At 40.7% G+C, this 119,839-nt stretch overlaps 9 protein-coding genes across 15 annotated transcripts; 3 read left to right on the top strand and 6 right to left on the bottom strand.

Annotated features, from left to right (window-relative positions):
* Window positions 1-31,213: 31,213 nt before the first annotated feature.
* Window positions 31,214-31,977, bottom strand: LOC111228713 (achaete-scute homolog 1b-like). Its single transcript, XM_022754727.1, has one exon. It carries the CDS (start codon window positions 31,894-31,896, stop codon window positions 31,282-31,284), a length of 615 nt encoding a protein of 204 aa, XP_022610448.1. The 5' UTR covers window positions 31,897-31,977; the 3' UTR covers window positions 31,214-31,281.
* Window positions 31,978-37,206: 5,229 nt separating this feature from the next.
* On the top strand, window positions 37,207-40,448 carry LOC111228591 (transmembrane protein 263-like). Of its 2 annotated transcripts, none has more exons than XM_022754571.1 (3): window positions 37,207-37,368; window positions 38,620-38,690; window positions 39,679-40,448. In XM_022754571.1, the coding sequence occupies exons 2-3, from the start codon at window positions 38,624-38,626 to the stop codon at window positions 39,975-39,977; spliced, it is 366 nt and encodes a 121-aa protein (XP_022610292.1). In that variant the 5' UTR covers window positions 37,207-37,368; window positions 38,620-38,623; the 3' UTR covers window positions 39,978-40,448. The 2 variants fall into 2 exon arrangements, with proteins under 2 accessions (XP_022610292.1, XP_022610293.1); XM_022754572.1 differs by lacking the exon at window positions 37,207-37,368 and adding an exon at window positions 37,624-37,670.
* Window positions 40,449-42,712: 2,264 nt separating this feature from the next.
* Window positions 42,713-45,203, bottom strand: LOC111228645 (zona pellucida sperm-binding protein 4-like). Its single transcript, XM_022754640.1, has 8 exons — window positions 44,552-45,203; window positions 44,140-44,324; window positions 43,924-44,021; window positions 43,662-43,822; window positions 43,378-43,570; window positions 43,052-43,199; window positions 42,894-42,969; window positions 42,713-42,813 (listed from the first exon to the last, which is right to left on the bottom strand). Exons 1-8 carry the CDS (start codon window positions 45,201-45,203, stop codon window positions 42,713-42,715), a joined length of 1,614 nt encoding a protein of 537 aa, XP_022610361.1.
* A 3,442-nt stretch (window positions 45,204-48,645) lies between these two features.
* LOC111228644 (zona pellucida sperm-binding protein 4-like) lies at window positions 48,646-52,649 on the bottom strand. Its single transcript, XM_022754639.1, has 10 exons — window positions 52,511-52,649; window positions 51,795-52,198; window positions 51,119-51,356; window positions 50,294-50,478; window positions 50,078-50,175; window positions 49,592-49,752; window positions 49,308-49,500; window positions 48,985-49,129; window positions 48,827-48,902; window positions 48,646-48,746 (listed from the first exon to the last, which is right to left on the bottom strand). The coding sequence occupies exons 1-10, from the start codon at window positions 52,647-52,649 to the stop codon at window positions 48,646-48,648; spliced, it is 1,740 nt and encodes a 579-aa protein (XP_022610360.1).
* A 2,077-nt stretch (window positions 52,650-54,726) lies between these two features.
* On the top strand, window positions 54,727-65,525 carry LOC111228484 (putative cation exchanger C521.04c). Of its 2 annotated transcripts, none has more exons than XM_022754381.1 (20): window positions 54,727-54,810; window positions 57,155-57,310; window positions 57,405-57,511; window positions 57,613-57,727; window positions 58,516-58,632; window positions 58,723-58,784; window positions 60,242-60,394; window positions 60,526-60,717; window positions 60,829-60,928; window positions 61,084-61,225; window positions 61,364-61,547; window positions 61,858-61,957; window positions 62,618-62,751; window positions 62,847-62,878; window positions 63,364-63,476; window positions 63,621-63,766; window positions 63,858-63,952; window positions 64,034-64,112; window positions 64,207-64,315; window positions 64,925-65,525. In XM_022754381.1, exons 1-20 carry the CDS (start codon window positions 54,741-54,743, stop codon window positions 64,996-64,998), a joined length of 2,280 nt encoding a protein of 759 aa, XP_022610102.1. In that variant the 5' UTR covers window positions 54,727-54,740; the 3' UTR covers window positions 64,999-65,525. The 2 variants fall into 2 exon arrangements, with proteins under 2 accessions (XP_022610102.1, XP_022610100.1); XM_022754379.1 differs by having other exon boundaries at window positions 63,364-63,500.
* Window positions 65,526-66,633: 1,108 nt separating this feature from the next.
* LOC111228489 (kelch domain-containing protein 10-like) lies at window positions 66,634-71,660 on the bottom strand. Its single transcript, XM_022754390.1, has 10 exons — window positions 71,477-71,660; window positions 70,614-70,706; window positions 70,080-70,301; window positions 69,414-69,568; window positions 69,114-69,262; window positions 68,925-69,009; window positions 68,779-68,845; window positions 68,621-68,668; window positions 68,385-68,524; window positions 66,634-67,908 (listed from the first exon to the last, which is right to left on the bottom strand). The coding sequence occupies exons 1-10, from the start codon at window positions 71,559-71,561 to the stop codon at window positions 67,699-67,701; spliced, it is 1,254 nt and encodes a 417-aa protein (XP_022610111.1). The 5' UTR covers window positions 71,562-71,660; the 3' UTR covers window positions 66,634-67,698.
* A 4,252-nt stretch (window positions 71,661-75,912) lies between these two features.
* Window positions 75,913-85,087, top strand: LOC111228495 (ubiquitin-conjugating enzyme E2 H-like). Its single transcript, XM_022754398.1, has 7 exons — window positions 75,913-76,157; window positions 79,983-80,059; window positions 80,269-80,343; window positions 80,515-80,554; window positions 80,798-80,850; window positions 81,531-81,659; window positions 82,405-85,087. Exons 1-7 carry the CDS (start codon window positions 76,105-76,107, stop codon window positions 82,527-82,529), a joined length of 552 nt encoding a protein of 183 aa, XP_022610119.1. The 5' UTR covers window positions 75,913-76,104; the 3' UTR covers window positions 82,530-85,087.
* An 8,560-nt stretch (window positions 85,088-93,647) lies between these two features.
* LOC111228485 (S-adenosylhomocysteine hydrolase-like protein 1) lies at window positions 93,648-103,657 on the bottom strand. 5 transcript variants are annotated; one of them, XM_022754382.1, is made up of 17 exons: window positions 103,348-103,657; window positions 99,022-99,133; window positions 98,437-98,574; window positions 98,122-98,222; window positions 97,754-97,856; window positions 97,557-97,651; window positions 96,987-97,093; window positions 96,781-96,897; window positions 96,630-96,693; window positions 96,448-96,536; window positions 96,267-96,337; window positions 96,070-96,164; window positions 95,854-95,952; window positions 94,772-94,840; window positions 94,601-94,679; window positions 94,367-94,487; window positions 93,648-94,281 (listed from the first exon to the last, which is right to left on the bottom strand). In XM_022754382.1, exons 1-17 carry the CDS (start codon window positions 103,633-103,635, stop codon window positions 94,275-94,277), a joined length of 1,755 nt encoding a protein of 584 aa, XP_022610103.1. In that variant the 5' UTR covers window positions 103,636-103,657; the 3' UTR covers window positions 93,648-94,274. The 5 variants fall into 5 exon arrangements, with proteins under 5 accessions (XP_022610103.1, XP_022610105.1, XP_022610107.1 ...); XM_022754384.1 differs by lacking the exon at window positions 103,348-103,657 and adding an exon at window positions 101,925-102,044; XM_022754386.1 differs by lacking the exon at window positions 103,348-103,657 and adding an exon at window positions 99,388-99,443.
* A 2,528-nt stretch (window positions 103,658-106,185) lies between these two features.
* Window positions 106,186-108,396, bottom strand: LOC111228487 (muscarinic acetylcholine receptor M2-like). The gene is made up of 3 exons (XM_022754389.1): window positions 108,226-108,396; window positions 107,142-108,008; window positions 106,186-106,497 (listed from the first exon to the last, which is right to left on the bottom strand). The coding sequence occupies exons 1-3, from the start codon at window positions 108,394-108,396 to the stop codon at window positions 106,186-106,188; spliced, it is 1,350 nt and encodes a 449-aa protein (XP_022610110.1).
* Window positions 108,397-119,839: the final 11,443 nt, after the last annotated feature.

The raw sequence follows: 119,839 nt of genomic DNA, 5'->3' as shown, positions 1-119,839 counted from the left end.
CCATCTGTCTATTTTCACATCACCTCCATCAACCACCCAGACCACGAGAGCAAGAGAGATGGAGAGAGAGGAGATGAATATGCTAATGTGCCACATGTTGACACCATGGCCTGATATGTCGTGATAATGGCATACCACTGCATCAGCGGAGCACATAAGTGATCCGTTTGTAGAGGCCGGAGCCTCTGAATAAGACAAATCACTGTTATATAACTACGGGTAATTATATTCTTCTCGGGGCATGTCTGGGCACGAGTGCATTAAACGCATATCTTAGTGTGTAGAATCATCTGTCACAGTCTGCCCCTCACACATCCTCTGCAATGACCGGATCAAAGTGGTTCATTCTTTTCGCCAATCAAACAGTTGAAGGAGAATCTACAACAGTTGCGTGCTGTCAGGACGAGCAAAGAAACGAGAATGACACCGAAGTAGTCGTGATATCTCTCCTTACGTCTCAGAACAGCGTGCTGTCCCATAAAGGATCTGATATTGCCTGTTTGCATTCATCTTGTAATTTACTGCCCTCTTTCTTAGAAGCTAGACTACGAGCCGCTGCATCTGTCATTCCTGTCATTTTCATCGGCACGGTCGTGTGCCGTTGACAAAGGCTGGGACTTGTGAAGCAGAGGCGGGTGGGGGGGGGGATGGGGCAGCATTTTTCTGGACGTTTGCTCATTGTGGATAGTCATGGGATCTTTGACAGGTGACTGGCTATAGCTAGCTACAGACAAGTGTGCTTGTCGAGCTGCCCTTGACTCAGCTTCCACCACTCTGAGATCGGTTGTGATATTGTAGGCTACGGATTATTATACACATTGCACAGGTGTGTGTGGAGACTGTACTTTACTGTACTTTTTCTACACATCAGAAAAATGACTTCAACAATCTTTTCTTCTTAATCATGAAGGGGGGGGCAAATAAACAAGCAAATTGCCGTGATTTATCATCTCAAATCAGTATAGGAGGGGTGATTGAAAAGTTTGTGGCCTAATGTAGAAGGAAATGAGATACAGGCCTAGCTCTTGTGACATGCATGCCCAGTTCAACTCTTTGAGTGATTATGCGAAAAGGTTGAAGTTAATAACTTTTTTAATAACTTTTGTGAATTCAAAAGATATTTCCACTGTCATGAAAAAGTATGTTTTAGTCTGGTCCAATGTCACAGCTGAACAGCTGAATCACACATTTAGATGATGGTTTGTGGGCGGCAGAAGGGGGGGGGTAGTTGCTTCTTCAGCACTGGTTGTGTAAAAGTCACTGCATGCCATTGATCTACAGTTATAAAAGGTGTGTGTTCTTTCCACTGTCTCATTTGCCTAACTCTTAGTAATGGAGCCTGTGTTTCTAAGGAGTGGCTGCTTTTTATCTGCTTTGAACCAACTGAAGTTGGCCCGGTGTCAAAGTCTACACTTGGGGAAAACCGAGTTGAATCATAATGGTGCAAAAATGTGATTAATAAACAACTGTTTGGCCAGAGGTTAGCCATTGTGGTGTGTGGGATGTGGGATTAATAATGCTGCAGTAAAAAGGGTTTTTCCTGAGATCAGACAACAAGCAAGCAGCGAGAGAAGTTAATACAGCACACAGCACGGAGAAGACACCCCCAAAAATATATGTTACAGAAAAACATGACAGCTTATTTTAAATCAGATTAGCTTTGTTGCTACATTTTTAGATTCATAATCTGTTTGCTTTAAAATTCAAAGTACAGTTTTTCATGACTGGGTAATGTCCAGCTTGCCTAGTGTCAACACTTTGCCATGCGTCACTTTTCAACTAAAAACCACCTAAAAACTGTAAAACTCAGTGAAGTGCTGAAGTTCATAATGTGTTGTTTTATATGCTGAAAAGATAGCTGAGGCAGTATAATGATTTATAACTATGTGGAAAGACAAAACAATCTGTCTTGTGAATTCTAAGTAGATAGCGTGCATTTATATGCACTCTCAGTCTTTTATATTAATACCCAAATCCATTTGACACACTTAACACATCTGGGGATTGTATTTTCACAGAGATTACAAGCATTTTCAAGCCTCAAGCTGAAACCCCTCTGCGAGGAAAGAGCAGGGTAGATACAATATTAAAGTAGGGCACACCTGAGGGCTGAGGAAGTCATTCCAAAGAACATTTCATTGAGGGAATTTGTGTAACTCACCTGCACAACTATGATGTTTATCATATCACATAGTCCCAAATAGCATTTGAATGTACATGAACACACTAAAGACAGAACAACAAAGAATATGTTGCTTTCAGTTGAACCCACAGGCCTCTCAATTTTGACATTTTACATTGTTTGTTGTTTTTATATGGCTCAAATTATGGTGTAATTATTTTGTGTTGACTTCTTGGCTGGATCAGAAAAGTCACATTTAGGAATATATTGGCTGGGTAATTATACCTGGATATGGATCTGTGACTCTCAGAACAGAAAATTTATCAAAAAGCCACATTAAAAGTCAAGAGGAATTTCCTACCCAATAACTGCCGTGAGAGAAGGGAACAGACACTGTTTCATTTTATGCTGAATACCCATACAACAGGGTTACAGACCCAGTACTCTTGAATACATCAAATTGCATTAAACACATATACAGTAATTATACTGTGACCTATCTTCTGTTCTGTTAATCAGCCTAAGTATTTCTTTTTCCCCCTGTAATTTCATTGCTGTAACCCTTTATGAATTTATCTATTAGCAGTTAAATTGAATTCAGCCATGGTTAATTATGTTATTATATTATTGTTTCCATGTTACTAAATTGCTGTATCCATACTTATTTTATAATTAATTGTAACTGAAAACATAGCCACACCATAAGGGATTTGTAAGTCTAAATACCCCGTCATTGGGACACTTCAGTGTGAGACTTCTTTGCAGTGTCAGGGCAGTGTGCCATCTCTTTTCTCCAGTGGCTTGAGTTCATAATCTGTTATTATGGCTTGGGATATAAAGCAAGCAAGCACTCTGCTATTTCCTGTTAGAAAACATTGAGAATCATTTCAAAGAGTACATGTTTTGGAAACTCGCACTTCTTTAGTTACCAGAGAATGCAACCTTGCAGAGTGCAAGGCAGGCAAAAAACTAATGGAAGTTCTCTTTCTCTGGGATTCAAAAACACTCGAAAATAGAGAGCGGTGCAGCAGAGTCAGTCCTCAGGGAGGAGCGCAGAAAGGTCGTTCTTCCTAAACAAACTTTACTTAGCCATGCAGCTCTCACAGCGCTGTGATCTCTTTGCAAGATTATACATTACTGCTGTTTATAATTCACTTTGCAATGTCACATTAATAACATAACACAACATAATTACACCTGAGATTTTTAACCCAGTTTGCAGATGATTGGCTAAATGAATGCATGAGATAAAAACAACCACACATCCCCCTCTCTGTACCTCCCTGTCTGTCTTATTGGATTCCTATTTAAAGTATTTATCAGTGCCTGCACAAAGAACCACAGAGACGAGTGCATCGAATATCTAATATGTAATCATAAATATAGCAAGATTACACAGTGTCATGGGAATACAAGAAGTGTGACAAAATACTGAAACAGAGGAACACAGAGAGCAGAATGGGCGATATGTCAAGTTTGGGAGCAGAAAAGAAACAGGACTTTTTTTTCACTTGAATGATCCCAGTCATGTTGAGTTTTGCAAGGTTGAGACTGGAAGGACACTCAGGAACTGGTTTTCTGAGTTGGGTATGATGTTTGTCATACCAGTTGAACTGAGGACTGAGGTCATGCAGGATCACATGGGATCTTCTGTTCACTTATACATCATTTCTCATCACATCTATCTCACTCACACACATACACCCATTGACACATACACACAAACACACACGAAGAGGAAGACTTGAACTTTCCTTACAACTGTCATCATCCTTCCTCCTTTCCTGTATTTCCCCTTTGAGTGTCTCCCATTCCTTCAGTCTAACTGCAACCGTACACTTTAAGCAGTTAACGGTCGCGGTAGTGTGTATGTGTGCGTGTGTGTGTGTGTGTGTGTATGTGTGTGTGTTTGTGTGTGTGTTTTCATGGACATGTGTTTAATATAAACAGACTTAGAGACATCCATCTGTCAAGACAAATACCCTGTCAACACAGGGAGGCAAACAGTAAATTATACACACATGATTTTTGTTCAAGTGTGTGTGTTTGCATGCGGGTATATGTGTGTGTGTGTGTGTGTGTGTGTGTGTGTGTTGACTTTATCACGCTGTCTTGGAGATTGGCATGTGAGAGGTAATGGCTTGTAACTGGGTGTCAGGATTACCAGGCCCACAGCTATTCTTGCCATAATGAGAAATCATTAGCTAAACCACAGTGAAGACACTCACAGGCTCCAGCAGTTCACTGTGTTCCCTCATACAGATGGAGTTAAAAAAAAAAAAAAAAAACTTATCGAGGGATTGTTGTTTTGTTGTTGCTGAAGGCATCTTCACCTTATATTTACACACAAACACACATGCAAACACACACACACACACACACACACACACACACACACACACACACACAAACGAAGTTAGGGCTGTGTGTTTGCCTGTCACTAGCTATCAGGTGTTCACACATGTGGAGATGGAGGGAAGCGCAGTGTGCATACCTGGCTCTCTTCCCTGCAGGTTACCTGTCAATCACAGCATGTCACGGCTCACAGAGGCTGCCCTCAACACTGTTGAGTAAACTGGATATTAGTGCTCACACAGCGCTAATAATCTCAATCACTAGTCATAGGTAAGACCGAACAGCATGTTTTTAAATGATGTGACTGAAAATCATACACCATGTCAGGAGCCTTTACCAGCAAATTGAGATACTATAATTAAAATCCAATTGTGTCAGGACTTTTCTTCATGTGTATGTTTCTGCCAAGACTGAAATGATCCCCGCTCACTGAATTATTTTTCTACATTTACAGACATTTACGTTAACAGACAATATTTTAAGGATAAAGTTATTAATAAGTTGCTCAGTATCGTATACAGGCAAAGTTATAGCAATAACAGGCATGTATATGGGATTACACCAATCAGGAGGTATAGTTAGATAATCTATTGGCCACTGTCTGTAAGATAACGGTTGTTTCTACCACAGATTTTTCATTTTTAGTTAAGAGTTCATACAAGGCCTGAAGCTAAGCTGAGGGAAAGTTAAAAAGGTCAGAGATGTGAAGAAGACGACACTGTTATCTGTCAAATTTCAGAACTGAGGCATGCTTCACCTTGAGAAAGGTTTGGTGGGAAAGTAGAAGAACAGCTGCCCGGAGGGTCACTTCATTTCCTTGTAACTGCCTTCTCGTTTTTTCCGTCTCTCCTATCTCTCACTTTTCTCAGTTCACTTCTTAAGATCAGCTTCTCATTCACCTCAGCCAAACAGCCAAACAGTCACAAATTCAGGAAACTGAGGCAAGCACATGTATTTTCAGAATTCATAATATCTGACAGCAACCATGCATTTACACTACATTTGGCACAGGAGTACTTCTGATTTTCTTTTCTATGATAGATGATTACATCATCTAGTAATCCAGCTGTAAAATAGTCTCTGACTGGTGGAGGGAAAAGCGGCTGAGCCCTGAGTCATTTGAACTCAGTCCCCTTTCAATATTTTAATATTGCGGTTACACGTTTGTCTGCATGAGTCAATGCAAATCCATTCACGCAATGAAACCTTTAGACACATTTGGCTTTCAAAGAAAAAAAATGGGCTGAAAGAAATGTTCGTTTACCTACAACTTTAAGGTAACTGCCGCCACTTTAATATAGAACATGTTGAATCACATGTTGGTGGCAATCAAGGCTGGTGAAAATGAAAACGTTCCCCTGAGAAAATCAGCATTAAAAAAGTTTTCCTCTAGTTTTAAGTAATCCAGATCCTGTACTCATCTGCTTTATGTCCTGTTCTCTCTCTCCCTCACACACAGAACAGGAACCTGCAGGCTATAGGTTTCATAATGCTTTAATGGAGCATGTGCCATGTGTGTGGTGCGCATGTGTCTGTGTGTGTGTGTCTGTGTGTGTGTGTGTGTGTCGCTTTCTCTCTGGTTGACAGGTATAGAGAGAGAGAGAGAGAGCAATTCCTTACATCTCACAGGTAATTGTCTAATGAACCTTAAATTAAAGGGAGCATCCAAAAGAAAACACACACAGTACTGGACATACAGTACATACTGTACTATAGTCTATATATATAGTACATATATAAATACACACTACCTGTCAGAAGTTTTGGAAAAAACCCTATTTTTCCAGTTTTATTGACATTTAAGCTGTTCAAGTTCAGACAATGACTTTAGTCAAAGATAGGTGGTAAGTGAATGACAGTGCTGTATATTGCTATCAGAGTGGTGAGAAAAAGGCAAGTAACAAGGGAAGACAGACTGGTCGGTCAGGTGTTCATCCTACAGCAAAAAAATGAGCCAAAACGTCAAAAGAAAAGAAGTAGACGATGACTTCACATGATGGAAGACCAGCACAGTCTCCAGACTTAAACCCATGGAGCAGGTTTGAGATGAAATGGACAGAAGGTGAGAAGTAACGCAACAGTGTTGGGACAAACTTTGAAACACAATGTTTCATTTCAATTGTACAAAGATTGTCACGAGTGTGTTCGGCTGCTGACTGAGTCAGAAATTTACACATTCATTATGCTATGTAAATTTCAGAAACAACTGGAAGAATGGAGATGTTCTAAAAACACAGCTTTTTTTCTGCTTGGCATGAAACTGTTAACCTCAACCTGCCCTGCCTGTTTTCATATATGTGAGGTAAGAGAGGTGAAAAGGTGAATTAGAAACAAAGGAAGAGGATGAAAGTGATACAGTGTCTGTATTGGATAAATTATATTTTTTTATCAAATCATAAAATCTATATGTGTTTGCTATATATATTTTGTATACTGTGTTGGCATGATGTGAGCGTGCACTTACATACATATGTCCATGAATACCTTTGAAAGCATGAACAGAGGCTTTCAAGTGTGTGCACAGGGAAGGGGTACCCAGCAGCATCAGGGACACCCAGCAGCCATTTCTTGTGCTTGGCGGAGCTGTCAGAATGCATCGGCTCGTCCCCTCTCTTTCAGGAGCGCAGGGCATGTATTCTTCCATCAGAGAATGAAAGGATGAGACCTGGGAGGTGTCTTCGTCCATAAGGACAGACAGAATCACAGAAAAAAGGTACGGTAGACTTGTCAACATATAGAATCTGACAGTGTGAGTCTGTGGAGTGGGACACAGTCCGAGTCTCTTGTGCCAGTCACGCTAACGCACCTCAGTATCGGACGGCAGGGCAGAAGCTGGTGTAGAATGTGAAACGTTTTACTTTACACAGCAAATATAACTGAAGTGACTAAAGTTTAAACAAGCCTTGGATGCTATCCCAAACAATGACAGCAAAAATATTGTTCTTGCCTTATGCTTTCGACTTAACTTTCTGCTGACACTGAAATACATGCTTAGAGAGTCAAATCCATCCTTGCTCCAGGCTTCTTTCATTCTCTCCCATGTGCTAAGACATGAGCAGACCTGCCTTTCACATCCCACGCCAAATTATAGCAAGAGAATGCCCTCAACCCTCATCTGGCTTCTAATATGTGTTTGTGAATATATAGTACAGTATATGTATGTATTAAACATATAAGCACATACATGATAAATACACGATAAATGTATCAGCCCAATCTCAGCTATTAATCCATTTTATAACTGCAAATTAACCTATTGCCAAAAGTTCACATTCATAAATCATGCCTTACAACTATCTCAATACATTCCTCGAAGTTCAAACATTCCCTATAACTGTGACATATAAAACTCATAACTCATACTGACTGTAAAAACATTTGATTAAATACCAGCTGCAGAATTTTGAAAAGTAGTAAAGATCTGTAAAGTACAGATCCAAAGAAAAGCAGCATCGGTGAAATTATAAATGTATCAAGTTGAAGAAAATTGGAAGGAATTTCCCCTGCCATCCTCAGTCAGGATGCTGCGGAACAATAAACTGAAAATGCAACGTCGTTGCTGAAATCTTGTTTGGTCACCAGGTTGGAATCATCACCAGTGGCATGTCACAGCAACAATAGACCAGTATCTGACTCCTTCACGCCTGATGTAAATATAAACATTGGCAGGAGCCTCCTTTACAGCTCCAGTGCCGTGTGTATGTTTGGAAGCTTCACACACGGAGGGATGGAGCGGTTGGCCTACACTTTGACTGTCTGCTGCCAACACCTTGTCTGGTTGTTTACTGTACAATGAGATAAGCAGAACCCAAAACATAGTAAATGCTCAGCATGCTCCAACACTCATCCTTTTCTCTGGAATGTCACTCAGCTTCTCCGAAGGCAATCGGTTTTCACTTGAGGAGGAGAGGGAGGAGGGAGAGTCATTCATTTAAATCGCACACAGTTGTTCACCCAACTGCAATATAATTTATAAAGGTGATGTCGTTGAAGCTCCTTGGTTGGACTTTGACCGGATGAGGAACATGAGATATTTGTACTATTGTAAAGGTGCTAGTAGGTGGACTTTGTTACCTTTTAGAGCAGAGCCAGGTTTACTGTTTCCCCCTGTTTACAGTCTTTGTGGTAACTAGCTGCTGGATGTAGCATTAAAGGAAAGATATGAGAATAGCCGCTCTACTCCTCACACCCTCCCTTTCCCTTTCACTCCATCCAGCCTTTCACCTTCATCCTTGTCGTGTTCGCTGTCCAGTTAATGGGCTTGCTAGCATGTGAGTCAGCCATTGTGACGCTCCACCAGCTAGTACTAGCTTGAAGCCTCTGTACGAGAGGAGCAGTACACCAGAAGCACATTCATGTACTGATTGACACCCCCCCCCACCCCACCCCAACCCACCCTCTTGACTTTGGCCTTCTCTGATTGGTTAGAAGGGCAAGGCTCACTCAAAAACTTTAAATTGTAATATCTCATCACTGCTGCCTGGCTGTTCAATGACTCCGGGTCGCAGAAGCGTTTGACAGCTCCACTCCACATAGCAATATGATTGGGAGCATATTTTAACTATATATATTATATTATTATAATCATTGCTTGGAGGTCAGAGATTAACAACTCTTTGATTTACCTCCATATGGAGCAACAAGGAGTGGAGAAGCCAAGGGCGTAAATACAGGCACTCACCAACACCCACATGCATACAAATCAACACACACACACACACACACACACACACACACACACACACACGTATGGGCACATTCTATCACACAAATGCACAGCACAATCCTGTTTTTTTTTTGATCAGCCTTTTTAATTGTGCATTCCTGCATCTCGCCTGGTGTATTTACAGAAAGCGTAACAAGGCCATTGGAGCCAATTATACAAAGAACTGTCTTCAAACCCATCGTCCAGGCGGAGGAATCACAGAAATATTTATCCTGTTTAAAAGTTTAGGAAGGAGAGAAAGGGCCTTGGCACTAAACCCTTTAGTGAGGCAAGGGGAATGAAAACCTCCAGTGTAAAAAGACCTATTAGTCTCAGGACATGGGCATTAGCATGATAGTAGACTTATCCTCGGGGCTGAAGGAGAGGGACGCTGTCTCTACGCTTTCAGCAAGCAGGAGAAGGGGGGTTTCTATACATATACACACACACACACAAGCTCTCTGATAGGCAGGCAAATGCAAAGTGGGGCCCTATACAGAGCATGAGGCACACCAGCGACCCAGTAAATAAGGAGGAGGAGGAGGCAGGGAGGAGAGAGGGCGGGTTGGGGACTGAAGGAGGGTGATGAAGAGAGAGGAGAATTAAACTTGCTAACAACAGACCAAGAAGAGGAGAACCATTAAAAGATGTAAGGAGCAATTTGTAAAACTGCAAGTGACAACAATGCTCTGCAAGCATGAAAAGGGAGTTTATACCTTCTTTTCACTCTTCTTCTTTACTTTTTCACTCTTTTAAGCCGCAAATGTTCTGCTCTGCTCCTGTCTGCAGCGATGAGTTAACGGTGGAGCGGTATTGTGAGACAGAAGCCTGTAATATGAGGCATGAAAAATGTAACTCGATAGTTTCAGATGGTCAGAGAGTCCTGAAGATTTCTACATTTGGATGCACAGTGAAGAAGAAAAGAGGAGGAGATAAAGGGAAGGATGCTCAAGAAGAAAACACACAGAAGGGTTCAAAAGAATGGGAGGGGTTAACCTGTGCAGAACAAGCTGACCAACACTTCACGCCGAGTTTGGAGAGAAAGAGTGCACACAGTCAGACATCACTATTCCAAACACACACACAAACAAACACCGAGTGTACGTTCAAACACGAACACAAGCACAATCATGTGTGGTCACATAAACATGCAAATGTGCAAATGTATGGGTTTGTGTGTGTGTGTGTGTGTGTGTGTGTGTGTGTGTGTGTTGGGTGGGGATTGGGGGGGTTGATGAAGGAGTTTCCTCAGTCTGGTCACAGAGGGCATTTATGTACAAAGCATGTGTTGATATAGTGTAAAGATGGAGGACACACAAGCAACTCATGCAGGGAGAGAGCAACAAGTGAAGAGAATGAACCTCATTGTACGTCCATTATGGAGATGCTGAGCATGATGGCGCAGTGGTAGCGCTGTTAGTGGAGGGAGGGGGTGTCTAAAGCTAAACAACAAAACTGAAAGTGCATACAAGCATTGAACTGTGCACTGACAAAACAATCAGTGGGGGGGGGGGCAGGTTACAGAGAGGAGACACCTCCAGTGAGTCCCTGAAAATATGATAAATGGGCTGTTTAATGTCAGCATTCAGAGTTTTGAGACAAGGCAAGACGTTGAGGGATTAGGCCGTAAGAGTCAATATTAGTGTTGGTGGCATGACGAAAGCCCTGTCTGGTTAAACAGAGCAGGGAAATAAAGCATTTCCAGCTGATGTCAATGTTTGAACAATGATTCTAATCATTTGCACAGAGATGAGGTCTGCCTCGGTTTATCCGATAGATCAGTTGCTGTTGTGGGGCCGATAGAAAGAACTGCATAGTAAGAGGGGCTCAGTAGTTTTGTGAATGGACCAATGGGGTTGGAAAGTGTTGAAAACAAAACCATAGCTGGAATTCTGTTTAAAGGTGTCATATTATAATTACTCTTTTCACAGAATAAGTATAAATATCAGCAGTGCATTGATCAGCAAGTGTTACTGATCAATGCTAGTCACTTTGCTATATTGCATCAATGGTTGCTGAGATTTAATGATCCTCGAAGAGTCCGAACTGGCCTAATTTGGTGGATTAAGCTCTAAGCCTCTGCCACCCACTGAACCACCCGCAGCATGCAATGCTATTGGTTTATATTTTTCAAAACGTCAATGAAAATTCTTAAAGATGAAAGGAGTTTTGGGTTTAATGCTTCTGAAAAGTTGGGATATTATATATTTATTGTAGATGCCACAAAGCAAACATCAGCTTGTATGTAAACCCAGTAGTACATTGCACCTTGTCTTATTTTGTCAGAGATGAAGTACACAGATAGAAATGTATGCGATATCATCCAACCAAGTCTATGGGCAAAAGGAAAGCCTGTCATCACAGCCTGCATCCAACTGGCATTTGCAGATCACTCTATAAAGTGGGCATGACCTTCAGATTATCTGTTCCAGGAAGTTTCAAAAATTAGTTTGGTTTCATGCTGTTCAGATTATCCAACAAGCACTTTGTTTTAAACATATTCCTGGCTCCTATATGTAAAATGACCAAAGGCAGGGAAGAGAGCAACTGCTTGCACTCACAAAACCACACGAAAGAAAAACTGGAGGACCAAAGTTCCAGTATGGTTGATTATTTGCCACCACTTCACTAGTGTTCAAAGATTTCAGTTCAAAAACTGCAGTAGCTTTAAAGTTGGATCATGTGCTGTGGATCTCTAAACAGTGTTTAAAAAACTTCCCAATGTTCAAGCTCTTACATTGCCACCATCTGCCCACACAAGTGTTTTCACTTGGATGATCTGAGATCTTAACAGGGTCGTGTGGTTGTTCATAGATTGTGCTTGTTTTATGTCTACTTCATTATCTGGTTTGTTTTCATTGCACATATCAAGGTGGGACAAATTTACACCTTTCCCATTCTTATTTGTTCATAGAGTTTGTTGAGTTTGATACCTCCACTAAACTTCACCCTGAGCCGAAGTCTATTCAGTGAGAACTGAAAACACCTTTGTGGATGTGCCGGTCCTTGAATCCTGTCATAGTGTTAACCATTCCCTCTATTTGAAGCCACACCACAATGAAAAATATTGCGATGAAATGAAGATAAAGAAGGTGGCCAGCAGCAACTTCTTGTATTTTTAAAAAGTACAGGTAGGCCCAAATGCAGCCAATAGCCTCAGTGACAGATTTACTTGGCAGCAGCAACTGATCACTATCTGAAAGCACAGTTATCCCTACAGAAGCAGCTTAGCTGAGCCAGTTTACCAATGTTATACAAAACATTGTTATGCAATCTCAGGTCTTGTTATCTTAGAGGCAGTTATTGTAGCTTGCAGGTGGTGATAATTTACAGACAGTACATTATATCAACATCTATTGGCAATAGATGCAAATAGGCCTCTCTAGGCAGACATTCTGACTTGTCATAGAAGGAAAAGCACAGGTGTTACTAATAAGGTTAATGATGACTCTGTTCTATTCTATAAGTGTCCCAGTAAGCCATAATCTTGTGAAAGTGAGCCAGCATGCACAATACCAGGACCCTGAAACTGAGGCAGCTAAATGGAATTCATCCATCCTTAATTGTATAATTTACACCTGTGTTCTTCCTGCTCTGGCATGTCAAAAAGTCTTCTGTGAAAATGGCCTATCAGCACAGTCGTTACCCTCCCAATCAGTCCTGAGAAGGAGCCTAATTAGGCAAGATGATTGAAAACACCTGTGTATAGGTGGACCTTCTGTGTGTTGAAACAGAAATGTCAATCTAAAAATACTGACTTGTTAGTAAAGCTGAATATGTGCTGTATGAACATGAGCTTTGCTACCTCTGTATGCTTACAAAGGGGGGGGGTCTATCTACAGCATGTTTATGATTTTTAATTGGGCAAAGTGTGGTCACCCTCTGAATTTGGAAACAACAGAATGATCATATCTCATGATTTATGGTTGTAAGTTGCCTAAAATGTGGGCACGCATAAATTATCCAATTGTATTTTTTGCAATCCATCACACAGCAGCTGTCAAATCAAGACTATGGAAAGCAAAAAAATAAATGAAATCAAACAAAACGAAACAGGCATGACAACATTTACACTTAAAAAAGGGTCCCATTGCTTTTCAAGGGAGATTTTGAACCTCATGTTTCAACAGTTTGTTTTGCTCCGGATGATTTGTGAGTCTAGTACAGTAAGAGCCCAAGGATGTAACTGCAATCTCAAAAACGACCCCACACTTACTGGAAGTTCAGTTCCTGCTACAGTATGTCAGGTAAATGAGGACGAATGGCAAATCAGATAGGACAGATAACATGCAAATGAGACCGCAGTCAAGTAGGAGAGTTAACACTTGTGACTCACATTTATGTCACTCAGAATAACTGCTCTACAAGTGTTTGCATACACGCAACATTTAGGCAACAGCAAACTGGAACTATACAGTTATGCTGCAGTGTGGTGTGTGTGTATATATGTGTGTGTGTGTGTGTGTGTGTGTGTGTGTGTGTGTGTGTGTGTGTGTGTGTGTGTGTGTGTGTGTGTGTGTGTGTGTGTGTGTGTAGAGGTATCCCTATAAGACAGGGGGAATATGCTTGGCCCGCCTACAGCTGTGATGAATGGGTCTGAGGCTTTGTACCACAATGCCCCTCACTTCATTACTGTCACATGGAACAGATGGTGCCTTTCACCGTTGCATCACATGTAGACACACACACATACACACACACACACACACACACACACACACACACTCACACTTTCTTTCCGGGGATGCCGTCGTTCTGTGATGTGCACACATACACGCGCAGGGGACAAGCAGGCTTAATGAATTCTACACCACATGCAGCTTCTGTGCTCAGCTGAAGCATTAATTCACAGATCTGAAGAGCAACCAAACACAAAATTAGATCATGAGTATGAAATGTTAAACAAACCAAAGAGGGGGTAATTGAATGAAGCAGGGAATAAACAAAGACCTGTGTTCCATCTTCCAAATGGAAAATTGTTTTGGTACTTGGGAATCTTGATTTGCCAGCACAGCAACTCAAAATCCCAAGACGTTTGAGGGAAAACAACAATGTGTTTGTGCGTGGGTACATGAGTGTGTGCACTGGTGCCTCAGGGAAACAGCAGGTTACACACTCTTCTTTTCACTGTGTACCTCAACTGGTGTTCAGCCTACGACAAAAATACAAAGTGCAAAGCTTAAGCAAATCATTTTTCTTTATTATGCATGCAAACAAATTTACTAAACCAAATATGCCAAAAATCACATCAAATATTGCACTTATTTTCAGAGTAAAAGAGATGTGCGAGATGAGAATAAAAATCCACCTACTTATTGCACACTTGTCTTTTTATTCTTCTTATTCATTCAGGCCCAAAGGTCCTGAGCCTGGGGATGTGTGTCACATTTGTGAAGGCCCGCTGCTTGAGCAGCCCTCTGTTCCCTCTGGCCTCGAATCAAGTTTCCCCACCAAACCCAACCGTTATCCCCTCTCCTCCACACGGGTCACAAATTAACAAGTCCCCGAGCACTCAGCCACACAGAAGCATCCCTGCAGCGCACCAATGTGGTGGGGAAATGGAGCAAAAGCCAAGAGGGCTGAGCTGTGGGGTGGAGATGTGTGAGGAAGAGGGGCAGTGGTTGGCAGAGTAATGATGGTTGTACAGTAGGTTTTACTGATGGGGAACAGGCGACTTGTACAGCTAATGTCCCTCCTCGTCCTTCTTCTCCATCTGTCATTTGGCACAAACTGGGTCTCACCTGTCCAAGAAAGTGAAAAGAAGAAAAAAGTCAAAAACACTCGCTGCCTGAGGAGCAAAGTTCAGAGGACTGCACACTCTGCTTTAAAGGTACACCTGCCTATGAGTGGGGGCTGTAAACACTATCTTTAACTTAGCACACACACACACACACACATCATGGCTTCACTATCTAACTGAAAATCAGAGCCACTGATACAGGGACTAAGACCACACGCCACACATTGCCCAGTCCAAGCTCTATCTCTGAATGGAGCGAGTCCAGACAATATGGTCCCGGCATTATCTTATTGGTTTAACATTAAGCAAACTGTGGCAGCACACCACACCAACAGCTATTGGTTCCTCTTTGCTTTATTATATTTCTATTTACTCTCCTTTCCTTCTGCTATCTTGAAGGGAGCTATTAAATCTCTCTTATTTACAAGTGAACTAAAACGAAGTGTGTGTGTGTGTCCATTTGTGTTTGGGTACTTTTACTTAATTGAGGTTATGAGAAATGGAAAAGAAGGAGAAAATGGGGTAAATAAGAAGGATTTTTTTAACCATGTATGCCTCATAGAATTGATCAAATGAAAGGAACGACAAAAACCCACATAATTGCTGCCTTTTAAATTAGTACACAAAGTAAAATGTGAGATATTGAAATGAAATAGAATTTTACAGTTTAGAGGAAAGACACTGCGTCTTTATTTCAAACAACAGTGTACCACAATATACCAACAATGCCTGAATGAGTGGATGTTTTTTGGACTATTAGTGGAGTAACTGGTCCCAGTGGGCAGCAGATGCAGGACAACCTCCCCACCGTGTAACAATAGCTCCCAGTCCATGCTGTCCATCCATCTGTATTTGTCCAGTACTGTAAAGAATCCCTACAGGAAAACCAACTGGCATTCTTTTGTTGTCTATTGTGATGAAACTATAACAGGAATGGATCACTAGGAAGACAATCCAACCTAATTCTTTGATCCCAAACCAAAAAGAAGGCAACGAATAGACTTTGATTGATCAGGGAACAAATGGACCAGATTCTCCCCGCCTGCATTTCTCTGCACAGACTAGCATCCGAATGCCTAACTTAGTTAATTTCCACGGCCTGTGGCTTCATCCCTGTCAAAGTCTGACGGAGTGGCTTTTTTCAGTAGGTGGCTCTCGTAATGACCGGGAGGTTCATACATGCTACTGCTGCTGCTGTAGGTCTTCGCTGTTGTCTCTGAGGTAGGTGAATGTAGACCCCCCAGTAGAGGTGAATGCACATCACACATTCCTGCGTCTAGAAAGGGAGATTACTTATCACTATCACTGCAGTGACACTGAACCCATCGGACTCAAACATAGACACATGTTTTGCATCAGTCCCTGGAGTAATATATGTGAGTAAGTAAGTGACCTGATGCATTGATTTACTGGTCCAGAAATATGCCGACTTAAACTTCATTAGCAATCAGAGCGGGGCGATGCACCATCTCAACATTTATCAGTTTAAATCGCTGTCTATGTCCTGTGATTGTAGCAGAGTGATCTATTGCGTTTATGAGCTGGAACCTGTCACAGCATGAAAAACGGTACAAGCTTCTGGGCTAGTCTGAAGCATCAACTCTCTCTGCACTCAATGCCTCCACAAGTTTTATGAGCTAACCGGTCTGAAATACAGAAACACCAACTCTTTTTACACTTTTTTTCATATTTTACAGACATAGAGAGGTAGATATTGGTTTGTTTTAGAACATGAAGATTCATAATGTATGTAATTATCTAAATCTGTAATTAGTAAGCTACCAATGAAATACAAACAACTACAAGGGATAAGAGAGTAACACATTTGTGTTTAGGATGGATGAAGATGTAACCAAGTAATTAAATAAGTACTTACAGTGTAATTTATAAACTACAAGTGCTTGTTTGCAGTAGTTGACCAATGAGTTAAGCTCAAACTACTTGTGCTCTTTCATTTAGTAAAGTAAATCAAACTTAAAACTAAATTTTAATGTAAAATAGGACTTTCAGTTAGCTACAGGAATCTCCGCAGTGTGATAAATGCTACCTTTGTTGTTGCTAGTACCATCATACATGTTGTTTGTGGTGAGTGCTAATAGGTGGATATATTTTTGTTTAATAGTATTTCTTGTGATGACAGACTTTGTTGCTGCAAGTAATACTAAATATCATAGCCCGCACTCCCAATATTTACTTTGTGATGGACTTTAAAAAAGATTTACCTTCATGGTTAATGTTACTAGCAAGCTACATAGTAGCAGTACCCGAGCAGGTTGAGTCCCAGAGAATCCTGCAAGAACAGGGCAATTTTTTACAATTATGTCATTAGTTTTGCTGCGTAGGCCGACTTGAATGTGTAACGACCGCAGGTTGATGCGCTCGCTGCCTGTCTGCAAGATGGTAAAGCCCCAGACCTGGACTCTGCCCAGAGAGGAGGACTGGGGGTTAGATGGAGGGATGAAGGAAAGAAGGGTTTCATCTTTATAGCCCATAAAGACCCAGGAGTGGAGTCACTCGTGTGCAGTAAAAAGCGCTCGGCACCTGCCGGTATGTTGACTTAAAATCTTTATCACCAATATCTAATCGCTTGCCTTCTCCCCCTGATAAATGGTCTCATGTCGGAATTTTCCCCCTCCAACTAAAAGACATGCTAAACACAGGTGTGTGTGTGTGTGTGTATGTGTGTGTGTGTGTGTGTGTGTTTGACAGATAGAGAGGATATGTGAGGACCTGTGCATTTATTCACTTATGGGTGACGTGGTTAATGCTTAAGCAGGTGTAGGTGTGTGTCATATTGATGCCTGTGTGTTTACCAGTGGATCTTCTATATACCTGAGGAGGCCATGAACCTGGACAGGACATGAAAAGGAAAGAGAGAGAGAAAGGTTGTTATCTAACGAACTGCGATTAATGGTGAACAGAGCAGACCTGCTGCCACATGCCACTGAAATTAACCCAAAACACATGCACAAAAATTCAGAGAGATATGCTGTTTAGGCTTATTATAAGGCACATAATTAAACTGAATAAATGTGGTGAGTCACTTTTTTCGTTTTCTTTCTTTCTTTCTTTCTTTTTTATTTCTGAAGACATTGCCTCTGACACACAGTACCTCTCAATGAGTAAAAAGCAGAAAAGAAAAATCAAGTGACGTTCAAAGCTGAAAGCAGGCTGACGGTTGCTATTGATAAATAACAATGATCGGTCTTTTCCAATGCTCTGTGTGATGTGAGGTACTGAGATCTTACACACTTCAAAGTGTTAGGATTACACCCTTTGCCTCTGTTAATCCCAGGAGTCAAATGACAAGAGCTGCCTGTCCTGTTCGCTCACAATGACGGCAAGGGCCAAAAACTGTTACCGCCGGCAACAAAAACACAGAGGGGAGAAAGACGAGTGCTCTCTACCTGAATCTAAATATTGACTCTGAGGTCTGTCACTGCGTCCAGTTTTGCTTGACTGCTGTTCACACAAGAACAAGGTGATTCGAGATGCAAGCGCCGCACTTAAGGGGAGCATTACAAAAGCATGAACAAGAAACATGTTGAATGGTGAAACTAAACCACATTTTTCCCTCACTCGTGACTACAGAGCCATAAGGACAAACATCACCCTGAAAGTCTTCATAGAGGTAAGCCTGCCTCCATGTGCAGGTACAGACGATAAATTGGTCAGGTTTGGCGAGTGACAGTAATTGTGATGTGTTATGTCAGGACCACAGGAGCACGGAAACACAATGTGCTTCCAGGGCTCCAGAATAACCTGAAGGTCTAGCACGTGTGTGTGTGTATGTGTGTGTGCGTGCGTGCGTGCGTGTGTGCGCGTGCGAGTGTGTGTTCGTCTGTGTCATTGGTCTGACCATGTAAACAACGACACTGTCAGTAGAACTAAAATCTTGCCACACCCAGAGGTGCATGTTACAATGGACCAAATACAATGTGAACAGACTCGACACACACACACACGCACACACACAATAAAATACACAAAAACACACTTATGGATGCACACACAGTGACCTACACTGTCTGAAAAGATATACTGCAAAGTCCTTGTCAGGTGGTGGAATGTAATAAAGTACATTTACTCAGATATTGTACTGACGTACAGTTTTAAGTTACTGAATGTGTAATTTTTACTCGAGTGCTTCCATTTCATGCTACTTTGATGCATTAAGTACTTTTACTTTTGATACTTTAAGTGCATTTGCTGATGTCCTGTCACATACTGCATACAGTTCTTTTTGTTACTTATCTGTACGCATGCTAATTATGACTGCTGTCCCACTCAGCCATTAACTCTATTACAGGCCTGCCAAAAATAAATCACTCTCCCTTTCACTAGTCTGGCAGAAATAACAGATTTACTATGTTTGAATGGACTCTCTCTTCAGTGGCTTTATAGCATCCTTAAATTGAGCCAATGCAGAATAATGACTCTCCTTACCCACATGTGACCCCTCTGAACTTATTGACTGCACCAGAACGTGTTTACTTGCTTATCTGCAGTAAAAGAGACTTCTACGAATGAAAGTGAAGTAAAATGAATAAATTATAAGGCAGGCTAGGGACAGAGCAGGTGAGTACACACAGACACACACATCTCAAAATGGTCAGCAGATAGGAGCTGTCACTGAACAATGGAAGCAGGGCTGAGGCCCAGCCAGCCAGCGCTGCAACTGCAAGGATTCACAGAGGGGACAGCAGAGGGGACGCAGACACATACTGATAGTGGATGACCTGATAAAAGCAGAGAGAGAGAGAGAGAGTGAGAGAAAGGGAGAGGAGGAAGACCACCTACCAACAAGGCCACACAGGATCAGTCACATTTTACTAATTTATCTGACCCCCAGTCGGCTTCTGTTTGTGTTTGTTTGTTTATTTGTTTGTTTGTCGGAGAAGGGCGTTTTTGCCAGTGATAGCAGTAGACTGGCACTCTGCTCTATGGTAGAAGTTTGTCTGGTTTCATTTATTTGAAATTCTGGGCACAGAAATTGTTCAGTCTCCTGGCATCAATGAATAAGGTTGAAATAGGATTACACACTGACTTGTCTTCATCTCAGTCCTCCACCCTTTTTTTTTTTTTTTTTTTTTTTTTTTTTTGTCTTTTTAGAGTCCTGCTCTGGACCCGGCCCTTCTCTCAGGTCTACAAAGCCACACTGATGAGCCTGACTGGCCCGAGCTCTTAGGGCCAGTAATAATCTCTCTTTAGGAGGCTGAGAGGGTGAAGTGAGCCATAAGAACCCTCTCTGTCAGCTTTAACCGACCAGCAGAAAGAAAAAGTCATAATTATAGTACTCTCTCTGGCTGGATTTAAATAAAGCTTCCTGGTTGGGCCCCTATAGACACACACACACTCTCTTCCTCACACAAACACACACACACACGCACTTCAATAAAGAGGCACTAATCAATCAGGGGTTCCCCTGCCACGGCTTCATTGGAGCCCCTGTCTGAAAGAAAGACTGACAGCCCTCAACCTCCCAGTATTGTCAGACGAGACTGATTAGGCTTCTGACTGGCTACCTCAGCCACCAGCTAGAAAAGCACAGAGGTTAAAGGGTCTCCATTTGAGATCGACGAGCACTGAAAAGTTCTGGACACCTGCTTTTTAAAGTGATGCTTGTCTCTGTGTTTCTATCCTCCTTTTTTGTTATTTGCAATTTGAGGGCAGCACAGGGGAGAGGGAGAGAGTTGTTTGAGAGAGTAAAAAAAAGGGGGTGTGTGGGTGTGTGTGTGTGTGTGTGTGTGTGTGTGTGTGTGTGTGTGTGTGTGTGTGTGTGTGTGTGTGTGTGTGTGTGTGTGTGTGTTTGTGTGTGTGTGTGGCTTAAGTTTTGAAGGGGGAGCTTGGCTGTGGGCCCAAGGCTGGAACAAAGAGGGGACACTCTTTACATGCATAGCCAGACAGAGTAAACTGGCCAGCAGCACTGCAAGCAAATACAAGGCACAAAAACAGACTTAGAGAAAACGGAAAGAAGAGGGGGGAGAAAAAAAAGGAATATCAGACTAACCCAACCATCAGCTTGCTCCACCTCTGAAACTTTTCATCCTTCGTGTTTGGATAAAATGAGAAATGTATTGGGTGGCATGCTTATAAGGCGTTAAATGGCACAAGCTGCTTAGATTTTATTGTGTTTGCATTCAAAATGAAGCTGCGTGGCCATGAGTAAACGGAAGCTATCCCTTCACAAACACCCACAGGATGAACAAATACAGGCAATTAGTGCAGACTGTGCGGCAGCAACAGAGAGACAGGTGGAGGGGAGCAGAGGAGAGGAGAGGAGAAGAGAGGAGAGATTGGATTCACCTGGAAGTATATCCATCAGGCATTACTTTTGTCCTTACAAGCATTTTCTCCATTATCTGTCGTGTGTGTGCTCTCTCTGTGAACATGAAACCCAACAACACTTGGCATGTCACAACACTGTATCTCTAACCTCTGAATGTCCCAACAGCAACTCAACAATTCCTCTGTGCCATTACACTTCAGAAGAATGATTTCTAAAGGCCACCTTTTTTTTCTATCACTGTTATTTTTAAGAAGGAGGTGCAGTGGATTCCCTTTCTTTTTATTCCCTCTTTTTTTTCCCCTCTGAAATCAGCTTAAAGCTCTGCAATGATTTCGCCCTTTAAAAAGGAGAGCCACTCCATCAGTGAGGGACAATAGTATATTCTGACAAAAAGTCTGAGGGCGTTACGCCACCCTGCCATCACCGGGTTCCTTTCCATACAGCCTCTGCTGGTGACTGGTAAATGCCACTTTCAATCTTTCTCTTTTCTCTCCTCTTCCCCTTTCACTCCTCTTATTCCTCGCCCTCAATGGGTGTGTTAAGTATTGTGCATTCTGATGGGGGCGGTGAGTCAGTCAGGATCATTAAAAGCAGGCCAAGCCTTTGGCCAGATCAAAATAATTAACTGGAGAGGTCACAAGCTAATGAAATGAAATGGGGGCCTGAAAGGAGCCCCTAAATGGTGCTCACTAATCCTCCCTTTACCTTGTTTTAGGGAGGGGGCAGGACTCTATAAGCCAGGGCATCTCTGCTGATAATAGGTTGTGGGTTGCATGGGGACCTGGTACTATGGATTTGTGTGTGTATGTATAGTGTGTGTGTGTGTGTGTGTGTGTGTGTGTGTGTGTGTGTGTGAGAGAGAGAGAGAGAGAGAGAGAGAGAGGGTGAGAAAGAGAGAAAGAGAGATATCACATGATCACATTCTGAGTCATTAAAAGAAATATTTTTCTAGAAAACAAGTGAAACAGTTGCCAGGAAAATGTGATCTTTTCAGTTGCTCTAATGCAAATCAGCAATTACGTGTGTGTCATGGAGTGCAGTGAAGCATTCTTCTTGTTTCAGGATGTTAACTGTTTCTTTAAAGGTAATGTGGAATAAGAAGATAAGTATTCATTATGGAAGCAGGGTGTCCCTTGTCATTTTTTCTCAAGTTTTAAGTGTTTAATTGTTGTAGCTGGTCAAGGTGGAGCTCACACTTTATATACAGTTGGGTAGTAGTTTTTTCAATAAAAGTGCATATTTTATAAGCTGGTTGTTTATAAGTGACGAGACAATTAAAGCTGTCAAGCAAATGTAGATTAATAAAAAGTACAGTATTTGCAGCTGCAATGGACTGAAGCAAAAGTCTAAAGTAGCAAAAAATGTCATTATGTCGAAATTGTAATAAATGTACTGTGCTCAGTTATGTTCCTCAAATGCATGTAAGGAATACAAAGAGATCAAAGAGAGTAAGAAAAATATTTTAGGGATAGATAATACCCAAATATATTTATGTAGCTCTATGTTGCCAAGATCAAGGCTGTGAAACCAGATAACTCAACTGTGGTTTAACATCACTGAACCACCTTCACTTAGAACTCCAATTTTTTTTTTTTGTCGTTGTTGTTGTTATTCTAATCCTGCATGTGCTTTCATGTTTCCATTCAGAGTCCTTACTCACAACCCCTTTCATGACCAGAAGCAAGTGTACACTAAGCTTTGATACCATAAAGAAGGCACCTCTATTGTGTCATGCAGAGACATTCACAAGACATATAAAAGAAAATATCTAAGTGTCCCACTGTCTGTGTGAATCGAACAATAGGAGAATGAAGCATGTGATTTGAAGCTGAGGGCGATGCATGTCAGAGACTGAAGAAGCCATGGTGTGTCACTGTGAACAGGTTCTCCAGGGGCAGGCTCCAACCTGCTGAAGACCCTGGGACGTGACGTGTGTGTGCGTGTGTGTGCGTGCGTGTGTGTGAGTGTGTGTGTGTGTGTGTGTGTCTAGGGAGGAATCATTCTTGCTCTGAGTAAAAAAGAAAGTAGAAGTAGAAAAGTTTGTTTCAGGGTTAGAGGTGAGACCTCTGACACATAGACTTTCATAAAAATTTGCACACCAGCCCGCACATACACAAACTTTGAGACATTACAATGTATTGTTGAGTGAAGGAATGCACCTGATCTCAACAGAGGAATGGGTGAAAGCTATTTAAACACACACGCAAACACAAAGACAAACGCACACACACACACACGTGCGCACACACACACACACACACACACACACACACACACACAAGCCCGCACATAACATGTTTTTTAGAGAGACAGTTAAAGGGAGTTACCCTCTTTTTTCATGTCATCATCACAAAAGTGAGGGCAGAAGAGGACAGGATGGGTGAGGTCCTGGTGAACTGAAAAGTGGTCTGTAGAGCTGCAAACAAATTGATGGTGATACTGAAATCGAATCACAGTGTGCTTAACTGATGTACGAAAGAATATAATGGAGCAAATAGTAGCTATTGTATCATATTTAAGAGGCAGATGTTGTTGTTGAGTCTGACTTGAGGAGGAATCACCACAGCTGTGTTGAAGCCGATGCCCAAGTGTCTTTAAGGTCCCATTTTGTATTAGGGTAGATGTCTCTGTGTTCCTTGATTATAAAGCAGGTCTAGGTTCTATGTTAATACTGTGAAAGTATCAAGCGCTCAGTCCACATAAAAATGCACACAGCCTATATTCAGCAACTAATCCTTAAAATGAGCCGTCAGGACTTCTGTAACTTTGTGATGTCACAACAAAACAGTCACCTCTGTCAGCCTGGACCAACCACCCAACCTTGCAGGATTTGGTTTCTCTGAGTGTTTACCTGCAATCTGCTGTATTTTCATTCGATCACTCAGAAAACAGTCAGCCAAGCAGAAGAGAAGCTCAGAGCCTCTCTTCTCCTCTCACCAACCTGTTGTGACTAGAGCTCCAGAGATATATGTATATATATTCTTATGGATACCAAAACTTCAAATAAAACATCAGAAAAGTGTAAAATATGGGGCCTTTAAAATGTAGCTTCACTATGCTGGCTCAAAGGCAAACTTCTATTCTATCAAGGAGATTAGACAAACCCAAACTTCTTATTATTCTACTTAATATCGTTCCATTAAAGGGCTAATCCAGGCAAATGATTACTGGCAAAATCATCAATATCATGTGAATGACACCATGGGAGATAAGTGTCCTTCACACTGCACTGGAATGCAGCAGGCCTGAGGCTAAATCCCGTTGTATCACCAGTTCATCTTCCTGTTCTCATTTGTATTCTACAACCTGCTGCATGTTCCTCCTGGCTAACCTCACTGTGATCCCTAACACTATATCTTGTCATGTCGATCACCAACTTCAATCTCAGCTTGTGACAACGTCCACCTACAGTTGCAATTAGTTTCCTGTATTTAAAGGGTATCATCCCATACCACTGTTTGAGTAGCAGCCCCAGTTTGTTGTCCCATTACTAAGTCCACTATCCTCTTTCCTTCACCTAACCATAGACATTAACTCCAGCTCGGCTCTTCTTTCCCAATCAGCCCACACAAGTACAAAAATAAAAAAAAAAAACATCTCCCTCTCCAGCTCTGTACAAGCAGTCCACTCCAGGCTGCAGGCTGCAGTCTCTCTGAACCATCATTACAGTCATTAGGCAAGAATAAGCTCTGTATCACAGGAGTCCACCAGCATCCAGTTTAACCCAGCACAATTAGCACATCCGTTGGAGTAGAATTACCCTGTAAAATGAGAATGCTCTGGACAAAAGAGGCAGGAGAGTTGGAGTTGAAAAAAGAGGGTAAGTGTGAGGGAGAGGGGGAGAGAGGAGGAGAGGAGAAATAAGGGAGGACAGGGAGAGATTAAAATTGTTTGAATTGAGTCCACGCTCGCCCCATTCATTTAGTATTCTGCTCAAATCAGGGCTTTTGTTCAGCCTGGCGTAAAGTAGTGTCAATCATCTCGACCCGGTTTTGTAGAATGGGGAAATTTATTATGAATTTGCTCCTGCAAATAATGAGGACTACCCCCTGCCTGCTCTCCCTTTTCCCTCCTCCTTCTCCCCGCGAGCCACTTCTCCTCACTCCCCCTTGCCTCCACCCCCATATCAATGCTGCAGAATAGGCAATAGAGAGTGAAGTTAGCAATCTCAGGGCCACTCGCACTCTGGACCCACATCAAAGTGACAGAGACGTCCAATCAGATTTGTCTTACAGGCATTACATGATGAATATGGTGCGGCCGTAGCACAAAAGCGCCTTTGTGTCTCCTCCGAGCAGAGACTATTCACAGCCCGCCACAGCCAGCCAGAGTGGAAGTAAATGGCCAAAAGGGCCCAGGCCAAAAAAAAAAGCACCCAAACTTGTGCAGCACAATGGCCCATGCAAATCACAGCCCCCGCCGCCTCCACCCTACCACACATCCCCACCTCTTGCATCCCTCCACCCTTCAGGCCTGAGCTTGGTTCCTCCTCTGCTGGGTCGTCTGAAGTTTAGGGCCTATTCAAACACATACAGAGGTGTCAGTTAAAAGTGCCGAGCTGCATTGCATTCAAACTCCTTTTTCATTTCCAACATTCATTTGAAAAGAGAAAGATTTCTTTTTTTTTTCTTTTTTTTTTTTTTAGAAAGATAGAAGAAAAACATGAGTCGAATGACTGACTTTTTTGTCAGAGAGTAAGAGTGACTTGGCGACTGTGAGCAAGACTCCTATTTAGTAAGACTTTTTGGTGTAGGGAAGAGGTTTTCCAGAGAGAGAAATGATGAATTGAAATGTGATGGGCCTATTTTGGTACCTCTTAATGATCCACATATCTATTCCTTAAACACAGTGATGAACAACTGACTGCACTGAATGGTATGATGACTCTTAAGCAGATATTAAGCGGTTAACTCACAACATCTCCCACTCTGGGAATGGAAAATCTTAATGATGAAGTCTGAATTTGAAACCCAGAAACTAAACAATCAAGAATGTTTGGACTATGGACTGACTTCATTACAGCAGATATTAGCATCCACATTTTTCAAATGTTAGCCACTGCTGTGCTTACAGGCTAAATGAGCTTCTCTTTTAAGAAGAACTGACAAGGAAAACTACATGTTCTATGCAGAAGACTTGCTTTGAAATCTAAAAGGTCTTTATCATCATGAGTTAGGACCAAGTGACTCGACTGACCATAAGTTCTATCGGGGCAAAAAAGAAGTAATGCAAAAAACTAGTGTGTCTACAGCACTTATACGAACCAGGACCTTACTCAATCAACAGCAAAAGGGTCAACAGAGAGAGTGTGTGTGTGTGTGTGTGTGTGTGTGTGTGTGTGTGTGTGTGTGTGTGTGTGTGTGTGTGTGTGTGTGTGTGTGTGTGTGTGTGTGTGCAAATGAGTCTACTCCAAATCAGTTCACTACGTTTTCTGTCTGTGTTAAATATAAACATGTCTGTGCCTCTGCTTAAACATTAACACCTCTGTAAGCATTGCTCAAGGTTGTGCGCCACCTCTTCATCCCTCCACATCACCGCTCTGTCTCTGATCATCCCGCCTTTGTCTGAAACTGTATTTATCAAACATTTGCATCTTTACAGCTGTGGTCCTGATCACTATTTCACAGAGCAACTATAGTGTGTGTGTGTGTGTGTGTGTGTGTGTGTGTGTGTGTGTGTGTGTGTGTGTGTGTGTGTGTGTGTGTGTGTAGTTTAATTTATTTGGATCAGTTGAAAATCCTTCTGTGAAAATAACATCAATGGCTTATTAAACTGAAAACAAAATTATTAACTTTATGGGCAACAGTGTATCATATTGACATCTGACATGTAGACAGATGGAAGTGTAGTCTCAGGTAAGGTAAGGACAAAGTCAGGTCTCCTCAGTCCACTTCTTACTCCAGTCTGCAGTTCCTGATGCACCTGTTGCTCTGCAGGTGGATGGAGGTCTAAGCTGTGATTGGATGAGCTATGCATTCACATCTTCCATTCTTGGTTGGCTTTAATTACTTCAGCAACTGCATTACCTCCTTAATACAGCCATTTCGATCTGATATTTAGGACCCGAGCAGTGAAGGTGCCAGGGCCGGGATGTGGTACTGAACCATGGTACTGAGGGTGCAATGAACCTATTATTTTTCAGGGGCTTGGGATGCTCAAAAACTCATGAAAATGGGCACACACATCAGGTCTGCTAAAAATTGCATTATTATGTAGTGACTGGTGACCTCAGGTGTGGCCAGCAGACTCCATAGCACCCCCAAACACAAGGTCATGTTAGGATAAAGTTGCTTGGATGTTCACGAAACTCGGTTTGATCATTGAGCTCATCATTCTGGACATGATACATATATTTTTTTCTGACAGGAAGTACACCATTTTGGATTTCATGCATCAATTTTCATTTTACAAAGACATTTTTGAAGTCTTTAGGATGTGCAAAAGCTCACAAAACTTTACACCCATGTTCTAACTATGGAGTATTTCAATTTGATATTGCAATTGAGCATGGACATAGCATATCAGCTCTATAGTGCACCCTAATTACTTTTAGCATTTCTGAGGTGCTAGGGGTGCTAGAAACTCATGCAACAGGAAGTCAGCCATTTTGAATTTATTTCGAATTTTTAGTGTAATTTTTTGGCCATTTAGAGGGCTCATACTTTAATGAACTCCTAGAGAATTAATCAGAGCGGCATCATATGGGGTCAGTCTCAGCTAACGACATTTGTGATGCTAAATTGCAAAACTTTTGAGTTTCCATTGAGCGGTGTGTCTGTGGCGACAGGGTAACTTTCAATGTTATCACTCTGACATGGATGGTTTAGTCTGCCGCAAACTTCACATGTGTGACTCCTGGCCTGAAGACATCTACATGCCAATTTTGAGACATAATTGTAGCACCATCTCAGCTCAGTAAAAATATGACTTGCTTTCATGAAAACAAACTCACTTACGTACTATTTTGTGTTTGTTTATTTGTTTCAAGTCAAGGTAACTTAAAGCAGGTAGGCTACTTATAGTTCACATCTTGTGACTTGAAATGAGTTGAATGATGATCATCATCATCACAGCTGATAACCAGAAACCTTGAACCTGAAATTTGATAGCCAGATGTGTACCTGAAACTCCTTCCCTTTTGAATGAAATAATGTTAGTGGAAAGCAAATTTAATCCAAGCTGGTTTCTCAAGTTTCTTTAACTTAGAACAAATAAAGGACAAAGGATTGAAAATTGGGTCAGTTATCTCACATTTTCACACTTATATTTTGAAGTTAGTATAACTTGCTATTTTTCACTAATAATAATAGGCCTACCCATTGTATAATTTCTAAAAAAAAAAATCACACCTAGAAACTCATATAAACTTTGATTAAAGAAAAAGGTAATGAGAGAGAAGTTCATGGCAGTTAGACTGTTATTATGTAAATATTGTCTGCCTGAATGCCTGAAAATGAATCATGTTGTGGGGCATACACTGATAAACGTTTTTTGCCGACGGGGTAAAAACATAATCCACAAACTAGTTAAGCAATGTGCAATTTACGCACACACAGGGAGAACGGACGGCTTCCTATTCCTGCAAAAGCATTCTGATGACTGCATTCAGAGCAACAGATGACCTCTCACCACCCGACTCTTGGCCAATTTAGCCCTATATTATAGTCCCCAGTGGTTTGCGCATATATTATGGTTTTGCGCACGAAAACGCACGCATAAATTGGCTGCCTGTGATTGATTGTTAAGAATTGGATTACGCCAAAATTAACATCGCCCTTATGTATTGTCAAAGTGAAAATGACCCACCGACAAAATGACATGAATAAATGTATTTTCGCCCCTGCTCCTCCTTATGAGAAAATTGCATATCAATCTTAGGAGGACAAGAGACAAGCGCTTATTTTCACTTTGCGCCCTGGCCTCTGTCTGACACTGAAGGACATAAGAAACACCATTTCAGCTCTATAATAATGGAGCAGCGGGGTGTTTTGCGTCCAACATTGATTTGTCTTTTTGAGTCCTGCTGACGTAGGAGGATATAAAGCAGAGCGTAATTAATGTCATTTATCACTTGTTTGATTTGGTCACTGCAGGACGCTCATAGGCTACGCGAGCCATTAACCAATGGGAGAAGCAGAGTCTTTGTCACCGCGTACAGGCACGTGGCTTACACCTGCAGGCCTCAGTGTGTGTGTGTGAGAGAGAGAGAGAGAGAGAGAGAGAGAGAGAGAGAGAGAGAGAGAGAGACGGGGTGTGCATATGCGTGTACCACACTTTCAGGTGCAAAAAAGAGAAAGTATCCCACACGTCTTTCAGTGTTTTGAATGAGCTATGAGCTACTAAGAGCAGCTTCAATCAGCCTCTCTTGGTCCCAATTTTCTACTCCCCACGGAGAGCACCAGGTGAAATTAGACTAGTTATTTCTCGTTCTGCCTCGCTGAATTTGGCATCAGTGTTTATTTACAATGGAAGATCTTCCATAATTCGCATAATGAGGCGCAAAGGCGCACATAATAGTGCTCACAATGGGGTGTTGTGCCTCCTATTTCGCCAGGAGATAGGCTTTTTGATTGGGCTGTGTGTGCCATGAAAAACACAGTTGGGGATACAACTAGTCTACAACCCCGGGTTTTATTTAGATTGATCTCAATCGGGCAATAAGAATTTTGACCCGACTCATTGTCTTGCTGACTTTCCCCAGGCCGTATTTCAAAGTGTCTATACCCTTTGAGCGGAGTGAATTGCAACCCCCCTCCCTCCCTCTCTTCCCTCCGCTCCAGGCCCTCTGGGCTATTGGGTAAAAGCAGAGTATGCAAAAGAAACAATGCAATGCATGAAACGTAATATTAATCTCCCGGTCGTGAATGCAGACAAAGCGCTGTAGAAGGTGCAAGTCTATAATGGTTATTGAGTGCTCACCCAGCTGCGCAATTTTCCCCCGTGTGCCCAACCAAGTCGGGAAAAGGTCATGCAGGGGCTTTGAATAGAAGAGAAGCTCCCTAGTTTGCTCAATTACTGCCGCCACTAACACACACCCCTCTCTCCCTTACACACACGCACACACAAACACACACACACACACACACACACACACACACACACACACACTTGAGTATAAATGTATGCAATGTCATCTGAAGAACCAAACCACTGCAAAAGCATATAATATAAATAGATTCATATTTATTTATAAAACTTGTTTTACACAAAATATATCTGTTAAAATCAAATATTTACATTTTAGGCTACGGAAAATGGAGAACAAGTGCATACATTAATAAAGGTCTCCTTACCACCTATTAAAAAACAAAACAAAACAACTACAATCTGTCACAGGTAGTAGCCTTGATATTGCTGTCCAGTCACACAACTCATACATGCTAACTCAACTGCTTTTCTGACAGCTGGTTCTCAAAACACTGTCAGGAAAAGTGGCAGTGAATGTTGTTCAAGAACATTGTTTGTCTGACTCAATGTACAAAAATATGTCTTCATGGTAAAACATTTCGTTGTATGATAGGCTACAGTTTTGTTATGAAAGGAGGAGGGATGGGGGGTAATGTACATCACGTAAGAAAGTCTGTTGACGCATCATCTTTGTTGTGTCTTCCAACAGATGTGGCAGCAGAGGAAGGCAGTCCTGCTCTGATGAAACACTCATCAAACAAGTCCTCTGGAGCCACAGCACCGTCTCTACAGAGCCTGCTGCTGTGTCACGTATTAATTGCACTTATTCAAGCATGACATCAACAGTTCTTTACTTCCAGTGAGTCCAACTCCCTCTTTCTTGTGGGGACTTCAGGGCGACTATTTATGCTCTATGCAACAAGAGGCTCCCTCTCTCTCTCTCTCTCTCTCTCTCTCTCTCACTCTCTCTCTCTCTCTCTCTTTCTCACTATTGCTTTGCTCCTGCAGAAGCAGCCCGCGTGAGGGAGGGAGGCAACAGATCACTTCCAAGCACCGAGGGCGAGACGGATCTGACGCCTTCATCAAGTCTTTGTGAGCATTTCTGAAAGAAGTCAGCTGCTTTTACGCACAGACGCTGCTGTGTGGGGTTGACGCTGTCACTCTCAGTACCTGTCGAACCAGGTTGTAAAGTCCAACAGCTCCTGTTCCTCGGAGCTCAGAGGCTCGTAGCCACCTTCATCTGATGAGTAAGTGGAGTGAGGCGACTCCGGGTCGGCAGAGTAGCTGTTGGAAAGTGTTGGGGATGGCAGCCCGCACTGGAAAGCAGCCGACACGGCGTCATGTTCGTCCAGGAGTTGCTGTAAAGCCCTGATGTACTCCACCGCAGACCTCAGGGTCTCCACTTTGCTCATCTTCTTGTTGGCGGCACCATTGGGCACATGCTGACGCAGCGTCTGGAAACCCATGTTAACCTGTTTGACCCGGTTCCTCTCTCTTTCGTTCCGCCGGGCTACGGCCACGGGCTGCTGCTGAGGGATGGAGTAGCCGAGGCCATTGAAGCTCAGGCGCCGCTTGCAGCGCAGGAGCTCCGGCGAGCTGGAGCGCTGTCTCTTCAGCACCTTGGTTTTGCTTTGGTAGTCGGCAGCGCTGGTGTTGTTGGGGTGCACTGCGGGGACGGCGCAGTCCTGGGCCGGGGCGTGCAGGCTGATGCTGGCGCATCTTTCAGTAAGTCCAAAGGTGAATGCAGTCTGCGTGGTGGTGATGGTTGTAGTTTCCATCTCGCTGACAGTTGTTGACAGTTGTTGTGAAGTGATGGATGCAGGGGGCGAGTGCGGGGCCCAAAGAGTGTGGGACTAGAAGAGGAGGAAGAGCAGAGAGGGTTGGCAGTGCACAGCTCTCGTGTCCTTCGCGTGGGCACCGTGTGGCTAACTCTAGTCCAAGTCTCTCTTCACTGCTTACTCCACGAGCCGATCTGACCCAAACTTTGGCAGCACTCCTCTTTTTCAACACGCGCCCCAACCCACCCCTTTTTTTTTTTTTTTGGAGACGCACGCTTCGTGGCGAGGCCCCGCCCCCGCTGTGTGATTCTTCTGCACGCCGACTCCCCCGGGCCAGGCGCGTGGCTCCGGGAGCTCAATAAACAATCCCGAGCTTTCACTGCGCCGGGAGCACGCGCTGGGCTCATTTACATTCCAATGTCTCTAACTTGAAGGCCCATTGGTCGATTCAAACGGCCTGCAACCGTGCGAAAAGAAAGAAAGGAGGGGAAAAAAAGACAGAGAAGGAAGAAAAAAAGAAGAGAGAATGAAAAAGTGAATGGATTGGTTCTTTGAAATGCCTTTTGAATTTGACAATGTACCCCTGGCAAGTCTTCAAATTATCAGTCTTCCCCCCTCGGCCATCTTTCTCCTCTGGCTCTTTACAATCACAAATACCAAGGACGCTCTCTCCTGTATCTAGGCTACAGCTTTACACAACTAAATAAATTGCAAGCGTGTCTCTGAGCACAATAATTGGCACTTATAAAGCTTGCAAAGGGGCGCGCGTCAATTTAAGAGTAAACATCATGTTTATCACATGCAGGCGTCCGGATCAGCATATTGCAGTTACCTCTCACCTCAGTTCCCCGCAGGTCCACTTTGTTGGCACATGTTTGACGGGTTATCTCTGCAAAGTCTTGTTCAATCCTGTAGGCTCTTAAACTCCTTTCTCTGCTGTATATTCTCTTTTTTACGTTCATGGGGACCACACAGTGAAAGCCAAACCCAGTGCATTTCAGCACCACATCTGACCGGACAGTTAAACACATCTTCCTCCTCTAGTTTTGCATTTGTACCGATTTAAGTCGCATTACGTTTTTTTTTTTAATTCAGACTTAGTTTAATTGAGTATTGTCAAAAGCTCTTCGAAAAACGTTTTGATTGTGGAAAAGTCTCATTACCAGCAAACTCCAGCAGAGCAATAGTGTGTTGAGACGTGAAGTCAGTCGCACATATAATACATATGGGACACTTGCGGCCTCTGGCGGCTAATAAAAGCAATTACTTCCTGCAACTCAAGTTTTGTGCTTTCTTCTGATCTGTTTAATTCATGGAGAGGTGGATTCCCTGACAGCCGGATGTGAATCATTTCTTTCTCTGGGCTGAGACTGCTCTTGACTATGATAAGTCCATATGAGTTCACAGGACACCATAAACTCATATAAACAAGAGTGCTAAAATAAAGAGAAAACTTTCAGACTTCATTCTTCAGACTTTCAGTGTTCACAACAAAATTATAAATCATTTAAAATACTGTATAACACTAGAGATCAGAGTAAATACTAATTTGATCATCTAGCTTGGCCTCTTTTCCCAGCTTTTGAGGCAATCACTCCAATTTGTGATCACTCCAATTTGTGATCATCTTACCATCCCTCAGCTGTGGCTTCTATAAGGGTCGGTGCATGAAGTGTTATTCTTTTGCAGTTGTTCACTTTGTATAAATGAAAAATGCCATCTTATTGCCTAATTTCATTGTCCTTCTTGTGCAAGTGCAAATGTATGTGGAAGTTGCCAATGAACACTGGAATTAATACACAATTCAGGTATGTAGTTATTCATCAATTTATTAATTTGATTAAGGTTACTTAATCTGTTACTTTGGGTGAATATTAAAGGCTACTTATATGTGAAAAGTGAGCATGTCACACGCACACACACGCACACACACACACTTAATTGCTGTGTGCAGGTTACCGTTTATTGTCATTTCTAAAAGGTATTGAGGAGAAAGAGAGGTGAGGGGGTCAGCTTGATATATGGCTGGAACATAAAAGGCTTAGGGCTTGTTGCACAGCTTAACCCAACCAAAATGACTAAGGAACAATGTTGAGTCTGTGTAAATAATGTGGCAACCTAATAAAAGTAGACTGCTAAAACATCTCAGTGATATGTAATATAGTAGACAGTTGACAAATTAAAGAAAAAAACAAGATAAAGTGTAGTAAGGTTAGTAAGGTGTTGAACCAAAACAGCTTCAGTGGTTGTTAAACTGGGTTGAGATCTGGTGACTGTGAAGGCAACAGCATATGATTCACATAATTGTCATCCACAAACCATTCAGTGACCCTTCGTGTCCTATGGATGGAGACACTGTCATGTGGTTTCTCCACTCAGTCTTCAGGTTTTAATTTGTCACCATCTGTATATTCACATACGTTCCATTTCCAAGGTCAGGGATACACTGTCACTTCTGTTAACTCTTTATCTACATATAGTATGTAGTGTATGTAATAGATACTGTATGCAAATATGTGAATTTAATATGTCTGTAAGTCATGAGAACAAGGTTTTTCATGATGGTTCTGAGCTGTATGTATGATGCACATGTGATCAGCTGATGCAGCTGTCATTGTCCTCTCAGACTGAGGCTGCAGACTGGTCCAGCAGCAGCACAGCTGTCACTGTGTGGATTATATGTTGTCATTAGATATTTAGCAATGTTGGACATCCTGAGCTTAATGATCCACACCAGCATCAGCAAACACATCTTATTACAGCACTAATTCAAACGTCCACTGCTCTTATACAAACTTCACGTGAGTGTGTGTATATCATATAGATAATAACAACAGGCAGAAAAGAGCAGAGTTGAAAGAGAGCAGAAAAGTTCTCATAACAAGATGACTGATGTATTTTGGGTATAATTCATGAGTTGATTGTCAACTGATTTCTGTCATTCACATAAAATATGTTAATGTTGAGTTTTCATTGTATTGACTGTTGAACCCTGAAAGTGTAATCAGTATGAGTAAACCACATGGTCTTTTATTGATAAATTACAATTACATGTTATTGCCCTCATACATGTCACAAGTCATGAAATGCAAAATGAATCATCAATAATAATAATAATGCTTTCAAACAAAGTGCAGATTTAGAAATATTTGCAAAGACAATAATGTAATATAATATTCTAGGAGCCATCTGTTAGCTCTGTATTTATGGTTGTTTATATGTGTAGTCTAGGTCAAGCCAATAACGGGTGGTAGTGTAGAGTAATGGGACAGGTGGAGTCTATATGTGGCACAGGTCCAACAGACCAGCTAATGATGAATGGGTGACGGGGAGATCTCACGGTTTTTACCGCTGTCATGCTGGGCACACAAAAGCTGAGCCAGCCATCGTACCATTTCATTACTTTTATTTCTATATAAAAAAGTAATTTACTGTGAACTAAGTTCTTGACTGATCAAAAATGAATTTTGTTTACATGAAATGATAATGCACAATATACCTAATCATAAGCTATGACATACACTCATGTACCTGGGATGAACTGGTATAGCTGCACACCTGGTGGGTCCTGAATGCACCATAGGTGGTACCTCTGTGTACTCCAAAAGTGCTTGATACAGAGGGAATCAAGCAATGGGACATCCAGGTTGATGTGAGATCCTGGATGAGGAGGGCCGTCTCCTCTGCCCCATGTGTCCTCCTCTGAGAGAGGAGCCTCCACTCCTCCCATGAGATCCTCTGGATCAACTTGGCATCAGTCAGGGCGAACATCCTGTGCTTCCATCTAGCTAGGACCAATACGCCTATATGAGACAGCAGGTACATCCAGGGTCCACCTCAAAGATGTGGCCTCATTAATCCGGCTGCCATCCTGTAAAGGCCCTCAGAGCCCTCGGGGCAGGTGAGCAATAAGCCCCTGGCCTGTACATGATACCAACATTGGTAACCCAGGTAGCCGTGTGATAAGCAGCACCAGTGAGCTGTGTGTGTAGGTGATGTGGGTGCGGTTTCCCCTACCTGGCTCTGGAGAGTACCACACCTGCATACCATTACTTCATCAACCACTGTACAAATACTCCGGCCTTTTATCCACTCATCGCCAAATTGTTCAGCAACCACAGTGGTAGCAAGTGCTCTGCAACTTGTCATTTTTTAACATGTTTTTCATATTCCTGACACCCTTATGCTTACACCTATTTTTCGCTCTGTGTCCCAGGATTGAGAAGTGTGAGAACAAACCAAAGGGATTTGATATACTAACATCAAAATAAACATGACTTGAGGAATTATAATGAAATAAACTCACTCAACACACTCAAGATAAAGGTAAAATGACAGAGGGAACCAACTCAGCTGAAGTGCAAACACAGAATGAACTCAGGACACAGAACAAAGAACACTCTAGGCACCTGTATGACCTGCCCAGTTAGCACACCTGTTCTCTTGCTGCTCTTCAGCCCAGCAGTCATGTGACCCCACTTCCAACAGTATGCCTTTATTATCTGTGTAAAAATTTATAAAAATGCCCAAAATAAGAGATTAAGTAACCTTAATCAAATTAATAAATTGATGAATAGCTACATGAATTACAAGACCCCATAATAATTCCAGTGTTCATTGGCAATTCATTCCCAATCAGTTGTGGGCTAGCGGAAAAAAACCGTTATGAATGATGTTCATTATATGAACAGGTTATTTATTTATCTTAGCTCTCTTTAAATCGATGGCTGCAGCCAGCACGTTTGTTCAAAACGCGCAACCTTTACTTTGAAGACGAGCTGTCTCTGTTTCCGGCTCTCCACTTCCTTGTTCAATTTCCATGAGACAAGTTGGATAATGGAACAAACTAACGTTGTGGTGTGCACGTCTTCATTCTGTGGGACAACAACACACGCAAAACGTTAACAGCGTTTAGGCAGCATCAGCTAATGAGTTCACAAACGTCAACATACATTTGCACTTAGCACAAATATGACAATGAAATTAGGCAATACCCCCTAAGCTTGCATTTGTCATTGTACAACGTGAACAACTGCAGAAGAATTATACTTAATGCACGGATCTGGGACTCAAATAAACCTTCATTCCTGAATTTAAAATTAAAATCTCCCGTGATGTGCGGGCACATAAGCCAGAGAGTGAACTAAAAATACTGCACAACCCTAACAGCTATTATCACAGACAATACTCACTTGTGTTGGCATGAAATATGTTTTTTGTAAAGGCAGCCAGCAGCTGGTGCTCCAGTCTGCACACAGTGTGTACCTCTGTTGTGTGCTTTTCTGGGTGGAGACGGAGGTCCTCCTCCAAAAAACAGTAAGAGGATAGACAACACAAAGTCATTCCCCACCACCAGAAGCAGTAGACGAATTATCACAGGCGTTGGAACCTGAAAATCGTTCTGCTCTGGTAGTTTTATGTGCCACACATACCGTGCCGTAGTGGACTAGTTTGTTCACGTTACAAATCAAGGTGAGTGCTGAATTAGTTGGTTGTTGTTGTTGTTGTTGTGCAGTTTGTGTAATGAGAGTCAGCCACGAAAACTTCTGCACAACCACTGGCGTCGCTTATGAAAAACTGAAACATATTATCTTGTAAACCAGCTTCAAAGCAAATAGCAAATAATCTGCTCATGGACTGAGAACAAAACGAACTCAAAGTGAGGCGTGATCATCACATACAAGCCCAGACATTTTTGTTGTTGTGTTAGAGAGTTAAATTTGAACAGGAACTCGACAACTTCAGTGTCCGCGGCTGTTGGAGTTTAACCACCTGTAAGTTAATGTTAGCTTATGTTAACGTAAAGTTAGTGTTAGCCTAAGTTAAGATAAGGTTAACGTTAGTCTAAGTTAACGTAAAATTAGCGCAGTGAGCTAAAGAAATGCTGTACGTTAGCTACTTAGCTCAGGCTAGGCCTTTAGCCAACTAACTTCTTACTTTTATAAATATGTTTAATTTGAAACCTTCATTTCACGGGGTGTGTAATGTTGTGTACCCATCAGTCACTTTTCCTTTCGTGATCTTTGACTTTACTATGCTTTGGTCTGGGCAGATTTCAAAACAGCATGCAACTTTTAAAACTCAAATTCAACTCTCAGATAAAATGTAAAGCTTAGTTCTCAGCTTTGTGGGATCATTTCTATTTTGTGAATATGGAGTAATTACAAAACAAAATACAGTACGGAAGCTGTTAATAATACTACTTAAAACTTAGGGCATCAGTTTAAGTTTAGAAAATCTGTCTCTGCTATGTGTATTTTAACTTGTTGTACAGCTGTGTGAAAGACTGTGAACAGGTCTGCCTTGTTTTGGGATCAGCAGCAACACCCAAAGCAAGCTCCTTTTATTTTCTTAACGCTGTGTACTTGTTACAGCCCCGTTCCTAACATTTACACAGTTAGGGCCAGTTTGTCACATATAAAACACTTTGTCTTTCTGGAATAAATGCTTTTAATAACATATATAATATGCAACCATGTCACAATCACATTGCATTTGAAAGTCAAAGCCACTCATGTATCAGGTAGAATGAGGTGAGACTATTAACTGGTGTGTGAAATACTTCAATAAAAAACTTGTAAGGATGCCAGGGAGAAAATTATTTTGGGTATCAGCATCGTTGTTAGATGTAATTTCCCTACAGATCCCTGTACTTAACTGTATTTGTGTTTATTATGCATGACAGTCTTTTTTGGTAATTGAGTCTGTCATTTACTTTCCCAGAGACATGAGTCAGGCAGAGCAGGTGCCTGAGGACGTGCCTGCATACCTAGAAGATGAGCCAGTAGCTACAGGTAAGTAAAGTTTAATTGCAAAATTCTTTTGTAACCTAGATTTAGCACAAATTATAATCAGAAATGTTCTGATCTCTGTTGAATTAGTGTTTTGAGAGATTTTAGTTGTCTTACTTTTGAATGGCACCACAAGTGTAAATATGTTAAAACCCTGCACTTTTTGACAGTTTTCAGCTTAGTTGGTTATAAAACTCAACAAAACTAAAGGTGCATCCCAAACTTGTGTAAAAGGTAAATTAATGATTCCATGTTTTTGAAAGATCTTTTTTACTTGAATGCTTTCCTCTTCAGTTACCAAACGTCAAGTGTATTGTAATCATTGTGCAAGCATCTAATCTACATTAAGACAAACAAGAGGAAACTGTGTCATGTAATGCTGAAAAGAGTAGCTGTTCCATAGCAATTTTGATGATTAAGTAATCATTTAAGTCATTTTAAAAAAAATGATATTCTATATTTTTGTTATTGTCAGCAAATCCAATGAAAAATACAAAACCACCAATGAACTGATCGTTGTAACAAGTAGAATTTTTACTGTGTAGCTGATGCCTCATATGGCCTATTTCTCTGTCCCATAGATGTCCACTGTAGTTAAAAAAGAAAACACATGAATGAGCCACATTGTTACGCTGGGTTCCTTCTTTGCGATAAACACAGACACTTTAGTTTGTTTTGTGCACCATCCTCCTGCTGTAAATACTCACTGGCACACCAAATGTGTATTAAATTAAAATAGGCCCCAACAAATGATGACACAGAACGGGTAGAAACCTTAGAAAGTACTGAGAGACTGTTTTTTTTTGTTGGACAAGATTAACTAATTTCAAAATCATATGCATCAATCTAACATCATTATCATGGTTGGCATATTGTGTACTATTCATTTGTTAGGTGTCGTACCTCTGCCATAAAACAATCTGAGAAGGCCTCTGAGGAATATGACCAATCATTTGAATCTTAAAATTCAACTTTTGTTGTTTTAAATCAGACAACAACAAGGACCACCCACAGACACAGCCTGGCATGTTCGGCAGGTTGGCGGGGGGCTTGTACGGTGCCACCAAGGGAGCTCTTGGAGCTACGGTGGGCGGTGTGACCTGGATAGGAGGAAAGAGTCTGGACCTCACCAAGACCGCTGTCAGCTCTGTAGTCGCTGTGCCTGCCATGGGAGTGGGGCTGGTTAAAGGAGGAGTGTGTGCCGTAGCCGGAGGCGTGACTTCTGTCGGCTCTGCGGTGGTTAGCAAAGTTCCCATAGGAGGATGCAAAAAGAAGGACAAGTCTGACTGACGGAGAGAGGCGGAGAGTGAACGCACACAGCTGAGTTGTGTGAGCTCACACTGTGTTGTAGGATTCATGAACAGGAAAAGATCTAAAGAGGACTCAAAACTTCAGTGTACTGAACTCAGATACAGTTCAGTGTACACATTTTGGTGAGGGGTCTGTGCTTCATTTATTTCTTTTGTTTGTTTGTTTGTTTGTTTGTTTGTTCGTGTGTGTGTGTGTGTGCGTGCGTGCGTGCGTGCGTGCGTGCGTGCGTGCGTGTGTGTGTGTGTTGGTAAACCCACATTCATACAATTATGTGGCATGGACCTGCAAACCAAGAAGTAACAAAGACTGTCCGACTGTTAAAGGAAAACACACCAAACTATTATCACCTGTGCCTCAAATTGTTCAAAATGTCCATTTTTCATGTTTGATAATAAGCTACAATACTGTTTTCACTGAAAACTGTTGTACTTGTCACATTAGTTAACTTTAGAACAGCTCAGAGTGTAAATGTGCTTAAATTTCACTTGCAAGACAATCAGTGATCAATGATGATCTATAACTGGCATGATATGTTTCTTGAGGATCAGAAATATTTCACACTCCAGTTAATCACTTTTGTTCACAAATGAACAAATAAGTCTGATCAAAGACGTGATTTGAAAAGAACAATCCAGTTTCATATCTAAATCACTTGCTGGCTGTGGGTATTTGTGGGAATTATTGGGACAGTTTCAGTTTTCCTTTGAATTATGTTGCCCTCTGGCTTTTATTTTGTCAGCTCTATGGAAGGCAACTCGTGGGCTACTGTTTATACAGAATCCAATTCACTAAAATAAATATTGTGACACAATATGAAAGTTAGAAGATTATGATTACAGTGAACTTTATTTCCAGTTACAGTGTTAACTGATTCACTGTGACTATGCTAGTTGAGTTTGTTGAATCACATTTTACGCATTACACTTCTTTTGACTAACTATATGTTTTGTTAGTTACTGTGACATGTTGGTTAACATTGTTCTCAGATCAAAGTCTCTTAACATGTCTCCTTGGAAAAATAAAACTGCCATAGACGCTTGATGATGCCATAAATCTCTGCTACTGTACCAAAGAAGTTTAGTTCTCGACCCTAACATTTCTCTAATGCTCTTCCATGTTGCTTAGAGTCACTGTTTACTGTTGTAGCAATTTGATGGCTGGATTTGTGGATGATACAGTCTATATTTCAAGTGTCAGCTACATTTTAAGATGACAAACCTGTGAAAGTACATTTAAGAAAGATAATTAAAAACAATACCGTTTTTGTAAATGTAAAATGTCAAGGCAAGGCTTGATGGATGATTTTGTGGTTGTATCAGTGTTTTATCAGCTTGTCCAAATAAAACATATGCTGAAGGTTGTGTGTGTACTGTATTGTTTTCTGTAAGTTACTAAAGTAGACTTACAAAAACACTTTATATGAAACTACTGTAAAAAAAATTTTTTCTTCTCCTGAATTACCGTAACATTAAAAATTTTGGTTCAATAGTAAGTCCAAAGTATTTACACACATTTTATTTCAGAACCTGATCTGCATCTTCAAACCTCAATTTGTAAATTTGTAAATGTATTTATATTTTGTAGACTAACATTTATTGTTTAAAACAGCTTTAGAATCAATCAAAATATCTATTTTTTTTTATTGCAGTTGAAGATTGTTGAAGTAATGTTGAAAATAATTTTTCTACAGCCAATACTAAAGTGATATTTAATTTGAATTTTTTCAGTACTGTTTGTTTGTGTCTTGGTTGTACAAAAACCTCTACCATATATATTTCATCATGTTAACTGTAATCTTAATCTATCTGTAAATATAAAACTTTTTTAACAGTGTTCTCTCCTCAACTTTAGAAAATAATTCAACTTGAGATTTATGCAAAACAAAAAGATCAGTAGACTGTGAAAAATATTAGTGGGAGAGGAATTTAAAATATTTCATTTTTGAAATGAAATTAAGTGGTGCACAGTTGATAATGTCTGCGATACTGTATTCAGCACACTATTTATTTGAAATAGTGAGGTACAATCTGTTTTAATGGAGAACTGTTTATACTAAATACTACATCCAATTAATACTACAAAAAATATGTAAATGCATTTATAATCAAAAATAAGGATACAGCCCTTTTATATTCCTTCTGAAAATTAGACTTTATCCCTAAATGTTTGGATATTGTTAATACACCATGTCATTATTGGTTAAGTCTGCTGACCAGGTGACACAAATACAGTACTGGTAAGATTACATGAATTTTTATTTTTTATCAGTTTTACATTTATAATAAATTAATTCTGAGATTACATCAAGACAACTACATCAAATGGAATTGCTACCATTTGCTAGTTACAGTAAACATTCATAGAAAAACATATTGTATTTTTGTTTTAGGAGAGTCATTTTAAAACCATAAGTTAAACATTGCTGCCAGCGCTTCCTGTATGTTAGAATGTCACTGACAATTAATAAATAAAATTATAAATAAAATTATATTATCTACAAAAATAATCAGAAAGTATATACAGCATATAAAAGCCAATATTTTTTAATATAAATTTGACTTCAATAGGGGGTCCAGTTCATGCTTTTGACACTTTGACACTTAAGATGTTTGGCATACATTACAATATATGTCAGTTTGAACTTTCACCATGAATAACTGAACCATGTTAATGCTACAGATGTTTTACTAAATGTTTTCAGCCAAATTCTTAAGCTAGGCGCTCTGTGCTGGTTGCTGCACAATGTTCACAGGCCCAACAGAAGCCACAACCTTTGGCTCAGCCGTCCTCTGGTCCACAGCCTGGACATCTCTCCCTACACACAGATAAACAAAGATGGTTAGATTTAAGAGCATATTCCTCCTGAATTCTGCAGATTATAAATTCATTTCTTACTTTTTCTGAAGCATGATGGTTCACAGGAGCGGCCCAGAGCAGCAGTGCACACAGCTGTGCTACAGTGAATGTACACCTGAACAAGATCAACAATGTTGGCAGGGCATTACAAAAATATTTTGCTGCAGCAGTTTCTCATCACTTGATATATTCATTACCTGCTCCTTCAGGGGCACTAATGAGCTGGGGTCCACGAAGGTAAACATTTTGAAAATGAAACGCCTGTAGTGACTTGGGAAGGCCAGACCAGAGGAGTGACCGACTGGAACCAGTGAGGACAAGTAGCGATCATCCCTGTATGGACACCTGTATGGAGAGCAAATTAAATCAAGGCAACAGCAGTGAAATTCAACTGACCGAAGAAGTCAGTGTTTGGTATTCATTTCCCTATTCACTGTTCCTTGTGAGCAGACCTGACCAAAGTTTAAACTAAACTTAAACATGTTGTGTGTAAATTACATGTGTAAATTGGTGTTTTAGTTACCCATCGATCAGAATGTCCCACTGGGGCAGACTATGAGGGTTGGAGCTTGTGGTTGTCCAACAGCGACCAAGAGTCAGGACAAGGTTTGGATCTGTCTTTTCAAGGAGTTGAACCTCCACGTACACAGGGTCCCTCAGTACTTTGGTCACAGGGTAGTCTGCCTCCGTGTAGAAAGAGCTGTAGGCCACATCCACTGTAAGAGCAGAGTTACTTGTTAATATGACGACCAACATTATGAAATGATTTATAAATGCAGCAACACTGCCTGGCTGACACACACTTACATTCATTACAACCCTTTGTGTGGCATTGCCCATTAGCCAACATCAGGTGTACTCGGATGGGTCCCCAAGCAGCAGCTGGTAGAGGAGGATCTTGCAACGGTAATACCTCTGCAACCATAGTTTCAACAGAAGTGCCGATGTACCTACACTGGAAGAGCAATCTGCCAAGAGAAAATTGGCATTATGTTGTCTTAACTTTTATGTTGTGTTTTTGTTTGTTCTTAATTTTAACACTGTAATGCTCTAAAAAATGATCACCTACTCATAGTAGCTGTCCCTGGTAACGGCTCCACGGTCGCCAACTCCTACTTCATATGAGGAGGACATCCTGTTCTCATAGATTATTACACCAGGCTCCTCCTACAAAAGACAAGACAAAATGGCATTTTAGGGTGAAACCATGCACAAGCCTAATTTATAGCTGTTTTCATTTGTTGAAAATAAATACAGAATAGATGTTAGAAAATCAAGGTCTTACCATAATAACAGAGCCACAGGCGGTAACAGGAAACTGGTAGATGGCAAAGTCTGAATTAGAGTCAACGTGTGTGCAGCCCTGACCTTCCCCCAGCAGAGCGACTGACTCAAGGTCAATGTTGGGCAGAGTGGCATCTCTGGCCACTACCACAATAAACTGGGCATCCTTGGTGCACTGGACGGTCACTAGTGGCACAAATAGAGGCATTGATAAGTTGAGTGGTTAGATATTATTGATCAAATGTAAATAGCATAAACATCTTTTTACCATATTGTTTTGACTATAAAAGTGCTTAGAGTTTTTATATCCTCCATTGTAGTTTGCAGTAGTCTATTTAATCAATCAGTATAAGGCAAGCTGAAAAAAGTTAATGTGCTCTTTTTAAAGAGAATGATAGCCCTCAAAAACTCACCTGCTTTTCCAAAGTAGCAATGTCGGCCATCAAAACAGCAGTTTATGGCTTCACATCCTGCAGCAGAGATATCAGGACCTCCACATGTGATTCTCACGCTTTGTGCCACTTCACAACTCTGGGCAGGTGGTTGCTTTGGTATCTGTGGCACTGCAGGGTGCTGTGGTTGAGGGATCTTTGGCTCCTGGGGAGACTGATCATGGAATGCTTGAGGATATTTAGGAAACGTTGGTGGTGGAACAGGCAGAAGAACCTCAGGACGTGGATGAAACTTTGGCGTCTGAGCAGGCAGAAGAACCTCAGGACGTGGATGAAACTTTGGCGTCTGAGCAGGCAGAAGAACCTGTGGGCGTTCAAGAACCTTTGGCGTCTGAGCAGGCAGAAGAACCTCAGGACGTGGATGAAACTTTGGCGGCGGAGCTGGTTGGACCTTTGGCACTTGATTATATTGAGGAGTCTTTGGTGGTGGAGGGAGCAGAACCTGTGGAGGGTCAGGACGAGGAATCTTTGGTGCCTGAGGAGGTGGAGCACCCTTAGACATTGGTGCTGCAGCGTTCTGCCACATTGAGCCCTGAGCCTCTACAATTGTCCAAACAAAACTGCCAAGCAGTGCAAGTGCCACCAAAGAGGTGGCACTCAAACACTTTTCCATGGTTTCACAGCCGTCTAACCTTGGCAGTCCCCAAGTGTACCTCTTATGTGTGCTGCCACATTTATATGTGACCAGACTTGATGTTTAAAAAACCCCACCTCCAAGACCAAATAAACACCAATCAGGGCTTCCCATCTTTCACAAGACACCTATAAGCTTCAGGGGTGTATTGTGTATTATAGTGTTTGTTAGCCTTTTGGCAGCTTCACAAGATCAGTTGTATCGGTGGGACAAGAGGATGAAACACGTGTCCTATCAGATCAGGTCACTAAGGTGGATGACAGTTTGACATTAAATTATTTATTGACAAATCCAACGTTTGGGTCACAAAAACCTTTTCAAAGGTCTTTGCGGCCTGAAGCTGTATTTGTCACCAAATGTTTATTTTGCTAGTGTAAAATGGCGAACATACAGAATTGATTTTGTGATAAAGTTTGCCATAAAAATCACTTGAGCCCAAATCAGGTCAGGCTGTATTTTTACTTGGCTACTGTGTATTCTGTTAGGAACATATTCACTCATGCTTTTTACAACCATGTTGCAGTTTAGTGAGTTTTAAACCAAGAGTTTTAAATCAGCTGTAAGACAAACATGCTGCAATGGTTCCTCAATCTCTAGTCACGAAGACCTTTCTAAATATGCCTCTATACAGTATTGCATAATTATTACAGGGGGGCGGGTTATAAGAAGCACAGTGCTACAAATGAGGTAGAATAAAATAAAATAGAACATTCTAAATTGATTAAAATAATCAATAAAATAAAAATCAGGAGGATGACTTTGTACAATAATTGGTTTTTAAAAGCTTAAAGTAAATTCAAACCCCAAGCCCTGAGAAAGCACACCTATAAAAATGTGTCTTAAATAGGGATTTAAATGAGGATAAGGATCTCGCTTGTCTAATCTCCTCAGGCAGGTTGTTTCAAAGTGCTGCGGCCCTAACAGAAAAGCCTGGTTAACAAGTTGCCTGCAATGGGCTCCAGCTTCAACATTTATTATGTAGGCTGATTTGAGTGATAAGATAGTTAGCTAATAGTAGCTGACTACTAATTAAACACCTCGTCCCAGCTATTGCTAATAGTCAAACATAATGAATGCTTTTGAAATTATATCTAGCCGACTTTGTCATACAAAATAATACGTTTGATTTTACCAAGGTTTCAGACATGATTCAGTTTATGACTACATAGCTGGAAGTCATTGAGCCAACAAATTATCCTAAGTCTTAAAAACTAACATCAGTGCACATCTGGCCAAAGTTATTTAGCTAATAACAAATAGGCTTTTTGCCTGTTTAAGTCCAAACTCACAAATGACACATCAGACATAGGTCCTTTTGGTAATACTACAATAATCTGAATAAAGCACAATGTTTTTAAAATGTAATTAATCACACATATTGAGAAAAATATGACCTTGTATGCAGAGATTTTAAACTTCTGATTAAAACAATAAGTGTGATAACATTTAGTGAATGAAATCAAAGTCTTACAGTATTGATTCTTTTTTCTGGGAGTATTATGGAAACAGGTCTCATACATTTTTCAGGAAAATGAACCTGTTTAGCACATACCTACATAGGATCAGAGGTGGAAAGTAAGAAAATTTGCTCAAGTACTATACTTATACTTTTTTGTATATATCAAGAAAGAGGACTGAGGCTCCATCAGAGGTGAAGAGAACTGAGTCCTCTTTCAAATTAACTCACAATGCAAAAACAACTCAGTATCTTTTCTGTTGGTCCACTTCAAGAGGGATGAGTTTGGTTTGTTTAAAAAGGACTTTATCTGGAAACACCCTAAAATTCTATTGCTTCTGACTGTCTCTCTGAGTCATCATTTCACAATTAAATATAGCCAATATCACAGCACAGTCTTTGTGTTTAACTTAGGGTGTGTTTGGTGATTTTGTCAACAACGTTATAAAATCAGGATCTTAGCAGCAGCTTGGAAATGATTTGAAAGTGACTGTTGGTTCACATGCAGTCTTAATGGGCCGTGTTAGAGTCACTGTTTCACTCGTTCTGTTGTCTGACAAAAGAAATAGCAAAACATTTAATGAGAATGGCTTTATTTGGAATTCAGTTGTGTTAAAATACTGTATATATGAGCACAGAGAGTAGGAGAGAAGCAAACACATAAAGGGCTGAAACTAGCTGACATTAGGCAGAATGCAAATTGTCTAACGCGGTTCAGCCATACACTATGTTTTGACGTGTTTTGTTACAATAATTACTTTTACTTTGGACAATTATAACAGCGTTTTGCCACTAATATGCTGCATTTTTACTAGCAAAAGTAAAATGTCCAATGCAGGACTTTTATTTGTGTTTTCATATTGCAGCACAACTGTATTTTTTTTTAACTTACTGCATATAGAGGGTCTTCCACCACTGTACAAAATAAATCTTTATTGATTGATTTTGCCAATATCATACTTTGGTTTACTGGTATACACTTGGTGTGTTTGCTGGCAAATAGGCTACTGTAAATACACATTGGTGAGATGACATGAATCTTGAGTGAAAATAGTCAGTTTCAAAGACTAAGGCCATGTCAGGACGGTTAGGGCCGATAGAAAACCAACAGCTCGTTTATGGTGAACATTTCGGCAAAAAAGAAATGAATGATAAATTGTTTCATTTGTATCTTTTATATCTATCAGACATTATAAACAAAGTTCAGTATTAATACCAACATTGAACATTTATTACTTCACTGATTCCAAACAATTAATCAAAAAGTCATGTGCTATAGTTTCAGTCCATCTGTTATATCTCCTGTGCATCTTGGAATGACCTGCATTTATTTAGGTACTCTTTTTCAATATAATGTAATCTAAATCAATACCATACATTCTTTGTGGAGCTTAAAATACCTTTTAATTGACATTTTTTGTTAAAACTGTGACAGACAGGAGTTGATTTAACAATATTATTATTTTCAATGCTGTAATTAGTTGTGGTATTGTGCTAGATTGTAATATATTGAGAGATGTTTCTAATTTTCTGTTTGCCTCCCTTATGTAAATGAAGGCTGGTAAAACAAAAGAAACACTTTAATTAATATACATACATACAAAGTGTCAACAAGCACTAAAAAATATGCAAAAATGATTTATTAAGGGTAATTGTATTGTATTGCATTAGACTGTTAAGGTGTTTGAAATAATCTGGTAAGCCATTGTGTTTTGTAAAATGATCTTTCAGAGCACATCATAGCCAACTTTCTTGAATAACCACTTGATGGCAGTAATTTGAGGATCCTCCTGCAGAACACTTTTGGCTCGTTACTAGTCATTTTGCAAATACAAACACAAATATGTACGATACATTGTCATTTTCATTTCATACCACAAATAACTGAGCCATGTTAATGCTACAGATGTTAATAAATGGTCTACTACTACTGGTTTACTAAATGTTCTCAGCCAAATTCTTAAGCTAGGCGCTCTGTGCTGGTTGCTGCACAATGTTCACAGGCCCAACAGAAGCCACAACCTTTGGCTCAGCCGTCCTCTGGTCCACAGCCTGGACATCTCTCCCTACACACAGATAAACAAAGATGGTTAGATTTAAGAGCATATTCCTCCTGAATTCTGCAGATTATAAATTCATTTCTTACTTTTTCTGAAGCATGATGGTTCACAGGAGCGGCCCAGAGCAGCAGTGCACACAGCTGCACTACAGTGAATGTACACCTGAACAAGAACAACAGTGTTGACAGGGCAATATGGACATATTTCATTGCAGCAGTTTCTCATCACTTGATATATTCATTACCTGCTCCTTCAGGGGCACTAATGAGCTGGGGTCCACGAAGGTAAACATTTTGAAAAGGAAACGCCTGTAGTGACTTGGGAAGGCCAGACCAGAGTGACTGACTGGAACCAGTGAGGACAAGTAGCGATCATCCCTGTATGGACACCTGTATGGAGAGCAAATTAAATCAAGGCAACAGCAGTGAAATTCAACTGACTGAAGAAGTCAGTGTTTGGTATTCATTTCCCTATTCACTGTTCCTTGTGAGCAGACCTGACCAAAGTTTAAACTAAACTTAAACATGTTGTGTGTAAATTACATGTGTAAATTGGTGTTTTAGTTACCCATCGATCAGAATGTCCCACTGGGGCAGACTATGAGGGTTGGAGCTTGTGGTTGTCCAACAGCGACCAAGAGTCAGGACAAGGTTTGGATCTGTCTTTTCAAGGAGTTGAACCTCCACGTACACAGGGTCCCTCAGTACTTTGGTCACAGGGTAGTCTGCCTCCGTGTAGAAAGAGCTGTAGGCCACATCCACTGTAAGAGCAGAGTTACTAGTTAATATGACGACCAACATTATGAAATGATTTATAAATGCAGCAACACTGCCAGGCTGACACACACTTACATTCATTACAACCCTTTGTGTGGCATTGCCCATTAGCCAACATCAGGTGTACTCGGATGGGTCCCCAAGCAGCAGCTGGTAGAGGAGGATCTTGCAACGGTAATACCTCTGTAACCACAGTTTCAACAGAAGTGCCGATGTACCTACACTGGAAGAGCAATCTGCCAAGAGAAAATTGGCATTATGTTGTTTTAACTTTTTTTTTTTTTTTAAGTATATTTTTTGGGCTTTTTTATGCCTTTATTCAATAGTACAGTAGAGAGACAGGAAATGGGGAGGCAGAGAGAGGGGGAATGACATGAAGCAAAGGCCGTCCGATGCGGGACTCACCCGGGGCCAACTGCAGCGAGGACTGTAGCCTCTACACATGGGGCGCCTGCTTAGATCACTACGCCACACGACGCCCCATGTTGTCTTAACTTTTATGTTGTGTTTTTGTTTGTTCTTAATTTTAACACTGTAATGCTCTAAAAAATGATCACCTACTCATAGTAGCTGTCCCTGGTAACGGCTCCACGGTCGCCAACTCCTACTTCATATGAGGAGGACATCCTGTTCTCATAGATTATTACACCAGGCTCCTCCTACAAAAGACAAGACAAAATGGCATTTTAGGGTGAAACCATGCACAAGCCTAATTTATAGCTGTTTTCATTTGTTGAAAATAAATACAGAATAGATGTTAGAAAATCAAGGTCTTACCATAATAACAGAGCCACAGGCGGTAACAGGAAACTGGTAGATGGCAAAGTCTGAATTAGAGTCAACGTGTGTGCAGCCCTGACCTCCCCCCAGCAGAGCGACTGACTCAAGGTCAATGTTGGGCAGAGTGGCATCTCTGGCCACTACCACAATAAACTGGGCATCCTTGGTGCACTGGACGGTCACTAGTGGCACAAATACAGGCATTGATAAGTTGAGTGGTTAGATATTATTAATCAAAGAAAATAAGTAACAAGACTACAGCCATGTAAGTGACTATTTGAGGGTTATATGTGGTATAGCTCTGTTAATATTATCATGCTAAGACGCTCATAATGACAATTTAAATATGTTGATGTTCACCATACTCAACAGCTTAGTTTAGCATGGCAGAATGCAAACATTTGGTAATTAGCACCAACTAAAGTACAGCTAAATCTGATGGGAATGACAGTTTTACAGGTATTGGACAAAATGAAATTTTCACCTGATGGTCAGAGCAGAATTTTATACAGCAAACGTTTATCAAAGTTAAACACATCAAAGAATAATTTTAATAATTTCTTGTATTGTGCTGAAGGATGCCAAATCAGGTGATATCTTGGCCTCATTAGTAAGGTAAGTGTAATATTATGAGTATGATACAAGGTAACTGAGGAAAAGGTTCTAAAAGCTTAACCAAAGTACTGCATCATATTTTTGAAAACAAATAATGGCAAATACATAAAGTTGAATGTACAATAAGATTTATGTCATCCATTGCTGATACAAATGATACAGTATTTACTGAATATAATCAGAGAGTAATAACAGCCAAAAACCCACCTGCTTTTCCGAAGTAGCACTGTCGCCCATCAAAGCAACAGCTAATGGCTTCACATCCAGCAGCAGATATATCAGCACTTCCACAGGGGACTCTCACATTTGGTGCCACCTCACAACTCTGAAAAGAAGGCTGCTTTGGACCAACGGGCTGGTAAATGGAAGGTTCCTGTGGAGATGTTGGTGGTTTCGGTTGCTGCGGATCATATGGTTGCTGTGGTAGAAGGACCTCTGGCTCCGACTTATAATTGGAGAATCCTCGAGGATGAAACTTTGGTGCTTGAGGAGATTGAGCACGCCTTGGTGGAAGAGGAGGTGGAAGAACCTGTGGTTGAGCAGGTCGGGTCTGGGGTATATTAGGATAAAGAGGAACCTTTGGCGGCGGAGGAGGTTGGATCTGTGGCGTGTGAGAATATTGTGGAATCTTTTGAGGCGGAGGAGGTTGGATCTGTGGCGCGTGAGAATATTGGGGAACCTTTTGAGGCGGAGGAGGTTGGATCTGTGGCGCGTGAGAATATTGTGGAACCCTTTGAGGCGGAGGAGGTTGGATCTGTGGCGCGTGAGAATATTGTGGAACCCTTTGAGGCGGAGGAGGTTGGATCTGTGGCGCGTGAGAATATTGTGGAACCCTTTGAGGCGGAGGAGGTTGGATCTGTGGCGCGTGAGAATATTGTGGAACCCTTTGAGGCGGAGGAGGTTGGATCTGTGGCGCGTGAGAATATTGGGGAACCTCTTGAGGCGGAGGAGGTTGGATCTGTGGCGTGTGAGAATATTGTGGAACCTTTTGAGGCGGAGGAGGTTGGATCTGTGGCGCGTGAGAATATTGTGGAACCCTTTGAGGCGGAGGAGGTTGGATCTGTGGCGGGTGAGAATATTGTGGAACCTTTTGAGGCGGAGGAGGTTGGACCTTTGGCACGTGAGAATATTGGGGAACCTTTTGAGGCGGAGGAGGTTGGATCTGTGGCACGTCAGAATATTGTGGAACCTTTGGAGGTGGAGGAGGTTGAATTTTTGGATAATGAGGAAATTGTGGTGAAGGAGGTGAAACCTGGGGTACTTGAGGTCGTGGAACAGCCTTTGGTGGTGAAGGAGGTGAAACCTGTGGTACTTGAGGACGTGGAACAGCCTTTGGTGGTAAAGGAGGTGAAACCTGTGGTACTTGAGGACGTGGAACAGCCTTTGGTGGTGAAGGAGGTGGAGGAACATATTGTTGATCACGATATGGAACAATCGGTGGTAACTGACCATGCTGAGGAGACCTTTGCGGTGGAGGAGGTTGTGCCTGTGCCATTTGATTGTACTGAGGAGCCCTCAGCGGTGGAGAAGGTTGGAACTGTGGAATTTGTTGGTATTGAGGAGTCTTCGGTGGTGGAGCAGGCTGATGGGTCTGTGGTGCCTGAGGAGGTGGAGCACCCTTAGACATTGGTGCTGCAGCTTTCTGCAACACTGAGCCCTGAGCCTCTACAATTGTCCCAACAAAGCTGCCAAGCAGTGCAAGTGCCACCAAAGAGGTGGCACTCAAACACTTTTCCATGGTTTCACAGCCGTCTAACCTTGGCAGTCCCCAAGTGTACCTCTTATGTGTGCTGCCACATTTATATGTGACCAGACTTGATGTTTAAAAAACCCCACCTCCAAGACCAAATAAACACCAATCAGGGCATTATGTAATGTTTGATAAGCCTTTGGCTGCTTCACAAGATCAGTTGTATGGGTGCAACATGGGGCTGAAACACGTGTTTTTCCTATCAGATCAGGTCACTGGCGTGGATGACAGTTTGACATTAAAATATATATTTGCAAGTCCAACATTTGGGTCACAAAAACCTTTTCAAAGGTCTTTGCAGCCTGAAGCTGTATTTGTCACCAAATGTTTATTTTGCTATTTTGTGTTTTTTTTTTTTTTTTTTTTTTTTTTTTTTTTTTTTTTTGCAAATGCACAATTACTTGATTTGGTTTAGGTAGCAATTTGTCTTACAGCTATAACTTAACAGTCAAAGGTTTAGATGACACTGAGACGGAGGACAAGACAGAACACTTGGGACATCTATATCCTCAGAATCTGTTTTGACATAATAGTTTTGACATACTATGCCAAATTGTAACTTCATTTTACCTACCGAAATAGACTGGTGGTTGCAGTAGCAGATAGATTTGCACTGTAAAAGGGGAGATTACTGGGCGTAACTCTAACCCTTGTAAAGAACAATAAATTAAATCTCTACAACCCTACTTAAAGAGTATATAACCTTTCTAAACAGGTACCTTTTAGGCTCCAAGTAGAAATTACAGAATTATATGGAATTTCCCTTGAATTTGAAAGACTCCCTGGTTTCGGTTGCTTTAAAGACATCATCATGAAACAAACTGACTGAGGGCATGTGGAACATGACTACAAGGAGGAAACAAAAATGTGACACCTGTTGCGGAACGGTTCATTTAATTCTCATTTTAATTTTGTGATGAGACCAGTGAAGTAACTGTCTATGACATGTAGCATAACAGTAGCCAAGCACTGAAAACTCAAAGTCAGAAAACTAATGTCTGTTACACATAAATATCTAATTGAAGTATGCTAACATTATCCAGCATAAGCAGCTGGTCATATCAGACCATGTAAGGCTGTACATGATCTGGTATGACCATGCAGCAAAGCTCCTGAGTGTACACGTAACTGTACAATAACTCCTTTTGCTCACAAAACAAACTGCCAACAATTGTCAGGTAAGTTTAACTGTAAAGCTAGAGATTTAAAAAAAAAAAAAAATTCCATGCAATACTTGTGTGTGACCATGTCGTGGAGCTATTTCCTTTCTCTCTGCTACAAGCGCCATGGATGCATTACAGATGGACTGCTATTGACACCTGCTAAATAAGGGCTAGATTTTTAATTTATTAACAGCAGACCAGCTGCAGAAATTGTCACCTTCATTTCAAGTCTTGATACCCTGATCAAGGGTGACACCTGACAGTTGTGTTAGTTTGACACTGACAATAGCCTATATGGGTGAAAGGATTATTTCCATGTTATGCCCCTTACTATTACATTTCAGAGAGATATGTAGTTTTTACTCTACATATATTTGAGAGGAGCTGCATAGATTATTTGGATTTTACATAGGTTATGTACAATTATATACAGTATTATTTTATATAGTCTGTATTTTTGTATTTTGTGTACATTCAGGTCTCTGAATGAGATAAAATTAATTTCAAATAAAAGGATATCTTGTAATGGTCAGACAATATAACAATAACGATTTCTTTTACTTTTGATACTATATTTTGTTGCTATTTAAGAACATTTTAAATGCAGGACGTTACTTAGAACTGAGTATTTTTCCATATTAGTTTTAGTACTTTTACTGCAGTAAAGGAACTGAATAGGCCTACCACTTCCACCAATGCAGGCTTTTGTTACACATTAGAGTAGTTTTACATGGTTTACATTCGGTTTTCCCTTTCAGCAGCTCAACCATGACGGCCTACATTTCCCACAATCCCAAGCCGCCGAATCCTCCGTGAATCAGTGCGTCCGCCGCGTCCGTTCGCTGACGAGAGGAGCGGGTCAGACAGTCATTGGGCTAAACTGTTATAAGTCTTAACGGCGAGGCAACGGGCGGACATGTCTCTATCATCCACACAGAGCTCCAGCACGAGCAGCCGGAGGAGGAGGCCGCCTGAGCATACGCAAGGTGAGCGGCAGAAGCTCGTGTTTGATGAAAAAACTTTTTTTGTAATAAAGCCGACTGTGTCTTTAACAGCACAGTAAACGCATTCTCCATTTCAAGTGTTAGCATGTTGTTTACATAGGCGTTATTTGCCGTGATGTTATTACGCGAATTAAAAGGGTCGGCTCAGTATTGACAGAGCTGTTGCATATCGCACAGTCACGTCGTATTGATTAACGAGGTGGTTCTCACAGTGTGTGCATGTGCATATGCCAATTCTGCCTCAGTCTGTGCCGAAATGTCAAGGTTATAAAAGTAACAAACCAGAAAATAGTGTATAGACCATCCCAGCTTCCCAGAGTCAAAGGTGATGGCTTGAAATTGCTTGTTTTTTTTCTAAACAACAGTCCCAAAACCCCAAATATATTGGATTTACAGTAGTATAACAGAGACAACAGCAAATTATATTTCGAGAAGCTGGAACCAGGGAATGTTTGACATTCTTTCTTGATAAGTAGCATAAAGGATAGCATAATTGATTATCAGAATAGTTTGTTGATTAACTAATTGATTAAGATAACAATTGTTTTAGTCCTCCAGACTTTCTTCTTCACTTTGTGTCAACATATCTAAAGTTTCAAACTGCTAAACCTGGAAGAGTCTAAATGAATTGAGGTATTGACTTAATTATTCATGCATATTTATGTATGTATGCATTTTTAAGTAATGATAAACAAAGGAACAAAAGGGCTATCTTTCATGTCTTCAGATGCTACTGATGAAACCAGTTATCTAGTGGTTACACTGAGAGGAAGTTATTAACTGTCAGAAACTTGACTTTTCTTTCCTGTCGTAAGATTTCACATTCATTATTAGCCTTAAAGTCTTCCTGCTCCACATCGAAGAACAAAGCTATGAGTCGTGAATCAAGACAATGCTGCCAAACCCCCTCTGTCAACACACAATCACTATCACTTAGTGGCATGTTTTCTATTTGTGTACATTTCAGTAAGCAAGTACAGAAACAGAAAGAGGAAACAAAGCAAGACTACTTCTACCTAAAAGTATGTTGACTACTCTGAACTGATATAAAAGGGGGAAGTGATGATTATTGTGCTTGCTTGCCTCATGATGCCAGTGATTTGTAAAAAATTTGTTCATTAATCAAGGCCGTATCTTGGAAGAGACAAACCCTAGAAATGAAAAGAAGAATGAACGATCTGATACGATTTTTACTCTTAATTACGCCTCCGATTTCCCTGCAGAACAAATGCAGCTGTGGTCAGGCTGTCAGAGGTGGTACTCAGTTCACAGATAGAGGAGGAAGTTTGTTTTTTCAGCATACTGTACAGGCTTCAAGACATTGACACATATATACATCTAGAGAAAGACTCACAATCCAAATGCATTGATTCTTGACATACATGTGGACATAAAGGCTGTTCAGTCAGAGGGGTAATGCATTTAAGGCTGGACAAAAACATGCATTTTTCCACTTAAAGTAATGTGAAGAATTGATTGAGAGGATGCCCAGTGTCATGTGCTTTTGTGAGTGTGATGCGTGTGATGTCTCTGTTTGCTGAAGTCTTAGAGGTTGGGGGTTGGGGTGGGTAATGATTTTTGAATCCAGTGTGTGTGTGTGTGTGTGTGTGTGTGTGTGTGTGTGTGTGTGTGTGTGTGTGTGTGTGTGTGTGTGTGTGTGTGTGTGTGTGAGATGGGTTTTTTTTCCAATGTGATTCCAAGACATCTGAACTACCAGCTGTGCCACTATTGGCAGAGGAGGGATTCTGGGCTGTACAGTGAATGTTGAGAGAGCCAGTAATTTGACTCATCCCCTCTGACTCTGCACTGTAAGGAATGCACTGCAGTGCAGATACAGTGTGTAACTGACACAGAGCAGCAATAAGTCAGAGCACGAGGACTTTGTGCCCAAGACAAAGACTTGTTTGATAGCAGAAAAGCAGCAATGTTTAAATGAAAACTGCTTAATTTCTGCAAATACAACTATCATGTAGAAAAAACTGTTGACTGCATGACTGAGTAACAGTCTAAAGCAAATCACAGGTTTCGGCACCGAATTAATAAGTTAATAAACACCTAAAAGTTATAATGCAGTCAGTGCTATGCCAAAACAATAAATTAATCTAAATTATGACCTGATGAGTAAACATAATATCATGCTATGCCACTTAATTTACTACAAATAATGAAATGTGACTGGATCATGGACAAATGGTACACAGTAGCTGTATGTATTATTGTTAATTCTATCATCATGTTGACCAATATTTCGACTACTTACTTTGTGAGTATCTGAAACATCTTTTAGTTCTCTTTACAGTAATTTGTTTCTTGTTTGGCGCTGCAGATCCTTCATGGGAGCATGATCCTCAGGCAGATTACAATCATGAACCGATCCTTGACCGAGGTGAACGACTTAATTCAGCAGACACATGCAGTCCGCCAACACATCAATCCATATGTCCCACACTTTGCACAACAAAGTGCATACCTACACACACGTGTGAGTACTGGGTACCTACTTATTTTGTTTTTTTCAACAGCAATGCTGGTAGTTTCCAGACGTTTATTTGTCATCTGGTTGCTTGTCATTTTAGGTTCGAGCCATAATGCTTGTGATGACAGCTGGGAGGAGATTCAAAGCAAGAGAACCATCAGAGCAGAGAACGAAGTGGAAGCCAACAAAGTGGTCAACAACTACAGGGTGAGAAGCCCGAAGGTTTTCTGCCACAAATAAAAATGATTGGAGTTTAGCAGAGCCGGTAAACTCAATACTTGATGTGCGTGTGTGTCTGTGTGTGTCAGTTTGGTTTCAGAAAATGGAAGAGCCATGTGACAGAGCGTCCGTTTGAAGACAGGTCAGAGGTTGTGAAAGAGCTCTACTCTGAACTGAATGTCATTAAGCCACATTCAGGTCCAGGTACAGGTTATTGTCCTTGTGTGGTGTGTAAGCTTTATGTTGACAGATAATTCTGATTCAGTACAACTTAGACCTTATTTTTCATGTTCATTGTTTGAATTTATTATGGTAACATTAGGCTCACCAAAGTAATCACTGAGATCTGAGAACACTACAACAACAACATCTGATGTGGCAGGAAATGAGTGGCGAGACGATCATACAGGCTTTAAACAAAGAGATCAGCCACATTACTCAATGCTTTATTTGGTGGTAAAACAACAAAGCAAGGGGTTCAGAAATGTAACAAATAATGTCTCGTTAATCAGAAAAACTGATCACATCGGCTAGTTTGCCAAATCATTTTACTGTGTACATTCCAAATAAGTTTCTAAATCACTTACTCATCCCCTTGTGCCCCTGTGGAGCATTGAGGCAAGCACAGTCTGTCCAGTTCTGGGCCAGTCTCTGGTCTGTGCTGTAGTGGAGGGCCCATGCCCCTGAAGTCATTCTCCAGGAGAGTGTTATGACTGATAAGTTTGGCTATTTGCATAAAATCTGTCTGATCTCCCCATTTAACTTGTTTTTAGAGCTGTCACTGTTTTCCCAGATCTCAGCAATTAACTTGATAAGTACAATTGTAATATTACTGAGAGAAAAAAATGGTAAAAACTGCAAAAAATAATGAGTAAAAAACCATAAAGTATACTGTAAATAATTCACATGGAGAAAAACTCTTTAATGTGGCTGCTGGAGAACTTGTCAACGTACAACTAATGGTTTTTGTCTGTTTGTTTTCCTGATGTCAGGTCATCTCATCACATGTGGAAATGTAGCATATGTGTTTCTCTTTGGCTGGTGGGTGTCCCTGGTGTATTTCCTGGTCAGCATACTTATGCTCATCACTATCACTGGTGTACCGTACGGTAGGTGAGCTAATCAACAAAGAATAATGATTGTGCTCATTACTGATCATCAGCCTTTCCACTTATTCTTGTCTTCGTCTCTGTCTTCAGGCAAGCTTTGCTGGAAGTTGTCTTGCTACTTCCTGTGGCCATTCGGCAAGTCAATCCACGAGGTACTGTTTGGATCTGGGTTTAGTAAACGCTTGGGATGTTGCTCCTGTTGATTCTTTTCCTTTTTTGACAAACTGAAATTAGGTAGATGCACAGTAAAAACCTGTCATTTCCTCACCAACCCAACCTGTGGTCGTGAAAGCAGAAGTCTTATTTTTCTGAATAACACCACAAGTCTGCAACACTACCCGCCATTTGCAGCAACTTGTTATTGCAAAACATTTAGATGCGGCTGACTCTTTGAACAGATATCCATCAAAATTCCTCTGCTCAGTGAATTTATTAAGTTAGGGATAAAAGAAGAGGAAGATTTGCAATGAGAGGGTACTTACAATTTATTTAAAGTTTACATGTACAGCTGTGTTGGTTTGATAATAATACAACACAAGCTGCAGAAAGAAACCTTACAGAAACACAAACACACCTACTTACATTTTCAGTAACAGTAACCTACACACATTTCAGCTGTGAGTAGGTGTTTGGTGTTGGGAAACATTTCTCCTTTAAGCCAATAAAGAATGTAGAATAGTTGTTGACATGTTGCCAAACCTGCATGGATTGGGGAATAATATTTTCCACACAGTTTCACCTTGCAATCTGATTATCTAACTGGTAGATTGTTTTTTTTGGTTATCATTAGAGTGACAATGACGACCTTTCACCCAGTTTGCTCAGTCAGAGAGACAGAGAAGATAATAGTGACAGAAGAGGGTAGTGATGACAAGAGACGAAGGAGAGGTAGTGCAGCTAGAGCAGCATCATCAGCTGAGCTTTAGGAAAGAGTGGAGAGATGCTGCAGAGAGGAAGGCTGCAACGCAGGTTGTGGCGTACTCGCAGTTACAAGAAGGGGTTGTAACTGAACTGACTGGATGCTACAGTGACTCGCTAGTGACTCTTGAGGTACAAAGTGGTATTACAAGACATCTAGCTGGGCAGAATGCCAATTTCAGTAGATGTCTCTGCAACACAATACATAGATTCATCAACTATCCAAATAATTGCTAATTGATATTGTATTGATAGACTTATTGTTTCATTGACTAATTTTTGCAGCTATAAGCTGTGCCAGCAATCCTGTTATACTGTCACAGTTTATTGATTTCTTATAAAAATTAGCAGGTGTCATAGATACATTAGTAGTGTCATTTCCTTATCTGCAAATGTTACTGAAGGTTCAATTTTAGATTCTCTTTAGTCTGAGTATGCTCTCACTCCCCAACATAAATTGATATATCATTCTACATTGATACGCACAATTATGTCATCCTGTGGAACCAAATTACCCTGATGTCCTCATATTGCTCACATTCTAACCTGCTGGTATTATTTGTTACATGTGTGGTATCAGCCAGTTGTTTTCTTTCGTTCTTTCGCAAATCATTCAGATCAATCCCAAAGTCATCAAATGTAAAGGTTCGTGCAGTGAAAATCACACATTCCTCTGGTTGTGTTTCTTCAGATCGGAAACACATTGAGGAGATGTTGTGAGCAAGCACCAGACTGTGAGTGCAACATAGATGGGGTGGACGATAACTCACCAGTTCTGCTGCCTTCACCCACAGAGGTGCCAATTGAAGAGTTGCCAAGACGACCTGCGCACACTCCCTTCTGGGTAACCTTCCACACTTAAAGAAATATAAAGTATACATATACAACATAAATGAGCACCATTCTGCACATGATAAGCTGACATGGAAATAAAGTGTAGGATATCATTACCCCGTGTGTCCTTCTGTTGTGTAGCATCGTTTATCCACCTACATGTGGCTGCTACTGGGATACCCTCCTCTGGTGGTCATTCATTCCCTGGCCTGCTTCTTCTCCTGGATCCTGGTCTTCACCATCCCTGTTTCCAAGATGAACGCACGGACCATGGCCGTCATTCTTCTCTTGCCTCCTGAGGATGTTTCTGTTTCCTCCTGCTCACAGAGGAAGGCAAGGGAGGGAATTAATATTTATCGGTCACAGCACATAAACATGGAGAGATTAATCAGCGTTGGTTTTATGCTCATGCACTGGTTTCTTTATTTTTTACTTGATCTGTAGCATCAAGGCTATGAGACCAGAGCGCTGCTGTGCTGCTACCATGCTGTAAACTGGTACTACTACAAGTACACCGTTGATGGGATCAATGTGTTCGCTGTTAGTATCCTTTACCATTGTGTGTGTGTGTGTGTGTGTGTGTGTGTGTGTGTGTGTGTGTGTGTGTGTGTGTGTGTGTGTGTGTGTGTGTGTGTGTGTGTGTGTGTGTGTGTGTGTGTGCGCATGAAGACCTGTTATCATCTTTGACCCCCATCTCAGACCTCCTCCCTCTAGTAATAGTTGCCATAGTAATTGGATATATTGATAGAGAAAATCACTATGCCAGCTCTGATGTCAAGTTCGCCATAGCAACAGGCTCCATCATACCTCTGTCTTATTACATTGGTATGGGCATTGCCAGGTAAGCTGTTTTCATTACCTTGAAACACACCTGTGAAATGACACTATGCATCTCGTGTAACAAACATGTTTAACAGAGTTTTAACATAATTTTGTAGCAAGTGCTTCTGATGTTAATTGTTGATTTTTGCATTTGCAGTATCTCAGCCCAGAGTAACTTTGCTGTGGGGGCAGTGGTGAACGCTACCTTCGGCTCCATCACAGAATTGACCTTCTACATCACAGCCTTGATCAGAGGTCACCACGCAGCCAACCCTTGTCTGCAGGAGATTGTTAAAGCAGCGCTGACTGGCACGCTGCTCGGATGCATCCTCTTCATTCCTGTGAGCCAACCTGCATTTAACTCACATTTTACATTTTTAAAGTCCTTAACTTAAAATAAAAAAACCTCGTTTCTCAGTACATTTTCCTTGCCTCAACCATATGACTGAAACTTGAAGTGAATTTGCATGTCAGTCCACGTCCTTAAAGGCGTCCCTTCAACATGCAGCCTCGATGAGCTGCTCACTGAATCAGTGTTAATGCCACAATAATGTTTATAAAAAATTAAAAATTAAAAAAAATTAAAAATGCTCAAACACAACACCAATCCGACATGTATGAATGAGGCTCTTTGCTTTGTCCCTCTCTCAGGGCATCTGCATGATAATCGGCGGGCTGAGACACAGTGAGCAAAGATTCAACAGTCGCTCTACAGGAGTGAGCTCTGCTTTGCTTTTCATCTCTGTAGGAGGTAAGTCTCCAAAAAACAATATCCTATCACCTAGTTGCACATTCTTTGGAAGTGTCAGGCACAGGTGGTGATAATAACAAAAGCTACAGCACAGAACTTTTCACAGGGGGCAGTAGTAAACAATTTTCTCCTTTTTAGCTGTACTTTTTGATGCCAACCACCTCATGAAACTGGCTCCTAACTCACTAGCAAACTCACTTACTCACTTTTAGTTTGCTGCAGTTTTTCCATCAGGAGAAGCTGTGCGGTCATTCTCAGACATGCTCCATACTGCCTGCTTGTATCACATCAGGAAAGGAAACTAGCAGGGTCAGCAGTTTAGACCTCCATACAAGTAGCTGCACCACATTTTAGCAAACATATGTTCTAAAAGATTTACACAATTGAGCCACACTGCTCTCTAGTGGATATTAAATAATCAAATAAAAAATAATTAGTGGCTTTAAAACATCACTGAATTTGTAAATTAATTTAATGCATTTTTTTAATGCATAGATCAAATCTGACATGAAATTTCTCGATGGTTGCTCAGGCGATGATGGCAGTGACAGAACCAGCTGTACAGGTCTATTTCTGTCTGCCAAGGGTGAAATCAACTGCCATATTAAAGCATTACCAAAATGTCTTCAATTGAAACCTCCTCCTAACTGTCAATGGCAGGTGTATTTGCCCCAACGTTGTTCTCCAAGGCCTATGGGAACCTAGTGTGTGAGGCCTGCACCAACTCCACTGGAGGAAACAGCACGAGCAACAGCAGCGGACCGTTTGTCTGCCACAACTGCCACTACGATCTGGTCAGCATCAGTAGCCAGGAAACGCATCCTAACATGCACTGACTTAAAGGCACTGTGCTATGTATAATGTATTTTTTATTATTTTTATTCAACAGAACAATGGCACACTCTTCCACAGCCATGTCGAGTAAGAAATCATATATATTTTTTATTTATATACCGATTGTCATGAAGAGGAATTAATGGACCATTGGTCTTGCATGTTTTTGCCCTTTGACTACAAATTGCAAATTACTACGACTATCACCATCACTGCTATTTAACTTTGCATACCAGACGCTTGTATATTGATGCAGCCCTTCCAGCGAGCTGTTTCAGTCAGTACAGTATGAAAATCACTTGCAGAACCTTGAAACATGCTTGAGATAATGCAATCTATTGATGGAAACAAAAAAAAACTGCCTGTATTTTGTATGTGCAAGAAAGGCAACTTGTGAAGGAAGACTTTCCTCAAGGAAGTTTCAAAATTAAGGTATAAATATATGTAAAATAAACAGGCTAAAACATGTTAAATCATCATATGGTCCTTTGAGTTTCTAATGAATTCAGTCAGCTGTAATACCTTCCATATATTTCGTCCTTCACATTTACTGTGTGTGTTCTGGTCGTCAGGCCGTTGGTGTACACAGTGTCCACCCTCCTGCCAGTTGCCTACATCATTGGTCTGATATTCACACTGAAGACACACTCCCACATTTACAACATCCATGTTGAAGAAGGACAGGGTATGAATCATTCTGGTGGTCACAGTTAAGAGCTAACACAAAATTGCACCTTGCATAATTACTCTACAATACAGTGAACAGTGAGGGTTCATCCATCGAATGATAACTTACCACACCATTATCTCTTTGTGTATGTTCACACAGTGACTGGCCACCATGGTGCAGTGGTCCACTGGTCACGGTGGAGGTCTCTGGTCATCCTCATCATGGCCACTGTGCTCACGTCCGCCTGTGCTGATCTTGTCACCGAGCACATCCAGCCCATACTAAACCAACCCAGCATCTCTCAGGTCAGGGAGAGACATGCGTCTGAGCTGCTCAGGCACTTTTTATTTGGTCGTTTTCCTCTGTTGGTGCTAATATTTCTCTTTGTTTCTCCAGTATTTCATTGGGGTGACAGTTCTTGCTATGGTTCCTGAGATCCCAGAGATTGTTAATGGGATCCAGTTTGCACTCCAAAACAACATCAGTCTCAGGTTAATCACGTCTTATTAAAGAAAGTACCAGGACGGGTTAAAAAGTGATATCTGCATCTAAATGATTCTTTTTTTTTTCAGCTTGGAGGTGGGGGGCTGTATTGCTGTGCAGGTCTGCATGCTACAGATTCCAATACTGGTCTTATTTAATGCTTTCTATGTAAGTCATCCATCTCTCATTTTCATCATTGATTTATTCATAGTTTGCTGTTTTATAGTTTCCTGTGATCAAAGACCATCTCTGCTTTGTGTAGGATGTGGGATTTGTGCTGCTATTCAGTGACTTGCACCTGTGGGCCAGCATTTTCAGTGTGATTGTAGTCAACTACATCTTCATGGACGGCAAGTCTGATTATTTTCAGGGTGAGTTTTAAAACTTTTACAATTTAATTAGACATTTTTGGAAATTGAAATTTGGATTTTTTTGGAAAACCAACAATTCCCATGTGCATGTAAATAAAATGACATTCACCAAAAGTTTTTAGATTTATCCCAACGTTGCATTTCATCCCCTTTACATTTTGAAAACCAATTGTAAACATTTGGTTTGATTTATTGTCTCTAAAGTTGATTCAGTCAAGAACACTGTTCTTTTTATATATCAGTCACTGATCCTGAGGATGTTCGGAGGTTTATTCAGCAAAGTTATCTGGATAACTCAGTAGATCTGCCAAACTTGCCTCAGGGGAAGTTGTCACAAACGAACAGTCCCTGTGTGCATCTGAATTTCATTATGATTATAAATTATTACCACTGACTAAAATTTGATGTCATATGCCAAGATCATTTCAAATCCCTGCAATGGCTGCATTAAAAACAGGAAACATCTCTAAATACATTCTCTTTCAGTATTCCTAGGATAATAACGTTATGTTTAAGTGAAACATGCTTATCGAGTGACACCTTGCAACAATAGGGCGTGGCATGTATACCTTCCATCCATTTTTATTTCTTGTCTTGTTTTTTTCTCAGGTACGGCTCTGGTGGTTGTCTACCTTATCCTGCTGGCTCTGTATTTCTTCGCTCCATCTCCAGCAGGCTGTTGAATGTGGATCAGCGGTTTTCCAATTTCTAAGCCTGGAAGAAACTGAACGTGCAAATTCAAAACCACTCCCTCTTGGTGATATTATATCCTGAATGGATTATGACTGAATGATCACGTAGGACTTTTATTTTATTTATTTGTTTTGTATGTTGTATCCTGAATTACACAACTGATGAAACTGAACATTTTAATCTCAGGTAGGTACTTTTTGACTGCATATTACTCCTAATACTGAAAACAGTTCAGTAGGTAAGCTAACATACGTGACTACTTATGCTCTAAACTGTGGTGACTGAGAGAGAAGCAGTATTTTTATAATACAAATGGATATTATGATATAAAGACACTGCAATAATGGTATTTTGTTGAAGGTACTGTTGTGATACATTTGTACACTTTAACTCCAATGTAAAACTGGTACATGTCTATTAGAGTTAATTGGGGTTTTTTTATGGTTGAAAAAGTGGCATGGCTGGCTATGCATTGCAAGAACAATAATATCTCGCAATACAACATTCTGAAAAACCGGCTGCCCGTGTTTTTATTGTTTGTACAGACAGGAATTACAAAACATGATGTACATTATAGCCGTAATTGTCTTTGAGGACATATTCACCTTTTCTCCAAGGAGTTTGTGTAAAGTGACATGCACAGCATACTGACATGCAAAAGAGATCATTCAACTCTCATTAACATCAAAAATGATGCAAATATAAACATCTCAATCTTAAGCGATGTGGTCTGAGCATGTCATGAAGCGGACGATTGCTTCACAATAAGACACAAATAAGGCCATAACAAGTCAAACTCAGAAAAAAGTGACTGAAGTGGGATTTTGAATGTGAAAGAGGGAATTATGATACAATAACTTTCAGATGAGTTTAGCTTGATATTGTACCAACACAGTTACAGTGAATGTGTGAAATAAAATTCTGCCGAGATACTCAACTCAATATTAAAATTGAAGATAGAGATTAACCAAACAGATGAAAGAAAGGCAAGCAGCTGGAAGTATTACTACAGTATTCAAGAATTACAGTCCACAGTAACAGCAAAAGTTTGGTTTTCATCAAAGTCATGCAGGGCGTACCTAAATCTGATTTCACAGAAACGACTGAGCCTGCTGACATTTTAACGATAGTTAATGTTTGCGGAGCCATATCACAGTATTTTACATCCTGAGTACGCCTGACATGCTCCTCACATACTAATACCTTGTTACAGCACTACAGCACAATGTTCTCTTGAGAAATAAGACCAAAAGTTTAAAAAAAAAGGTTAAAATGGAGTTGAGGCACAGACATTGACAGGACAGTGAAATCAGGTGAAAAGGGAAATATAGCTACATGATCTGCTACAATTCAAAATTGTGTGTAAAAAAAAATAAATTAAATAAAACAGCAGCATGGTGAGAAAAATAAATAGGTAAAAATGTCAGTGGATTTAAGTAGATGAAAAATCTTTAGTGGCAGTGGTATCTCCTGAATAATCATGAGCAGAAAAAGTTCAGCAACAAAAGACTCACTTGGAGAGCACCAGCTAAATCACATGGAGAAAAAAGGCCTAGATGTACACAATTCAGACAGTAATGAAGAGATAAAAGTCTTTAAAACATTTTTTTTTTTTTTTTTTTTTTTTTAAATGTGTGTGATATTTTGGTCATTCAGAAGGCACCAAATGAAGAAATAAAAAGGCTTGAGAATTGCTGTGGAGCTACAGGTGTGTAAATTCATTTCTAAAGTACTCAGCTTCATTTTTCCAAAAAGAAGAATCGAAGAGGCACAAGATTCACAGTGATGCAATGTCACAGATGATTTTAAAGAGGCCTTTGGGTTTTCATCTGATCACAAGGCCTAATGTGACCAGTGAGGGAAACTTTTTTTCCAATGTAATCACAGCTCGATATTAGCATACAATCAGGAAGTCCTTGAGGCTAAAACATGATGGCTTAAATAATTGACCTAGTTAGACTGATGAGAGGTATCACAGTTATAACATGCATGATGAGCAGTGAGCCACTTTTCAGAGAATTTAACATATTTCTAGATGAATAGAAATGTAAGTGTCTATAAGGATGAAAACTGGTCACAAATTTCTCCTGTTTGAAAATGCAGTCATTTCTAAACCTTACCTATGTAACAGTGGGCGTAGCAGCAGCTGACTGGCAGCAACACGTCTTCACTTCAACAGTGAAACAGGCGTACCTCTGAACAGAAGCTGAAATTACTCGAGCAGAAGCGACATTCATTTTGCCTTTCAAGAAATGGTCTTTGGAAGATTTAACAATTCTTGCTCATGCTCCACAAGTTTGAGTGACAGTGATGTGTGGTAAAAAAAAAAACAACAAAAAAAATAAAACAAAAAACGGAGTATTGCACAAGATACCCCTGAGCAACAAGGAAGTGGAAATCAGCATACAGTGATTCTGGTTTCCACACTGATGCATGGCTTATGACGGGTACGTGCAAAGTCCAATCTGACACGTTCACATACAGAGAAAGTTAAAACATTGCACTTCGTATTTAAAAAAAAAAAAAAACCACACACATTTACATAAGACTGGAGTTAAAAGGCATTCAAAGTATTTTCATAACCATCTGACATCAGAATTTGTTTCAGGAACTTTTTTGCCTAGTTAACTGCAATATTACAGCCAGTGCTGCTCCATCACATACCGCCTCCTACAGTCTCTGCGCTCCCTCTATTTGAGCCGCTGAATTAGTGTGTGTGTCAGTCCCAGGCTGAGCAGCTGAAGGGTGGACAGCTGGGCTAAGTGAGGGAAAGTTTTCAGCAGTTTTTCCCAGGTCAGTTCCAGCAAGCTAGGCACCACCAACCACACTTTGTACAAAGAGCCAGTCCTCCGGTTCCCGGACATGTTGACGACGCCGCCGTGGACGTACATACAGCCAGCCTGAAGCAGAGGACCAGTACAGGACATTAGAGCTACGACAATTAGGCCATTATTCGCTAAGTCAGTTGACATAAAATTAATCAGGAACTATTTTGATAATCTTAAGTAAAATTTCAGCAAAAACCCGAAATGTCCTGTGCTTTCAGTTTTATCAATGTGAGGATTTGCTGCTCATATCCATTTTAAAATCATTGTGAGTTGAATATATTATCTTTGGGAAGTTGGTCAGACAAAACAGGACATGAAGATGTCATCTTGGGCTCTGAGAAATAGTGAGTCATTTTATAGACTGAACAATCAGTTAATTGAAAAAATAATCAGGAGATTAATGATGAAAATGATCTGAATCATTAGTTGCAGCCCCACAAGAAATAAAGCTCTCATCTAACTTTGTGTAGATTTCTTTTCTCACTCAGTGTGGAAGAGAAATCTGTCGACAGTATGGATGCGACACGTGTGAAAGAAATTTTACTGACCGGAGTGACTGCAGCACAGTGAAAGTAGGCTGGTTCTGGCATGATGGCAGGCAGCCTGGTCCACTGAAAAGTCTGCAGGTTGATCTTCCACAGGTCCGACAGGATTAGCTCTCCATTATAACCCCCACATATAAACACCTCTGCAGATAAAAACAGAATGAGACATGATTTAAAAAAAAAAAAAAAACATTTCAGACATGTACACAGATAAAGCTGCTGTGTGAAATACTCCTTACCATCTTTGACCTGCACACAGCTGTGACAACGGCGGGCAGCGGGATATCCTGTCATGATAATGGCAAATAAAACAAAGTGAATTTATTGTGTTGTTTTCAAATCATTCATTCAGGAAAAATAAATAAAAAAAAAAAAGATCTGAACGTGGATCACAAACCTATTTTTTCATGGGGTTTGGTGATTATTTCCTCCCAGTAATTTGTCTCCAAGTTATATGCATGAATCTGATGAAGACAAATAGTATTAAATAGATAAAATGAAGAAGTAGCACTTTGTGCTTATGTAAAATATGTGGCTGGCTACCTTGTCCAGGGAATATGATGTCCAGGAAGTCCCACCTCCTAAAATGTATATTCTCTGTCCATCATGAGCTAGTTCATGTCTGTACCTGTAAAATCAGGCATTCGTTTTCAGTACATTTCAATTATCATGTTGGGAAGTCACTACAGGTCAAACACTGTGTGATTGTTAAAATGATTTCTGTTGTCTGACCTCTCTTCAGGCAGGTCTGACGGTGCGTTGTTGGGTTTGAGGTGGGTCCACTCTCTGGTGGTCAGGTCCAGCCTGTGCAGGTCAGTGCTGTAAAGGTAGCCTGTTGTCCCTCCAAACACATAGAGGTAGCCATTTATGATGACCATCGCCTGGGAAATGGAGATTACTCATAGATGTTTGTGTATGGAATACACAGCTAAAGGCAGTAGTCAAAAAGTAGTGAATAAATGATGACACAGAAAAAGATTTTAGGACTTAAGCTGCACATTCAACCAGCTATAAAGAGACAAACACTCTCACCTGCCCATAGATCTTGTTGGGCTTCTTCCCTCTGCAGTTGAGCAGGTTCCATCGCTTGTACTGAACGTTGCAAACATGGACATCATTGCCATTGTTTTCACCAAATGGAATCCCAGTGCCACCAAACACAAGCAGGTTGTTGCCATGTAAAACAGCTGAAAGCAACAGACAAGCAACACAATCAATCTCTACTACAGTTTTAATATCTTGCAGACTATCCCTGGAAAGGTTTAGCAAGTGTTTCTATTTTCTCACTCATCAGAATAAACTGAGAAAATCTACATTTGCCCCTGAGTCACTGAAGAAATTAGGTTACTGTAGAGGGCTGACTGTAATCTGGTTGCTTAAATTCATGTAAAACGCGCTGATTGTTTGCAGTGTATAAGTTTACACAGATGGCCTTAAAGGTGTCATGAGGAGTTTTCTTGTAAACTGTTTATATTCAATTTTCTTCCTCATAAAACATTAACAGAGCAAATTTTTCTTATATGTTTGAAACCTACATCGTTTACATCTGTGTTTATTGGTGGCACATTGCGGCATTTCTTGGTGCATTACAGCCACCTGTAGCATTGACCCACTTGTAAAAACACTGCTTCGAAGCCCTTGCCTAGTGGCCAAACGCTCCATAGGGTTCCTTTAAATAAGACCGGTAGCTGGTTTTACCTGACATAGAGGCCAGCTCTGTAGGCATGTAACCCTCCGTGCGGACTTGTTGCCACGTGGCTGTGGCAAAATGAAACCGCCAAAGCTCCCTGAAAAGAGGGTAGTCTTCATTCTCTGACCCGCCTGCCTCCTCAAAGTCTGGGTTGTAGCCTCCAAACACGTACAGGTTGGTGCTGTCTGCAACACAGCGGTGTCCACTCCGGGCAGGAGGTACACAGTGTCCTGTTGGAGGAATAAGGAAAAGACAGACAGACTTTTTGAGCCACTGGTGTAAAGGGAAAAGGAAATGAAAATGTTTACCAAACTACATCTTTGCTGCTAAATATTAGACAACACAGTGTCTATCATCGTGTCCTCCTCAAATGTGGGCTTATTGTCTTTACCTACAGATACTGAGCGTAAAACTTGGTGAGTTTTACAACAGCTACAGTATGCATTTTACAGGAGCAGGATCACTAAGTCAGTTTATATTGACATCCGTTTCCGTCTGTGAGGCAAAAAGGGTCGGAGGGGGAGGTCATGCAGTTTCAGCACCTTCTCTCAGAAACCTGTTGGGGATCCGCAGGTTGGGACAGGAAGGGGAGAAGATGCGTCGAGCCTGAAGCCACCGTGCCCGCTTCTTAGAGCCTGTAAGTCAGTCAACAACAGGGAAAGAGTCACACAGAAGCAGACTGAAATATGAACAGTTAATGTACTGACACTCTACTAAAAAACTGTAAGATTTGACCTCTTGACTATGATTCTGCATCAAAGGAAACTGAATCATTTGAGTGAGTCTTTGGTTGAAATGTTTATCACCAGAACATTAAGAAGGGCTTTTGCCACTGGTCGGGAGTTAATATTGTCTGTTTTTATGTCCAGTCTCAACCTTTTCATTTAGCATATTGTTAATGATTATGCAAAAAAAGTGTATAACATTTTGTGGAGTTGAAGGTCGTTTGACACATCAAACATACAGAGTTTAAGTTTTATAACCCACTATTTCATGTAAGTAATGTCTGTTTTCTGAACTGTATCAGTGAAGCAAAGCTAACGTTGTGTGTGCGCTGTTGTCTGCAGTGGCCCCTCCTGGTAGCTAATACACGTCCCCCACCATCTTCCTATCGGTCTCTCATATGTTAATCCGTTTTTAGGGACAATAACAATAGCTCTGTTGATGACTGTTGGGATTCATTCACTCACAAATTTTTGCTCTCTTCCGTAGCAGCTTTAGCTAACGTTGGCCTGTGTGCTTTGGCGGTGATGCACCACAGCTAGCCTCGCTAACTCACAGACAAATTAGCATCCTGGTGTAAACAAAGACTACATCAGCCATTGCTACTGTTAGCTTCCTTTAGTTTGCTGTTTGATTTTTCTGACAGCGTGAGGCAGCAGGGTGGTCGGTGCTGTTTACAAACCTGAGTCTCGGATGAAGGGCCTCCACGACAGTTTCTCAAACTTATTGAGCTGACTGAATGTCCCGTCATGTTGGGCCGACGACATCTTAACAGGAGAGCACTCACACACACAAAGAGGGAGTTACACCCAGACCAGGACGAGCACCCGCTTCACTTTCACCAAACGCCGTGGCATGAGACTGCAGGCTCGACAGACAGACCAAAATAAAGTGAAAAAAACTAGTGTGTCCGTCCACACCTGCTGCTGCCTGCAACGTCACAGACAGCTGCCCTGAACTGACCAATCACAGGAGGAGGGACCCTGCATGTCGCGTTCAAGAGCCACATTGAAATGTTTATAGTGTTGGCATACAGTATGCATAATCGGCTCAAATATCGCAGTACACAAAAGCTTTACATTCTCCGTGTGGTTAAAAGGGAGACAATTCCTTACCTTGCCTAAGACTCGTACCCATTGGTGTTGCACCAAAATCTGGACCCCGCACTACACTACTGCAGTCTCAGCGCGCCCCCTTCCTCTTTTAACACATGGAAACCCATTTCCGCCACTGTGATGAAAAATTCTACTCACAATTAAAGTAGTCTTTTGATTTTTGAAACTGACTTTGCATCTAATAAAAAATCAATTGATCAATTGGATCAATTGATTTATAAAATGTAAGAAATTAATTTCCTCGAGCTTAAGGGGACATGAATTATTTGTTTTGTCTAAAACCCAAAGATTTTTAATTTATTAACTCATGGGACAAAGAAAATCAACAAACTCTCACAAATGAGAAGCTGAAACCAATGAATGTCACATTTTTGTTAGAAAAATGAAACTTAAACAATTAATTGATTATGATTGTTGGATACATTTTCTGTGTATTTTCTGTCAGATAGATTGGCATAACTGTATCTGGTAATGTTAAACTTCAGTGAGAGATATCCTGAGTTTATGTAAGCTACTGTAATTTGTTTGCTTGCTGCAGTAAATCAAGATCTACATTCTCCAGCAAAGTGTATGGTGACTTACAACCTGGCAACTGAACCAAGTCAACCAAGTCAACCTTTCCCCCAGATCTTCTGGGGCTGCTTTGCTGACATGTGGTAATCTGGATTTGGAGCTCACTGGGATAGGCTGAAGGAGCAAAACAGAACAGAAAGATCAATCATCACATGAAAAGCTAACATGGATTGTTCAGATAGCGTGTGTGAAAATAAACATAATATACATAAGAACTGTAATAGTTGTCTCAGTGACAATAATAATGAACTTTTTTGATTACCAGTGTTGTTTCGCTGCAGTTCACTTCACTAAAAGCATGTCACAGCGCATGTGTTCTATGTAAATGCATGTTAATGTTTAACATTTAAGGCCCTTGATGCCTGTCCAGACTCTGCAGCTGTTCCAGTAAAATAGCTCTTTGTGGCAAACTTTTTGTTGCACTCCTGATCTGTTTCTGTTGAGATAGCAGTGCACCAGTCATTCAACCTGAAGGCACTGGTGTTTTACACAGTACACTATGTTCCTTCATAAATGTCCTTCTGCATTGCAACTTCACTTAACATCAGGTGGCACATTTGTTAGCAGAGAGAATCTCAGTCTCAGTGACTCAGTTAACATAACATTGCCTCTCCATATAATTCCTCAGCAGACTGACAGCGAGTAGGAAATGAAGCCAGTCCTTGAAGTGTCACCAACAGTAAGAAATTCCTGATCAATGAGTTACAGCTGTGTTAATGAGATTAAACAGGAAATGAGTTGTCAACTTTTTGTTCCTTCCAGTGATCTACTCATAGATGTCTGGGGATCAGCACTTGATACAATCTCCACCAAATGACGTCCAAAGTGTTTTGCATGATTGGGAGATGCACTGCATTCATTATTTTTGTTTGGTTATCTACTGTAAACTCTTCATGTATGAAGAGTTTACAGTAGATAACCAAAAGACTTTAAAGGCTAAGCAAATACCTGTGTTAAGGTTGTGTGTTAAACTGGAGATATGGAAAATCATTGGGCAGAACAAGTTTAACATATACATGCATGAGGGCATTACATAGCTGACATGCTCATGGCTTTAGGACAGATTGTCTGGAAGTTTAGCAAAGACATCAGTATTGAGTGAATACAAAGCAAATATGAGTTTCAATCTGCAATTGAACATTTTAAAGGATGCATGGACAGATTTTTGAGAGCAGAACAAGATCTGAGAGTAAGTGATGACACATTTTTAGGAGTAATTAATATTTTGAAGATTCAGTGGGATTTGTGCTTGTGGATTCAATCAAGCAGTGGGGGTTCTTTTGCTGACTATCTCCTGCTTGTTCTTAGTTTTGGCAAGCTCAAAGTGGCTTCTGTATATCAAACTCCTCATCCATAATGCTCATTGGAAAAAATTATCTTCTTCTTTTTGTATAATTAGCTGCATCCAGGATGGTGCTGTCTTTTTTATTTTTGCTCTCCACCTTTGACCACAGACGGATGGATCTGTAATTGGAGACAGTTTACTGACCTTTGTACCGTATTTGACAGCCTTTAATAATACTGATGAAATCAGCCTTTAGTGCACACCTTCCATAGATTGCTCGCACACACACATGCAAATATCATTCAAAATGTGTTGCCCCTACACACTCTTAAATCTTGACTTGCAAAACTGACTACAACTTGAGTTTGTTGATTTTAGCTGATGATAAGCTCATCGAGTTAAAGTTAAACTGTTAGACGGAACAAAATATACATATTTTAAATTAAACAAGACTTCTAAGGAGAGTCTGTAATGCAAGAGGTTTCCAGTGTTTCTATATGCACTGCCATATTTGGAGTGAGACCTTTATATGCAAATTGTAATGAAACAAGCAATGATGTGCGAGACACCAACAAGGGGGGCATTATTTCAGAGCCACCAGCCTGTGCCCAGAATACACAAACAAAGATTTACACACTCAAATGTTGAATACTACAATCTGAGTGATGTGGTGGTCTGATAACTCAGAAAAAAAAGCATCTGGTGTTTGCCACATTATTGAGTCATCGCAGGCAACAGATTGTTTAATAACATCAAGTCAAGGATTGTATTGTGTCAGCCTTTTTCCAGGTATACGTGCAGCCAGATATTTTGTTTAAGTCACATACATGGCTCTCCTCTTGACTCCACGTGGCTGGAGTGCCAGAGTTTTGACACAAAATATGTTAATGTGATGAATCCTACGTGTACATCAGCATAACAAAGGGTTCTGGTATGTTACTTGTGGTTGTCATCTTATGACAAGCAGGAGGTCATACTATGAACACCCAAGAACCATCTCAGGTCATGTGAGATTCTCAAGACCTGAATTTGACTTGGGACTCAAGGCAAGTCGACTTCGTCACATTGCAGACATGGAAACAGGAGCGATTGCAGATCTCAATTTGAACAGAACTGTGTGTAAGGATTTTGACAGACCTGAGCTTGAAGACTATAAACTGTCATCGCCTCCTCATAAAATAATTGCTGGGACAAAAGTCCTTTTTTAAGTTTCCTCTGTCAGAAAAATGTTAACAATTTCTTTCTGTACTCAATAAAGATGATCTACTTAGCTAAATCAAGGCAATTTTTTATATAGTTCATAATCAAATTTGCTTCAGGGGGGTTTACAATCTGTAAAAGAGAAAAAACAAAGAAGAGATCCCATTTATGGGATTGGATGGGGCTGGCTGAAACAGGATTTCTCCTTTTTGTTTGATTGTTTCTTTGTTTTTAATTTGTACACATTTGTTGTTTCACTTTTGGTGTTTGCACCTTTCCTGGTTGTTTAGTTTCTGGTTTCTTTATTATAGTTGTGGGGGATTTATTTAATTGCATATATCAGTGAAACTAAATAATAGAAACACCCCTCAATGTCCAAAATGACCTACAGTTCAACTGACATCTCTTTAAAACAGGTTTAAATATGAATATTATACCCTTCATGGAGGCCAGCGTTATTATTACATATGACAGAAGTGTTGCATTAGAATGCATTTGTTTTAGCTTGGAGTACCTGGTAAACTGTCAAGTATGTCGTGAGCAATACGAGGCTAAGTCACTCATTAACTCTAAATATTTGTGATTCATATAATTCATGGACACAGAGTGCCTGTGAAGAAACACAACTTTGGCCTAATGTGCTTGTTTCAGCCTTTTAAACAAGCCAATTCCGCCATAGATATAGGCATGATAGACAAGCACGCACTTTCTCTCTGAGCACTATTTGAGCAGCCTCTGGAAAAACAAGCCGGAAGTACATTTTTTGTTTAAATGTGAAGTTATATCTTTGCAGATTTGACCAAAGCAATTATATCCACTTTCAGAAATACGTTACTAACAGTGCAGTCGTGTTCTGTGGAGCACATTTCTGTACCTGGGCCCCTCCTCTCGTCAGCCTGGTCGCTGGAGGTTGATGTCACTGGCAGAGTCCTCAGGACAGGAGGACACAACTAGGTAGAGCTGGTCTCAGACAAACCGTGGAGATCCAGTGAGAGGAAGAAAAGTGGGCGATGTTGCAGCTAGGATCCTGTTTATGGACATTGTGGGAAGACTGCTGATACAGTCCATCCAAGCTGAGAGGTCGAGGTAGCCTCATCGCCGCAGTATTTTTGATCACTTCTTTAAAGGAATACAAAAATGTCGTCTCCAAGTCCAGGCAAGAGGCGAATGGATACCGACGTGGTGAAACTGTATCCTTCCCAGAACATAAACAAGCCGAAATAGCCAAATTAAATAGGCACATCTTGTTTTATAGCCATTGTCAGCTCTCTGATGTTGATTAAATACGTCATTTGTTCCCGATGGCTGTTGTAACGATGTGTATTATTCTGCTGCTAGCTATTTGAGATTAATGTATATTGTGAAAAGTGAGTAACGTGAAACACCGTGGTGTTAACGGGAAGCTGTGTCTAACGCTAGCTCACTGTTAAGTTAGCAGAATAGCGAGGAAGCTACACGTTTAATGTTATTTGTGTGGACTCACTTGCCTCTTCGCCAGAATTATCTCGCTAATACATTATTAATGTTTTTTTCTTGTCTTGTTTGTATCCATCGAGAATTAGCAGCGTAATCTGTCGCAACACAACGCTGACTGGTTAAACTCTGTGTTAGCTTTGGACGTTGTTAGCCTTAGCTTGGGTGCGATAAGTTAGCCTGCTAGCCAGTAATATGTGGTCCCACCGGACTGACAGCATAACGTGAGGGATAAGTGAGGACTCTTTTACATTTTCGAAACACTTATTTGGAAAGTTAGGTGTATTTTTTTCTTGATTTGGTAACGTTTACACTGAGGAAGCTAGCTGTTAGCTTTCACCGAGAGAACAAATAAGGTCGATGTAGCGTAACAGAGACGATCTTTCGACAAATACATAGAAAGTCGACCTCTAACTACATTTATTAACGTTAGACAACAGGAAAAACCAGGCATTGACATTTTGTGCTCATTTTAAATTGATGCCCAAATACAAAAATATTTCAAATAGAAGATAACCAGAACATAAATTGTATTTATAAAGAATAAGTCACGGTTGTCGTGTTTACCACATATTATACAGTAGAGTTTATGAAGCCTAAATATGATTTTATCTGAGTTTAACGATGTTAAAAAGAGGGGGCTTAAAAAGCGAATGTATATGGTATTGTCCTCTTTAATATTATTTTTTTCAATAACATTATTTGGATATCAAATGATGGTATGTTTTAATTTGTTGACAGCTGACTGGTGTAGTCTTGTTGAGTGTATATCGTTGTGTTGTGGCTCATTATTTGCAGTTTTCATCTGAAGTTTGCATGAAAGGTTTTCTGACAGCGTGAGCTGCATTGTTTTGTTTTTGTCCTGCAGCTAGACGCTGCTCTCTGATTGGTCAGCCTGTTACCATCCGGAACATGGCAGGGGGCGGGGCTTCACACACAGCTGATCGAAGAAACAACAAGCGTGCTTTCCGGGGCACATGAAGCGAGGGGGGGCTTCCAGTCCACAGCAGGGACAGGGCCGCTTGATGTTAGTGGATGAACGTGTTGTTTTCACCTTTGCAGAACTAGGGTCACACAGCCAGAGCTGAAACAATCATGATGATTAATCTATTACTCAAACTAGTCAGTGAAAATTATAATGACCTTATAATCGTTTAAGTCATTTGAAGTCATAGCAAAAATCTTGGTTCCAGTTCCTGGAATGTGCAGATTTCCTGATTTGATGTTTTTATGTTTTCGTGTAAACTCACTATCCTTGGTTTTGGGGCTGTTGGTCAGACAAAACAAGCAATTTGAAGACATCCCCTTAGCCTGGGATTGGATTTTTCACAATTTTTTGACTTCAACAATCTCATCTTCTCTTAATCTGAATGATCAATTAATTAATCATAAGAAAGTTTATTGAAATCTTAATTGAGAATGAAAATAATCAGCCCTACTGATGACATACATAGAGAGAAAAGCGTTGGTCCTTTATAATGGAGTATGTTAGTCTCTTACCTAAGATGCTATTAGTGAATGAAATTAGCCTAATATTTAAGTATTTAAATTTCATATCTTTCAAGACTTAGACACAATCAGTTTCACAACAGAAAAAATGACTTAATACATAGTGTTGTGCCAGGATGCACTTTTATCAGTTTGATAATTCAAAACTTCTTATTATTCCTTAAATTTACATATTTTATATAACCTTCATTATAACCAGCCATTAAACCTGTTATCAATCAATTAATTAATTATAATAATGATGTTTGTGACCCCTTACCTGAGAATGTTGGTTAGAGTTAAAATACACGTGTGGTTCTACCTAGAGCTACTAACATGCTCAAGTGCAAGCAGATTTAATGATGCCGAGGTAGATAGGAAAGAGTTTATGTGCTATTAAGTATGTAAAGGTAGTGAGTCATTCAGGTTGATGGATTCATTTAAATTCTTGTATTCCTTCCACTGCATATATTGTATTGTCTTTGCTGTTTTGTTGATTTGTTTTCAGTTTTCATGATTCTTTATGAATCCTTACCTTGAAGAGAGGATTTAACATAAGTCAAAGACGTGTTTCTTACCAAACCTGCACATCTACGTCAAAAAAGGAAATATACATATACATTGTACATATACAATGTGCATGTATTTGTAATGTCTTAAGTGTGCGAATCAAATCCAATCAAACTTAGAACATTTTTATCACAGGTGTGATCGTGGACGTACAGTATTGTCTATAAAAAAGATGCAAACAAAGGAGAAATTCAAAATAGGGTAACGGTTTTGGTTTTCGTTGACGTGCTTTATAAAGTATGGAAATAGAGCCGAAATGCTCAGCGTCATGAGACGAGTACATCATAGTGCTGATAAATCAGTGCACTGAGAGCTTTCGTAAAAATAAAGGTTTTCCCTTGTGTAGTTACTTTACTCTTGAGTGAGCATATGTTAGAGTTTCTATGGATAACCCTAAGGGAAAGGCAGAAGAGAGAGATGCACAGTTTTACTGCACAAGCCTGCAACTGTAACTGGTTTTATTTATAGGACCCATTGCTTTAGATCACATTTAGAGCTACCCTGTCGTCTTGGGTAGTGGTTTGCAAACCTTTTACTATTGAGTGACTGAGCTTTTTAAACCTTCTTCTCTGGTAGATGTTTACAGTTATTTTGCTGTCAGAAAGTTATGTAATCCAGCATTATCCTAACGTTTCCTTTGTTAGAGTGTTGGGATTGAGATGACAGAAGGATTTATGACAGGATGATGAAATAGAGTGTAAGAGTTCGTTGTGTGGTTTTTGTGGGTTTTTTTGTTTTCCATCTGTCATTGTGTCAGTCTCACAGTAGTTGACTGAGTACGTTCGACCTTTCTGTGTTGCGGTCAGACAGTTGACTCAGTTTCATCTCTCTTGCTGTCACCACACACTGTGATTATGACACATCCTCCTCACCCAAGTCAAGTTCCATCTTCTCCAGCTGTAGCTTCCTTCAAAACAGATAAAAGTTCCCATCAGTCCTCTCTACAGCTAAGGTAGCTGAAGAGAGCAGGTTTACACTGATCATCTTAATGTTTGGTAGTTGATAGACCCTCCTCTGATGTCTGTGCTTTCAGAATTATATTTCCTTTTTCTACATGTTTATTGAGAATAATGATCCGTGGCCATGAAAAAATCACCACACTTTCCTGATTATGTCCGAGTACAACAGTTAATGTTTGCGGTTTTCTGTTTTGAGAAATGTGGAATGGATGCGCAGTGGAAAAGCTTTTATTGTTGTTTTTTTCTTCTGTCTTCTTTCTTATTGTAAGATGTTTTGAGCTGTTGTCTGTTGGTTGAGTTTGTCTGGCAGTGGACACTGCATTATTGATCTCACTGCCTCATGTTATTGATTTTAGGTTTGACCTCTGCCCAGACAAGTTCACAGAGAGTGAGAATCTAAGGTTTTAGACACAGTAGCCCAGCCTGTGTTGGTGAATGTTTGTCGAAAATATATTTGATGTCTGAATTTTCTGCCTCTTGTGTTGGTTGAGTTTTGGGTGTGGCTTTTCCTTAACCAGTCATCAGCATTGAGAGCAAGCACGAGGTCACCATCCTTAGTGGACTCAACGAATTTGTGGTCAAGTTCCATGGACCACCTGGAAGTAAGAGCCCCCTGAAAATTACAGATTTCCGATTTTCCTTTTTATAGTATAAATTTATGAGAGTGGTATTGATCCTCTCGTCTAACTGTCGAAGAAAGAGAATAAATGTGTTTTCCAAAATATGGAACTCTTCCTTTAACAACCTGGACAATGCTGTTTGTTTTGTGTGTTTGTTTTGAGAATATATTGATTGATCGTACTTTTTCCAGCACCGTATGAAGGAGGCGTGTGGAAGGTTCGGGTGGACCTGCCAGATAAATATCCCTTCAAATCACCATCAATAGGTATGAAATAATAGGAATGTAATAATCATGCAAGTGTTTAATCCTTGTGAATGATAAAAGCTTTGAAAATCTTTATGCCCATCATTATTATCCTTGCCTTGTAAAGTAGTGCTGTTAAACAGTGGACATCAGAGTGATTTTAACTTGCTTCTCTCTAATTATTTTTTTTAGGATTCATGAATAAAATCTTTCATCCCAACATTGATGAAGCGTAAGTAGGACAGTTATTAGATACCAGTATACAGTTGTACCTTTTTTTTAATGCAGACACCCTGACACCTACAAACATATCTTAAAGTTTAGTACATGGGAAATTATTCTTGCTAGTGGTAAAATGCTGCTGTTTTCTCTTGAACTCACCCAGAACTCACTGTGCACCCTCCTCTGCTGTGACAGCCTCTGATGGGCTCTTCTTTTTGTATCATTCACAGTGGTGTGTTTTGTCTTTTTGCAGGTCAGGCACTGTGTGTTTAGATGTCATAAACCAGACATGGACAGCTCTCTATGGTAGGTCACAGTCACAGCTCTCATTATGACAGCCTCATATAGTGTATATACAGTACTTTCACCAGTTATTCTGTTAAACTGACTGACAGTAAATGGCCAATAAAATAACACATAGCGAGCAGCTTACACCTCTACAGTGCAGCTTTGGGCAGAGCATCTCGGTTTAATCGGCTTACACTTCAATGATAACTGCAGCTTGTATTAAGGTCATGTATTGAGCATTGATAGATAAGAAGGTCCTGAGGCTGAGAGGACTCTGAACAGGATGTAGTGAACACACTCACGTGGAGGGGATTTTTCTCACTTTCTTTGTTTCTGTTGTTCCAGTGACTGTTACAATGATTGTGAAACTCCTTCAAACTTCTGCCAGTAGCTCCCAGATTTTGGTTTACACTTGGATCTTTGTGCATTTATGTGCAACAGATGAGTTTGCACACTGTTCACTTGATCAAGTTGTGAGTAATATTGTTAGGTATCTCAGAAGTACATCACTGTTTCAAAAAGATGATTTACACCTTTTGGACTTTCTGAGGTGTTCCTGCATTTGGAGTCATTTTGTAATTATCTCTAGTGGATGATGATATAGTTGCACACATGACTCCAGCTTGTTGGTGGTTCATATGACCTGTGTAGGTTTGTTTTTCTGTCTACTGACTAATCTTTCTCCCCACATCCACCAGACCTCACCAACATCTTTGAGTCGTTCCTCCCGCAGCTGCTCGCCTACCCCAACCCCATTGATCCTCTGAACGGGGATGCAGCCGCCATGTACCTGCACCGACCAGAGGATTATAAACACAAGATCAAAGGTAGCAGACTCAAAGTCGGAAATAGTGGCTGTTCAGATGAAAAACAAAATGACGTACATGTATGTGGTTACTGTAGGGTATCGCTGTTTTCTTAATATTTCTACATTGGGGGAATATAACATTTAGATTTTGTGCATTCCCAGAATGAAACTCTGATTTTGCAAGGAGTTATTGTAGTTATTCAAGCTAAAGGGAACACACACTGTTAAAATCCAAATGTTATATTAGCAATGTTGGAGATTTTTGCAACTTGCAATCAAGTTGTATATATACATGTATTTCTAATCTAATGCTGGTTTCCATCTACTGCAGCCACATGAATATTCAGAGTTGTTTTGTTGAGATTTTTGACATGAATTAATTTGAGGAACATTATAGTCTTCTCATGTGTTCCACACAGGTCTGATGTTTTCATCTGCCGCCATTAACTAGTCATATACAAGATTTATTTCCTAAGTTTCAACTGCACTATGTCACATTTTGTTTTTATCGATGCACCAACTTTTTCACCGGAGTCAAGTGTGAAAACCTGTTTTTGATATTTTTACTTTTTGAATTTCTGGCTTTTCTACTCAGGTAAACTATGATGAGGTTTCACAAGTTATAGAGCAGTTCCTCACCATGACTGACATAACTGAAACATCTGTCAATGTGTGAGAGTGTTAGAGGCTGCTGTGTCGTTGCTGAGTTGCGTCACATGGACTCAGTCAAGCCATCTTTCTCCCTCCTCGTGTTTTTCTTACAGAGTACATCCAGAAGTACGCCACAGAGGAGGCCCTAAAGGAACAGGAGGAAGGAGGGGGCGACTCTTCTTCCGAGAGCTCCATGTCAGACTTTTCGGAGGATGAGGCTCAGGACATGGAGTTGTAGTGAAGGGAGAGATCCTTTCCACTTCACCTCACAACAGACTATCATTTCCTAAGAGCAGAAACTCAGTACTATATTCATATTTAAACAAGACAATTTTTTACAGCAACACAAGGATTTTTATTGCTACACAAGGATTTGCAGTATGATATTGCAGAATATTTACCCTTATTTAGGAATTCATCACCTGCCCCTTCCCACCTCCTCCTTACCCGACAGAGCCTTTGTAGATCAGAAAGGAGTGCATCATTCGATTCCATGATCTTTAGTGGCTTTAGGCAAGGCGCTCGCACTCACCGAGTCTAAGCAGGAGGCAAGAGGACTGTCATCAAAGCAAAACTACACTGTTTACACTCAGTTTCCTATTTGGATCCACAAGACACACCTCACCAGTTTTTCTGTTGTGACATGCAAGTTTTTTTTTTGTTTTTTTTTTACCAGTATTCATTCAACATTTTACTGCTTCATCAGGCATCTTTTCTTCACTGACAGAGCTCTGCAGGATGACAATCCACTATTTGTGAGCGATCTCAACTTCAGAAGTGCGTGGATTCTTTTTTTTTTTTTTCACCATTCATTGTTTGACACAACTGCCCCAAGGAGCTGCCATTACAATCATCACTTCTGAGGAGCCGAAGACCACAAGCCCACAGCGCGGTCATGTGTTCGCCGTGTACTGACTGGTGTGGCTGCAGACAGCCTCTCTGACAGGACTGCATGGCACACACTATCAAGCAACCAATGCATCAACCATGACAACGCCACAGAATGTGTGTGTGGGCGTGTGCGTGCGTGCGTGCGTGCGTGCATGCATGCGTGTGTGGGGGCGTGCACCTGTGTGTGTGCATGCATGAATGTAACCCAGCGAGAATCATGGTGCATTGATAACCGTGTTGTACTGAACCCTGATGCTCAGCAGAAGTGGAGGAGAAGGTTCATGATCCTGGTCATTCTCATCTTCAATACCCGTCTCCTCCTCCTCCTCCTCCTCTTCCTCCTCTCCGTTTTAGGAAAGTGTCTGTCATTCTCTGAGTATCTTTGTATATTGTGGCATGACACAGAAGTAAAGTTTGTGTAGGGCTTTGTGGAGCTGTAGAAATGAAGAGGACACCTGTGTGCAGGGCCTCTGTGAACTGGGCGGGGTTTGATGGGTATTATCCAGGTCCTTGTTGAATTGTTGAACTTCTTAACTTTGCCTATTGCTTGTGTTGAACTATAATAGGTGTTTGACTTGCGTAGGGATAGTTAGTTTTTTTTTTTTTTGTTTGTTTTTTTTGCGGGTGGTGAATTTAATACTCATATAACACACTAGTTTGAAGACTAATTGTCCTGTTAAGATGAGGAGAATTAATACATCTTTGTCTGTGGGATGACTCTTTGTTGAATCAAATCCTCCAAAGACGTGTTGCACCCCTGCTCCACTGCACCCCTTTTCTTATGCAAATGTATCCATCAAAGATAATTTACATCATCAGAGAAGAAGTGCTCTTTGTTTCAGCCATTCAACACTGTCGCATTTCCTTTTGTCACACTGTTGATGGCCTGTTGTTTTCCAAAATGGCGAGACCAAAATATAATGGCTCTACAAGATGAGTTTCGTATATACCCCCCAACCCCTCAGACTGGATTTGGGGATAAAGAGTTTACTTTGAGGTTAAGCGAGAAGATAAATAAATAACTGAAATGAATATTCTCAAAGCGTCAAACTCTTGAGTGGTCATCTCAGATTACTTTAAATTTAAATTCAGGCACAGGTTTCTTCTTCTTCAGGGGACAGATTAATAGCTTTTGCCCTGAAAAGGTCCATGTGCCTGATAGCAACTGTGCAGTGGAAGCGTTACCAGAGAAGTGACAGTTTACTGTTAAATTTCATGACGGTGCTCTGGTCTGTGTGTAATGCAGACTTGAAGCCTGATCATACATGTTTGTAACATGCACTCAACGCACTGTAAATCAGTTTGTATTATGTGTTATTTCTGTAAGGAAACACAATTTAGTATCTTACTTCATCGCCATCAAAATGGGCTATTTCATCCTGTTTGCAGAAAAAAGGATTATAGACAAAAATTGAATCAATAATAATCCCTTTATAATTTTTTAGGATGATATCAGGATCTCTTCCATGGTGTCTTGCAAGAGGGTTTACCTCCATTTGAGAATAACAGGTTAAAAAAACTAGCATTTCATAGTTTTTGACATGACATTAAAAATGTATTTGTTAAATAGCCTAGTTAAAATGGCTCTAATTAGCATTGGTAACCAAATATATGTTGGTGTAGGTCTTAGGACAACATGATACACAGTCAGTTGTCATGTGCAACAAAAAAAAAAAACACTGTCCAGCCTTGTTGTCTGTTATCATCTGGATTCATCAGTGTATTATGTATTTTTTATTAATGAGACATATATTTGATGCCTATAATTTGTTTTGAATGTTTTTATTTTTGTCTTTTAAGCCCGATGTCCAAGACACAAGTCAAGATATCCCTGATTTTTTTTAAAAGCAAAAAATGAATAAATGTGCTTCCCTTGTAACTTGAAGACAGAAATAAACAACAAAAAATAAATATGAACTATGTCAGTATCATGCTTCTGTGTATGACATGATGTCAGATTACATCACTGCTGAGGTTAGAAAATTAGTTGTAGTTTTTCATTTCGAAATGTCAGCTTTGTTTACCCTAATTTTCTTAGGCCTTAGGACTGATCACATACACAATGGGTTTAAAGTCATGTGCTGGGGATAAATGGTGTTAATCCAGGGAAATTCACACTAAACGATTGTAACACCTGTCTCTCATCAGTCCACTAGATGGCAGTCCTGTCTGTCTGTTTGTTTTGCAGACTGCATAAGCCTATGAGTTTCATGAGGAGGCTCACCCATAAAAATTACACCAGTTTTAGAGAAACCTTCATTTATGTTTTTACCAATTTTTCCAACACACCCAGCTTTATTCTTTATACAAGCAGAATAAAATCCTTAACCTATGAAATCACATTGCAAAGTTTTACATGACCCATATCTAATTCTACATTATTGTTGTTATGTGTGTTTTATGTCTGTGACGAGACATTTTTGACATGTCACAGTAGGAAAAGCACAGGTGTAAATAATGAAAGTAACGATGGCTGATTTTAGCTGCTCCAGTGACAGGGTCCTGGTATTGTGCATGCTGCTTCTCTGAGACACTAAAACAGAACAGAGCCATCGTTAATGTCATTAGTAACACCTGTGATTGATGACAAGACAAAATGTCTGCTGTGATAAAGGTCTGTTGGTGAGAGTTGAGTAAGTATGGAAGCTAAAGTCTGCCAGGAAAAGAATGAAAATAGATTTTAAAAAAGTTAGTCATAATAAAAATGTAGAAATTATGATGTACTATTTTATGATTTAGACTTCTGTCAAAGTCAAAGTTTCCCGGCAGATGCTTCCATAGCAAGTAATTTTCTTCACACAAAAAACTTTTAAAAGTGTCTAAGAAGCTGTAAAAAAACACCATTTTAATCCAGTTTGGGAGTTAGCTGGATTATTAAGGATATTCTTGACTTTCCATTGTACATATGGATCTGATACAGTAAAAAAGAAAACTTGATTAAATAAAAAGCAGACACAGTCCTGCATGTTGAGCTGTTGGAGTGTGATGCTCTTAAACAGACACAAGCAGACAATGATCTTATGAAATATTCATACTTGTGTGGCTGTGGAGCCTCTTTCTGATTATGTTCGGGTTTCCTGTTTCAACATTAGTTTAATCATTAATGCAGATTAAGCTTTTGACCACTGTGATTATTTTCTCGAGAAACTCATTCTTATAGCGTTAAGGTAAAACAATTATTAATGGAATATTATATAATAGTTATATAATATGTCAATTAAAAGGTATTTTGGACGAATGGCTGAATGAGGGTAGTTTTCTGTTTTTAAGCTCTGATTAGAAGAAAATCTGCAGAGAATGACCGCAAAATGATGAAAAAGGGACACAAAACAAACACAAAACAACTGCAGAGCTGTAAAATGACCAGAGACACAGAAATACAAGAGACACAAAACCACCAAACATGGTCTGGGGGGCTTTTACACCTCTGTGCCCAGAGTCCCATCCTTTCGTGATCCGTCCATGTCTACAGCATGAGCATACAGTAACTCATTTTAGTCCAACACTAACTATACTGTGGTATGACATACAGCAGCCGGCTAATTATTGCCAGTGTTATTTTAAAGATAAACTCGTAGCAGTGAGCGGAACTTCGTTTTTTAGTTCACCAACTATGTACAATTCGCCAATAACGGAGAGAAATGAGTAATGATTAGTTTCATGAGAAATAAAAAATGGATATGGTCTGTTTTTTTAATAACGTCCGGTCTGTGATGAGTAAAGTTATGTGAGAGTAACGCGAGCAGCAGGAGAAGCAGAGGGCGAGGAGCCGCTGCTGACCGGCTGCGCCTCCTTCATAATGTATGGAGAGGACAAAGGGCGAAAGGGTGGATTTCAGCGTCAACTTTGAAAGAGCCGTAACCCAAACCTGTCCTGTCCCACTCTGACGGATTCACATCAGCTGAAAGGATGATGCCTCTTTTTCCACCTGCAATCTGTCTAATAATCACCGACAGCAGGTAAATGAGCCCTGGAGGGACCTTTGGGTGCCCGTATATAAAGAGGAGCAGAGGAGGCCTGGGCTCGCAGAAACTTTCAGTCCCGCGCAGAGACAGACAGAGAGAGAGAGAGAGAGAGAGAGAGAGAGAGAGAGAGAGAGAGAGAGAGAGAAAGAGAGAGAAAGAGAGAGAGAGCGGATCTGGCTGCAGCTGGATGCCACACCCGGTGGATGCTGGTAGGTCGGCTGTCTGTTAACAAACATCAGGGTTTTATTATGTAGTATGTAAAGAGTTTAGTCGGACTGACAGATGATTAGAAATGGAGCATGGTTATTGAAAGCTACAGTTTACCTTCTTTTCGTCTAACAAATCTGTTTTTATTTCAGGCGTATATGGCTGTTGTAATATACAATTATCTTTAATGATTCCTTTTGTATGATTCCTGGTTTTGTTTGAAACTAAAATGGGCAGCATTGAATTACCAATCAACCGGTTTTCCAGTGTCTCTCACCCTCGCCACTGCAGTGCGCGTCCTGTGCGTAAAAGGCGCAGAGGAAATGTGCTGTAGGCCTGCGTATAGAGGCGGCAGAAGGAGGGGGAGGAGGGCTGCGTGGATTACTATACTGCCAGTGGGTTAAGATGCTTACCAACTAATTACCTGTCCACTAGAAAATCCCCTGCCATGCAGCCCAAACAAGCAGGGAGCCGGGCTGGACGGAGAGATGGAGATATGAAGAGTAAATTGAAGCTGTTTGGACCAGAAGAAGTACTTAATAAAAAAGTCAGCTTTCATCCTCTTGAATGAAACAACACTGAGCAATTCTCTCATCTCTGATTCGATTAAAAGACTGTCTGGTTGTGAAGATATTCCACTGCTGGATGCTTTTGGAAGCTTGGCTCAATGAAGAAAATGAAGAGGTTTCCTCTTGTATTTTCCTAACCAAAGGGTTGTTGCAGCTGTAAGGATTCAGGAACTACTTTTTAAGGTAAGAAGCCCAATACTGCATCTGAAAAAAAAACACTTTGCCAAACACTTGGCAAAATCCTGCATAACGGTTTGATAAATGCATGCAGTCCCTACCTAAATGAGAATAACCTGGCTACCATTCATACCTTATCATAAACAGCATGTGTAAATAAAGCAGTGGGCATTCATGACCTCCAGTCCAGCTGATTGTCAACACAAGGCAAATTAAAAAAAAAAAGTTTATCTTTGAAAATGATGAGCTCATGTTTTTGTTTTAGAGATTACTGCAGATGACATAATGTAAAGATCTGGGAATGTTCTTCCGCGAACAGAATGGTCATATTACACAAGATGTTGTTGGTTTATACTTCACTAGAGCCTTGATTATACCAGCAACTGATTCTGTTGAATATATTCTAGTCTCTTCTTGAACCTGTTCTGATAGAGAGTTACATATCCTCCGTCAGACACGTATGGACTAACCAGTAAGATATGAGGGGAAACTAAAGAAATGCAAGTCAGTCCATCAACTTCTGTTTGCTTGTGATTTCTGTTTATGCTCTGTCTCTCTCTCTCCCCCTCTCTCTCTCTCTCTCAAGCTTTTTACTCTATTGATCTCTCCCGGAAACGGGAAGATGAGCCCTGCTTTGGGACCCATTTGGAGCATCTCAAAAATCACTTAGCGCATCATTCCCTACAGCCAGGATCAATCTGAGCAGCCGACCTGCTCCTTCACCAGGATCAGGATGGCTCTCATGGAGGCTAGAAATGTCCCAAAACACTAAACCTGACAATAATCTGATGATTATGAGTAATTTTAGAAGGATATAACTACAGCTCTAAGTCTGTGAAGATTTTCTTAAAGAATGTGCGTGAATGTGGAAATAAGCACAGGCAGGTCTGACCCAGCAGCAGATGGCACGGCTGGATTTACTCTCCATCCTGTGAGGTAAACAGAGCAGACATGAGGGAAGGACACCGCTGGTTATGATAGTGTCTGCTCATTTCCATCCTACACTGTTACACTGTTCAGAGAAGATCCCTCCAACTTAAAACTGGTCAGCAGACAGAAAAGTAGAACCTGAGCACGAAGAAGCAAGCAGGATGCCAAGACACATGTTTGAAAGGAAAAAGATGTTCGGGGTTTAAAGTTCTGGTAGCACTAATGTGGGCCTGCACTTATATCTCCTCCTGTTCTGTGTATGGCACTGGTAGAATTCACTGTCACAGCACACTATCAGTGAATTACCATAGGGCCATAAACAGAGTAGAGACAGAACCACACTGCCTGTGTCCATGTCCAGATTCTGCTTTAACTTTAAATGTAAAACAGCAGACAGATCTCGCTCTCAACCTCAAGAGCTGTTTCTAAAATGCTTTCCAACTTCTTTGCCCATTTTGGCACTAGCACATTTTTGCTTTGTTTCTCTTTGTTGGAGCAATCATGTGTAGTGCCAATATGGGACGAGACAGACACTCTGCTGTTCATAAATATTCTGGCATCTCCTGAGTTTTTCTGTGTGAAAGAGAAACACACAGAGAGGAGAGGAGAGGAGAGGAGAGGGATGGACGATGATTCTGATCGATTACGCCCTCCCTCTCAGATATCACCGGTTGCCATGGAAGCCCGTGTTCCATCTCTGAGACGCCATCCTGTGTAACCTGAACCCCAGTTGTCACAAAGATCTGGTGGTGGTGACCGGCGCACTCTCCAACAGTGTTTGGCAATGGTAGAACTCACTCTGGTGGGCTGGAAGGATCCGGTGGTTCTAGACTTGCCAACAACTGACCGAGAGCTTTTACCAGTCGCCCCTCCACCGTCATCCCAGGACTCCTCACAGGAAGAGGATTACTTTATGTTTAGATGATATAAATGAGTCATTTTATCCTCCACTACAGGTCTGGGTGTTACAAAATGTCTGGGGTGGGAGGTTTCGGGGTGTGGGTGTGGGTGTGGACGCTGGGTTTGTGACTGACTGCAGGCGGAGCAATGAGAGTTAAAATTGAACCCACCCCCCCTCAGATGTTTGATGTCCCTTCAGGGTCATTTTGGCCACACTTAGCTGATCATGACATCAAACTGTGAGTGTAATCTTAGACCTCAAACACTGAAGCTATGGACCAAAGGAGCCCTTTGACTATTGGGCCATAACCCATAGATCCATACACAGACCATTAAGCACTGAGTTGACTATCATCTGCCCTAATCAATAAATCAATGGTGTTCATGTGGTGGGCTGAGAAACCAGAAGATGAAGGCCTGTGGTTGTAAATCCTCAGTGTTGGCGTTAGCAGCAGCGGCAGCAGCTAGCTCAGCGTATGGTGCAACCTGATCTTGCTCAGTCACAAAACGTCTGAGTTGAGGCGCTGAAGAGGTTTAACACAAGTGATGTTAGCGCTGCATCAAACCTTTAAACCCCACAGACACTTTGGTAAATGCATCATCATGAACTCCTGGTGTCTGTATTAGTATTTGTCAAACCTACAGTACTTCACAGGGTGGTAACTGCCACCGAGGTCACGTCTTCTGTGTTGTTTCTGGGAATTTTAAGGGCTTTAATGACCTGATGAGAATAATTAAACACAAATAACTGATGATGAGTTTTTATAGCCTAATTCTGAGTCAATTATCGAGTTAAAATTCTAACGTTTGACTGTTTTAGGCCTAAAGAATATTACAGTAAATACAAAAGTTTAATTCCCGGTGTTAGGCTTAGAAACAGAATTAAGACAATCCTGCAGGGAGATAAAATTTGCAAAAAATATATTTGAATGGTTAAATATTGAAAATATATGAAAAGAAACACTTTTTGGGGTCAAAATTGGGGCTGCTCGGTGGTACTTCAGACCTCGGTGTTTTTCTAAAATCCTCGCTACAGCACTGGTGTTATGTCAGGCAGTAATACAATAAAATGTGTATAAAATGATCCACTGAGACATGTAGAATTTGTCTTTGGATGCAATGCAGTCTATAAAGTTTTTATCTTGGATTAAATGTATCAGTTCTTATAAGTGCTTTAGCTCAACTGAAACAAACACAGAATAATTTGATCTAAGTGTAACAATGTGAAAAAATGATGATTCATGAATGAATGCGTGAACTTCATTGAGATGAGCGTATGAAGTCTGGTAAAAATGAAGTGATCAATGGTGGCCAGGAGGAAGACAGAAAGGAGGGATAACCGAGGATAAGACATAGACAAGAGGAAGTATATATTCAGTATATTAGCACAAATTATCTGCAGTTTTAAGAGAAGTACAGGACCAAACATAGTACTGGTACTGTATCTGTGAGGGCTTGTTAAGATGGGGCCGTCAGAGCGATCAGCGGCTGATATATGTTCATCATGTTACAGTTTGAACGCTGTGAGAATCCATTATGGCCGACTGCAGAGGATGTGAGGTTAAGTGGTGCCAGTGGACGCAGAGAGAGGAAGGAGGGAGGCCGACACACTGACAGCTGGTATGGGTGATTAGACCTTGTAGTGATGCAGAGAAGGCATCAAAGCTCTTTAGGGAGAATCCCTAACGGGCAGGAGGCAAGGACACACACACACACACACACACACGCACTAACCCCTCAATACAGGAGAATGAGTGGTGTCGTCAGATTAGATTGGGTGTGGAAGTTAATGGATCTCCTCATTAATCTCTTACACTAATGGCTGTTTAATTGCTATTGTCTCAACTGTTCCTTTGCACTGTACGTTGTTGTGTTACTTGTCCGTTGCATTAAAGATATTTCACACTAATCTCAACAGCATGGTGTTTGTCAATTCGTGTGGGATTAGTTCACAATACAGACAACTGCTTCAGAGAGGTGATGAAAAGTGACCTAGAAGTGAAACAGACCGCCAACTCTTCTGGTGAAAAATGAGCTTCAAACACTGATAATTTATTGGTGAGCTGATTCAGTTATTGTTAGTGCAGTGAAGAAAGAGTCAAGGAATGAGACGATTGAGGTAAATTAGAAAACTAATATGAGAGAGGAAGGAGGAGGAGGAAGAGAGACTGGTTGCATTAGCATTAGTGACTCACCTTTAGTCTGTAGTCCCAGAGAAACACAGTGTACTTTTCAGTAGGGATCTTCAGCCAGGCCATGTCTTGGCACACACACACACACACACACACATGAACACAGGTAGGCGCTGGATTACAGTAATCCAGGAACAGGGGGGTATTTTTAGTACTTCATGATCAGAGATAGACAGGATGCAACAATTGAGGAAAACAGATAATGATTGTTATATGACCAGCTGGATTTTCGTGGAACAGGGTTAATTACGTAGCGTCTAGCAGGAACCAAAACTAATGCTGACTGCTCATTCTGCGAGTAAAGCTACTGTTAGTGTCAGAAGATATTTGTGAACTGATACGAAAACAAAACACTACTTTAAATTGCTCCAGCACTTCCTGAATTAGTATTGAAAGGAATTTTCAATGTAATGCTTGAGACGGTAAGGCACTGAAATAAAGATATGACATTATGATATGAAAGAAACTAATATTTATCAAATTATTTTATTAGATAGATTACATTACCTTTAAAAAATATTTAAACTGGTTAAATACATTGTCAACCAAGTCTTATAGCACATCTCCACCACAACAGTCACAGAGACAGGGTCTTTGCCACAAATTTCTCCAGTATCATCCATCATAATTATGTGTCACATATTTTTCTTTAATTTGTCCATTGCACATCAGAATAATGAGGAATGGCTTTATAATAATAAGTATATTATGATGAATTTAACAGTATTTTGGACATGGGCGGTATGTGGATACTGTTAACAACTCTACACTCACTATTAAAAGTCATATTTCTTACCAAAGCTCTGAACATGTGTCATCATAAAGAAGACAATGTTATGTTTGTATGTAGAGGACCCCACACAAATAGATGATAAATTTCATTATCTATCTCCTAATTAACAGATTAACAGACCCAGACTCTGTCCACTTGCCACTGGATTTAGCTTTTATCTCAGTGCTCAGCAAAAAGACTGTGATGTGTGTGTGTGTGTGTGTGTGTGTGTGTGTGTGTCTGTATTTCTGTCTATCTCTGTGAGTGGACAAACTACAGTTTAAAACCATCATCCATCAACTCTAAATGACTGTTTGAGGGTTCAGGTTAAAATAGGCATTTATTTGTGAGGGTTAGGGTTTGGGTACGGGGTAAGGGGTAAGGGAATACATTGTGTCAACAAGTGTCCTCACAAGTAGGTGCGAGTTGATTCAGGATAGAAGGATAGAAGCACTGAGGCCTTTTATAGAAAGTATGACTATTGCTAGTATCACCTAAAGTCAATAATAAATCTCTTACGCCCCCTAGTGGGTAAAAAATGTCACATCAACAAGCAGGCCCAGCTGGTGAGCTTTGCCATTAGTCTTTGTTTAATGGGAAACTAGGGATACATCTGTATGTACAGGGTTGTGTGGTTGTATAAGTGTGAGTGTGAGTCTGACACCAAACAAACAAAAATACTGTAACATTTTCCAAATTTAAAATGCCTTCTTATTTTTGTCATATTAAAATTATGAGACAGAAACACTTTGAAAAAGAGCAAAACTGTTCTTTTTATTATATCTTGAGACTCTAGTACAATTATCTTTTAGAGCGTTAATTCAATGACAATATGTTCTAGCCTTACTTTATGTTCATGGTCCACTGTTGCCTCAACTGTGCCTCAGAACAGCAGCAGCACTGTCTCTGCAGGTCATCAGCTCACTATGTGGGATTTATACGTCAAATATCTGATTGTGAAGTACATCTGTTCAAATTTTCAATGGGCTGTTGGTAGACTTCAGTTTAGGTTACTAAGTAAAAGTGGCAATGTTAGATTTAAATCAAGGGCATGAGACAGCAGATGAACTGTGCTGCAACTTGTAGTCTACACGTGATTGCTGCTCCAGGGAATAAATGGTGTTGTTTTATCAAGCAGAAGAGTGAAAAATTAAAACATTCAGCACTTTGTTTTTCTTTCCATATTTCAGTCAACTCAGAAATAGCTGTGATTACATTCCACACGTACAACCGCACATACACAGACAAAGAAGTGAACATGAGTCATCATCTGCTGTCTCAGTGATATTCAGACTGTAGAGGGCGTCAGAGGTTTTTCCAAAATAAAATCCACAACATCACATCTGAGGAGCTTCTGTCCTTCAGCGCTACATCCAGAAGTTAATACCTATTTGAAGAATTGCGTTTTGTTAAATAGAAAAAGTCAGATGTGCGTATCGTTTGTGTGTGAGAACAGTGTCAAGTGTCTTCACCTGTAGTAGTTGGGTTTGAAGGGACCGTGTTTGCTGATGCCCAGGTACTTGGCCTGATCATCATTCAGCTCTGTGAGGTGAGCATCAAACGTCGACAGGTGAAGACTGGCCACATATTCATCTGAAAATTTAGACTTTTAGGCTTTATCATTTTAAAATCTACCTTTTGACTGTATTGATCAGGAGAACAATAAAGGTAATGTTTATTTTAGGGTATTTAAGCAGAGGACTTGCCCATTTTCTTTGGCAGCAGGTAGACGTCCTGTTTGTATCGTCCCTCCGGAGCGTTGTACAGCTCTATGAGAGCCAGTGCCTGAAACACAACAGTCAAAGTCTCTGTTAACACAAGTAAAGGTGACCAGTCTCAAAATAGCAGGGGTACTGACACTTAACATATCACCATACCTGAGTTGCAGCGGTGATGGAGAGGACAAATGACGGCACTGTGGAGCAGCTCAGATTCAGCAAACGGCCCTAAGAGAAAAATCAAAAACTGAAATGACATACTGACATAATAATGTGACAGCAGCCACTGATCATAATCTACGGACATCTGAATGTGTCTTATGTCAAATAATTATGTACAATAAAGTTTGAGTGTTGGTATCCCTCTGTCTCTCCTGATGCACACCTGAGCCAGTTTAACAATGTTCAGGTAAATCTCTTCCTGCTGCTCAGCTCCTCAGCGGTAACCCCTTCAACCACACAGGGCAACAATATGGGAAACACTGTTTGAGGGTGAAACAGATTTCAACAAAAGACACTGTTCTGTCTCCCCTCGCACACATGAACAGAGCAGAGCCATCGCTAATGTTGTGAGTAACACTCACGCTCATTTAGATCACATTTCATCCTCCCAGCAATAAGGTTTTGGTGCTTATTTGAAAGTATTCATCAATCATCACTGATGACACTAAACGCTACCTGAAATATCTAGCATATTTTTATTAAACTGGTTGTTACTTAAGTATTCAAGTAAAGACTTCAGATCTAATTATTGTTATCAATCTTGATAACAATAACTCTTTTAATTTAGCAGGTACATTAGCGTATAAGGTAGCTCCCTATAATAGGCCAAATATATAATAAATGTAAACTGTCCAAATTCTTTGCATCCATTTGTTTCAAATTAAAATGCTAAAAACAAAAGATTTAAACAATAAGTATTTACAACACAGTCTGTGCACCTTGATTCCTAACACCTAGCAGCTCTTCCCGGTAGAATATCCACACCATCAGCATTGAAAATAGTTTCTGTAGCTTGCGCTTGACTTGTAATAATCTAAATTCAATATTTCACCTCAAGTGATGAATGTGTTTTTTAAGTAGCTGTGTATTAAACAGGATAATGTGCAGAGAGCCAGTCAATAGAGCAGCATGAGTCTCTTCAGGGCTACATTTAACAGTAAATGTGTTTCTGTACATTATCCCTTGGTAGCGGGGTATAATAATAGTAATGATATTAACAATAATAACAGCATCATCACCTCAGCCAGCAGGACAATTCTCTTGCCGTCAGGCCAGATAACATGGTCCACCTGAGGCCTCACACGCTCCCACCTCAGGTCTGCAGTCCGCAGACTCACCTAACAAGCAAGAGTCTATATTTTACACACACAAGCATACACATATAGAGGTCTGTACACACATAAGCAACATGCAGACACACACACATATACACACACACACACACAACACCACACCATATCTATCTCAGTGTTGGAGTGTCCCATGTTGCACAGTATGCAGCCGTTCTTCATTCTGTCCATATGTTCCCTCCCCACCACGTTTTTATTGCCTGCAGAGAAATAAAAAATTAAATTAAATCCAATTGAAACAAACAATAATTTGGTCTCTCATTCTCAATAAGACAATTCATTGTTAGAAGGACAGCAGTTACCTGTGCAGGTGATGACCACATCCACCTGTCTGACCACCTCACTCAGGTTAATCACTCTGAAGCCGTCCATGCTAAGAGGAGCAGGGGATGAGAGAATGGAGTTCAGATTTTTACAATGAGCTTCTGGGAGGAGGAGAACACACTAAACACATGTGCTGATACAAGCTTCTTCCACTCATACCAGGCCTGAAGGGCACAAATGGGATCCGCCTCTGTGACGTACACAACAGCACCCAACGCTTTCAAGGCAGCGCAGCAACCTTTGCCGACCTACAAGGAGAAAGAAAAGAGGTTGGTAGAGTTGCTTAAGTTGAATCTCTCTTTTTTAAAGACACATGTTTCACCGAAGCACTTTTTACTGACCTCACCATATCCGCACACCACCACCTGCTTTCCTCCAAACATGACATCAGTGGTCCGTTTCAACCTGAAAGAAGAGTTCAGCACGGTCAGGTCACTGCTCTGTGCTGCATAAATGTTTTTACTTGTGTACCATCACAACATGGTTCATCACCCGTCCAGTATGGACTCCTTGCAGCAGTAGAGGTTGTCAAATTTCTGCTTGGTCACCGAGTCGTTAACATTCATGGCAGGGACACACAGCCTGCCTGCCTTGGACAGCTGGTACAACCTGAAACAAGAGTCGAGAGAGACACATGTGAGCTGGAGAATCATTTGTATAGCATTTGTAGAAAGATCGGAGTTTTGTGTGAAACCGACCGATAGACGCCAGTGACACTTTCCTCCACGATGCCTTTCATCTTCTTGAATAGGCTCGGGTACTTCTTATAGATCCAGTGGGTCAGGTCACCTCCATCATCCAGAATCTTATAAGAGTGATAAAGACAGATACACTCTCCATCACCACAGTTCTTGTAGCTGTGACTCTTAAACACAATGACGTGGTGGTCAAACTAAAGTTCACAGTTCACCCAAACATAATAGAATATATTATAAAAGGACAGTCAATAGTTTCAGTTTGAATTGCTGAGATTTCAGTCATGCACTGCCAAGAGGGAGCCTTCTCTGAGATTCCATACTGCTCTCAGAAACCTATGGATGACGTCACGGAGACTACGTCCATCTTTATTTACAGTCTTGATTTTTACTTTACTTTAGACGTATCAAGCACCACCAGTCAAATGCCATTAAACTTATGTCTCAAATAGAATAGTTTACGCCTTGGGTAAAAATTTGATCAAAAGTTTAATTCAATTTTTGATTGAACAGTCTTTCTGATAAAAAAAATAGTTGCACAGTGGTGTTATTGTTTGATATACTTTACAATACCATGTTGGGCTGCCAGCTCTCAGCACCAACACATCGGTCAATGCACCACCAGAAGTCGTCCTCCGATTCTCCTCTCCACGCAAACACTGAGATGCCTTGGAGGGAATGAAAGATAAAGAGCATGTCAAGGTCAAAAAAGAAAGTACAGAAGGACAAAAAAGATGGAGGAGGATGAGCTGGTACACAGCTGGTTTTACCTCCTTCAGCCAGAGCCGCAGCAACAGCATTCTGAGTGGAGAAGATGTTACATGCTGCCCAGCGACACTGAGCCCCCAACACACACAGAGTCTCAATCAACACCTGCAGGAGACCAACACATTCAGAGTCAACAGGATGTATGTGAAACTTCTGAAAATGTTATTCTATTATTTGTAATACAGATAAGAAAAGATTAATGAAGTGCAGAAAAATGTAAAAATTACCATCCATTAATTACCTCCCACTTCAACACTCTGATAAGAACTTTATCTTTGTCTTAAATAATCAGACACAGCCAGGCTGTGTCTGTTGCACTCACTAAACCACTGTCGGTGCTTTTTAGTTTGATTGTGTGTGTTGAACTGACCGCTGTCTGTGCAGTGATGTGGGTACAGCCCACCACTTTGGCTCCAGCCAGAGGTTTCTCCCCACTAGCTCGTTTCCTCAGGACCATCAGTGCTGGCATTTCTAAGTGTCACAGACAGTGACCAAGTGACAATCAGCATGAGGACAGACATCATGAATGAATACGTCTTATATGTATCACTTAATGTTCTCATTTTATCTCTTCTTCTCGTGTGTTACTTTTCTTCTACAGTGTCTCGAGATGTATGCTACATAAATCATATACATTTATCAGTTGTGAAGACAATAAACAGAAGTTTGAGGACAGAGGTTTTACCTTGCTGTGCCATTTCTATTTCCCTGCGCCCAAAATCAGCCTGCTTGATGTTTTTGATGCAGAAGTCAGAGAGGCCCTTGGAGGTCTTCTGAAGCTTGTCTTTAGGAGAAGACTCATCCTCAGAGCTGTCACTGCACACTGCAACACAGAAATTAGGCATTGTGTATAAAATAAATCAGCTGATATAATATCCGCGAACAAACATGGTTAAAGCAATAGAGAGACACGTGATTTGTTGGAAAGCTTTACAGATATGAATTGGCTCTTGTTTTGTTGTTTCTGATACCATTTTTGGAGTCAGCCTTCAACTAGGTGGGTCTTTTATCTGACTCTTTGAAGTCTGCATAAACTCTGGCAGTGACTGACATGTTGGAGTAAGGCTCACAGAGCCGATTAGGACCAAATTAAAGAGACTTAATTCTTCTGAAGACTTTTCCTTTTAATTAAGGTTTAGCTGAAGGAGAAAGCACCGAGGCTAATCCTCAGTGCCTGTAGTTCTCGTGCTGCTGGGACCATAACCACTTCAGTTTAAATATCAAAGACATGTGATCAGACTTAAGAGTGTGCGTTTGCATGTTTCCTTACCTGAACTGTAGCTATCTGTCGACGACTGTGAGATGGACCGAGACAGAGAGCGACGACCTGTCTTGGTAGGACGTTTGTTGAATTCCTGCTTCTGGTCGGTGAACTGTATTTGCTGTGGAGACACAAATGCACAAAATAGACGAGATGAGGAAGAGGCAGGTCACAGGCATAGAGTCTCATCAAAGTCAAGCTTGAAACAGACAGACCTGATGCAGACATAATGATGCCAAATTTACACATAAGCACCGCACATCACAGCAGTTCCTTGTAAACTGCCAGCATCTCTTTCACAGCCTGTCACTGTCACACATACTGTCTAGTGCCTGTTCGTGTCCTGACTCATCTCTGTATCTGTTGCTGTCTCACCGTCCAGTGTGGCTGTCTGAAGGCTGGGCTGCTGCCACACGAATCCCACTTGGCCATGTTTGCTTCCTGGCAGCTAAATCTGACTCTGCTGCCTGAGCCTGAGCTGCAAAAAAAAAAAAAAAAAAAAAAAAAAACCCATGCACCACAAGCTTACTGAGGGCTTATTCCTTACGTGATCACACCCACCAACCCAGAAACACCCCCACACTGACCACACCTCCAAAAAATACACATGAGTGTTTGAAGCTCTAGGGCTGTGAGTTTGTGCACGGAGCTGCAGTGTACTGCAGATCAAACATACTCCTGTACGCATACACACCGTTGGATCAAATCTTAAATGCATTTAATTAAAGGGGCACTCCACTGATTTTACATATAAATGTGGGTTTACTCACAGGGAGCACTACCCAGTTGGTGAAAACAGTTGTACAATCCTCCTGTGGTTCTGGATGAAATTTGTCAAAAGAAAATCACCCTAGTGATCATGGCGATGTCATCAGGGAGTTGTTGCAGCCTGGGCTCTGAGACAAATTGTAACACAAAGCTTTATTTACAAACTTGGGCATGTAGTTTGAAAGATGTGGGATTTACTAGTTAGGAATAATGAAAGATTCTATTGAATTGCATTTAAGGAAATGTGGGATCAGTGTAGGATTTTTTGGTAGTTTGACTGATACCTGGGAGTAGTCAGTCAGTATGCTGCACAGATTTTGACCATTTTGGTCCATTGCCCCAGCTTTATGAAAGTGCAATGGTACATGTATTTGGTGGAGTAACCCTTAAAGAGATGCAAAGTGTAGGTGCTGTCTGTTGGTCCTCTCTTCTACCCCTCTGCTGTATTGTGACCTCTACAAAAGGTCATCATGAGTCTTTCCTCAGTTGTCAGTTCATATGTAAGTGCACTGAAAAAGCGAAGTCAGTTTTAGAATACAGATGGATTCAGGGTGGCAAAAATGCAAAGCTAGGGCTGAGTGACATGGAAAAAATAAGAAGAAGATAACAAGTTGACCTTGTTCCAGTTTCAACAAGGTTTGAATTAAAACTCAAATGCAGTAACAAATCCGTTATTAGACGTTTATCCCACAACTCGAACTGAAACTGTCGTCTGACATTTCCAGGTTTTTCAGAAATAACTCTTGCAGTAAGCTTTCTACTCATAGCTAATGACATTCATTACACTTGCATTAGTACAGTAAGTGGGGAGAGGCATCAGTATCAGTAAAGATTAAGTGTGGCATCTTTCATGTGATGCTGCTGCTCAAACTGAGCCCTCAAATCCTCGTTAGGAGCAATTAAACCTGAGACCTGTGAATATGTGAAGTGAGGATCCCTGTGGTTTTTTCAGCACTTTGTTTTCCTCTGACTTGAGTTAGATGATTTATTATCTTATCACCATCACAAAGGGGCATCCTGGTGGCCTATAGGGTTTAAGACACTGACAGTCAGTTGCAACGGAGATCCCCAGTCACACATACATACACCTTCACTTCATCATCAACATGTTTCATATGAATAAATCACAGTTTTGTTTTCCTTATAATCCTCCTGATTTAAAACATAAAGGAGCACAACATGCTTCACTTAGATTGGCTGACAGTTGTTTCAAGTCACTTTCTTTTGGCAAGTAAAAATCTAAATCAATTAACTTTGTTGAACTTGTTGATGTAATCTGTATAAAATAAATCCTCAATGTAAGTAAAAAAAAAAAGAGCAAATAAAAAAGTAATATCAACACGCCTGGAGTTCAAATAAAACAATATTTTCATGCACTGGTGCCTCTCCAAAGGCAAACTGGTGTAAAATTTAACTGTTTTCACTCGGAGTAATGATCACTTGAATGCCATTTTTTTGAGTGCAGCTGGCAGTTACTCAAGCAGCTGCTTAATCTTCAACACAAAAAGACATTAAGGTGTGACTGGGAGCAGTGTGAATGTTAACTTAATGGTCACAAAACTGTCTCTTACAGGGATCAGAAAATAAGTTTGAATTTAGGCCAACTACTGAAGTTGCTACTGGGAGTGCAATGAAAGCCAATAATTATTTCAAAGTTTCTGTGAAAAAAAACAATCTTTTGGGAGACCATTTGTGCATTGATTTGCTTGAAACATTCCAAATGGTGCATTCCCTCTCTTACATTTCTTCTCTGCTCTCAGAGAAGACAAGAAAATTCACAGTTGACATAGTTTAAAAAAAAGCAAGCATGGGGCGTCGAGTGGCGTAGTGGTCTAAGCAGGCACCCCATGTGTAGAGGCTACAGTCCTCGCTGCAATTGGCCCCGGTTCAAGTCCTGCATCGGACGGCCCCTGCTGCATGTCATTCCCCCTCTCTCTGCCTCCCCATTTCCTGTCTCTCTCTACTGCACTATCAAATAAAGGCATAAAAAGCCCAAAAAATATACTTAAAAAAAAGCAAGCATAAAGGATTATTTTTCAAGTTTGTTAAGTTAAGTTTGTTTGTCAAGTTATTCCTGAAGAAGACCTGACTCACTGCCCTTCAAAAGAAAAACATAGAGCATAACAAAGCAAATGCAATGATACCTTGATACAGATGGACTGCACTGCCTCCTGGTCCTTGGCTTTAGTTATGTTCACTAGACTGTATACTTTCTTCATGCTGGCAGAGCGCTCCCACAGTGACCCTCAACAACCCTGCAGAGCTGCAAGCTGATGCAGTTTCACTGAATGCAGAGTTCACACAGTGGTGCTTTATGCCACACCCTCGTCCAACAGGCCCAGGTGACAGGTGGAGAGAGGACAGAGAGAGGAAAGTGGAAATAAATAGAGTCTTTGTGAGACTTACAGAGGGGAATTCTGGGAAAATATAGAGAAGAGAGACAGGTTAGAGATGGAAAGACGTAAGAGAGTTGTGAGGAAAGATAAGCTCAGTCAAGTTTCACTGGAGGCCACGGATTAATGTGTACAGTAAAGTGCACTCTGCTCTCAGGGTATGCATTCAACAGACAGCAGAGAGATGTACTTACATGACCATACATTCATTTGTTAGTGAGAGAAAAGAAGAGGGCCCTATAGCGACAGAAGAAGAAGCCTTGTTGCTGCGTTCAGGGACACAGGGCAGCTTAGGTTTCTCTTCATAAATCAGACAATGGAGCTGGAGTTTACTGTTTGCTGTCCGCTAAATGACCACGCAGCTCTGCAATGACACTCTTAAAGGGCACCACACTGATTTTACACATGTTGGTCAGTTTACCCATCCCATCATGGAAAGTACCACACAGCCTGTAAAAAACAGTTGCATAATGTCTTTGTGGCTCTAGAGGTGGCTTTGTAAAGTCAGATAAAAAAGACCACAGATAATGTCATAGTGGTGTCATCCGGGTTATCTTAGTTTGGGCTGAGGAAGTCAATTTTATGATGTTGATCATTCTATTTTCAATCTGTCTCCTAGAAACTTAAATGAAATGTGATACTGATCACTGTTATTGTTAAGGTAGCATTGTACTCCTATAACATTGTTAGACTCATGATGGACAGTTTAAAAAGGACCAAAATATATACAGCAGAACCAGATATATTGTGGGGTTTTTTTCCCCAAACATTCTTCTTTCGTGTTAAAAACTGGTGCCTACATTACCCACAATGTAACTCGACTTAAATCCCTCATTTGGAGATATGGTTGTTTTTTCTTTTTTTCTTCAGAGCCAACCAACAGTGACTCAAGTGACATCATTTAGGGCAATATCAAATTCGCAGCTCTGACCAAAACCACAAAAGACTTTATACACCTTGTTTTTTCCACATATGGAGCAGCGCTCCCCAAGACCTGAAAACAGACTTGAAAACAGAGTTCCCCTTTCAGTCTCTTTCAGAGAGACAAAATGGGTGTGTGGGTGTGCTGGTCATTCATTGCTAGAGGCCTGCGCATTGCAACTAAAATCATTAACAGCCTGAGTATATGCAGGTTCACGCTGCCTGTGGCATCAGTAAGAGTGTCCTTGCTCACCATGTCGGTCTTCAGAGCTTCAGTAACCAGCTCTCCTGTCCCAGAAGCCTCTGCCTCGTCTCTGTCCCGACCCTGAGGAGTGCACCTGCTCTCTGCTGCTTTTAGCATCTGCAGCAGGTTCGGGCTGCATTTTGCTCCCTGATCTTTGGTGCTTTCCTCTGTTGTACCAGACGCATCCCCCTCTACCCCTCCATTCAGCACAGATCCGTCCTCCATATGTGGTTCGGGATAATCATCAGGTAGTGGCAGGTGCTCCCAGGACACTGTCTGGTCCTTCTCCTCTGCCATGATTCCTCTGGCAGCCAGCAATGAAGTGAATTAGATTCCTGCTCAGGTGACAGTTCAGCCATATGCTGCCCACATACATCTGATATGTGCATGTGTTTACTCTAAACAGCAGCAGTTCTTGGGTTACTTTGACTAAATGTAAAATGGGTAATTAGTCATGGATGTAGTGTGTACAGGGTAAACACTGATGTGAGCACTGTGCTCTGCCTCAGTGGGAAATGTAACCTGGAAATGTAGGAATGTAACTCCTGCTGCTGAAGTGCCATGTTTGTAGACGTCAGTGTGGACCCCAAAACAGTCTCTGGTACTGGAAGTTTCTCCTGTTTATACCAAAAAGAAGCACTTAATGTATTTAGACTTGTGGAGCCACTTCTTGTTTTTGTGTTGTCTTTGATAACACTGGATAACAAAGACATGAATGCAACACAAACCAAGGGTGACATTATAAACAAACAGGCATGGTGACATGTTTACAGAAAATAGTGGCCCGATGGTGACCAACCAGCCCCCCCCTCACAAGTATGATGCCAGGCTAAAAGACAAGTGTGCCAAGCAGAATGGCTGCTGCTAGTATGCACAACTATATCATTATTCACACCGCAGTTATAGGCAGAACTGCTGTGCCCTCAAATAGACAGATGTAGTTTTCAGGCTAGAAATAAACAATGCTATGGATTTGAGCATGGTTATCTGAGTGCATGATAAAAAACTGTGAGATTCTTTCAAATCTGTCTTGAAACAACATTCAGGTGCCCATATGTACACTGAAAATGTGTAAATCCTTGTTTTGTGTGAAAATGTAGTCACGTTGTCACTGGACAGTGTTTTCCCGTCATACTGGGTGTACAGTAGCAAAAAGAGAAGTTTGTACCAAAAGGACGGATATCCTCTTGGTTTGTTTAACTGCTGTAGCCATTATAAAACCAGCATTTGTTGGTTTATGTGATTGGATGCATTTCCATGTGTGTGATAGCGGATCTGCTCTTGCAGTCAGTTTTTGAAAAGTTCTCCTTCACAGTGTTACACACACAACAAGTATTTCACAAATGTTGCAACTGATGTTGTAACAGTGCAAACACACTTAGTTAAAGTTTGCAGGTTTCTTCCAGTGAGCGTTCAGGTGCAGGAGTATCAATAGATTTGCTTTATCTTCCACTAGAGGGTGCAACAGTTCCACAGTCTTTACTTTTCTCTCTCAGAGCAAAGACTGTGGGATGATTTCAGTTTGGTTCCTCTCTGTTTCTGTGTCTGACGGGAACCAGGAGAGGTTCATGACACCCGGTCCCAAGGGAGGAGCATGGGAAAGAGATACTGTCCAATCCTCCCTCTCTCTCTCTCTCTCTCTCTCTCTCTCTCTCTCTCTCTCTGGCCAAATCTTTCTCTGATACTCATTTCTATTCAGTGCAGGAATTTCAGCCTCTGGTGTTAAATTGGGAGCGGTATAAAAATGTCCCTGACGTGAGGTTTTCACTAGGTCCCTTTAAATGGTTAATTTTTAGGCTAATATTTAAGAAAATTGTGTCCACCTGACCTGCCTGTCTTTTGACTGTGGAGGGAAACTACAGGCGCATCCACAGCAGTGTATGTCATATATGTTCTTAGTGTTTTAAAAAAAAAACTGAATCTTTGATGTCTCTGCTGTGAAGCATCTTTATTCTTGTTTAGGACTGTGGTTACATAAGAGACTCTGAACGTCTATTTTACCAGATTAATCCTGAGCACATATGAGACGGTTTCTGACAATGAAAACTGATACCAAACGAAATGTCCTGACATGAAGTCTTTTATTTAGAGAAAATGTGTTAATATGTGAAGAAAGACAAGAAGATATGGACAAATCTTACACTTAGGCTCATTTCACAACAACATGGATTACAGATGTTATTATATGACTGAGTAAATTTACAACGTGCAGACACACACGCGCGCACACACACACACACACACACAATCATGCACAAGCATCAGATTGCATTTGCTGATACTTATTTTTCTTTCTTAGTTGAAACCGATTTTTCGGTTTGATTGATTTTCATTTTTTCTGTTTCACAGCTCAGTGTTACTTTATGCAATAACATAGCAATAATACGGTGTATATCAATAATGCAGTTCATCTTCTTTTTCATTGTAGACCTACAATTTTATCACATTAACCACACTTTTAATGCTGGGGTAAAAACAGGTTGCATATTCAACAACGTACTGCAAAAGCTCATGTAGAAGGAGCAAAGAGGGAAACATCCTGTCAAGGTAGTCAAATGGACTTTTTTTTTGTTTTTTTACAATAAACCTCATTCCCACCAGAACACATTGTCCAGAGCATCATAATACAATACCAGGTCTGTTTTTGAAATCATTAAAAGTTAAGTATTATTATAAATTTAAAACAGTTTTATTTTCATTGGCAGTGGTGTAGTAAGTTGAAAACAAAATGGAGTAAGTACACAATAAGAACACATCTAGTCTATATTTCAACAATGTGTTCACTCCAATATTCTCTTTATCACATTACTTTGACTCCATCACAGACTTGAGTCAGTATTTGGCCCCTCATCGTGCCGTGCGTATGTTCTTGTACTGGCACAGAAGCAGGTGCTTGAAGGTGTTTTTGAAGGTGGCGTTGCAGAGGGCGTAGCAAGCCGGGTTGATGGTGCTGTTGATGTAGCAGAGCCAGTAGCCAATGGTCCAGAGGGAGTTCGGGATGCAGATGGAACAGAAGGTGTTGATCAGGACCATCACATTGTACGGCGTCCATGTGGCAACAAAAGCAACCAGGATGGCCATGATGGTGCGCGTCACCTTTTTCTCCCTGGAGGAAATGCCCCTCTTTTTCCACTTTGCCACAGCGTTCTGCTTTGTTACCTGGAAAAGGAGAGTAGAAGAAGTGGACTCTTTTATTTATTATTTTAAAAAAAAAAATTTCTGGCCACTTGGAGGCAGTGGGGGCTCGCTCTAAACTTTTCTATCACCTTATGAAGTTGCTGTGGAAAACATGGTGTAAGAAAACAATTATCTGTTTACACATCCGGCAAATTGAGCAACATTATAATTCTTCTGGAGTCATGTTTCTGTCCACATGCAAATGTGAATCTATTATTCTCTCTTTTTAGCCTTGTTTTAGTCTCTGCCAACTCCTTAGCTACATGCTCCACTGTGTTCACCAGCTAGTCGCTAACCGTGTCTGTCTATCATCTGGTGCTGAGCTCTGGTGGTTTTAGAGCATTTTGACTGAAACCAGCTGTAAAACTGAAACAGTGAACAGTAGCCTAAAGTTTTGGCCTGAAAAACTAAAACCACCAGACTCACTGGATTCTTCTCTGGGAAACATGAATGAAAACTTAACTGCAATCCATTCAGTAGTTAAAATATTTTAGTCGTCGACTGACCAACTCACCAAGAGCTACGCTACGGGGGGCCTAAAATATTTAAAGCTGGAAATCAAGTGAAATTTGTGATTGATCATTTGTGGTGTTTGATGTTCAAACATGTGCATTTATCAGATTTACCTTAAACAGTGTCCTTGTGACCAGACTTTGCCTGTCAGCGGCTGAGTTCTCCGGGGAAGGTGGCTGTGTTTGATTGGTCTTTCTCCCGCCATTTGATGATTTCTGTGATGATGCAGGTGCAGCAGCTGTGTCTTTAGATGTTGAGGCGTGAATGCTGTCCGAGTCCAACTGGTCAGTTCCTTCTTCCTTGCAGGGGCTGTCTCCATTTGGCCGCTGCAACATTTCCTTATCCTTCCCATCTCCAGCCTCCTCCTGAGCTTCTCTTGTCGCGATGCAGTTGTTCTGGCTCCCACATCCGTCCTCCTGGCTGTGAGAGGGGCCTTCTCCGATACTCGTGCCTGATGTCTTCCTGCTGTCCCTCCTCATGCGGCTGCGGCTGGCCTTGGAGATGCGCCAGTACAGGTGGATCATGATGGCCACGGGCAGGTAAAAAGCTGCTATGGCTGTCCCAAACGTCACCGCTGGGTTGGAGAAGAACTGGATGTAGCACTCACCTGACGGCACAGTTCTCCCGCCCACAATGAATTGCCAGAACAAAATGGCTGGAGCCCACAGGATGAAGGACAAGACCCAGGCCGCCGCGATCATCAGACCCGCCATCTTGGTGCTGCGGCGTGCTGGGTAGCTGAGTGGTTTGGTGACACAGAAGTAACGGTCAAAACTAATGATGAGCAGGTTCATGACTGAGGCGTTGCTGACAACATAATCGACAGCCAACCACAGGTCACACACCACTGCTCCCAAAGGCCAGTAGCCAATCACAATGTAGACAGTGTAGAGGTTCATGGAGCAGACGCCAATAATGAGGTCTGCACAAGCCAGGCTGAACAGGAAGTAGTTGTTGACGGTCTGCAGGTTCCTGTTTACCTTTAGAGAAACAACATGGAGCAGGCTGTCAGATGCTAATCTTTTTTGCAAAATGTGATGTGTGTTTTCTCATTTCTATTAGATTAACCCTCTGCGCAGGGTTGCACATGTTGTATTCTTATCTCTAAGTCTGGGTGTGCTTTTCAGGGTGTCCAGAGATGGATGCTTGAAACACACTCATTAATCACGAATGATCAAAACGAAAAAAAACCCGAACCTTTATGGAGAGCATGACCAGAATGTTTCCAATGACAGTGATCAGACTCAGAGATCCAGCCACCAGGATGATGAGCACTATCTCCACAGTCGTGTACGGACTCCCAGAGAAGAGGCTGGCGTTATCAACACTGCTGATGTTGGTGGTGTGGGATGAATTCGGAGCCTCCATCCTGGCTCCTCTCGGATATCCTTCTCACAGATGCTTCAGGCTCGGGTCACATCTGTACAGTACATTGTAATGAAAAGGATTGCGAAAGAATCAGCTTCTTTACAGCTATTTTCATATACTTCTGATGTTGATGCAACATCTTTGCGTCTGTGTGTGCGTTTATCTGCCCACACAGTGACAGATGCAAAATCATGCGTAACTTTGAGTGTGTAAGCAGGTGGCAGGTGTTTGAGTGTTTCTGAGCTTGCGGCTTGGCCCAGGTGTGAAGGATGGACAGGTGAGTAAATAAAGGCTGTGGCAGCTGTGTTTAGAAATATACAGCACATGCTCATATCAGGAATAACACGTTGGAACTGGTTTGGAGTTTATATGTAAATCTGCACAGTGGGTGTTATCTTACATGTTAACTGACCTGGAAATCTTAATGCTGATCAAATCTGACCTGACAGGTTGACCGGGACCATGTAAAGAGGCCAGCCACACCTCCAGAGAGTCTTGAAAGCCTTGAAAGTCACAAAATGCTCCTTGAGATCATTTAATCTGTGTGATAGGCCAAATCAAAGATGTCAAGTTCTTATTTTGATCCTGCGGTTATAGAAGTCATTTCCTAAAACATATGGATATGAAATTGGTGTTGCGTGGTTTGAAAACTGGATTTTCATTTACTGAATGTGTGTGAGTGTCCATTCATGTGTCCATTTGTGCTATTGTGTGCTTGCCTGTATAAACCTCTATAGAAGCTGTGGTTTTAATGTCAAAACAGGACAGATTCTCCGAGGCTAAAGAAAGATTATCTGCAGAGTAATTTCAGCTCTCTGAGTGAGAAAAAGAAGTCTGTACACCCACTGTTTCAATGAGTGTACAGAAGGATTTCCACTGGGGCCACCCACGCAAAAAAAAAAAATCCAGGCACTCATGGTGCTGTTAGGTGCTTTGGATAAAAGCATCTGCTAAACAACATATGACATGCATATGCAGATACCTGTTCTTTTGTATTTATAATGGCTTGTGTATTCAAAATGGCCCCACGCATTCAAGTTAACCGCAAAACATCACAATTAAGGCAAAGTATCATTACCGTTACCATTATGTTAAAGAACAAGAAACATCAGGAATAGACCTACAGTATGTACACAGCATAACAATGTGATTATCTGATGTATTCTGATCAGAAAATCAATGTAAAGACACTTAGATGAGACCAGGGGGTTGTTGCATACTGCTGAAATCCTGTAAGTGACTCCATTAGACTCCACGATAACATCATACTGTACCTGAGAGATGTTTCCTTCCTGCTCTTACAGCGAAATGAAACTTCATTACAGCATCTCTAACTCTATCACTTACTCATCAAAGACCCATTTTGGGGCTTTTCTGTCACAGATGAAAAAAAGAGCTGATGTGTGTGTGCGTTAGCGACCTAGCCTCAACAGCCTGTGATTCTTCTGTTTGTTTAGAGTAGACACACACACACACATACATGTATATGTATATATATATATTTAAGATTTGGGCTAATCTAAGAATCAGGATTTAGGTGAAGTGTACTTGCATTAATCATGTGGTGTGGATGAGAGTCTGTTCACATGACAACAATGAGGGGACTCAGGCCTCAATTTTGGGAGGGAGGTAGATTACAATCAGTTTTAGGTTAAAGTTAGGTTTAGGGTTGCAGAAAGCTATGAAGCAGTATAAAGAATTAATGTAAATCAATGCAATGTCTTCCAAGCAGTGGTGGAGGACTCTAAGCCCTTGTAAAAGTAGAAATGCTACACAGTAAAGAATATTCAAGTAAAAAGTAAAACAAAATTACAGAAATATTATCAGGAACATGTACTTAAGTATCAAAAGTCAAAGTACTCATTTAAAGTGTATTAAGTATTTCAGTGTTGTAGCTTGATCAGGGCCTAATTGTACTTTGCTTTTATGTGATTTAATCTATAACAATGCATCATATTCTAAACTGATCATATGTTTTTTATATAAAAACTTCAACTTAAAAGACATGTTCACCACACCTCTGCAGCCCAGTCCTCATCTCTGCTTGAGGCTAGCATCTCGAGGCTTCATCAGCCACGACTAGCGAGACACACCTGCATCTCTGACCAAATTGTCTGCAATCGTGTTGCATTGTGGGTAATGTAGGCACCAGGAATATGCTCAGGGGGGAAAAAGATGATATCTGTGGTTCTACTGCATCGACTTTGATACTTCATCATGGGTTTTAGGAGCGCATGCTACATCAGTGGAGTACTCTTAAAATGTCAAGTAACTAGTAACCACAGTGGTACACAGTGGTACACAGTGTAGTGGCATAAAAGGGGCAATATTTTCCTCATATGAAGTAGAAATACTCAAGTACAGCTGTATTTAAATGCATCCTTTGGGTGAATGTAATTCTGCTTACTTACTGTCCACCATTATTATTGTAAGACATTTATGGACACATAGAGGGTCAGGTCTATTTAGCTGCATGTGGCTGTTTAAATGACTTTACTGCCAACCTCACATTCTCCAAAAGATGGGTTGTTAAAAGCTATCAGGACACTGAGGTTAGTATCAAATCCTACTAGTTTCCCAAGTAAATTAGCACCACGTATATTAACAAGCTGTCTAATAAGCCATAGGATGTGATGGCTGGTGAGAGGGGATCGCTGCCTGCTCACGAGTCCGTCTTCACCTCTTCCCTCCATTCACACTCTAATAAGACCCACATTACTGGACCTCCCTTGTTGTTGTTCAGGGCTACTGGACAGAGTCATGGAGGCAAACAGTATTTCTTTGACAGGCACAGAGACATGGTAATTAGATCCAGCAGATGCTGCCTGCAACAGCTGTACCGGTAATATGCTTCTAGGATATAGTGTTACTCATCTGGCAGGGTCAGCTCTGCTTTAAAAACTCTGTACTGTCTTTGATATCATGGACGATACGACAGTCGGCTACAGAGTCAGTAGTTAGCTGCAGATGAGACAGTGAAACAAGGGGCTTGTTTGCAGAGAGAAGAGGAAGTGAAAACACATCTGTGATTGCGGACATTACACAGAGTACACAGTTGCATCAAAAGAAGGATTTAACAACTACAGGCTTCAAAGTGGTTTCCTTTTTAATTGCAAAATAGATTTTTATCTCATAAATGTATTTTATTGTTTACTATGCCTTTTCAGGCCAAACTTCGGACTGGAAATCTCATCATTTTTTGATGTTTGTACAGATGGGACTTCAACTCAACCAGCAACTGCAAAGCACAAAACATACAATGTCTATCCATATGAGATAAAATTACTTTGAAAAGTGCAGCACACACACTTAGTTTGAGGCTTTGTTTGACATTTTCAAAAAATGTCAAATTTCCTGATATTATTGCACAAGTTACTGTGAGAAGTGTAAGTAAGTGATTTCAGAGGAGTGTGTCCTGATTCTGAAGAGTGGGAAATTTCACATGAACCTGAGCTTTGGCCTCACACAGCAGTGTAACAGAGAGAAGAGAAAACCACAATGTCTGTGCTGCAGTGGAGCCAGAAAAAAAAAAGGCACAAATAACCAGGGTGGAGAGGACTAAAAAATAAAACTAAAATGATGAGGCACAGAGGAGATAACTCACAAAGCAGGGAAAGATGTAAATAATAAAAATAAAAAGGGCTAAGGAAGTCCATCTCAGGGGACATGAGTAGGGAAGAGTTAATGATAAAAGATTAACAAACATAACTTGATTTCATCTTGTAGGCCTACAGTTTTCAGGGAGGAGCTGTCTGTTTCAAATCTAATTTCCCTCTTAAACACAAACACAGTGTAACCAGGGGGATTCCTCGGGAGCAGGGAGACTGGGGAATCCAGAGTCGGGATCTGATGCTGGTGGCTGAGTGAGACCTTTCAGCTCAGCACAGAAATAAAGATAAAGATTTCCAGAGCAGCCACAATACAATACAACAATAAAACCCAGTTCTATTTTACGATAAATAGAAATTTCCTCAGGAAGCTGAAACAGCATGTAGAGGGCAAAGTTTCAATCAATATATTGATGTATCACATTATATTCCTGGAATCTCCCTTTTGGTGTGTCTGAGTTTGCAGTGACATTTTTATCAATATTTTTTATGTTCCCATAATATTGATTTGAATTCTTATACTGTCCAGTTTTGTACATGACTCACACAACTGTTCTTATTTGACTTTAACATCTTTTCAATCAAGCTTTTTTTTTTAAATTTTACAGCAGAAGAAAGACTCACATGGTTACAATAATTCACACCTTGAGGGGATTTGTGTGAAATTCAAGATATGAGAAGCTTTATAGATGTGCCGAAATATAGTTGTCTTTACTGGTGCCTCAGCAAAAAGGTATTAAAATTTCTCCCGAAAGTCGGTGATCTTTAAGTCAGGGTAATTTTCTGAAAAAGTGTCCTTACCTGCAGCAGTTTGGTAGAAATCCACAGAGAAATGTTGTCTTACCTTGTCTGCAGGGAATGACATGGATGAGCTGTTTCAGTTTCGTTCATGTTCCTGTCACTTCTGTCGACACACTGGAGCAGAGAGAGAAGCAGAAAGTAACCCGACGTTGATGTTGCTCCTCCTCTGACAAGAACCAGTGTGTGTGTGTGTGTGTGTGTGTGTGTGTGTGTGTGTGTGTCGGACAGAAAAAGAGACTGACAGTCAGAGTAGGGAAGGGTTGTGGGCACTATTAGTGAGTGTTGTGTTGAATCCCTTGAGCTACGGTCGCAAATTTGAATAAACAATAGACGGAGACAGATAGAGACAGAGAGAGATGTTTGTTTCAGAACCATGGAGAGCAACTGGCCTCTCCAGCACAACCACACCATGTCCTCCTGCCCCACCAAGCTGTAGGCGATCATGTAGAGAGAAGTTTGAATGGCGGTGGCATGAAATAAAATGGTAAAGCACGATTAAAAAGAGGACAAAACAGAGGGGTCGCACTTCTATTCTCTTGCTGCAGGACGTTAACCTTTAAGACTCTGCTGTTTTGACCTTTTAACCAAACCAGTGACGCAGTCTGCCCCAGTTGGTGGATGACCTTACTTTGATGGAATTATCACAGAGAATAATGGTCCCTATCCACAAAACAATATTGCAAATGAAACAAGGAGCGTGCCATCAAACAGGCCTGAGCTGGACATGTAAACATGATTTGATATGAGAAAAGTTGATTTATTGACCTGGTCCAAACTTAAGGCACACTGATCACATCAACAGTAGCATGGCAGTTGATTTGTTGGAATATGACATAGACTTGTAGAAAACTTTTCTATTATTTTACTACTTTCTTATTTCAATGTGGTGATGATTATGTAGAAAACTGTGCGGGTGTGTCCATGAGCAATGAGCTTCACTTCCGCTGTTTCACAATTCGTCATGATCACGAATCAATATGAGGCTTTGACTCTGTCTCCATGACGTGTGTGTGTGTGTGTGTGTGTGTTTGGTTTCCTATCTCCTAGAAGCTCCTTGAATTTCTGGGACTCTCTGGCATGTATTGCTATTATTTGTAGTGATTGTCACTATTTGAAAATCATTATATTTAGCAGTATTATTTATATGAATGGTAAAATAGTTAAAGGAACAGTTTGACATTTTGGAAAATACAGTTTTCTTCCTGAGAGTTAGATGAGGACATTGATACCACTGTCATGTCTGTACAATCAATACTGTATGAAACCAGCAGCAGGTAGCTTAGCAGAAAGACCAGGGGAAACAACTTGCTACTGTGTGAAATAGTCTGGTATACAACCCAATGCAAATCTATTACGTGTTGTTTTTACTCACACTGAGAAATGACATGTCAATCTGACTGTATCTGTAATGCAAGAACATTCTGCTAAAAGAGCGGTTTTGTAAACCAGTTAGTACTGGCGTAATAGACGACCAAATGAGAAGTTGGATATTTTTCACATACAATTGTGACAGCAGAAAGACATACTCTTCACTTTGTACTTCTGTGAAATAATATGTTGGTATACCTCACGGTTCTTGTGATTCCAGGCGAAATGTAAAAATGTAACTACAGTGCCATGTTCTTGATGCTTCCTGTGGGCAATGGATCGTGTGGTTTTAAAGCTCGACACTGAATGTATAATTCATGAGGGTCGTACAGTCGTGGTGTAGTTCTTGCTGGCCAATGGCATTTGCTTTGCATGGTAACATCATGCAAGGCCTTCATTCTCGCGCAGCCACTGAATTAGCGTCTACATATGTGAAAGTTTAAAGGTCTCAGTTTCATCGAAGGCTTCATCCTTTGTTTTATTGTAAGAGGTGAAATATGTTTTTCTCCAGTGGAGTCACACGCAAGCTGACCTCCGATCAAAAGCCCAACACAGACTGTCGTGTACACTCTACATTCATGAAAGTGTTCAGAGTTGAAAAGGGGACAAAAAGAAACCATAAAGGATGCACTGCTGCAGGGCATAGGATGAATAATATTGCACAGCACCATGAGTGATAAAAGCCATCGCTCCTCACAGACACACACACACACACACACACACACACTGCACTTTCACACAAATCATCTCTTTCGTCAGTCCATTTCTTAATATTTACACACATTTCATCTTGTGTAAGCACAACAGCCTCACACCATGAAATATATCCCTTGGCATCGAGGAGCACCTTCATTCAGACTTTTGCTGCTCTATGTGCATGAGGAATTAAAAAAAAAAAAAGAAAAAAAAAAAAGAAAAAAAACAGCCAACAATGAAGCTCTCTCCTCTTCACTATATGAAGAAAAGCCCCAAGGCAGCAGGGAAATGAGGTCATCTAGTTGGAGCCAAGAGCAGCTGTTTGAATGGGAGAAGGGCCACACACAAAAGCAGCCTCACATTTTCTGGAATTTACTGGTGCATTCAGTTATTAATAAAACCGTGGAGTTCATAAAAATTGTAACAGAAGGAGAGAGAAAAGTCACACTGCAGATTTTGCCTTTCTTACAATCTGTGGATTTATTTCTCTCTGAGAATTATTGTACACTACATCATATGCTAATAGGCTAATGTTGATGACACTTGGACATTTATTGTAACTCTCCTCAGTGCCTGGAGCAAATTGTGACTTTATAATCTCTTGTGATGATTCATTAAAGACAGGCTGTAATTCATTATGGTGTCCAGCTGGGATTTGGGACACCTGGACTCATGGTCAACTACGGGCACTGATATTACTTCTACATAGATTAGTTTGTGTGCCCCATGAATTACCATTAGTTTCAAGTCACAAAGTTATACAACAGTTTGTCCCGGAAATTAAATAAAATAACCTAATACTTTACCTACTTTACTTACTTTACTTACTTGCTTATAATTGTCAAAGCCCCTCCTAACCATCTGGATGAAAACACATGAAGCATGTCATGTGTTTAAGGGTGATAAAAATCTTGTTTTTGTATTTGTCATGCAGCGGACAGAATATTTTTTTCATCCAGATTGTTACAAGAGAGTTTGAACATTTTGGAAATACCTTCAGAACAGCAGCGAGTGTCAAACAACCTTATGGGTTTTCCAAACACTGGTACAATGGATGCTTGGCTCTGTGGCTATAGATAAATAGATTTTCTCTGTAGATTAACAGTTGATAATCCCCTAAAGTAATATCATTGCGAATGAATGGTGACTATGTTCAGCAGCAATAAAAGATAATAAGATCCAGAAAGCAGCAATTCATAGAGAAAGTTATAAGAGTCATGTTGCCTATGTTTTTCATTCAAAACCTTTGCTCAACAATTTTTGCTCCTATGCTTCGGTATAGAACACAGCTTTCTACAACAAAGATAACTACAATAGAAATACTCTTACTTTCTGTTAAAGGCGTTCTTCAGCTATTGAATAGTGCTATTTCATACAGTTAGGGGACTCAAAAGAGACAGATTAAAAAGAAAATGAAGACTGGTCAAAATAGAAGCAGCTGAGGTATTCTGACTTTTAGTCTCTGGTAAAAACACTGGAAAAAGTAGAATTTTCCATGATGCAGATCAATGACGTCCTTCTAAATGCCCCATTTAAATCGCACACATACACAGCTTGCAATGACAGCTTTCTCTGTTAACTTTAAACCTCAACTTTCATGTGTGTAGATGATGAACTGAATAATAGTAGCTTTCATCTTTCTGGGGATCCATTGACACACACATGGATCTGTTGGAATCGTATCAAATACTTTGGGAATCATTAGTCTGTGACTGTCAGTTAAAATCACCTCACCAACACATAAAAACACAGATGGAAGGTATTGTCCTTTGCTCAAAGGTTAAATGTCATCCGTCAGCCACCGGTCACCTGCTATCATGTGTCTGTTTTGTCCTGATTGTTTGTTTCATGCCTCTGCTGCCATCTGGAGGACTAACGTTTTCTTTTCTCTCCAGCTCCTCATACGGTCTCGTGCCTCCCACAGAGCTGCAGACGACTCTCCATGTATGGCACTTTTCGGCCTACTGCATTAATACAGGCAGACAAACGCAGCATGAAACTGACTGGATGTTAAAACTTGAAACTAATGTGTAAAGCTCAAAATAAACTTAAAACACAGCATTGTCTGTGTTCTCAGCCTGCCTTTGGTTTGACAACAAACCAAAACACCTCACTAAGTGAATGAAAATGAATCATTTTTATATACAAAATCTGCTTAAGTATATGGCCATGATGATTCCGGCTCAGGCTGAAACTGAGGAGGTTTATACATGATGACGTAGCTGTGTGACCATCTCCAACTACACCTGCCTTTGGCTTTTGCACATGCACTACACAAAGGTTAAGTGTGTGGTGTGGACTACATGACAAATGCATTGCCTGGGCATGCCTTCACAGTGGTCAGGATGAAAGAAAAAGGGGGCGGGGCTGCTCAAAAGGGGTTCAATTATAGTAGAGAAGCAATGGGAAAATAAAAATATAAAATCATTACTTTTCTTTTATGAGCCAAAATCTTTTATGTCCTTAATATCGGTAGTTAACTACACAAAAAAGGCAAAAAGGTCATTTAACTACTTCAATCACTATGCACCTATGAATTTAGCTGAACTACCAGAAAGCTACTGCAAAATGTAGTTTCACCTACTAATTTAATCACATGTATTTCAATACTTCCCAACACTGCCACTTTATACTGTTTTTATGTTATTCAGATATCCCGATTTTTGGTTAACATGTGAAAAAATATGGTACAGAGTTGTAATCAGTGATTCATCTAGCAAATGTCAAAAAATATGATAACTCAAAATCTTTTTACAGGCTTTTTTTCAGCACTTTCAACTGCGTCCCTCCCATCTCAGCTGATGGAGTTGGCTCACTTGTCATGGAAATGACTGTGTTGTCATCATGCAACCTAAGTAGGGGGTCACTTAATATGTAATTGAAGGCAGGTCCGTGATGTCCTTCTTAATCCTCCGCTGGCCAATCCAATCACTCCCGGATGATGACTTCTACTTCACAGCTGATGCTACGACCAGTTTCTGGTGTTGTGGAAATCTAAGTCATATCTGCCAGTTTACTGAACTATGCTCCAGTCCTGGAATTATTCAGGAGTGATCGGTTGACCATTGATCTTTTGAATGTAGAATGTGATGTGATGCTTGAGGCTCACAGAATGAACTGTACTGAAGTAAAGATTGAATAATAAAGAGTAGTAAATGTTTTGCAGCTATCTGTACAGTGATATAGAGGCCTGTACTACTACTACACTTACACACACACACACACACACACACACACACACACACACACATTAATTAATAAGTCCCACTCGGAGGCCATGATCTCTGTGGAACATAATGAACATCAGAGTGCTGACAAGCTGCTCTGTCATTTCACTATTCAACTCACACTCGTGAGGCTCGATCACTTGAAAGCTTCAGAACATTTCCCGTTGCTTGGGGTGCTATCTCATGGCTGTGTCATAGCAACAATATTACCCCCTGCGCCCCCACCCCTCCGAGTCAGAAAAAAACTAAAAATATCATAATACATCCTCCTTTCAAACCCTGACTAGTTTACTGCACCATTTTGCTTTGTCGGTTTTTAGAAAAGGGTTTTGAACTATTTACCTGATGGCCTCTTCTCCTCATTTGTTGTGCATGCACAGGAAAATCTTTCCATGTTCACTTAGAGTGGATTGGAAAAAAAATTATGACACTAGTTTGCATCTTGCAGGGGCCGTCTGCAATGGAAATTGTATGCAAAGTGAGGAGATGAATTCTGACCGCAGCTCAACCCTTTCCATGCCATTTATACATAATACCATTAAGAATATGATGGTTCACTTGAGGTCAAACTTATTCTTATCATTATGTGTGGCACTGCTCTGCAACATGAAAAGAGACTAATTTAGATTTATTTTTTTCACCATATTTGCACCACATATGTATAAACATAATCATACAGTAATTTGCAATAATGATATGACCCATATAATAGGCATAAAATTTCACATTATTTGGAAATTACATTTTGATGTTCTGTTTATTTCAGCCGTGCAGATTTGACAGAGCTTTTAAGGTTGAATCACACAATCATCCGTCGGTCATTTGAATTCCTGGATGTGGTCATGGAGAGAGATTGACCACAGGGTGTAACCCTCATTTGTGAGCCTCAGTTTATCTTTCCATCACCTGACAGAGAAGATCAGCACTAAAGGACAGCAGGCCTTCCCCATGAGAGCAACTGATATTTGTACCCAGTGCTGTTTAAATCTCTAAAGAGTTAATTCTGACATTCATGTTTCAGTTCACTGCTGTTTGTATTGTTGTTTGTTCTGGCCACGTTCTTTTTCCTGCGCAATGTTTTCTTTAAAATTTGTGTTGATTGTAAAGCACTTTTTAACTTTGGATTATCTTCGATAAATACAACACTTCTCCACTTTTATATTTTGTAAAACAAATCGTCTCTAAGAAGTAAAATGCATCCATACACTTTCCTTATTTTATGTCTTGTCTGTTGTTATACCCTGATCCTGAAGAGACTATATACATAATTTCATCTGCATTTTTTATGATTGGAATGACAAAGAAACCTTTTGACATTTTGCACTTGAACTTGAGTATTAATGTGGTCATTTAGAATTCAAAGAAATTAAAGAAATGTTCAGTAAATATTAAAAAGGGTGCAGAAAAAACTAATGTGTGTTCTCTTTCAGCTGTACTCAAATATATATAGGATATATTATATATTCACATATTCTGTTTTGGAGACGTTAGATTCTCAAACAGCAAAGCCTTTCAGAACTAAAAGTGTTGCTGTTTGAGCAGTCTTTATAAGCTGCTCATGCAAACATGTTACTGAGCATTGGCAGTTCATGACAGAGGCTTGCAATGCAAATCAGCAGTGACAGCACAGATGATGTATGCGTTGCGCTAATCTCTCTCTCTCTCCCACTTGTGTTGCATTCTCACATAAAACAATCGTGTTACAATCTAATTGCAGCTGATTTGCCTGAATCGTCTCCTGAA

This window comes from Seriola dumerili, unplaced genomic scaffold (genome assembly GCF_002260705.1).
Source record: "Seriola dumerili isolate Sdu_G_001 unplaced genomic scaffold, Sdu_1.0 BDQW01000219.1, whole genome shotgun sequence".
NCBI lineage: Eukaryota > Metazoa > Chordata > Actinopteri > Carangiformes > Carangidae > Seriola > Seriola dumerili.
The sequence above is the reverse complement of the archived record's forward strand: the minus strand, read 5'-3'. Positions and strand labels throughout refer to the sequence as shown.

Bases quoted from the DNA above. Each gene is read 5' to 3' on its own strand.
- LOC111228485 (XM_022754382.1), bottom strand. From the start codon at position 103,635: ATGGCAGAGGAGAAGGACCAGACAGTGTCCTGGGAGCACCTGCCACTA. The intron at 96,165-96,266 runs GTAACTGCTGTC...ATTTCTCTGCAG, and splicing joins TGTGGTCATCACCTGCACAG to GCAATAAAAACGTGGTGGGG. The intron at 94,488-94,600 runs GCAAGTCCTCTG...CTAAATTTTCAG, and splicing joins CCTGCTGCCAAAGAAAATGG to ATGAATATGTGGCCAGTCTT.
- LOC111228645 (XM_022754640.1), bottom strand. From the start codon at position 45,203: ATGGAAAAGTGTTTGAGTGCCACCTCTTTGGTGGCACTTGCACTGCTT. The intron at 43,571-43,661 runs GTAAGTGTGTGT...CTGCTCTTACAG, and splicing joins CACAAAGGGTTGTAATGAAT to TGGATGTGGCCTACAGCTCT. The intron at 42,814-42,893 runs GTAAGAAATGAA...ATCTGTGTGTAG, and splicing joins ACCATCATGCTTCAGAAAAA to GGAGAGATGTCCAGGCTGTG.
- LOC111228495 (XM_022754398.1), top strand. From the start codon at position 76,105: ATGTCGTCTCCAAGTCCAGGCAAGAGGCGAATGGATACCGACGTGGTG. The intron at 80,555-80,797 runs GTAAGTAGGACA...GTCTTTTTGCAG, and splicing joins CATCCCAACATTGATGAAGC to GTCAGGCACTGTGTGTTTAG. The intron at 80,851-81,530 runs GTAGGTCACAGT...CACATCCACCAG, and splicing joins GACATGGACAGCTCTCTATG to ACCTCACCAACATCTTTGAG.
- LOC111228489 (XM_022754390.1), bottom strand. From the start codon at position 71,561: ATGTCGTCGGCCCAACATGACGGGACATTCAGTCAGCTCAATAAGTTT. The intron at 70,707-71,476 runs GTTTGTAAACAG...ACTGACTTACAG, and splicing joins GCCCTTCATCCGAGACTCAG to GCTCTAAGAAGCGGGCACGG. The intron at 69,263-69,413 runs GTGAGAGTGTTT...TCCATTTCCCAG, and splicing joins CCAACAAGATCTATGGGCAG to GCGATGGTCATCATAAATGG.
- LOC111228591 (XM_022754571.1), top strand. From the start codon at position 38,624: ATGAGTCAGGCAGAGCAGGTGCCTGAGGACGTGCCTGCATACCTAGAA. The intron at 38,691-39,678 runs GTAAGTAAAGTT...GTTTTAAATCAG, and splicing joins AGATGAGCCAGTAGCTACAG to ACAACAACAAGGACCACCCA.
- LOC111228713 (XM_022754727.1), bottom strand. From the start codon at position 31,896: ATGGAAACTACAACCATCACCACCACGCAGACTGCATTCACCTTTGGA.
- LOC111228644 (XM_022754639.1), bottom strand. From the start codon at position 52,649: ATGGAAAAGTGTTTGAGTGCCACCTCTTTGGTGGCACTTGCACTGCTT. The intron at 49,501-49,591 runs GTAAGTGTGTGT...CTGCTCTTACAG, and splicing joins CACAAAGGGTTGTAATGAAT to TGGATGTGGCCTACAGCTCT. The intron at 48,903-48,984 runs GTAATGAATATA...GTTCTTGTTCAG, and splicing joins TAGTGCCCCTGAAGGAGCAG to GTGTACATTCACTGTAGTGC.
- LOC111228484 (XM_022754379.1), top strand. From the start codon at position 54,741: ATGTCTCTATCATCCACACAGAGCTCCAGCACGAGCAGCCGGAGGAGG. The intron at 54,811-57,154 runs GTGAGCGGCAGA...TTGGCGCTGCAG, and splicing joins GCCGCCTGAGCATACGCAAG to ATCCTTCATGGGAGCATGAT. The intron at 61,226-61,363 runs GTAAGCTGTTTT...TTGCATTTGCAG, and splicing joins ATTGGTATGGGCATTGCCAG to TATCTCAGCCCAGAGTAACT.
- LOC111228487 (XM_022754389.1), bottom strand. From the start codon at position 108,396: ATGGAGGCTCCGAATTCATCCCACACCACCAACATCAGCAGTGTTGAT. The intron at 108,009-108,225 runs GTTCGGGTTTTT...GTTTCTCTAAAG, and splicing joins TGGTCATGCTCTCCATAAAG to GTAAACAGGAACCTGCAGAC. The intron at 106,498-107,141 runs GTAAATCTGATA...CTCCTTTTCCAG, and splicing joins TCACAAGGACACTGTTTAAG to GTAACAAAGCAGAACGCTGT.